We start from the raw sequence: 118710 nt of genomic DNA on the forward strand, positions 1-118710 counted from the left end.
CTATGTAGTGAAAAGAGTCTATTACTGCCTCCTGTCTGTAATTTCATATGCATAAAGGTCTCATGTTGCCTGTGAGTGAGAGACCAGACTATGAGTTGGTAACTGGGAACTTAGAGCATGACAGGAAGATGAGAGAAAAATATGAAAACAACATCTCCTCTGAGGAGAAAGCTAAAGTAAAGCACCGAACTATTCAGAATCCAAAAGATACCTGAGAAAGATCACATGGCTGAAGAATGACTGAATGTTGCAGTAATGAAACAAATGGTGACACGGCGAATCACCTCGTTACAAACTGTTTCCTGGATGCCATCAGTCACGCTGCGGAAGGGAAATACCGGAGCAACAGGTAGCCGAGTGCACGCAGCCGAAATGAGCCTAACCTCTCTGTGTGCTTTAACACGCAAAGCGAGCGAATCCAAAGGGAAAGGACGAGGACAGGGATGAGAGCAAAGGACAAGGGGATCATACTGCCCGAAAAATGTTTGCAGACTGGATGCTGAACACCGTTGTTGAGGTTACTATTTATCTCATGCCAGCCAAGTTGGCACGCACATCTGGCGCTGGGTACTTAGTGCAATTATTTATGATTTCCTCCAAGATTTAAAAGCTCTTCGCCCGGCCTTGTAATGCAGTAACTGATTGCACTGCTAATGTAATTAAGGGGAGATTATGATGTCCACGTGGCACACCAGATGGTGGCATTCACAGCGATGGGGGAAGGCACAACTGGCACACCACTGCACAAGGGCAGTGAGGCGCAGTCAGTCGGAGCAGTCCAGACTCCCCACCAGACGGAGGAAAGTATATGTGTGTATGCATGTGTGGGTGCGGGTGCACGCGAGAGAGAGCGCGTGTGTGCGGTGCGCACGCACGGATGAACGTGTATGGGTGTACATCCGATGATAAGTTGAGCGATAAAGTATAAGCTGATAGAGATGAGCAAATATAAAGTACAAGCGGAGAAATGACTTCCTGTAGCGCGGCGGGAGATACATCTACCGGTTTAAAAAAAGACACAAGAATAATAATAAAAAAAAAAAAAGACTCACTGAAGTTGAAACATTGTATATTATGTATAGGCATTTTAAGACATCCTCTTTTTTTTTTTTTTTTTTTTAATGAGATTTCATTTAAACTGCAAATGTTAAGAATTAGTGAGTGAATCTGACAGTTCATACATTCTTAACTTGTGCAATTCAGTGGTTTAGCCAAGAAAACAGATGGCATAAATGGAAAATTAAATCACATTTGGAAAAGCCATCATGTTTCAGGAGATTTTTCCAGCCACAGCAACAGAGAGACTCGACCAAACTGACCTTTAATTAGAAAAAAGCATGATATTATAGAGCCTTGCAAGGCTGTATCCTATGGGGGCACTAAGGGTAGGCTTCTTAAAGCTTGTTATTATAAGCTATTCAGGAGACACAGGGATTTTTTTTTATTTTTTTTTTTTTATGTGTAGACAGAAAAGAGAGGAGGCGGGGGTTGAGGGTTATATATGAAATGAGACCTGCAGATTTCCACACAGCCCATAATGGGTTCATGCGGGTGACGGGGACATTGGGGCGCAGTAGATTTCCCAAGTTGAGATAGGGATATTATTACTCTTGGGGTGGCAACACAGAAATCTCCATCTTCAGTCCCCAGACTAGTGTCAGCAAATTACGAAACACAGTGAATGACCTTTATACATGAAAAGAAAACCTTTTGTGTTCTTTTTTTTTTTTTTTTTTATCAGTTAGGTGTAGAGACATTCACAAAAGGTATAATTTCGGTCCAGGGGCTCCTCTGTCATCCACTGATTACCACTCACAGAACTGTAAAGTATGATATTTTGTACATGATAAGACGATCCGGTATTTATGGGGTCGACTTTAACTGAGATGTGTCATAAAGTGTTCATGTAACAAAGCGTGAACAAAGGAATCACAGTTTTAATGAACCTTTTCAAAATGCCAGCTGTAATTCCATGCATCCTACAGCGGCTGCTCCCCCGCAGAAATCTGCCACGGCCGTCATTCATCTTACCCCACAATCCTCAGCGTGCGATGTGCCGCACATTAAAACACTGTAAAAGCTGATGGTTTTCACAGTTAGCATGTGTTGCTGATATCTCCAGACTCTCAACGAGTGTTTCATCACCTATTCCATAATTAGACCATTACTTTAGCAGGTGCACCTCTTCTCAGCCGGACCATGTGTTGTTGTTTTTTTTTTCCCTTCTTCTTCTTCTTCTTTTTTTTTCTCGCCACTCACACCTGAGATTTTTTCATCAACTTCGGCGCTGACACAAATTCTACATAAAATTAGCATGCCTGCTTCGGTGGGTCGTCAACACCTTGATGTGGTAGCATGTGTTGGTGGGATTATGCGCGTGTGAGGTGGGTGGTGTGATGATGTGGGGTGTTACAGTATCTGACTAGGTAAGATTACTGCGGGAGGAAATCTTCTTCCGGCATGTAAATTATTTGTCGCTGTTCTTGACACGCAGACGTCCTGCTACGTGATCTAAAGAACACGGTCTACGCGCACAGATGTTTTCATCAGCGATCCTCCAGAATCTGTCCCCCTCTCTAAGTAGAGTTGTCAAGAAATCAAGAAATTTAAGGTGAGGATTCTTTTTCATACCAATAACTGCAATTAACGCTGTAACTGTCTTCATCAAACTTTTGTGGCACTTTCAAAATACGGACCAGCTGCCACCCTTTGGTTATAAATTGTCGCCATATAAGAAGTTGAGATAAACAGTTGGTGGCAATAACTGCACCCTCGGGGGCCATTAAAGCAAAACCGTGCGAATCAAACCTAAAACTGGGGAAAGCAATGCGGAGATGGTGATGGAAATATGACGTTTCTGTTAGTGTCGCCCAGCTGTCTTAATGCAAATATGCAAAAAGACGGTGGTCGGCTCAGATCATTTGATTATGTGATTAGTGGGGCACAATTAAAAGTTGGCAAGATACATGGAGAACCTGATATTGTTATGTTCAGTTTAAAAAAAAAAAAAAAACAAGCTGAAGAAAATGAAGATGGTTGCAGGTTCAAACGCATGGTTTTTAATTAATTCAGTAGTACCTGCAGCTCTAGTTTAGTAACTCACAAGATTCACTAAATAGTTTTGCAAAAGGATCTTATAGTCATAATCCCCCATCTAAAAAACTGGGAAATCTAAATACAACGTGTCAAATACACCTTGATTCTATTATATACAGCAGATCTGTAGAGACGTCTCAATCAGAATCCATAAACGGATTACAAGGGCACACAGGGGCATGCTTGCCTGTTGATTTTCCACCATCATAAAATCAAAAACTTAAACACGGGCAAGATATTGCCTGTTTAGTTGACATCAATAGAAAGAATGGGCCGTGGTGGAAGTTTGTGGTCATACAAGGTGGAATGTCCACCCCCCCCCGAACGTCTCCCCTCTAATTACAGACGCGTTATAAATTTTTAAAAGGGAAAACTGGTCATATCATGTTCAGCCGTGTAAGCCAATAAATGCCTGTGAAGACTCCCTACCAGCATATGGCACAATGTCACAGGACGGAGCAACAAGTCTCTGATTTGAATAAATTAGGATAATAGTACCACAATGAAATAATTTATTTGATCGCTATGGTGGGGGTAGAAATAATAAACCTGATGATGGGGAAGCATCTGTCGCCTGCTGGTGTTTTGGACAGTCTACAAAGAGGCTTTCGAGTTTTATATGCAGGGAGATGTACATCCTAATGTTACGGTTAAGCTAATACATTGCTCTTTGTTTTACTTTTATCCGATTACAGTAATGACATGTGATGATTAGAGAGACAACCAACTGTTGGGAGCCGTGACCCGTAGATATAGCCATGTAATGATAGTCGTTTAGTGAAGCACAACCTTAATTCAGTTACCATGTTCAAATTGGATCTAGGAAGTTATTGCAAAGAAATACACTCAAGGGCCTGAGCCCGAGGCAACGCTCAGGCTCTTATTTTCTATGCATGCACTGTGGTTGGAGGAGCACATTTGAGAACATAACTTCACCGGTTCAAATCCCCTCTAGGTCCATAGTAGCAGTGCCTTGAGCAAACACCCGAAACCCCCAAACTGCTTCTCAAGCACCTAAATGCACGGTGTGTAGGCTTGCACTGCCTGGCCAAAAAAAGTCACCACCTGGATTTAACCAAGCAATTACTGCATGGGCAATTATCTTTCGGCTGGCAACAAGTTATTTAACCCCAACTGATGCAATGAGTAGCTTCTCATTTCTTGAACAACCGTGTGTAGACACATCCTGTGGTTGTGGAAAAGATGTTAGTCTGTCTGCGAAGAGTCAAATCATTGGCATGCATTAAGCAGAGAAAACATCAGAGCGGTTCAGGCAGTATGAGACATCCTTTTCACACATGGGTCGTCCCCCACAGAGTCCAGATTTAAACCCCATTGTGAATATTTGGGATGTGCTGGAGAGCAGCTGTGTGCAGTGGTCAGACTCTCCCATCATCAATATAAGATCTTGGTGAAAAATGAATACAACACTGGATTGAAATAAAATTTTGCAGAAGCTTATCAAAGCACCACAGTGAATGTGTGCTGTAATCAAAGCTAAAGGCAGTCCAGTTAAATATTGTATGTGTGTGACCTTTTTTTTTTGTTACTTTTTTTGGCCATGCAGGAAGTATATTATACAGAACAAAAATCCAGTCAGTAGTTGTAACACTCCTATGAGGGAAACCGTTTGAAAGCCTACGTCTATTTTTGGCCTCTCCCAGCACCTGTACCGTAAATTCATAAGTAGACGTGCAAGAAGAATCCAACCGCGGCTGCCTGTCCTGACTGGGATTCTCACATGACTGCACTAACGGCAAGGCCAGAAGACAAATAAACATCGGGATTGGGTCGTTGTGAACAGAACCAGCAGCTACGTCTTCACAGCGAACTGCACTTGCACACTACAGCTACATCACGTATTTGCCAAGCATAAAGTTAACTATAGCCTACGTGTTGTACTGTGGTTGTTATTGGCTAATGGATATGCTAATAAGGGTTCTTATATACAGGCCAATGTGTTAGAGGAGTAACCAAACTTACAAAGGACAATACTTTATAATTACAAAGGACAATACTTTATAATTACAAAGGACAATGCTTTGTTTAAACTTACCTAATGCGCACTGCACACATGAGCGTTTTTGATGATTGTCCTGGTCCAATCCTTGTCCTAACGTCATCGCGTTTAATCAGTTTACTCCTCCGAGTCCTACAATAGACATGCTCAGTCAAACACAAGGTGATATTCTGATAATGTTGAACATAAAGTAGCGGATTTGGTGGACTGTGGCCACCTGCTTTGTTCCGTGGGTGGAGACGTGTTGATACAGTCAATAGTTGATTAATTTCGTATTTGGCTCCACTTCTCAACTGCCCACAGCTGTGACGTAGTCGTGATGTATGACGTAAAATGACCTCATAAATATGGCAAATAAAGCCGTTTTGATTTTGATTTGCTTATATGGCTAACATATTTCTTATTTATTGAGTCAAATGCCTACAACCAAGACTCTTATTACGTAGCTCAAATCATCTATATTAAGTAGTACCATGCAGACCTGACCATTAAGTGAGTAATCACTTTTCAAAGAGGCCCTGACGGTTAAAATAAAACATGTTAGCTCTGATTATCGTAAAACAACAACACTAATTATGGAGACAGGCTTCATACCTGGAAGGCAAATTGCAGGGATCATAATCACGCCGGTTCCTGGTTAATCATTTGTTATCCGTGATACCCGGAAGTGTTTATCTCTCCAGGTGAGGGCGTAAGGTCCAAAGTTGAGAGGTGACAATACTCCGCTGGACGAGACGTTTAAACAGGTAAATACCAACAACACTTAGGAAACTCTCTGTTTTAAGTTTATTTTGTGTGTCTGAGAGACTTTCTGGAGGGAACTCCAGTCATTGGTTGGTAAAAATTACACAGTAAACATTTTGTGTATTTCCAACACGTTGTAGGTTAGCTGCAGGTTATAACTGTAGTAAATTAGCTAAAATAAAATGCTAAAATGAATCTTATAGTCCAGCAAGTAAAGAAACGAGGAAGTGTAGTTTAAGAAATTGCTCATTCAAGCAAAGCAGAGTTAGACACAGCAGTAGTCATAGTACCAGATAACCCTGAGTATTTAACATTTCACTTTTAAATAATTATATGAACGTCACTGAATCCTATAAATTCGTCTTACATTTGGCATTATTTCAGATTTTCAAAACTGAGCCTATGGCTTCTGCTCTAAAAGTCAGTAATTAATATATGGCTGTTTTTCAATATGACACTATTGGAGCCTATGCCATGAAGGAATACATGGGGATGTTTTCCTCGGGAGCTAGCAAGGCATTTTTTCTTCGGTCTGCTTGGATGAGCCTCTTAGCCTTGATGTTGTGCTGGAAAACAAAGCTCATTTTGAACAAATTAATGCTACAAAGAGATCCCTCATTCTATTAGCTAATTTGCTATCCTGTTTCATTTGAATAAGTACAGCTATCCAGCATTTGTTAAAGAGACAGCTGTTTCAGGAGTAAATCCCTTAATTTGATCAGCTTAATTGCAATAGATTTTGTAAATATCAAGATTGAACGCAGCAACTTTGTCAGTTAGTACAAAAAAGCTTTAAACCTAATCTAATAAAGTTGCGTAAGGGAACCTTTGCAAAGCCACTTACCCTGTAAAAAGCTTGCATACCCATTAGGCAAAAATTCCCTTAGACAGGAATGGATAGCAATTGATTAGGACTTCCTTGAAAATATGTGATCGCTCCTCCTAATTTGTGATTTGGTGAAGTCATTGGGTGGTCTCCAAATGCTGTTTTGTCACTGGTCTCACTTGTCATTTGATCCTGGATTAGGCAGCCAGTTTTTCTTCTACATCCTAATAAGCCTCATCAAGAAGTCAATATTGTGGCCATTTTAGCCAAGAAAAAAAAACTGTCTACTGTCTCCATGTAATGACTGTGAAGGGTGCAATCCTCATTTACATTTTGTGTATTTATTCACCATTTTAAGCTTTAAAATAATCAATTTCTTGTTGAGCCTTATGTCCCAACGCTGTTCTTTCAACATGCACATGTACTGCCTAACCAAAATTTACACAAAATCTGTGAATTACTCTAGAGTTAACTGTCACCAGGGGGGGAAAAAATCCTGATCAATGTGATAAGTTTTCTCTAGTGAAATGCCAAAAGTGTGATGAGGTTCTTCTGCCTTTCCAACAGATCTCTGGCATGTCTGAAGTGAGCGACCAGCTGCCCGCAGACCCCATCTCTGCAGTCGGAGTAGTCACTTCGCCTAGCAAGGTCCCAGATGGCTACTTTGTTGTGAGTAGAGATGTCATGAGTCGATCCTGAGAGTCGGTGTCAGGGATGATCCAAGCATATTTTAATGGATCAGCATAAAGCCAGTAATTTATCTGCTGTGTTGTTGATGTGCCCCTCAAGCCCTGGCTGTTTCTTCAGTGCATATTAGAAATAAAATTAAAGTTTGTACGTTTGAAAAAATACGCAGTCATACAGATGACTCACTCTTTTCTGACACCCAAGATGGAAAAAACATACACAATCTCTTAGCTTTTCAAGTATGCTATTCTACCTCTTTGTTTCTGATGCCCAATAAAGCTTAATCTGTACTGTAGGTGTTGCTGATATGTCTTGAAAGACATCAAGTGATCCAGTGTACATTTATTTCCTTTAAACTGACTTTTAATTCACATTTTATAAATATTTTTGCCAGGTTTATGCCCAAATCTAATTTAATCAATCACTGATGGAAAGTCTAACCAAAGATCTGATGAATAGTTTTCTTCTCACGCCCTGCTCTCTGTCGTACATGTGACTGTAGCTGCTGATTGTGAAGAATAATGCAAAGGCAGGATGTTGGCAGACCTCCAAAGTGGTTTTTGGTTGGAACTGTTAGATGACTTATTCATAAAGTTTACTTTGATGATTAGGAGGATTCCCTTTACTGGTAGCCCACCAGAATTGTAGACCCACCAGAGGCAAGGGTTTAATGATGCTTGGCCGATAGCCATATCAGTTCAGTTTGTCCCCGTGTTTTCTTTATATAAATGTCTCACAACAACTTCCTCATTAACAAGAATGTGTCAGGTGGTGGGCCGCTTAATGAGAACTTTTTTTTTTGTGGTTGTAAATAAGTTGGAGAGGGTAGAAAAGAGAACAGAGTGAATAAGTTGAACAAAGCACGAAGCAAGCTCAAGGGCAGATCTCGCCTCCCTTGTCTCTCCCTTCCTATTCAGACATCTTTTGTTTTTCTCTCGACTCCCCCAAACCCTCCCTCTCCTCCCAGTTTTTATCTCTTCCTGCTCCACCCTACACACCCAGCTTGTTCTAATCTCTGGCAGATGATGGTGGGCTGGCATCAGAACGGAGCCACTGGCAGGGAAGCGGCGCGCACACACCGCACAGTAGTGACAAACACAGAGAGACCCCATTAGACTCCCTCGTCTGCTGCTCCGGTGCGGCAGTACATTTTTAGTTGATGTGCTGTGAAACACTGTGTATGTTGTGGAGAGCTGTTCACCGGCAGTTTTAATTTTGGAAGTGGTTCGGACTCGCCGCTTAATTTAGAGGAAGATAATGAAAGCGTACACGTATGAATGAGGAAGAAAGTCGAAGCCAGAATTAAATGCAAGAAATTAAACCTCAAGTCTCAAGATGCTCCAGCTTTAAATTTAATGCACCTGCCTGTTGTTTACATAATGCCTCCTACCTGCGAAGACTGTTACAGTTATTCTCAGTTGTACTTTGCTTTCGCTCTAATTAACAAATGTTATCCTGCTAACACACAGAACTAATAGAGTGAACATGGTCGACATAATATCCGCTAAATACCATCATCTTGACGTTGTTTTTCTGAGTGTCCTAGCATCCTAGCATGCTGAACGTGTAGAGGTAGCTATAGAGATGTAACCAGGGCCGTCGCAAGCGCACAGACAAACAAGGCAATTGCCTAGGGCCCTGAGCTGGAAGGCAGGCCCCCAGAGACGTCTGATATTGGTTGAATTTTTGTAGTATAAATGCTGCATTAAACAAAATGCTAACATGAAGCATTGAAGTTTTTTTTTTTTTTTTTTTTTTTTAACTTTTGGAGGGTTGGGGGGTGCTCCAAGTCACCTCTTGCCTGGGGCCCCCAGAGTGTCTTGAAACAGCCCTGGATTTAACGCTCCAGCATGTTGCCGCATTGCTACTACGCAGAGATTTGCAGATGCATGTTTAGATTCTGTTTTGTTGTGCCGTTCATGGTCCTTTAGCTTTATTCCATGATGCAGAAAAGACCGGACAAAGAAATCCTTTGTAGTGGAGTTTGTTTTTTATTCTTCCTCTCTTGGTGAATTCTGCTGCTGCAATTGCCTCTCCCATACAGGCGGAACGTTGTATTTTTTTTTTTTTTCGTGATACTATCCAGTCCACATTAGTTTTTTCTTTGCAAAGTAAAATAAATAAAAAAAAAAAGTTAATATCCAAAAGAAAAATTCAAGTACATTCCAGACTCCAACGTAAAACCTTTCAGGCTCCGAAGCTCTGTTTCAAATGCATTTGTCCCATCTCCATGAACATCTCTAGAACACCACTATGTGGCCTTTCATCTGCCGACGTGCGGTGGAAACAAAAACATCAACATCCAGTATCGGTGTACTAATGCACTGCGGAGGAAGGGAAAGTCTCAGGATATTAAGCTGTATTGATTTTTCTTCTCCCCCCCTTTCATACCAGAAATCTTTTCAGATTCCTCCTTAATGCTGACTGCTCAAAATACTTACCATACATTCTCTACAGCAGATCAAAGGCCTGATTAACTCTTTTGCTCTCCGATACGATGCGCTCACATCTCTGAACTTGAGCAGGTTGTTCCAACACAAGAGAGCGCAGGCCCAGATCAAACGCTGCACTACTGGGATCAGGAGCTTTGCTGAAGCACCAGCAGCCACCCAACATCAAACACCACGAGTAGTCTCTCTCGCAGACTCATGCTCTGAGTAAGGACTGGAAAGGGGATAAAATGCCAGCTAGCTTTTTTTTTCCCCCCTCCTCTGCTTTCAGATAAACTAATTCCCCCCATCTTCTCGTCCTGGCACCCACCCTGCCACGCTTACTGATATCCCCAACTGAATCTTAATGACAAAAATACGCTTCCTAAATTTTATTCAGTTATTTTAATATTTTAAAATAACTGCGTCTTTAGTTCTGTAATATTTATCCAGGAGTGTTTTTTCTATTTCCAGTTGAAAGATAAGATGTGAGCATTTGTCTTTTCAGCTCTTCTGTTCGTGTTTGAAAGGACCGTTTGTTACCCCGTGCCTCCCGTATTTCTTCCTCACCTGGTTTCACTCTCCAGAGATTTTTGATTGTATGCCTTTATATCTTTGTATTCACAGCTGTGCCTCTCAGCGCTTCATAGCGACTTGCCGGTGGTGTCTGTCTCCAGAGATGCTTCATAGGAATATTCAGCACCCCCTAAAGACACGTTTCATAGGTGGGCTTTTAGATCACTGCGAGTCTCCGATTTTAGGAAGTGGCAGTTGAATCTGTCATTGCGTCTTAAATCAAATGATACAACCCCATTTCAATATCACAGCCATGATATTTCTTATCAGACATGTGACATTCTCCTTATTGAAGTCGGTGTTAAGATGGAGCCATACCGTTGCACACTTGAAAGTACTAGAGAAGAGCCGCTGCATCTTTACACGTGTTTTTTTTTTTTTTTCCTCCCCCTCCGCCGTGGCTCAGCGGATGGCGTTTCGCATTCAAGCTGCGTTGCATCCTTGCTGCCGGCGGCTGTGGCAGGATGATGCCTGAGGTGCCTCCTCGGAGGACAGTGCCCTCGTTACTCCTCAACTTGACTTTGGGTTTCACAAAGCGAGCCCTTTGTTTACGCTGACAGGATGCGCTGGCTACTGACCTGGAAAAAGTGGCCAAGACGGGTTGTCTTGTAAGGAAGAGGGAGGCTGGTGATGTATTGGCTCCTTCTGGGACCTTTCATGGAACTGCTGTTGGAGACGCCCCGCAATCCCTCTCTCTCTGCTCATCTTCTACTCTGTCTCTCTCCACTATCCGTCTCTGTTCCCCCGCTCTATTCTCCGCTCCCATCCCATCTAGTCAGTGGTGGTTTTGCATGAATCTCCCCATGCCACGTTTCCCCCCCACCCAGTCACCGGGGTCATTCATCATTATTGTCAAGGGGGGGTAATGTGTGTGGGTGGGTGCAGAGATCTATGACTTCTTCATTTGAATGAACCTCATTAGATTGACTCCTCTTTGTAAAGGATCCCTTTAGAAAATAAGTCTGGCAGTTATTTAGGTGATTCTCACACGGTAGCCAATGGAACATGACGTCTCAGCCGAGCATATTTGCTCGAACGATGGAAGAGTCTCCGTGATGCAGTCTGCAGGTTACATTTTGCTTTATCATTCCGCCCCGCGTGCCGACATTTACATATCAATGTAGTGCGGGACCTTGAGCTTGACTCGTGATGCCCACATGCTGTCAATATGATGCAATCTATTTTTCACTCACTCACTCACTCACTCACTCGCTGCTCATTTACAACCATGAACGAGCCTGTTGTACAAGGGCACGCTCGCGCAGGTCTTTGCATTTAGACTTGTAAAATTGCTCGGAATTTTCTGTAATTTATTCCTTAAATATTTGAAGGAGAAGTGCTCGTGGCGTGCGAGCAGTCCTCTCTGTTTACCTGTCAAGAAATATTACAGTTGGTCTATAAAAGAAAATTCATTCCACATCTACCCTAAATATAATCCCTGCTTTCCCACATTGAAGTTTGGTTTCCTTATTAGAGCAGATCCTTGTCAGGGCATCTTTAATCAGCCCGGTCCCAAGGGATGATATTTTTAGCCACCTTTTTGGAGGCTAAGACTCCTTTACCCACGCAGAGGCACTAATGAGATGGAGCACTAGTGTAGGCAAGCGCTAATTAAGGCTAGTATGCAAAGGAAGAGGCAAAAGCAGCATGCTCATGGCATACATACATTAACTTTATCCCACCTCCTGCATGTTTTTTTTTCTCTCCTTGTTTTTTTTTCTCTTTTTTTTTTTTTCCACATAGGTTGCACAAACAACAGATGGCTGTGACGCCGACCTGTGGAAGGACGGCTTATTCAAATCCAAGGTCACCCGCTACCTGTGTTTCTCCAGAAAAGCTGTAAGCGTGAACGTAAACTTCTCCCTTTTTCCTACGAGTTCCACCCCGGCAGCTCCTCCGGAGCGCCCTTTTTTTTTGTTCGCCGGCGGTTATTAGCTCACTTTTCTGCCGCCGGAATATCTTAATGCACTCTGCACTTTGATCAGCGAAAGTGTCTCTTAAAAAGGCCAGCGTTGGCAGCGCAGTTTTGATGTTTTACATATAATGGATTTGCATGCGTATCCCCGATGAATAATACCTCAGAGAGATATTTTTCATGTGGAAGGCCCTCCTGACGATATTATTTATGTTTATTCATGAAATAACAATGAGCTGTATTTTAACTATTCCAATTTATTCAATCAACAGCGTCCCTGTAGAGAAAATGGTTACCAACCAGTGATTCTTGAAAGCTGATCCACAATATAACGTCTGAATATGATAATACTTTTTTTTTTTATGGAAGAAATCACATAAAAACTTTCAGTATGACTGTATATAGGACTGTATAGAAAGGTTCTATATATATATATATATCCCAATTTGAGCAGCCGTGACTCCTCTGTGGCTGAAATGATCTTTGTATTATATTCCTCATAATGCTGTTGGGTCATTTTTGGACTCTCCTCCTGCCTGCAGCCTACAGCTGATGTCGTTCTGCTTGGCTGTCAGCTACTCTGTGGCCATAAATACACCTGCTCGCATTGCCAGGATTATCAACCTGTCCAGCCCCAGCTGATGCAGCTCACTATTGGCTGTCTATTAATGAAGTTCCCCCCCGGTCGCAGGTGGATAATGCAGACAGTATTGTAAACAATACCTGCATTTTTGTTATTACTTTGCATCAGCTCAATTTAGGACTTAATCAAGTCGTATTTTTTTTCCCTGCCGTGTCGCTAAAAGCCATGCAGCTTGGCAGCGGCCGCCTCGTTGCCTAAGCTCAATCTGGCCCACACTTTAGTATATAGCACACAAATAGCCTTTCCCTAGTTCCTGTATATTATCTTAAAATGTGTGTCCACATTGTTTTAAAGACTTTGACACAAATAAAACATGACAGAGCCATCAACAAAGGCTATTTTGTCTGCCAGTCAATGGAGCTCCCACTGTAATTGTCTATGACAAAAACAGATTCTGTAAAATTAGCCCTTGAATTATGTGAGGGGGGAGTAAATAGTTTGCGATTTATCATACTCTAGGTTGGAGGTAGATAGTCCCTTTTGTCAGGTCCTGATGGAAAAAATCTCCCTAGAAAAAGGGGAAAAACACTAAAAAAAAGGTTTCATGCATAGTAATAACATTCATCCATATTCCTCCTTACGTCAGTATAAAAACTATGAATAAAAAATGTCTCTAATGGTAATGACTGTCGGGCAACAGTAGCAGTGGAATCCAGGCTTTTCGGACGCATCAAGTCACGCCTGGCTCGCCCCACTCTCTAGTGCCGCTGTGTATTATTGCAATTTATTATGGCAAAAAATGAAAATGTAATGGGAGGCAGGGAAGAGTCATGCTTGAAAATGTCAACTACACAGTCCCTGATTATTTTTAACTAGTCCCATTCTGTTGATCAGACTGCCTGCTCTGTCTCCCGTCATCCCGCTGCTTCTCGCCAAAAGGTTGAGAATGATTACAAGTTCACAGATGCATTCTCTCACTCCTAAAAAAAAAAAAAAAAAAAAAAAAAAAGCTATTAGAGCGTAATTACTTCAGCTATCTTGTCAACCATTCTCTTTAGAGACTTCCTCAGCTTTTAGTAAATCATTGTCTCCATTATCCCCTCGTTTTCTTTCCTGAGCCCTCCCAAAATGACTAACCTTTTCTTATTCTTGCTCTCTGTCCCTTTTAAAAGTTGAATTTGCATTAAATTTCCTGCCTTTGCTCCGTCTTTGAGGGCCCCGACGTCGTCGTGGACGTGAAGCTGACTGACATTAAGGACGCGTTGCCAGAGTCCTTCACGTTCGTGCAAGAAACAATGGACACAAGTAAGTAAACAGTCGATGCTGAGCGCGAGCTCGCTCCACGCCTCTTTTTTCGTGCTTTCTCTCTCCGACCAGCTTATGCGGAGGTCCTCAGGGGCAGCTTTGCTTGAGATAGTGAATGTTTTATGGGTGCAGGTTAGCTTAATTTATGGCAGACTGTGGGAATAAAATAAACATTTTGCCCCGGAGGTACAAGAGAAGAGAATCATGAGTCATTGTTTATCTCAGCTGGAGCTGTGCTTTTCTTTATGAGGGGCTTATTTATTTATGTATTTATTTGGGGAGAGGACGAGCGGATGGGGGTTATCTAATATTAATGAAATGCATTCCCCAATGCTTTAGTGCTTTTTGAGTGCTACATATTCCCCCCTCCCTAGCCATGCCTTTGAAATGTAATAATATTTTGGTGTGGGGTGAGAGGACAGCTTGTTTATTATTTTTATTATCATTGCATTTACACTGCACTTTCTACTGTTGCTGGGGAAATAAATGAGCGGGGCACAGATGCAATATAAGGAAGCCTGGCAATGTTTTTTTTTTTTTTTTTTTTTTCTTTTTGCCAGAATGAAGAAAAGAGATTATGTTTTGTTTGGCTACGTTGTAATTTAATGTTTTATGACTTTATGTGAATCCATGTTTAATGTATACATGTGACATTATGTATGAGTTTCTATCTAGAATATCGAGTTTAAATCCCTGTTGTGCACTAAACCTGATGGAGGATTCACTTGCTTCTGTCATTTTACCTACTAAAATGATAAAAATGATAATAATGCATGTGATTTTTGTGGCTTTCTAGTGTCCAGTCATTTCCCTTTGAGCGCAGCAAGTCCCCCAGATATTAGCTCATCTCTTATTCCGAGGACCGTAATGACTAAGGAGCGGCGTATAAGTGGGATTTGTGAATGTATATTCCTTCTAGAGGTTGAAGATGTTTTTTTTTAGCCTGAAACTCGAGAGGAGACGAAACTGAATGCACAACCGCCGATTCCTTTCTGACATGCTCGTACGCACTTGACTCATCAGAGGAACCTGCCACGAGGAAGAGGAGGATCTGTGTGAAAATGAGCCCTCGTGAGGCTGCCAAGACGGCTGTATGTGACATCCAGATCGTTGCGAAGTCCAAGTACCATCTTGTTAACTACACCTGTATAGGGTGAGCGGTTTGACACTGGAAATGAATGGAACCGTGAAGCTTTGCAACTCGTATCAGTCACTAAATTTGGGAGATTTCACAGTATCTGACTTCGGTAGGATTACTGGCCTGGCTGTTTAAAACTTTGTCTGTTTTCCTTCTTTAAACAGTGAGATAAACAATATGGGAATATGGTACGTGATGAGAGATCTACCACAGCTTCAGTCTTCCCAGAAAACGTCAAGCACGACTCAACTTGAGGTTCTACCCAGCCCAACAAGGTAACATCTTGCCACAATGTTGAGCAGCGCAACCTAAAGTTGTACCATACTTATGTTGCTTATATTATACTTGCTCTTGCGCTTTTGTATCATAATTACAAATGACACAAGCGACTGATCACCCCGTGCGATCCGCCGCAAAGGTTGTGACTGGACAACGAGGTACCGAGGGTGAACTGGGGAGACAGGCTAACTAGACAGGATACCCTGAACAGGAACGCGAGTTCAACGAGGGCTAAACTCCTGCTATTTGCGGTACGTCCCGGGAGGCAGAGGCAGGGTCGCTCCCCTGACTGGGGTGACAGGAGTGTTGTTCTGCGCAGACAAAGAGGTGGAGATGTAGCCCGGAGAGGGAGCGACAGCTGCAGAGGAAGGGAGGAGAGCTCCAAGATCTCCGCCATGCTCGAACGTGTGTGTTCCCTCCTCTGCTCATGCTGCTCCGGCTTCCTCCGCCTCGGGCCTAAGAGCGAATGGAGCAAACCTTTGTACTGTGTCCAGATCAAACAGCTCAATTATTTATCACAATGAAGAGCTGGGGATTTCCACAGCAAATTGTAAATAAACAATCGAGACTCCTTCAGTGTGGCGGCGCCGTGGAAAGGGGGGAAGCTTGGCACGGGGCTCCGAGGTCTTTGCCAGCTTGAAGTGCTGTGTTGTGCCATCCTGCGCTGAGCTGAGTAGAAGCCACTTAAAAGCCACAACAGGCCAAAGTGGTGGGTGCCAGCAGGCATATTCAAAACAGAGCTTCTGTTCACATGGCCACACAGTAGGACAAGAACAATAAAAACCAACAGCTGTGGACTCAAAACCCAAGTTCAAACTGCGAGGAGTTTTGTGGACCGTCCACATTTTGGAAGTCGATGGTCAACAATCTTTGATGTGTTGGGAGTTATGGCGAGAGCTCAGGCCCATGTGAGCCTTCACAACTCTTGGCGGTAATCCTCGGTTCTTTTGAAGCCCACTTTCAAGTTGGTGAGGCTCAGAGGTTGGAATAAATTGCACCTCGAAGCGACTCACACCCCCCTCCTGATGCCTGCTGAGATCACAGGCTGCTGTTTTTGTATTAACATTAAAATTCATTCCAGAGTCAGAGTCTTCTTTTGAGAGGGTTTCCGTTCGGAATGCACTGACACGTAAGGACGAAAGTGTGGGCAATTTAACCAGTGGCAGTTCTTTGATTGTTTATTCCTGTGTAGTTACATGCTCTTCAGACAGCCATACATATAACCATAAATAGTCCTGTAATTTCTTTAAAGTCACAGATTAGATGCTTTGACACACTGATTTATAAACAGCTCCTCAACCCTCACGGATTCCTTAACCAAGTACAGCACCAGCGTGTAACTGTCTGTGTAGTATCACTCCACTATACTTTATTCATATTCAGCAAGAGAAAATCCTCTCCTCCATGCCTCCTTCGGGCTATCTATAACAACTTTATGGCCTTTGGAGAATAGCACCTCTTAAATTTAAGTGCTCTTTACAGTCAGTGGAAAAGATGTTTTAAATACAGTCAATAATGTGTAAATTTTTAATGACCCTTATAATTTTGAAAGCTGCAGTGATCCCTCTCAAATGTTAAGTTGCCTCAGGCAGGGAGAGCTTGTTAGAGTTGTGTACAAATGCAAACTGCAAATCAGTTTTTTTTTTTTTTTTTTTTTTTAGCAGCACAGTGCTGCAGAACACAGTAACTGCAGTGTGTTGCATCATTATGGGATGCACACAGTCATTGCATCAAGGCCATGGTGTTTCGTCTGCTAACAAAAGCGTATCTGCTGTTATTTCTACGGAATTCATTTGCTAGGGGCTTAAATGCTTTTTGGCTCTAGTGTGCTAGTTGTCTCTATATATTGTTGTAGCTTCACAAGAGATATGACACACATACATTTTAACCTAAATGTGAGATTATACAAATAAGCAGGGAGGTCGCAGAATCTTTGGTTAATTAGACATTTATATATATATATTTTATTTCCCCTACAAATTTAAATTTCATTGGCTTTGGCCTGTTGAAGTCGTTGAAGACCCCTAGTTTAAAGAATTATGGCTGCAAATGTTTGACCGTTTTCCTTATTGGGTTGCTGATTTCCTTTATTAATCTATTTTTGATTTTGTTTATGAAATGCCAAAAGGGAGTATATAATGAGTGGCAATGAAGGCTGCCACCAACCCATGACCACTTATTCAGACGTCTGGATTGGTTTGGCTCCCGTCGGTTCAGAAATGTTCTGGATATTCCATTAAATATCACAAAGAAAGGCAGCAAATCCTCACCTTTCAGAAGCACATGAAAGCTGAGAGGATTCATTGGCTGTTAACTGTTGATTATTTACCCTCATTTGTATAATTGGTAAGCAGTATTAGATAATAGTAACAGATTAATTATTTCCAGTGAGTTTATCAGCTCAAGTAAGATCTGGGATAAAGACTAAATGTGAAATAGTTATTTCTTACTGTCTCAGGCTGCTTCACCATATTGAGGCACTAAAACTCTGTGGGCAGAGGCCTGTTGAGCCGTCTGCTGTGCAAAGGCATTTAAACCTTGTGTGTTTAGTGTCTCTTTATCAAGTTTGTCTAGGGCTTTTCAACCAGTGACAGTGCTCTCTTTTGATTCATGGCTGCAGCTTGATGTCAACCACTTTGGCTTGTTCTCTGTCAAGACCGACCGTATCAGCCGCTCCCTTACTTCATAATGTAAGAAACCTGCGCCATCCGGCCAGGCTTTTAATGTGTCCAGTAAAGTATCTCCCCCCCTTCCTTCTCCTGACCAACGCTGCCATTTGTTCTCCTGATAAAACTGTCATTGCTGAGGCTGATATCTGACCTCTACGGTGACTGCTAGCATAAATTAGCCTTGTCCTAATATTGCAATTTCTTTCGCCTCACTCAGAATCAAGGTTTTTGACATTTCTCTTAGAATAATAGGCTGTACACACAGACACTTTTTAAATCAAACTGTACAGTGATAAAAATGTCAGGGCCGGGTTTTTTTTTTTTTTTTTTCATAGCTGGCTTTTCCTTTTAACACATGAAGCCTAGAGAGTCATCAGTGTCAGAATTGGCATGCATATCAATACGTTTCGGATTGCGGCCTTCTACCTGTGACACTCCACGTTGCCGCAGCTCTGCAGGAGTATTGTATCAGCTTTCATTGCACGCTGGTTAACCAAGTCTTCCCACTGCACGCGACTCTTGAGAGAAAGAGACTGTCAGTGTGTCGCGTGACAGATCTCCCGTCTGAGGTGTTGGAGAAGAATCCTTCCCAGCTCAATCTCACTCATTACTTCATGCTCAGAAAAGTTAGAAAAAGTGCCGGCGATCAAGCGGAGGGGAGCCGAACGGTGCCAGGAGTGATCGAATGATCGGCCGAGATCTGATGGGCGCCGACTATTCAGTGATTTGCCACCAAATTCATAGAGATCCTCTTTTCAACACCTGACACTGAGCTTAAAGGAGGATAATGATGGGTGAGAAAGCGGATCCCACAAAGCAGCACTGTTGGCACATAGAGGAAGGTGTGGAGATGTTGTCACGGGAAAGCCTGGATGTGTGTCAAAACAAGAGCTTCCAGCTCCGTATCGCAGCTCAGGCTCTTCAGTCAGTGATATTACTCTCATTCTCATCTTACCTCTCCACTGACTACCGCTTGTCTGTCCCTACTGTCTCTCCCACTTTCTCTTCTCCTTCCTTTTTTTTTTTTTTGTTTTAAGTAGACAACTCTTTTCCTTATTCTGTGTGAAACAACAAAAAGTAAAAAAAACAAAAAAACAAAAACGCTGAATTGTAATTCACGTTGTCAAGCCTTCTTTAATGTTTTGGTTTGCTTTACTCCACTAATGTGATTCCAACTCGGCAGATTCCATGGGAACGTAATACTCCTGATCCACACTGTAATTGGGTAAATCCTTCAGGCCACGTTCCCAGTTTTACTATAATTTGATGAGGAACTACACTATAATTAAATATTCAAATTAGGAATATGTGTCAATATGGCTCTCCTTGCCTGAAATGAGGATTAATTGTTGTCAAAACTCTAGTGGCCGACATAATATGAGCCCCAACACTGCAGTTGATTAGCAAATGCACTTGCCATGTTTTTGTTTTAAGAATTAGTTGTCTAATTGATTTGCCATATGTTACCCTCTCCAATGCACCTAAAATTGTATTTAGAAATCACCAATTTGGACTGAGACAGTTCTGCGTTTTTCAAACAGATGGGAAAAGCAACCCTGGAGGTCGCCCGTAGAAAAGCATTTCACGAGCACATTTTCCTGGTTCCGTGCCGAGTTTCGGGGATTTCAAGTAGCGCTTTTTCAGATTCTGAGTCAATTTTGTTTTCCTCTGTTCTCTTTGTTCCCGCCGAGCACTAATAAGACAACACACCGGAGCCTTAAAAGACAGTCGGGCCATTTGCCTCCACTTTATCAGCGCATGGGATGTCTCTGTGCTTTGAAAGATGTGTACCTTTCTTCCCCGGCAGTGGAATCAACCTTTGCGAGGTAAAAGAAGTCCGCGTTGAATATGGCAATCGTTCCCGCAAGATTGATGCCAACCTTTTAAAAATTCACCATTGGCCTGGATTTAACATGGCCAAATGCTGATGTAAATGAGGAGGAGAAAAGTCGACCCTTTCATTGCAAATAAATCTGAGTTGCAGGCTTCAGCTCATAAATACCACAGCCTGTCACAAGTCTTGTTTTATTGCTCTTGATGGAAATTATTGCATTTATTTATCTCATCCGAAGAGATAAGGCTTTGAAAGTCACAACTCACACCTTCAGAATATGCAGATCTGCCTTTAGTCTTAAATTTCCTTTCTGATATTTACACCCTCTGCATGCAGAGATTATGTTTCTCCATAAACAGACCAAATACAGATCGTGATACACACTTCGTTATTTGCAGCTGCACACCTGTTCACTCCCAAAATCTATCTTTCTTATAATTCAGCGCTGCTTCCTCTATAGCTTACTTCTAGGTCTTTAACAACCGACTCTCATGCCAGCGTGTCCGCTAATCAAAGCAACTGCCCCTTTTTAACGATATCGCCAACTGCTTTGCATTATCATTATAAAATCATTTGTTTTGTAATGCCATCGTGGAGCTCATTGCAGCTTCAGTGCATGTCATGTTATGCAGCTCTCTTGAAGCTCTTTTTTCCCCCCCCCCCCCGCTTGCTGTGGATTTATCGATCCGCAGGGGTGAGTCACAGGGTGTAATTCATGATAGCTTGATTGATGAGGATTTCAATCTTATATGGTTTGTTAACTTCAACTGCCCACAAAGTGCATTCTGTGCTGTTTTCTGTAATACAAGGCCATGAAACAGTAAAAAAAAAAAATAAAAAAAATAAAAACAGACTTCCCTTGAATAATGGAATCTCTCGGTTCCTCCAGAATTAACAAGATCCTGCTCCAAACCCCCTGTTAAAGGTCTGTTCGAGCCCCCGGGCAGCAGCTGAAGCACAGTTTAACTTATACCATATTTCTCCTGTTCACATTCTGCCTTTTTTTTTTTTTCCTTTTTTTTTTTTTTAAGTCCTATGTTTTGCTCTCAGACAGTCCAGACAGCCTTTGTGTTAGAGGCGAGATTTTATACTTCAAACTCTTAAATGAATTCTCATTTGGATTTTATTTTTATGCTTACCGGAATTGTCCTTACTGACGCATGTGTTTGCACATATGAGGAATTTGTTGTGGTGGTTAGTGCAACAAACAAGCGCATGATGATGAACAATAGAGAAGAAATATGCTCTTGGTATAAGTGGTATTCTAAAAGTTTACATGTGTATTTTTACCATGGTCATCAAATTGGAGCTATTGTTCTGTTGACTGAACGCTGTTGCTTCTTTTCCACCAACAGGAAGAATGTGACCAGGCCACACTGGGACCACTACAGCAGCGGAGTCTACACCATGACAGGTACAAAGTCTACAATTTATGCAGTAATTTAGGATAGTGTTTATGTCGTTTTAGAGAATTAAATTAATTTAATAGTATTTATATTAATCTGAATGCGTTAAGTTATTAAAGTGCAGTGTAGTAAAAAAAAAAAGAAGAAGAAGAAGCAGCAGCGATTCAGACGAAGTTTACATTCTTCAGAAAAGGTTACATCTTCACATGCACGTACAGTATGCCTGATCTACCGACGCTCCATCGCTAGAAGTTCTCACACGTGGACGCTGCACGGAGCTTCGCTTATCTCGGTGAACGTGACTTCCCGGAGGAGCTCGGCATTACACTCCAGAGAACGCTTAACAGCTGTCAAACATGATCCACCCCATGCCATACTTACATATGTAACCTGCATGCACTGGACGAACTCCTTTCTCTTTGTCAAGGAGGAATTCAACGGTACAATGGCCTGTGACTAAAAAAAAAAAAAGAAAAGAAAATGAAATGATGAAAAAAACAACAGCTAATTCGTTAAAAAACTGAGCTAAACTATGACAGCCTCAGCCATCGAGCCGGAGCCGGCGGAGACGCTCTAGCCTTACGCAGGGTGTGAGCCACACGAGGTGAACGAGGCAGGCAGGTTTTTATCCAGCTGGAGAGAGACACCATGTGGTGAGGATCCCTCCTGCTGCTCTAGTGGAGGCACACCCATGGTTATGCTATGGCCATGTAGCCTATTTAATACATCTTCTAACTCTTATATGAAACGATTCCCTATATAATTTATTGTATTCCACTTATTTGGAGAAATACATTTATTTGGTATTTATTGTCTCTTAATATATGTTTTATGTAAAAAAACAAAAAATAAATGAAAATAAAAGAAATTAAAGAAAAGCTAAACACAGCCAACAGTGTATGAATGAAAAAATTCCAAACATATTAACACATCATTTTTTACGTTAGTCAGGACAAGCGAATCCCTGTAGAAGCCGACATTAACACACAGCTGAGCGGTTTGTGGCATTTGGTGTGGGATTCCTCCACCGGGACGGGCTTTGAGTGACAGTGAAGCACATGCACATACTGTACAGTGCGCTGCCAGCAGTTATCATTTATCTCCCGAAAAACTGCAGGTGCACACGCTCCCTCCCCCCCCCCCCCCCCCCCCCCCCCCCAACTTCATGAGCCGGTGAGATTTTAAAGAAAACAGCATAATGGAGTCGGGCTGAGATTGTTCCTGCTTTATTACTTGAGACTGTGTACTTGTCAGCCTTACAGCAGCACACTGTGAATCTGAGAGAACGCAACTTCCCTTCATTAACAATGTGATAGCCCGCAGACCAAGTGTGAGGTCGTAGCCGACAGCCTATTTGTGTTAATTGTTAGCATGGTGATAGCTTCGGTGTGTGTGTGTGTGTGTGTGTATGTGTGTGTGTGTTGGTGCATGGGTGCCTGCGCGTGCGCGGGTGTGTGTGGGCTGACAGCTGGCCAGGTTCGAGTTGGTCTAAAACCATGTGCGCTCTGTCAGGGTTGTACAGGCGCCTTCTTTAGGATTGATGAATTGCCTGCTTTCTTGATTAAACCCTCCGTCACTTCCCAACAAAACAAAAACCCCAACACAAAAAAAAAAGAAGAAAAAAAAAAAAAGGCGAGTTGAGGGGAGGAGAGGTAACGTGTCTGGGAAATCTGTCATCGGCAGTCACATCGTGTACAGATGTGATGTGCAGAAGCTTTGACATTTATTACCAGAATATTAAAAACTAATTCACGTTTATTTTGCAGCCCTCCTTTCGCTTGACAGTTCAGGCTCATTTGAAAAGTTATCAAGTTTTCGTAGCGGCTCCAACCTTTTGCTTTTCTTCACCGGCGTTGCTTTGATCCATGCCAAGTCCCTTTGCCAATTAGGTCTATTATTCATGCGCTGACAGAATATCTGGATATTTTAAAGGTAATTATTCAAGGAATCTGTCTAAAAAGCATATGTTTGATGAAAAATAAATGCAAACATGTTGGTGGGGGGGGGGAGTCTGAAACTCTAAAATAAAGCCGTGTGACGTCTGGAGCGTGACTGTCTCTCCTTATTACCCCCAGAACAACATATAGTACTCAGCAGACATCCACCTGATAAAAAGGTAAATGTAATAAAAGGTAATACATTTACATATCTATAGCATTAATCAAAAATAAATCCTGACATTGGCCCTGATCTAACGTAATATGGAGAGCAATTATTTCCCTATCCATTAGAGGAACTTCAATTAACAGACACGAGACAGTTCATCCTTCAGAAGAGGAGGAGGAAAAAATAGGAGGCTCAAAATTAACTTGGGTTTGCAAAATATCTTGGCAGGATGACAGTGATTTTTGATTTTCAGGAAACAATATTAGAATTCTTATTAAACTATGTGCATCTGCTTTTAATTTGCTGCAAATAATTGGAAAATGCAATGGAGCTTTCCAATTAAAGCTCCACTTTATGCTGTTTAATAATACCCTCATAATATTATAGCTTATGAAATGACAGGTGAGTTGGTGTATGAATAAAACATAAAGCCCTGTAATAAGAGACAGGAAAAAAAAAAAAAAAAAAACGAGACAGTTGTTGGGGGGCTTTTAAATGCTCGACATAATTTGCATATATTAATCTCCTCTTTTCAGCCTTATCAAGTATTCCACTGTATTTGAAGTTAAAATAGTCGTGACAGGCAGGGGTACGCTTCGTTTTTCCAAGGATTTATTACTTGTATAATTCTGGATCTTTAATAAGCCAATATGACTGATCCTCTGAGTTCTGTGGAATTTGGTTAATTGTTCCAGATGGTGCTCACTGATTATGCAAAATTACTTTCTTTCTCCTCTTTTTTCCCCCCAACTACACCATTTCTTGATTGACTAACATGGAGAAAAAAGATTATTTTTGGCGCAGCACTTTCATTAAGAGGGTTCTCATCAGGTTTCAAACAAAAGTTCCATCTTATCTCTCTGTGTAGTTCTGGGCAAGGCTGTGCAGAGGGAGGAGATCAGCCGGCTCTTATCTCAAACCGTGATGGATCTCAACTGCTTCTGCACCGCTGGGGTTATATTTTAGAATAACACAATTCTTTAGGCTGAGAGATTAAAAAACACAACCTCTGGATAGTGACACCAAAGTTATTATTAGTGTATGCCATTCTCCCCTTTCTCCTTTCTCCCCTCTTTCTCTCTCCGAGATTGATGAAATTACTAAGCAGCAGGGTTTGTCCTCCACTTGCAGCTCCGGCTCCATCCACAACTCACTAACATTCTGTTTTGCATCAGCTAAACTGAGCTGAATGAATCATTTATGGAAGTGTTATGGGGGAGGTAAGGGCAGATTTACTGCCGCGCTTTTGCTTTAGATGGAATGGGATTTCTATGAAACCGATCTTGATGTCTGAAGTAATGCCAAAGCTTACATCAAGACATGAAAGGAATGCTCTTAAAACCCGCGTTTTGCTTCTTAATTCCCTGGTCAGCAAAAGGCTAAGCAGAAAGAAGGAGAGAGGGGAGTGAGGTCCAGAAGGAGAATAGTATTTACACCTAACGCATCTACACACACACACACACACACACACACAGCACGAACATATTCTAAAGCCGCCCCAGTAACTAATGATATAAAGGAGTGCTGAACTCTGTGATAATAAATCTATAGTGTGTGCACTACTTTAAAACGGCTTTAATTCCATGTTTATTTTTTTCAGCTCTAATGCATTTTCCATGATCACCAAACAGCATAGTTAACAAGATTTTGTTGCGCTGAAATAAAACACTGTGAACAAAACTCCATGCTTAAACACAACTGTGGGAAAATAACAAAAGAGAGCATGACAAGAGAGTTTTGAAAAGTATTGTGAATATATATTATAATATGGACAGTTTACATAGATGGTATGGAATAACATATTCCATACCATCTATGTAACTGGAAATTAAATATATATGTATATGTATATATGTTTTACACACACACACTAAAAATCCATCAATTTTTGACCCAAGTTCTAAGTGAAAACTACATTCTAATGCAGGGTTTTTTATTTTGCACATCAAAAAGCGTGACATTGTTCATCCTATTGACTTTTGTTCAGTTGATGTCAAATGTCAAAATCCATGTTTGTCCAAATACACACTTTTGATAGCGAGACATGATCGATCCCAGTGGGATGGTTCCATTAAGTATTTGAGGATCAATCCTGTAGAAATCCTAATGGAATTTTTGACTGAAGCGTCGAGGCCCTCGGGCATTTTTGGACCTTTATTACAGTCAAATAAGGGACTGTAAATGGCTCTGCATTTGCAGGCCAGACTGGACTCTGGAGTCTCATCCCTCATTGCTTTCTATCCATCCCTGAGATAGAAGCAGTGCTCCATTAGTTTCAGTGTCCAGACGTGGACAGCCTCAATGGATGGGCCTGTCACGGCTCCCTCATTTGCCCCATGTACAGCAGGGTTTGTTATCACACATCTAATTAGAACTTGATAAAAAATATTTCACAAAAATCCAGTCATTAAATATAGTTTAAGGAGATTTATGGTCAAATATGCCTTAAAGATCTTTTAATGGCTCTGCTGACTTGTTAAGTTTGTAATTAATGATCTTCTAATACATACTGTGGTGTGATTTAGAAAGCACAATGAGATTCTGGGAATGAAGTCGTTTTGGAAAAAGGGCATCTGGGGCTCCCAGAAGCTATATTAAATAGTTCTGCTCAGACTGGTTTGCTTAGAACCATGAAGTCTGCTGTAAAAAAAAAAAAAAAAAAAAAAGTTCAAACACATCAGTGTCTTTACATAAATGAGGACATTTTTATGTTGGGGTGGGGGGGAATAGAGCATGATTATGAAACAGTTACTTTGTCATTTCATAATAGTTCATTAGTGTATACGGAAAAGTCATCTGTAGCATTTTAAGTGCACATTATAATAACCTTTTTTTTTTTTTTAAGTAATGGAAAATACCTTTTTTTTTTTTGTCAAAGTCCACACAGTAAAACCAATGAGCAAATGCATATGTATAAAACTATAAATGCATTATACTAATAACAGTCTGCTTTTTCATCAGGAGAGTAATGGTGTCCTTATTAGCATAATTAATGACAAATGGCAGTGCAGCATTGGTGAATTGGTTCTAGGGGATGATAAATTGGTGGATGCCCAGGTTAGTGGCTGCCAAGGAGGCCTCTTTGGCTGTCATCCCTCCTGCTTCCGCTCTGGCACAGTTCATTACTCACCGTGTGAGATGCCACTTTACATTGCCTGGTACTGTGAGCATGGAGAACTTAATAATGCCACCCACAACCACACAGGGCCTGCTGCTTTACCCACAGTCCAGAGGGCAAGTAGCTCAGCAAGGGCTAGGGTTTGAAGGGAGCAGGGCTACATGGGAATCATCCCCTGCTGCTGCACTGATCAAAACAGATCACTCGTCAGTCACTACTTCAGGGGAGCTGGGGCCACATGACCCAGTCTCCAGTGCTGGTGAGTGTTTCTTGTTAGGCTTTCTGGGGCTCGCCACATCCCTCGCATCATTACGGGTTAGTTTGCCCACAGAACCGCTAATTAAGAGGGGATTTGTGTAATTGTGCCTTCTGCTGTGTCCCATCCGGCACATGCAATTTAATGTCAGCCCTCTGCCAGCTTTTACACTTGTCCAGAGAGGCGTACCCCATTTATACACACATTCTGCTGCACATTTACCAGCAGCCACAGCTGGGGATCAATGCCAGTGCCACGGCAGTGTCTTAAAAGACACTGTGCTGCTGATTAAAGTCTGATTGTCCATTTAATTTCTTGGGAGCTCTCAATAGCCAGCGGACGGAAAAAAGGCTTCTCCCAATATTTCTTCAGTGACCGAATAACTAAAACAGGCTTCGTACTCATAGAAAATAGCGTAAAGACTTTGGCATCTCCCATTAAATAGCCTGTTCTATATATAGGCTGAGTCTAATTTAAACGCAGGGTTTTTGTCACATATGTACCCACCCCGTCAGCATCCTGTATTATGCAGCAGTGTTTGTGGCCAACTCAACGTAAGTGTTGCTGGCTCTGCCCACTTTCTGGAAGAGTGATGGACCAGCGCCCGGCTGGGGCTGTCTGCTGGCTCCCTACCCACAACCAGATTTCAAGGACTGCTTGTCACAGATGGAAAAGTAAGTGGGTCATTCTACATAAGCTTGCCATTTTGCATCCCTCTGGTAACCAAAAAATCAAATAATAATAATACTAATAAAATATAAAGTTAACATTAGTTAATTGGAATTAATTAAGCATTTTTAAGCATTAACGTCTGATGTTTGTTTTGAATGTACGTTCTTGTTACATTTTGGCATTTGTCATGAAAAACTTGACTGAAAAGTTAATTTCATGTGTTTATTACGTTTAACTATACATCTATCAGCCATAACATTCAAACCACTTTCCCTTAGGCCTTCAGATTAGTTCTGGCTCATCAGAGAATGGACACTGGACTTCTGGGGATGTCTTGTGGTGTCTGGTAGCTGGTAGTTGGCGCTTTTGGGTCCTATGGATTGAGGGGAGGGGCCACTATGGGTTAAGGTTGCTCCGGTGCATCCCAGGCCAGATCAACACCTTGGGCTATTTTTTTTTTGTGTGTGTGTGTGTGTGCTTTTTTGTGGTGTGGCAGGTTGAATTGTCTGCAAACTCTGTTGCTGTCAGGTTATGCCATAACTACAGGGTGGGGGTGCCTAGTCAGTAACAACATTTAGGTTGGGGGTGCATATCTAAGTAACATTTGCATATAGGCAGCAGAGCAGAATATTGCATTATAACGTGATGATCAGTGTTATTTACTTCACCTGGAAGTGGTTTTAATGTTGTGGCTGAATGATCTATGTTAGTAGAATAAATTGGTTTGGTAGTTCAACAAACAATTCACAGATATTTTTTACAAATGAAAATATCCGTCAAAGTGGACAAAGCTTGTGTAAAATGATTCAGCTTCTTTCCCTTGTACAATTCCTCTCCATTTAATAAACACTAATAAAAAAAGTAGCAGTCCCAGCCTCTAGTATGTAACTGATATACACAGTCATCCACTGGATCCCTGCTAGTACTTTTAGTATTTTGAGACCTTTTTAAACTTGTTTACATTTTTGAACATTTAGAGGAAATTAAATTAATATTTTAGTATAAACAAACTGATTTGCTGTCAGGAGAATTGCAACCGAAGCCCGCGCACACTACAGTCAGACTGGGGAAACGAGCTGCACGCAGCCGGCGGAAACAAATAAAAATAGATTATCAGAAACCCTCAACATCTTTTCAGCGCGCCATCTATTTTAGTATCAATGTTTTACGCTCTTCAGAATGTTAATTGACTTCCCAGTAAACAGTTAAATAATTCAAAAGTTACACTTCCACTTTTGCAAGAAAGATTCTTAATATACTGGAAAGTTTTTTTTTTTTTTTTTTTTGTTCACTCGTCTGTCTGGAGGGTTTGAAAAAGCAGGAAAAAGATAAAAGAAAAAGAATGGCTTTCATAGAGCCATAGTCATTAAAAGAATCTGAAAATAGCAACTCGCTATCATCTGTTCTCATAGCACGGGTCAGGAGCTCTGACACCTCCAAAATTCCTCCTGTCAGGGTAGGGGGCCATTTGTATTCTCTCTCATTAGGCAATTTGACTAATGACCTGCCGCGGCTGCAGAGCTACTGAGGGACCCAGAGCCTCGCGCCCTCTCTCTTGCAGCAGCCTGAACACACACCCTCTATTGGAATGGCACAGATGGCATGCCCGGGCGACAAAATAAACTACAATATGTCTCCGAGATGCTGTCAGGCCTGGGCACTATTTCTCATGTCAGAGTGGGGCTAAGGGCTGTGAGTGGGCAAAGGGGGTCCTCCTCCAGCTCTCTGTTCATCTACTCACCATTATCTGCAGAGGTGACAGAGAGCCGGGTCTGCAACTAGAATAGCATTTCCATGGTCTGCATAAAGAATCCGGCTCAAATTGAGAGTCACATCGACAGGGAAGGCATCGCGATGTCTAGCCTGGCTACACGCAGCGGGAAAAGCCGGCATCCAATTGTTGGGAATATGAAATAGAGCAGGTTCCAGATAAAGCTTTAACCTATTTTTGAGCTCTTTTTCCTCATTATTTTTGGATTATTTTATAGCAATAACCGAGCGGTATCAACTCAATCCTGGGCGAGATGGATATCCATTTGTACTTTATTGCCCCGACTGTGACTTTCTCACTTAATTCAGGCGCGAGACAGATTCACCCAAGTAATCGCACCAGACAGAGATCAATGCAATTCTGCTGAATTAGTGAAGTGTAAAATAAAAGTTCATCAACATTCCTGAAGTGCTACTCTTGAGTTGTGGTTCAGGTAATATGGGGTATGCTCGATCACCCACGCATATTTTCCCATCAGTCAGTGTCGGAGCACAACCCGCCGTGGTTTATGTGTTTGCGCGTGTGCGCGCCGGCGCCTGTGTTGTGCGTGACCGTGTCTCTTCGAGGAACCGTGGAAATGCAATGTATGGTGCTGCTGGAGTCCTGGGTGACAGTGCATCCAACAATGGAAGAGTGAGGGATTAGTGCTCAGCCCAGCGTACGAGGGAGCCCTTCCCGCCCTGAAACAGCCATTCATCTGTGCCCAGGGGCTGGAGATGACAATGCAGCCATTGCTCATCGCACCTGACGGAGCCATTAATAAGGCAATGATCCACACGGGGCCTGTGCTGACTTCGTTCTTTACACTACAATCATTCAAGCCACAGGGTCCTCCTTACTTAACACCACCTCCGCGCTCACCGCCGTCATCATCATCGCCATCATCATCATAGTCACTGTACCAAAATTCCTTCCAGATGTTTTCGCGTTGGGTGCACTCACATACTCCGAATGCCAAATAATTCCCTCGACTCAATTCCCCCCACACCGCAATACACTCGTAAGTTAATGGAGTGTAGCCTGGCCGTTTGAGGGCCTGGAATATGTTTCATGCTGAGATTCCTGGTCAGAAGATTGGATTTACATTATTTTGGCCCTTTGCACCTTCAGGTTTCTCCGCAGTACGGCATTCATTCCTTACCACCAAGTCATCTTCTGCGCCTCTCCATTTGTCTAGATGTGAGATAGCCTCGCTAGTATAGATGGCGGAGGAATACAAAGTGAGATCTGGTTTTAAATGTAATCCCTGAGCAATAAAGAAACTCTCTGGCCTTCAGCTGTGTGCATTCATCTGCCCGCGCCACGCAGATCCATCAGCGGCCACAATCTCTGCTTCCCATTGCCGGCTATTGATTCAAATGTATTCTCCCTGCCTACCGCCGCCTGGTGTTGGTGCTCCAAGCGACGCAGCAGTGCATGTTTATTCACTTGTAGTTATGAGTTTAAACAAGCCTTCTCTTCCTTGCTGCTTCAAGTAGCCACAGATTCTGAGTTGCTCGCAGCGAGTTTGGTGTAGTGGCTCAACGCTTTAATTTCTCGTGGATAATTGGAAAGAGGCGAGGCCTGACCTTTCACTCCTTGCTGTTTTTAGACATGCTTGTGACATGGCTTCAACATGAAGCCAGTTGATGAATCCCCGTGACTTTTTTGACCCCAAGCGTCTCCTCAAGCAACGTCTTCATGAGATTGACATTTGAGGTATTTAGTGAAATATCTCCCAAACTATGCAATGGATTTCTTTTGAATTTGGTACAGGTACCATAATACATGGGATGAATGTTTTTCATCATGATTTGCTGTGGAAACCAGTATCTGTCTGGTCTTAGACTTGGGCTTAGACAGACTTTAATGATCCATGAGGGAAATTACTTTGTCACAGTAGTTTTGTTGTACATAAAAACAAACACTCTTAAAAAACAATTACTATCTAGTAAAATAAAGAGTGCAATCAAGAAAGTTCGCAGAATTAGCATAATGAACAAATGTACAAAATTAGTTGGTAAAAACACTGTCCTAGGTGATGTACTTGTTTGGCCAGTTGCATAGCAACAGTGGTATGGATCGTGTCGCATGGTGTTTCCTTGTCCATGGAGGGAGGGACGTAAACGCCAGTGGAGTGTACCAACCCATTGAGCACTGAAACCAGGCGCAGACGTACTGTGGTCGGTATGAACCAGGTCTCCAAAGTACTTCTCATGACACACTCCCTCTGGGTCCCATCAAGCGCACGCAGTCCATCGATCCTGCTGCCAAAGACCTCACGTTCCCCATGAATACAAATGGCACAATCAACCAGAACCACCTCCTCTGCTCCTCCACCTCCAACTCCACCCTGGCATCCAGCACCCAGCGATTCTTCTGGGGTTCAGCAGGAATCTCAGGCCTCACTCCGGGCAGCTCAGGGGACACGGCTAGCGCTAGCAGCTGATCTCTGGAACACACCACCAGACACAACGGTCGCTCCGCCGAACGCAGCCAAGGTCACAAAGTCCAGAAAAAACAAAATCAAAATGGCACAAAAATGACCAAAAACCATATTGACTGGTTTAAATTACAGGAAAACAACAACAAGTCAGACAAAAAAAAAAGAACCAATAACACCCTAAGAACTAAGAAATACATCACAGAGCTACTGGCGACATGCAGCCACTCTTTCTGGCACATTTTTCAAAAAAAATAAAATATGGGTGTATACAGTCTGCCCCTGGTTTGATTCCTTGCCTTGTGCATCGTGTCCAGCATGTGATTCCCTGACTCTTTCCACCAGTTTCTTGTCACTCTTCCATTTCCCTAAAATTATAGTCCCCAAACTAACTCTTTAAGAAATAATTCGTCAGACTCTTTACATATAGTCCTAGTTGTATTTTGTTCCACGAGCTTTTTAGCAAATGCTACCTAACTCTGTGAACGTTGTAAATATTTAACCTGCTTGACATCGACCTGTTATCATTGTAATTATGAGCATGTATACAGGACATGCTGACATTAGCAATTAGCTCAAATCACCACTGTGTCTAAGTGCTGCCTTAGAAAGCAGCGAGCGCGGCTTTAGCGCCTAACCGTAGGAGATGACTGGAACCGGAAAAAAAACTAAATAAGGTCTCCTGTGGTCACAAAGGGGTGAGGGTCAGGCTTTTATTACAAAGATCACATTGTACTACACTTGAGCGGAAAGTGCCAAGCCATGGATCTGTGTAATAACCGAGCAAAGAAAGCAAGCCGCAGAAGTGTCAAAGTGAGGGATATTTAAGAATTTCATACTTTTAAATATTGCTGCGAACAGGAAAGGCCAAGAGGAGTGTCCGCTCCCAAACGATGACTCATCAACAGCTTCGGCTTACATTTACGAGTTCCTTTTCCTGTGCCAGCGGCCTGACGGACTGTGGGCAAAGGCGCACCAGTTGGAAGCTTGGCCTCTTGATATTTGGGGGCCCCTGTTGAAGCCAACTGCAGCAAGTTTTGTGCATCCAGATTTGGTAGTTTTATAATGAAGCCGAGCAGCTGCAGTTTTCCCTTCAGTCTGGAAACGAAAGGCTTTGTGTCTCTTGTCACCCTGTGTTAATTTGGGCCCTAATGTATTTTATAAACAAAGGGCTGCTCTCTAGCCTGACAGTCGTGACACCTTGATTCCAGTGCAGGATGCATGCAGGACTGGGTTACACCATTAATAATCAACTGGCAGCCATCACACCATTTTAACCACGATCATTATGATAAAGGGCATACACTTAATTACAGGGCTGCTTAATTATAGCTCTGTTGAAGCTCGTTTGTTTGGTCAAATGCTAATTATACCACCACGCTCTTGGCAAGTCCTCATTTCAATCCACTTTTTGCCGGCTGAACAGTGTGGCTTATTTTCATGCAAATTTGATATCTGGTGAATGTTTTGTCTCCCTCCTTTCCGCTTTTCTGTGCCTAGTGTGAGTGTGTCTTTGTTTCAGAGGTGAACATCTCTCAGACAAGACGGAATCGGGAATAATCAAGAGTAATTAAACTGGAAGAGGGCTGGGAAAGGGCTGGGCTGGAGGAGAGAGTGGAGGTGCTCGGATGCAGCAGAGAATAAAAAAGCCTTTCATCTCCTCTCTGTAGACGGAAGGAGGGGAGGCGCCGGGGTGGCTGGGGATGTTGATAGCTTTGCTGTTTTATAATCCCACATTTAGTCTTGTGGAGATAGTCGGGATCGAGAATAAGGTGTGATATTTTTTTTTTTGTATAAAAATCAAACTTTGTTGTTTCTTTTTTGCAGCTCTGCATGACGTGCCCTTCATGATCTCTGAGAAGTTTCACGCAAAACCAAAACAGGTAAAAATTGCTTGAGGCTCCAGTGACAAAGTAATTTCTTTATTATGTATAATGTGAGAGTGATTCAGCTTTCCTCTCCTCTCCTCTCCTCTCCTCTCCTCTCCTCTCCTCTCCTCTCCTCTCCTCTCCTCTCCTCTCCTCTCCTCCAGACTGAGTGATGAATGCATGCAGTCAGGCAGAGCTGGCTCAGTTCAGTCCATTTGGCTGGCTGGCAGTGGTTGTCACTATAGCCCCGTTTTGTATTGACACAGAGAAGGAGAGGATTAAAGATTTTAAGCATGCTTACTTAGCCATGAGCCTAACCGCCATGTTTCTTCTGTGTTTTTTTTTCTTCTTCTTCTTCCTCTTCTTCTCCCTCCTCCTCCTCCTCCTCCTCCTCCTCTCCCTGCTTTTGATTTCAGATGCAGCAAGTCAATTTAATGGGCATTACGATCAAATCCCTGGCAGAGATCGAGGAGGAAGTGAGTAGAGGCTGCAACGCTCGGCTGCCGCTGACGCCGCTGGCCCAGAATGCAAAGCAAACGGTCTTGGGGTTGTAATTAAGTGTCTGAGACAGCGAGGCCCTGTTGGCTCCACTAAGCCCCAATTGAATAAAAGCATGGCCAAGCTATGCAGCCATTCTCTCTTAAAAGCTTGGTCTCCTGTTCCAAAACACTTGACTTTTATTCCCCCAATTCTTCCCTCAAACAGCTCAATCTAGCGTCTCGCCCGACGCCGCACATCTTAAGGAGCCTTTTCTGGTGGGACCGCGCGCGTTTAACTTTTTTTAAGTTCCCTATCAGCTTTGTAGTTAAGAAAGTTGGAGATCACGCAGAGCAAATAAGAGGCGCTGCAAAGTCTTCCCCATTTCTGATGAAACACTGTAGCCTACAGGCATTCGTAGGAAGAAAATCATCCGCGCGCAGCCCCTTCTTTAGAGCGCGTGTGTTTGTGAGAGCAGGAGAAAGAAATGGAGTCAGTGTGTGTGCGCGTGTGCGTGCGTGTGTGTCTGCGTGCGCTTTTAAAGAGAGTGACAACCCCCCTTCTCTCTCATTAGCACGGTATCTTGGTATCAGAACTGCCAGGAAGTGACAGACCACTGTAAAAGAACAGGTGCTGTTGGGTTTGAGATGTGTTACAGAGCAAACACTCCCTCATCAAACCGGGTGTCTGTTCTGCACTCTGCCTCTGTCTTCTGTCACATACTATCCAAATCACACAGAGTCGCCATCTTGTCATATGGTCATCTGAATGAAGCTCATTGTCAGCGCAGGTATTAATGGCATGTACATGCACGTGTGTGTATATATATATATGTGTGTGTGTGTGTGTGTGGGTGTGTGTGCGTGTCTGGGGTGGAGACAGGCTGACTGCTCATCCTATATGTTCTTGTCTTCTTTTTTTCTTCTTCCTCTCCTTTCTCTCTTCCTTCCCTTCCTCCTCCTCCTCCTCCTCCCTTTCTTCTGTGTGATTAGCAGGAGGACACATGGTGAGCTGAGCTGGGGAAGAGAAGGGAAGGGCATGAGAAATCATTAATTACAGCCGCACTGGAGCTGATGAAGTAAATGTGAGATAGTGTAACACACAGGATTTAGTGAAGTGGACGACAGCACAAGATTAATGGTGGGGCCCGGCTGATGAGGATGAAGTCACAGCTTAGCTTGATAATTAGTTTCCAAGTGGAAACATCCCTCACCATTGTGTTATTTTTACTTCTCCCCTCTTATTATTATCCCACAATGATATCTGCAGAACAAGGGGGTGAGGATGTGTACTCGGTTATTTCCCTGCAAATGTGCTGTCTGCGAGAATTCTTGTTTTTCTATCGCAGTGTTACACTGTTAATACCGACTGTGCTCTCTGTGCCGCTGAAAAGGTGGCAGCTCGTTCAAAAATGCACTACAATGAGATTTTGCAAAAGAAGCAAAGCAAAAAAAAAAAAAAAAAAGAAGAAGAACAGGAAGCGTTTTTTTTTTTTTTTTTAGTGTGAGATTGTCCCGGTTTTGTCAAGGCTTTTGAGCACATTTCTTCTTCTGCTGTCCAGAAGAGGTCACTGTCCGTGCTCAACACAGGGGCTTTTCTTCCCCCCCCCGCCTCTCTTCAGAAAACTCGAGGCGCTTTCCGCACAGAACCTAATTTCCCCGCGTTTAAACCCATTAAAAAAAAATATATATAGATTCATGAAAGAGCCGCACTTCCCAGAATTACACATATGCGCACGTAATTGAGGAAAACTGTTGCTATCAAGAGCCGCAGTTGTAGATAAGACCGTTCCCTAACAGGCATCACTTAAGCCACGTCTCAGATGATGTTGGTTCCAGCAATTAGGCATTCTTTTCATTTCCCAAATGACTCGCAAAACTTGCGGATATTATAATTGCTTTTAGCCACGCATATCTAATTTGTGTCTTTTTAAGTGTTAATTAGTAAGCGATTTAAAGTGACATCTTTATGTAGTTTGCTTTGCTGAAAAATGTTGTTGGCGGCTGGCTAATGATTTTCCGAGGGAGTATGCTAGGGTGGAAAAAAAAAAGTGTGCGTACACACATGACAAGATTTTCATTAGCACCTATGTTTGATTGGTTTTTAGTGCTCGTGGGGAGTTATCTGCGCGTGTGTGTGTTTCCTTTCCTTCGTATACGTGTGTGTGTGTGTGTGTGTGTGTGTGTGTGTGTGTGAATGTATGGAAGGACAGTAGTGTACAGGGGTATGTGAGAGGGAGAGCTCCAAATAGAGGTGGAATTAATGAAGACAACATGTCACATATTTTTGGCAGTGGAGCAGGGACAGGAAATGAAGCTCGGCTCGTCTGGGTGACTGCCGCCCATGTTCCAGTGTGTCACTGTCCTGTCAGCCTGTGTGTAAAACTGGCAGACATTGATACATGCTCTCCCTGATAACACCCCATTCCCCCATCCATCATCCACACACACACACACTCTCTCTCTCTCTTTTTCTCACACACGCACACACACACACACACAGGAATATTTATTTACTGTGCCAGATGTTGAGACCGAATTTTGTGTGGTTCGGGAGCTGAATTCTTTCACAAATAACAGGCTTGTGATATGTGACAGGTTCGGGGGAACTTGCAGCTTCCCCTCAAGTAGATGAAAACCCGGGGAAGGTGGTGTTTTGATCGAGAGAGCCCAGCTCCAGCCGCTGTGTAGCCCAGTGGTTTGGGCTGGGAGACGTGGAAACTTATTTCAGTGATCATACAGCATCACCTAGTGCTGTGTTGCAGTAATACATCTGTCTAACTTGGTGAAGTCAGCACTAGTTTTGTGACAAAACTTCAGTGTACGCCTACTGGAAACACAGCCAAAAAAAAAAAAAAAAAATCCAACTGTTTTAATTACAACTATTTTTGTTGAGGTTATTGATTTGAGTTTGAGTAGTTTCTTATCTTACCCCCAATATAATATATGTTGAGAACTGTATTTATTTAAGTTATATGTGTGAGTGCTGCTGGGGATGTTTACAGGACACATTTTCTTTTCCCCGATGGATTCAAGATGACAATGTCTGACACGAAGAAAGTTTTTGGAGGAGTAGCACTAAAACGTGACTGGACAACAGTAACTACTAGCTGTAGCATTGGATGTTATATCACCATAATAACGTGGAAACTGTTATTGATGCAGATCATTCAATGGGTTTATAATTGAGTTTGTGTTGAAATGGGAATCATAACAATAATAGTGTCTACTAAGTGTGGTGATAGTTGATCAGTATAACGCAAGGGAATTAAAATAATGTTGCGAATAATCAGTGAAAATTAAAAAAATAATGATGAATAATGAATGAAAACCTGTCCTCCCTGTCGTTAATGGTATAACAGACCTAGGAATGGTATACGCTGTCTTGTCTATGTCTTGCCACAGGGGGGCAGTGGTTCTTTAAATTTCTTCTGTTGTTTGCTGATACAATAGGGCAAATAATATTAAATCAATATGTTTTATTTACCTTATTTTTATTTTTTAACCAGTTGCAAAAACATTGTTGTGTTTGCATTAAGATTATTTATGTGGTTGTTTTCTTAACTTCTATTCATCACTGTGTACTTTCTCTTCTTCTCCTTACAGTTCAAGTACAACTTCAGCTCAGAGCGAAGCATTGCTATTTAACTTCTTGCACGGATGACTGAGCCACAGTGACTACAACAATACGAATGAACAAAAATTGAGATTTTTTTATTTTTAAATTACTTCTGCATTATATTGTGCATGTGTAATTTTAGACAAAAAAAAATGTTTTACCTTAATGGATTCTGTTTAAATAATTCAGTGTTAAAATGTTTGTCATAATGTACAGATTGGCACATTAAATTTTAGAAAAAAAAAGAAAAAATGTTATCTTATTATTTGGCTTTGGATCACTCAAAACCGTGCTCAGAAATTCTCTTGTTCAAAAAGCTCTGGGTGAACAGCGTTCTTTCCCCTCTATGAAGAGTAACTGTGTTCAGAAAGTAGTTTTTTTTCACAGGATAGTATATATCTTTTCCTCTCATGGAAACAAAGATTTGGTCATGTGGTCATTAAATGGGTAGAATCCCCTCTTCATATTGCATGTGATAACTCCACTTAGTGTTTTTTTTCCTAGTCCTACTTTTAGTCGTTAGTTTAAACAAAAATTAGGATTTTCTTTTCTTCTGCTGATAAACATGACCTCAACTACATACACCCCATGTCTCCTATTATACACTATGTGTTATGTAAAATGTGTAAAAGTCTAAAGTTTAACCACATGTAGCCAGAATTTCTTTCTAATTTTGTTGATCATTATGTGTTTGCTTAGTCATTTGGAGTCGAGAAGGAAACTATTCAAATATGGGGATTAAATGGCCGGTATATGACTTTGAGATTTTCTCTTAAACACTTGTTTTCCTTAAGTCTCAACTAAACATAGTAAATTGCAGCTTCTATTCTAGGTTTCTATTCTAGAATCCTAGTTTCATCAAGCCATTTGTTGTTAAACATGGTTCACGAATGAACCGATTTCATTCATGAAATAATCTGCAATCAAAGGCTTCCTTGAGGACACGTTGGTTATCCTGGGCCTTCTTCAGACCTTGCATTAACACCCTTGATGAGCAGTACGATCACAACTGGCCCGTTTAAAGCACAGGCGTGAACGCACGTAGTTTCGGCTTATTACTAGTTCGCTGCTCACTTTCAAATAACCTGGTTTAAAAAAGGCTCAAGATACGTACTCCTGTCTCCACGGACGTATTGACCACCAGTGATTCCATGAAACAATAAATCACTTTTTGCTTTTGCCAAGTGATTTAATGTAGGAATGTCTAATCAATTACAACCATTTATTGTAGCCCTGATTTAAAATGTCCTTGTGTATCGTATCTGACCTGTTGCTAGATCTGTTTTTAATATGTATACTGAGATAAACTGTTCCTGCTCTACAGCTTTAAAATATGGCCCAAAAGTACATTTTACAGATGTAGACGCCTCGGCTATCGATGAAATGAAATTTCTTGAAGCTCACGTTGTTAAGAATACTGTCCTAAAGTAGCGACACATCTTGACTACAGACCCAGCCCTCAACAAACAGTTTGGCCGTCGTCTGTTTTTAAAAGAGGCCACGCTGACAGTGACTAACAGTGGAGATGGGCCTGACAAAAGGGAACAGAAAGGATGCCTCGTCACACATACACAGCCCAAACCCCCCATCCCCCCACCCGGTTCATTTCATTTTCCAGCGAAAACATCTTTCCATCAAAAAGTTGATCATGAGCGGTGTGCAGCGAGAACGAGCCGAGCTCAGAGACGAGGGAGCGCCTCGACGACAGCAACTCCTCTTTAAGAGCAGAGTAAAACGTACATATGTGCAAGCGAGAGGACGTCTCACACTTTGTCTTTGTTACCAATATTAAATATTCATAAACCTATTTTTATTTTATTTTTTTTTTAAATTAGAACATCCTTATATGTGTTTTGTTTCCATTTTTCACACACTAAACAACGCGGCACTGCCACTTTGCTGCCAGAGTCAGACGCAGCATTAACACTTAAACGCGGCAACGTCGCCGCGTTCTCACAGTTCTTGTCTAATTTGCAGGAAACAAAAATGTGTGAATCTCTTTGCACGTTTCTTTTTCTTTTTTTCCCCCCGCAGGTGTAATTAGCAGTAGAAAATCACACGTGGACGTAAGCCCTTGCTAATGAGGCTCTCCTCCTGCTAAGTTTGAAAACTTATGGAATCTGCAAACAGTTTGTGTGTTTTGTTTTGTTTTTGTTTTTTTCTTCCTCGGACCAAGCTTCCTAACGGCTTTTGGTATTCGCAGGTGCTTAATGGAGCGCGCGGCAGATGACAGCCCTCTGTGAGCGTTTGCGTTAACTCCTCTGTTCTGCCGCTGAAATCAGAGCGACGGTCTGAGGAATCCTCTGCAGAGGGAACAGCTTTCACGCTCCTTCATGAAGGTGACACTCATGTCAGTGATGCCCTAGAGCGCAGTGACAGGCTTCAACAGAACCTCCTTCCTGCTGCGTGGGAAGTGCATAGATGCAGCGTGCCATATGTAGCCAGATCCTCACGTAAGGCTGTACGGGCGTAACGTGGAGCTGCGCTAACTCTTCGTTTCGTTCACTCTCGTGCTTCACGTGTCTGAGCATTTTGAATGTGTAATAGTAGTGCAAACTTGCTTTTAGTTATTCATTTGTAAGCTGACAACATGTCCAAAGCGCATGCACTCTTAGGCTCACTACAACCTTTGTTTAATTTGTTGGTTTCCCAAAAATGCATGTCATGTATCAAACTCGTGCACGTATTTTGCTTCTGAAGAACTTCATGGTGACGGACAGCCCTGCACTGCGCCGGCCCCCGAGCGGCGCTCACTGTGTTTGTTGTTGATTAGAGGTGGACAGCAGTTGCGCTGCAGGTCAGATCCGAGTGTTTAGATGAGGCTAATCACCGGTTTTGCTTTCTAAGGAGTGCAGCCAAACCCTCCAGATGGGCAAAGAGCAGCCTCCGCGTTCCGAACCGCAACTCCTCCGTGAACCCTGACCATCAAAAAGCTTCCCCCACATGGTTTCACTTTTCCTTTCACCCCACGTTATGATATGGAAAATAATGATGATTTTCAGAGACCGCATTTTAAAATTAAAGTGGAAACTTTCCTTTTTTCTTTTTCTTTTTTCTTTTCTTTTTGGAACGCGGTAGTTTACATGATAGTGGAGCAGTTAGGAGCTGCTGCCTCTGAGCCTCTCACATGTGGCCAATCTGTTTTAAGACATCTTAACTCCCTCGGTATCTCTAACCTGCCGGGCCCACTCCAGCCTCCCCAGGCTCTGCTGCTGCCGCTTTGCTCAGAGGATTTGGCTCGGCTGGAGTTGAACTGAACTGCAGAGCAGCACATCAAAGCCCCACCCTCTGCGAGTCCGCCAGATGTCCCGTGGTCATTTTTAAACTCACACCCCGGCACATGACATGGAGCAGTGTGGAAGCATGTAGACAGAGGTAGATGGGCCCGCTTGGAAATTGGAAAAGGAAGCCTGTATTTATGAGGTGGTTTGAGGTGCTGTGTTAAGACGGGCTTAGCCTGCCACTCTCCCTCTGACAGCCCTGTTTCCCCATGAGCTGGGGTGACCAGAGACGGAGCGAGGTGAGGGAGTGAAGGCAGGAAGCCTGTCAGAGCGGGTCCGGAGCAGAGCTGGACCCGCGGTGAACAGGCTCTCGGGCAGGTGATGCTGCAAATCACACTGACAGAAGATGTAGAGCCCCGCCTAATGTTCACTGGAATCACGTTGACTTTACGGGTTTATTACCGTGATCGCCCGCCTCGCTCCGGTGCATGCTGGGACGGACCCGGCCTGGACCGGGAGAGGTCTGTGAGAGAAGTGAAACACACTCACCTCCAGCGTCGTCCTGTCTCTCAGCCCCGCGCTGACGTCACCAAGTGCTCCCCTCTGAGACTGGAACCAGGAGGTTAGACGTGTGGTCTTGTCCGTACCGCCACCTTAACAAGCCCCCAGGCTGCACTCGGAAGGGGAGCAGCACATCAAATCTGTCTTTCCGTGCCTCAGCTAGAGGTAAGATGAGTGATCTCCCAGGGCAGGGATCCCCTTCTCCTCCCCCCACACAGCGGCTTTCCTCCCCTCTCCCTCTCTTTCTCTCTCTCTCTCTGCCACGGCGGCCAGCCCATGTGAGTCAAATTATTGTAATTGAGCAGGGATGGAGTCGGGTGTGAGGTGATCTCTCTCTTCACCCCCTCCCTCCCCTCTCTCCCTCTCTTTCTCTCCCTCTCCCTCTCAGATATTTCGGCACATGTTGTGAAATGACCAGCAAGCATCTTTTTTTTTTTCTTTCTTTCTTCCCTCCGACACCGGCCGCGACGCAGAAATCAATTAACTCCTTTCAAGTCAGATCAAAGGCCCGATACACCGTCCAGGGCTCTCTGAAAACCCTGCAGGACAATTAGCTCTCCCTCTGGACAGCGACCAGGCCGGACAGATGGAGGGGAGGCTGCTGCCACTGTTCATGTACGTGTGAAGTCGCCATAAACAAACAGGAAACTATCGGGCGAGAGTTTCAATCCTTGTGCTGAGGTCAAACATGGCCGAAGAAATCTTCTGCGTACATTTTACTAGTTGGTGCGGTCAACTGCCATGTGGCTGACGTGGTTGTGTATAAATGGACTTTAAGATAAAGGCCCCACTCCTAAATAAGAGCAAAGCATCTAGGTCGACTAAGACTGGGTGACCGTGATTCTTGTTGTTTAGACTCTCAGTGGGTATCATTGTTTTGCATCACCGCGTGACCCTCACTTCGACTTGAAATATGTTCGACCTCAGGACCTGTGCTTTGTCTGGCGGTGCCACTCGGTAATCTCCCCGTCGGCTCCGTGGTGGCACAGTGTGACATCAAACTGATCGGACGTGGGGGGGGGGGAGCGAGCGGACTTTCGTCCACAGACAGGTGCACTGACCCTGTCCACCCTTGAAGGTGCCACTTGCATTTTATTGGACATTTATGGCCGGCCGGCATTTTTTAACAGCCACCTGGATGCAATAAAGGGCCGAGCTCCCGAGCTCTGGCTGCCCAGAGGATTTCCCAGCAGCTCCCGGGGGACCTTTGGCTAGTTAAGATGTTTATTAAGCTGAAAGTGGTCCGGTGGGAAAACACAGCACTTCTGAGAGATTCGGGCCAGCGGTTTTCTTGTTAGACGGAGGGCTCCCCGGAGGATTGGGTTTCTTTTCCCCTCGAACCTCGGAGGGAGGACGGGGTCAGTTCACGGGGCGCAGGGTTGACCAACTGGTAACTAGGCACGTGAACCCGGGGAGGGAAACATCTAGGGACCATCAAGGTCAGCTGGTAGTGATCCCCACACCTCCAAAACCAAATATGCCAACAAAAAGCGTTGGAGTTAGCCCTGGAGTACAGCCACAGCCACCGTTTAAATTTAATAAGCCAAAATTCCAGCAACTGCAATAAAAACGGACACCTTTAAAGGTCAATCAGTCTTAACGCTTGACTGTATGAAGCTAACATGTAAATGTTAATATGCGTTATAGTTTAAGGGTATAATCATTTATTTCTTTTGCCGTGTGCAACTGAAGAACTTTGAAGGAACTGTCCGTCCAGAGCACGGTGATGTGATTTCTGCTGTTTGACAGATCTTGACCTCACTAAGCTCTGTTGGACCTCTAGTTCAAAGCCCCGGTCTTTAGCCTCCGGCACTCGGGCTCTAATAAGTTCAGTTAGCCTCTGTTCTTGCTTTCTGAAAGCGCACCGCATTAGTGAGAGCAGTTTAGTAGAAATCATCCAGGAATCGCGCAGTTAAAACTGCTTCTGTAGCGCTCAGCGTGCCGAATATTACTTTTGTTCTCATTTAATCTTGAACTTTCCGGGGCCCGAAACTGCGGAGCCCCGCGGTGAGCACATTGTGAACCGGGCAGCACATGCGGCCGGCGATGGGTTTTTAGTGCTCTCTGCCTAATGTTCAGGACAGATTAGAAATGTTCGCCTGTGACAGACGCTGTCTAGTTCTTCACTACCAGATCCACCCAGCTGCAAAACATCTGGCGGATTTCTACCTTTTCCTCTGAAGTGCGGCCTATTAATGACACACTCACAATCATACACGTGCGCACGCGCGCGTACACACGCCTTTGTCCAGTACACACAAAACACGTCCACGGTGTTTGATTGAGACGGAGGAGAAGAACATACAGATGTGGTTATTGTCGCTGCATATGTTTGTTTCATTTCAGTGAGTCTTTTTTATTTTGTTGTACTGAATATGTTTGCCAGGAAAACATAATCATTGCAGGTCTGTATCACAGCCAGTTTATACTGTATGCAGATGTGTTTAGACTGTCTTTCACTGCTTCAGCCACAGAGTCTGTCACCACATGCGCTTTATTCAGCAGACAATTTTTACATTCCACATGAAGACCTACGCTTGTTGTTAATGGCACGTGTCCTAAACTCATGCCCCTGGCCTCCCGCGGCTCCGACTTTTTTTTTTTCCTCAGAGGAAACATTATTTTTGCGGAGACAAATCCACTGAATAGCATGATCGTGCGATGAAAGGAGCTGCAAATCTTTCTCGAGCCGCGCCGTCGTTGCTAATGATAAAAACAGACATGTCACAACAAATGCAGCGCACACGGCCGTGGCAGGACAAAATAACGTCAGCAGCTCACACGCTCACGAGCCACGGTTTTTCAAAGTCTGCGAAGGACTTTTCTCAGAGGGCAAGCCATTGTTTTGGTTCTCTATCACCCCCCCAGTCTGCACCTCTGCGCCGCATATTAAACGGCCCTTGTTGGACTAGAGTTTAAGATTCTTTTGGCGCTCATCAACAGAGAAATTCACAAATATGTTTGAGTGTGTTTGTCAGATGGAGACATTTGGAGAGCACGCTTTTAATTTTGTTTAAAATTACCATGCAGTAAGTTGTTCCTCATGTGTCTGAACAGCTTAAGCTCACATGAAGACTTGTTTGGGCCGTCGCCTGTGTGTGTGAAGGAAAGCAGAAGGGAAGGGGAGATCCCCACATCACAGAAGAGAAAGATTTTGCGTCGCTGCATTTCATAATGTTAATCTGTTGCCATCTGTGATCCAAATTTAACCGCCCTCTAATATGTTCTGGCGATAATCCTTAAAAAAAAAAAAAAAAGGAAATTATATGCTTTCACAAAACATCTGATTTTTTTTGATATAATGTTTGACGCGGTGGGCGGCATCTTATTCAGTTAACATCTTGGTTTTCACGGTTTTACAACAAAAGAGCCATGAAGTCATGGGAGGAAGTTAATTAATTCTCTGATGTGTTTATTGAAATGCAACTATTAGAAAAACAACAACAAAAAAACAACCCAGACAGCATGTAATATAAAAGTTACATGAAAATAAAAATAGGATAAAAATAAAAAAGCACAATTTGTGCAATGCATTTCGTAAAAAAAAATAAAAAATTAAATAAAATATGTAAAAGCTAAAATTATGCAGAAACAAATGCATAAATAAAATGAATATCCCTTGTGTCTGTACATTCAACAATGATTCTTATTTTACTCTCAATTTAAATAGTTACCTAACATGCGTACTAAAGACTGCTCTCCTAGCAATTACACACTCATTAGACATTTAACAAAACGTTCAACCAACAGTGAAAAGTGGTGAGTGATTGCTGAAAAATGACACTGATTGTGCGTAGAAACTTCTAGAAAAACACTCCATAAATGTATGTTTTTAGAATATTTTATGCCGTTTGTATCAAACAGTAATGTTAAAATTTTTTTTTTTTTTTAAAAATTAAGAAATGTCTATAATAGTACATATAATTAAAACTATAGCAAAACAACAAATAAGAAAAATACTGAATGGGCAAAAATAAAACAGAATTAGAAACATTCAATCCTTCAGTATTTACATTTCATTGTTAAGTAGCATGCTTTGGCATTGTCAAGAAAACAGAAAATAATCTTTATACTCAAGGTTTCTTTTAAGGGTAGGTACTTTAAAATATATTTGACAAATTAGGATGACATGCGTTTACAATGTTTCAAATTAACTGCATGTTCTAATATTATAAACTTATATAATTATAAATTCTTATTATAAACTGAACAAAGAACAGTTGGGTCTTAAAGTCTGCTTAAACTTTTTTTGTTTAGTTTTAAGGTGGGAAAAAAGTGAGGACAACCCAGGAACAAAAACAATGCAGCAATTAATGGTAATTTGTAAAATAAACCTTTTTTTTATAAGAAAAAAAATAGCCATTAACCATAACAAGATTGGATATAAACGTTCATATATTCTCCAATGAAAGTTTAACAAACAATGACAAATTGGTGTATTTATGCGACTTGAAAGAACGGATTATTGTTCATTTGGTTTGATTAGGTTACGGTTTTTACAGCACTTAAGGCTTTTACCTACCTGATTTTATTAAAAGTTCTTAAAACTGCGTTTTAAAGGATAGTTGTAGTTTTGCTGTGGAGAAGCACAAGAAGTTGTACTGGCTGCTTTTGTCCAGCAGGGGGTGCTGTTGTAGTTCAGATGGGGCTTTAAGGCCCTGTGTACTGACTGGGAAGTCGTATGTGTCCAACCCAGAGTCTAGGGACCAGGTGCATAAATCTGAATGTATCGTGGATCACTGTCATCAGATGAGCTTTTCTATTTCACACACAAAAAAGGGCCACTGCTGTATTTAAGTGGTGGTTATAGCCTCGAATGATGAAGTTGTATTAAAAACACAAGGAAAATGATTATATTTAATTGTAATGTCCACGAAATTTCGATTAAATGGCGCTTACTGCTTTTTATTTGGGGTTTTTGGACCTAAGGATGATCCTCACTAGATCTAGAGACTGATAATGAACTTTAAGAATATGTTTAATATCCGAAGTTTAGTCAGAACAACATGCCTTTGAGTTTTTAAGCGATTTGATTAATTATTGACTCAGACAGCAGCAATATTTATAATATTCACCTTAGAACTTATAATGCCAGCATTGCAAAATTTATGTAACTTGCAGTTTATTAGGACAACATAATATACCGCTAGTTGGACATTGAATGCATTCATTAAAAGGTGGTTTATTAATTCAGTTATAGCTCTGTTGTGCTCCATACGTCAGCAAAGCATGGCCTACAAACACAGGTAAACACATTTGAAACTTGTATGTCAGCCCGCTGTCACACGTGGGTCTGTCAGGCCATTTGTCAGGAACTCAATAAATTTGTCAGTGGAAAAAAAAAAAGAAAAGAAAAGAAAGAAAGTGAATTCAATAAATCATAACATAAACAAATCTGGCCGTGGGTTGACAGCGCTGTATTCTACTTTGTCTCCATCCTTGGGGAGCTGGGATTATCCTGCCGTATCATTTTTTGGCTGCCTCAGTGAGATAAGAAGGGCTACGCGGCCGAGGCAGAATAAAAGCAGAACTGTGTGACAGGGTGGGAGGAAGGAGACGTAAATAACTCCACTGTTTGTCTTTGCGTGTGCGAATTCAAGTGAGCTCAAGTTGCGTTAAATAAAGCTGCAGAGAAATAAAAGGAAGCAAAACAAAGAAATATATAAAAAATAATAATGATGATAAAAAAATCTATTTGAATGAGAATTTTGAATCAAAACGAGTTTGGTTTAGTTGCATATTCAGGGGCCCACAGGCCTAAAGTGGCCCTGGACATTTTTTAAATTTGCTTTAACAATAATTTATACGGGCTGTTTTGAAATCGCAGTGTGAAAATAATATTTTTTCGTGAGTACAGAATGGGTTTAAAAGCGCAGAAAACGTTGAGATTCAGGAAAGAGAGATGGAATTTCAGCCGACCGCTCTCAAATTGTGGACGTTCAAACCTTCAATAAGCTGCACTGTTGATCCACGACGGTCAGCGATTCCGTGGACAAAAAAAAAAAAAAAAAAAGGAGAGGAGAGGAGAGCTCTGCCCCTGAAACGCTTCCACAGCCACAGTAATCACGTTAGAGAAGCGTTAGCTGAAGGAAAAACTGTGCGCGCGCTAAAAGGAGAAAATGACACAATATTCTCTGTGAATATCTCCCGATCAGAAACCGAGGGCTGCTGTACGATGTCACTCAGTTTTTACTGTACATGCCCAAGTGCAACTCAGCAGCAAACAAATTAACCGTGTTTTCTGTCTTTCTTTCTTTTCTTTTCTTTCTTTTTTTTGTAAAAAAAAGGGGGCAGCGTTTAGAAACACTCATTAAAAGATCAAAGTGAGTTAACTATTAAAGTCCTCTAGCCCTGCAATTTGGGGAGCCATTATGTCTTTAGATTGCTGAGCCTCTCCTTTGAGGATGTGGAAGTGTTCCTCCCATTTCCACTGTTTTATTTTAAAATGCTTATCGCTGCGCTTTGGCGTAGCTAATTGAAAAGATTTCAGCCCAAGAAAAACTGTGGTGTGAATAAAAAAAATAAAAAATATGACACACACGCATTGCTTATTACTGTCCACGCTTCCTACTTAATATATCATGAGTGGAGATATTATTTTTCAGTGCATTGATTTCAGCCTCCGGGTTCGAGCACAGCAGGCCCTGACACTTGGAGCTGTGTGAGTAATTCTCCGGTTTGGAAAATGAATGGATCCTGAAACAGCGAGGGGTAAATGTAATTAAAGCAGAATAATTGTCCATATATTTACACTTATATGCCACTTCGACTGAGGCGTTTGTTTAGGTAAGATTTGAATTTAACGAAGTCGTTAAATAATTGTATAAATTTGTTCATTTCTATATTTAGGAACAGCTCTCTGTGGCGTTTTCCTGTTTTTGCAACCGGCCTGCGTTGATTCATAAGGTCACTATATATTATTGTTTTTTTTTTATTTTATTTTTTTAAAAAGTCCAACTAGTAGATTTATTTGTTTTCTTAAAGCGCTCCCTCCAAACTTCTTGTCTGTTCTGTCGATAAAATCTTGATTTCAATGCATCCAAATCTGTGCGCAATTTTACGCATTTTTTCCTCCTTTTTACTTTGCCCCCTCTCCTTCATCTAAAGATTACGTTTTCTCGTTTTCTCTTGAAATAACATCCTTTGGTTTTATATTCAGAGACACTACACTGTAAAAACAAAAATCACAGCAATCACAGCGGGCGCCTGCAGGAGCAAAGTTGCTCCAAACACGCACTATAATGGTCTCTTACCTTTCCGATGGGTGCAACAGTTCTGGTTGCTTTAAACTAAATTGCTTAACTTTATGAATGGTTTCTGTGCTGTGCTACACACCTGCTGTAACAATGTGTTTTTTTCTTTGCCTATGGAAGGCGAGGGAGGGCTCGTCATGTAGAGGCTCATTAAAACACCCCAGGCTGAAAGTTGGCGGATTGATTTATTGAATGAATGTCTGATGTCCTCATTCACCCGAGTGACCGGACCGATAACTGAATGCAGGAGGGCGGCAGGTTAGGGGCTAACACCGGCTTCATATGTTTTGTTTACAAAAAAAAAAAAAAAAAATGTATTGATTATATTGTATTGATAGCGCTCGGCTCATAATGCTGCTTAGTGGCAAGATAATCCAATATAGTGTGAGGCAAAGGTAATTGACCCCACGCTGATGGAAGTGCTGGAAATAGGAGGGAACCGGTGGCTAAACCGATGACTTCACGAGAGGGCAGGTATGGACGCACTTAAACAGAGGAAGACTCCTCTGGCGAAAAATTAAACGAGCTCAATGTTCACACGGGATATATGTGCACTGTAAACATTTCGGTGAACAACACGTGAAATGTCCAATCTGTGGGTTTCAGATGAGCGCAGCTATTCTCAGAGTGAACAGCAGAGGGCAACGCCAACAATCTACTCTCTGTTTTTCCAAACTGGGCTACAGGTCATCGCCCTGATGCTTCACAAAGGATATAAGAAACAACACAGTGGCCGGCCTTTGGACTGAAGGTGAACGATGAATATAGAGATTTTACATCATACGGTACAATAACTTTCGTGTTATATATTGACATATATATATACGTTTTTGTTGGCTTCCTCCAGTTAATTGAAACATGAGATGCACATTTGTCTATGCTGTGTATCCGTTATTATTATTATTATTATTATTATTATTATTATTATTATTATTATTATTATTATTATGCTATCAAATATTTGGTTCCGGGTCAGCCATCATTAAGCAGTGTTATTCAAGTGCTGCAGAGATGCCTTCACTGTCTTATTTTTTTAATTGGAATTTTGAAATAAACCAGCATTAAGGCTATGTCCTCAGCAATTCTTACGACATGGCAACATATAGTTGCCATGTCGTATTATCATTATTTTTTACCTATTCGGGGCCTGAAACTAGTACGGCTAGAAATTGATAACAATCAGGCTGTCGTGCAGCGAAAAGCATAGCACGGTGATTTCAGGCAGGGATCGGTACGATATCCATCCGCACCAAACGTCTCGGCCTCGTCTCGACAAAGACACTGGCACATAATTCAAGTTTTCTATAACGTAATAAGACGTGGAACTTCCCCTAGCCTATATGCATTTATTTATTTATTTAATTTTTAATGATGCCTTATTGGGACGTTTTGGGATATTTCAATTTCAGGAGCTTAAGGGTTGTCTCTCCTCAAACTTAAGGATGAACTGATCAATTATTTAAGAGCAGGTAATACGAGGAGATTTATAGCCACTGTGTTCCTTCAAAATAAATGTATTGTTATTATTGTTTATGTTTATGATTGTTATTATTAATAATAATATTTATTACTGGCGGTAATCCATGGCTAGCAGAGGGCACCTCAGTGCTGGACAGACAGCTGTTATCGCCACTGATCGCCAGGTGCATCAGCTGAAAGGAACAATGCACAACGGTATCAAGAGCAGTATTTATTTTTCCCTCCCCAACACTCATAGAAATATGTGGTTTATAGGCGCATTTGTTTTTGTTTTTAATGCCACGCTTTAATATTTGTACGTGAATTTCTGCTTAATTTTACTCTTTTTTTGTGGCAGAAATCGCGTGGCTTATTACGCTTGAAATGATAGCATTGTGTTTGTCTTATTCCTCTTATATCATCTTCAGTCGCACCGTCTTCTTTACCGTCGCCTCTCCATGCGCTTCGTTATTGGACTGTGTAAAGCGCACTGTACTCTGCTCCAATAGCATCCCAATGGCAGTGAATGGGGGAATGAAAAAAGTGTAGCCATGCATTCAGGAGTGGGAGGATCCACTCGCTTCAATCTCGATCTCAGACTTTTGCAGCGACAGGAGCACAACCAACCAACCGTCTCTGTTACTTCCAAAGAGTTACCGCCGGGACGTCTACAAACGCGCTCTTCTATCTTTGGATTTGTTGACAACTTTTACTTCTGTTTCCTCTTCCTTGGCGAGGCCGAAGACATATTCCCCCCCATCTTTCTTCCCGTCGGCTTGGGGACGAGAAGATAAAGCCTCCCTCGCTCCTCTAATCATAACAGGTGACTGTTCAGAGAGTTTTCCACGTTTGTTGTTTGCTTTCTGTTTCTCCGCGCGTCTCTGGCACATCAGGGATGTCTGTAGCTTTGACTGACTTTACCTTTTAACTGTTGCGAACATCACGGTCGCCACCTAGATAAGTTTTATTTTTCCTTTCCCCCCCTCCACCCCTTCCTCCGAGCTGCAGGCTGTGTGTCACACGGAGCTCGGACGGCTTCAACAGGTTTCCAGCCTCGTCCCCCTGGCCCTCCTACCTCCAGACAGCTTTGTGTGCCCGGGATTTTTCTTATCCACTCTGATCGTATTCTTATGGATATTGCAACAGGTCTGGTGTCACTGGAGCGCCTCTCCGCGGGAGAACAGCTCGAGACTTGCATCATGCTGGACGGCATAAAAATTGAAGATCATCCCCTGCGATCGGGACAAGCCACGCTCGGAGTCATGCTCGGTAAGTCATCTATTTTATTTATTTATTTATCTATTTATTTATTTATTTATTTATCCCCGTGCCAACACACCTCTGCAAATCAGCCTGAACTCCGAGCACAGGTCAAACACTAAACTCCTGTGTGGACGTCGTTATTTTTTTTTAATTTTTTATTTTTTTGCATGCTGTTTAATTCCACACATGCAAATCCGAATAAAATGCCATATTGAGTAAAATGGATAAACCAACACATCCTGTTGTGTTAATTATAGTATTAATTGCATGCTGTTATCATGAATGAGACTGAGTACGAGTAATGTGCAGGCTTTATTAAATGGAATATAAAAGCAATAAAGATTATTTTTTTCCCCACATTAAGACATCAATATATTTCTTCTCTCATCCACTGTGTATCTGAGGCGATCTGACGTTGCAGCCCCTGATTCCGGCCTCGTCTGTTGTTATTATTATTATTATTATTATTTTTTTTTTGGGTGTGTGTGTTCTTCCTGACGGGCCCCATGTCTTCTGCCGCTTTGCAGGCTCTGAGTGTCACCACAGATCCGTGTGTGAGGGATGCCAGCGTCCCATCTCCGACCGCTTCTTGATGCGCGTCAACGATTCCTCATGGCACGAGGAGTGTTTGCAGTGCACCGTGTGTCAACAACCTCTCACCACCAGCTGTTACTTCAGAGAAAGGAAACTTTACTGCAAACACGACTACCAACAGTAAGCACAATTTCCGGGAGGGAGTTTCTACTCTCTTTCTGTTTGTGTGCGTGTCTGTCATTCTCACTCTTTTTTGCATGTCGTCAGATTGCTCTGGTGGACGTGCAGCGATTTAAAACAATACGTGTATGCAAATGGTGATGGCTGCGGTTGTTCTGAAGGCCTCGTCACACGGTCTAAAAACACCCCAGAAAAGTCATTCAGATATAGTGTCAAGAGCTATATGGTGCTGTTTTGGAAGTGGCATTTTATTTTTTTTGCACACCAATATCAGAATCAAGTAATATACATGGTTTTCATACAGGACGAGTGCTCACGCTAATATACATTAGCGGCGTTGTGGCCCGCGATATTTTAACTATTATCTCTGCACAGTGTCTGTATTTATAACAAATCAAAACAAAACAAAACAAAAAAAGAAGTGATCCCACTCAGGCCCGAGAATGCGCAGGCGGCTTGCAACTCTCGGGTTTTATTCCGTCTTATATTTTCTGGTTGAGTCGCGTGGCCCTTTCCCATCAGCGTCAACCGCTTCGGATCCACTCAAAATATTTAAAACGCACTTTCATTTCTTTTAACCGAGCCCAGATCGGATTTATTTTCCGACCAGCTCACTTGTATTCTGTAAATCACGTGCCTTAAATCTTAGATTTCTTTATTGTCGCGCTTCACATGTACATGTGTAGTTTTATTTAATTTTTATTTCTATATTTTATTATTTTACCTTTTGTCGTGTTTTTTTGTTTTGTTTTTTTAAATTTCAGCTTTACGGTATTTTTTTATTGGTTTGTCTAGTTATTTGCCTTAAAACAGGAGACGGTTATTGAACAACGATACGCTAATTTTTTCCACAGTAGCCTAACTGTAGATAATTATTAAAAGTTCAGCCGTTTGCGCACGCGCGGGACACGCACGCACACGGAAACTAAATTTGAATTTGACTAAAAAAAATAATAATAATAATAAAAAAAGTGTTAACTTGCAATTTTGAAAACATATTGTGGGCGAAAATAGAAAAAAAAATAGTAACAAGTTCATAAAAATTGTTAATTTCTTAATTTTGTAGCAACACAGTGAACGAAATACAGCATTATTAATATAACAATTACTAATAATTATTTTATTACATAGACCTAAATTGTAATAATGCAGGAATTGTCCTTTTGTTCTTATTTTATTCTAGCAAATTTAAATAGTTTTATATTATAATATAAAGAGAAGTTTTAAAAATTAAAATTAGATTGCAAATGTTAGATTTCTCCCATGAAAACATTGTAGCTGTGGCAGCCATTCACCCTGAATAAGGGTGAATTAGTAAATTGAATTATCACTTAAAACTAGCAGAGGTGGCAGATATATTGAAACAAATACTGGGGCTCGGTTACACGAGTGTTACAATACCGAGGGTCTGTGTTTGGCCTGTGAGGACCCCGGGGTTCCCTGTGTTTCTCATCGCATGAACGCTTTTCATGCTTGTCACTGAATTTTCAGCTTTTTGTGGCCGGCCTTTTTAACAATCCTACTTCGATTACCGGCACATTATGGCTCTCTGCTAGATACCTTGCAAGCAACAAAGAGTTACATCTATTGCCATGCGTTCCATTCATCCAGCTCGGTGACAGGAGCGTAGTCGGCTTATAACAATGGAAAATTCATAGCAGTAACTAGGGGATACCGGAGTCACGGCGTCACGGCTCAGAGGTGGCTGGAAGTTGAGACAGACCAGCAGAGAGAGGGATCTCTTTCTCATGCCTGTCGGAGCCCTGTCTGTTTGTAGCTCCTAAAAATTTGCCTTGTGTGTGAAAAGAGGCAGAAAGGATCCACATGTGTGACAGTCTTTCCTGACATTCTGTGTCTTCTCTGCTCTCGAGGAGCCGCATTTTGGAATATAACCGAGCATTTCTGCCTCTTTCTTTGCTTGCTGCTTTGATTGGTGTGAGCTTGTGTGGCAAGTCCCATCACTCCAGCCAAACACAACAAGCTGCTGGGCGCCGTCCTGCTCTCACACACGATTATTTATCACATCTTTTAATTCTTCTCCCACCTTTTTTTTTCTTTCATCTTTTTTTTTTTCCTTTTTCCATTTTTAACCTCCCAGGTCGCCTTAGCCAGTGGGTCTGTCTATCACGCCGACACGAGTATCCCTTTTTCTTTCTTTTTTTTCCGTTGTTTGTTCCATTTGCATTGATGGCATACTTAGAGATGTAATTGGCACCTTTTTGACTTTTATGACACTCATTTAAGATGCATTTGTCAGCCCACAAACTGCTCTGGGCTGTTCAGAGAGCTCCTAGCCTTACAGAGGTCTGCGTGCCTAATTACATAGAGCAACTGATTCATGTCCCGTAATCAGCTCTCGCTAGCCATAATAAATCAAGGAATTGGCAAGCCGTCTTTTCCCTCACCTTTGGAGCAGGTTTAAGTGCAGACGGGGGGGAAACAATTGTGGACCGTGTTATTAAAACTCCCACCAACACATTTCAACACATACAGTGTAATTATATATTAACAAGATTGGATTTTATTAGGATTTCCCCCCATATGTTTGCCTTTTTTGTTTTTTTCTTTTATTGTCATAAATCTGACCTGTTTTTATCCCTTATTTAAAATGATTTATTCGAACGAGGAAAGCGTTGAAATTTGCCGTTCAAAATATCTCAAATTTACAGATTTTATTCAGACGGAAAGACACTGTTGACTATATTTTAGGAGGAGGAGGAACGATAAATAGTGGCAAAAGTGAAGGCAGAGCTGTCAGTTGGATGGGAGCCGAGGCCGTAGAGGAGGAACAAGCTCGAACGAGACGGGCGGCACGAAAAAGGCAGAGTGGAATTACACCATTCCAAGAGAGTTTGTTGTGCTCTGGTGTTTGGAGGTCAATTATACATCATTAGAAAGAGGGAGACCTTTTCCCCAGAGGGACCTTTCCTCTAACCGAGCAGATGCTTTGAAAGGAGCCATGTAATAAGGCCTATCACTTGACCAAAGTGTTGGACAACACCCCTGTAATGGACTGCCTTGTTAGAAACTGCCATGGGCTCCATCTACACAACATAACATTAACTAACTATATTATACACCGCGCTGCCTACTTTTGGGTCCTGCTGATGCACAAAAACCTTGCATTCCGCTGCGGATTTATTTTGTTTTTTTGCCTCCGCACTCTTTAAAGTTTTACTGTGCAGCAAAAAAAAATGTTATTTTAGAATGTTTCATTTGTAACCCATCCAAAAAAATCTCCTCGCTCACGTGCCGTAAGCAAAAATGAAATTCAGGTCACGGTGGTGTGAGTGGTAGAAAAAAAACACGGCGGCGATGAAGCCGTAAAAAGCAGAGCTCCCAGAACCTGTCTCTGCCTCCTTCGTGCACGCTGGACGATCCCCCGGTGTGCTGAGAGGTGCTTTTTTAGAACTGTTTGGAGTGCCCTCCTGTGAAATTGTTGTTTTTTAATTAGCTGTGCTTGGGACGCTGCAGCAGTGTGTGCCGGGGAGATGCTGACGGCTGGGTTTCTGTGTTAGCTCGCCCGGCGTGTGTGTGTGTGTGTGTGTGTTTGTGTGTGTGTGTGCATGTGTTTTGCTCACCCGAGGACACTCCCCGCGGCCTGGCACTTTGCGAACACTCATACGTACACCCAAAAGGAAAAAAAAAAAAAAAAAAAAAAAAAAGCAGAGAGAAATAAAACACTAGGATGTAGTTTGTGTTGTTGTCAACCCAGCTGGGTAGTTTTGCAGTTAATTAAAGAGTGTCGTCAATCCAGATAAAGCGTTTCAGAGGCGGGTCCTTTGTGGAAAATCTGTTTTTTTGGCCCGCGCCAATTTCATTTTATTATTTTATTATTTTCCCTTAAAAAGGATAAAAACGCGCCTTTAGCCACCGCTCTTGGGTAAATAAAAGAGGACCTCTACAGAGAGACAAATCTAATGTTAGAAACACAAAGCTGGATAATATTGCTTCAGCTTGCTGGGATTTTTAGTGCTCGGCATGGAGCTAGCTGGAGCTGGCCCCGTTCCTCTGTAAGGAAGTATTGGGTTTTATGTCAACATGGCCCGGCCTGTCCCAGCAGCATACTAGGACGCATCATCTGTCATCTCATGGTTTGCTAACTGTGCCCCCCTCAAATGTACCCCACCCACCCGACGCATTAAGACCCATTAAAAGACCTGTTGGAGTGTGCGTTTATTGGTAGCTGAGGCTGACTCCCATAAAAAAAAAAAATTTTTTTTTTTGGACATATTTTTCTGTGAGAGCTCAAAAGTGTGGACGTTATTTTATGAAATCAGGTGATTTCGTTAAGGCTTGCGTTTACGCTGCGTGTTTTAAATGTGTGGGTGCGGAGTGTGTGGCAAGAGGTGCTGGGTGTGTGTGTGTGTGTGTGTGTGTGTGCGCGTAGCAGCAGCAGTTGGAACACAAAGCACTTTGCAGGACGCTATGGGAAGCCACAGAGGCTCAGCCACGGTAATGCCCATCACCACTTTAGAGGCCAGACTGGTGGCGAGGGATGTGGAAAGAGGTCTCTGTGGCTTTGTGTGGGGGAGCTGTTGTGCATGGGAGGAGAAGGATCTGCAGAGGGATCTGCCTGGTGTGCTCACATTACACTGGATGATAGCGGAGGGGTGCAGAGGAACTCAAGCGTGCAATTTGTTGGTAGCCACAATTTAACCTCATCTCCTAAAGCCGGCTGTTAGGCAGCCAGTGGGACATGTCAGTCAATCGGGAATGCTAATCAGTGACGGTGGAGAGAGAGAGAGAGAGAGAGAGAGAGAGAAAGCCCTCGGCCTCGGCGTTGCAGTGATTTTCATTACTGGCTCCGAGTCCTCGGGCCTTCAGGTTTATTTTCACAGCATGACAACTCTTCATAACAAAACGCAACGCAGCCACAAACCATTAAATGCAATTTACAAATTAGATTTTTTGGCTAAATCTGTGAAATACTGTAATGGGCTTCTTAAAGTCGCCAGCCGAGAAATACACGCACTCAGCAAATGTTTTCAATTTTGATTTGCCAGATTACACGTTTACGGTCGGGACAGTGACATTTTTTGCCGCGGCGGAATTATTCACCTCTAATATCATTTGCTGTGGATCGGTGGAAGTGTGACTAATTTATTCCCACACATTTGTACCACTTCCAATTAAGTTTGGGCCCTCTGTTTGTCTGCTCCTGCGGTTCCGGCGGCCCACGCGTGTTTCTCGAGGCGGCCCCCGGTCGAACGTGCATGAGAAATTGAGACGTGGTCTCTGCCGCTGGCTCGCAGCATTGCTGCTGGCCCCAACTGTGTATATGTGATCCCACTCTGGAATGTTTTTCCAACACGTAGGCTTTTCGCAGATACACTAGAGAGGACTGGCATCATAGTGGCAAGTGCTGCATTCAGACTGTTGTGTGCCCAAGGCTTACTCTCACACTCACGTCACACATTCTAGCTCTACGTGGGAATGGGCAGAGCAGTGTGTTTGCCTACATACACCCCAGGTTTTTGTGAGGGTGTGTTCGCATGTGTACGCACACTTGCTTCCTCCCTCTGCCCCCTTTTCTTTCTTTGTCTCTCATCTAAGCTCTCTCCGTTTCCTCAAACTCGCTGTCCGCGTTGCGGGAAAAACTGCGTCCCGGCACCTCCTCTCGGCCGTCCCGAGTCAAACTCGGCCGCCCCCGAGGCACGGTCGTGTAGATTTTCAGGCCAGATGCGTCAAACAAAAAAAAAAAGCAAAAAAAAAAAAAGCATCTAAACACGTTTCTTTATCTTTTTCATTCAACCCCTTTAATCTTCATCAAATGAGATTAGCCCCCAAATACCGGTATTCCTGCCCGAAGTGACTGACAGAGATTTGCACTTTTATCATTAAGTGTGACACTAAGCTGGTTGGAGCTTTGTCTTGAATGGAGGGTCTGACGGAAACGGGGGCTCCTAATCCTTTTATTTGTGTCAGGCCCAGAAAGAGGGAAGAATGGGGCCGGGGTGGGATGGGGCTGCAGAATGCCATGGCCCTTAGTCCCCTCCAGACCCGGGCCTCCACAGCCAAGTGAGCATGAGACTCATCTTATGTGGTCTATGCACTCGAGCAGACACACACACAGGCGGGCAGGCAGGCAGGCAGGCGCGCACACACACACACGGTCAGTGCATCTACTGGACAGTGTGTTTAAATTTTTGCACCACCGCTCAATCCCAACACTGTCCCGCGCACAAATGCACACAGTGCGTTCACCAACTTATAGGAACAATCACAGATCAGCACGTGCGCCGTCGTTTTCGCAGGGTGTACCTGCTCGCAGTCACATGTGTCCGTCTGCACGGATTGCGGTAGCGGGAGGCTCAGTCTAGGATGGGATTAATAAAGTTTGCCGGTTCCCTGGTCGAGGTCCAACACGAGGCTTTTGTCTGCAGCCCACATCGGGTTGCGGGGCTTCAGCTCCTTTTGTGTGTGCACCCTCGCGGTAATCCATCTCCAGCGGGAGTCCCCTGGGGCACTTTATTTACTCATTCAACTGTTTGGAAGTCTGTTAGACTGCAGATCAGATGCAGTGAGACCAATGTGATTACTTTAACCAGCACTTGCAGATTCCTGCCCAGCGTCTCCTCTCACCCTGAGCCGGTGCGCTCTGCAGGTGGGAGGGAAGCAGCTCCACACCGGCTCATCCTCCTTCTCTGCCTGTCCTGTTTACCCGCCCCGGGTTTCGGGGGCCCGCGCAATATTCTCTGTTATGAACATTCTGCGTTAGGCGTTCAGCCTCCTGTGCCCACGCGAACCATAGAGCTGGTAATTCATTTTATCATCCTTGCGTATCAGCGCTTGCTATTTTTTTCCCTGTGCATCTCAAAAAAAAATGCAAGTTCCAAAACCAGTGGCTTACCGAAGTTTCGCCTTTGCCAGGCCTGTCTCTCGGCACATCATCGTGCAGCGCCATAGCAAGTGTGGTGTCACAGTGTAAAAACTAACATCTATGTTTTATTGCAAACAATGAAATGGATTTGGTTATCCATCCATCAACATAAACCCGGAGCTATGTATTTGGGGCTAACCTCCATGTTAAACCGCTGCAGGCTGTCAGGCTTTCTGAATTTACTCTCCATCTCTTCCCTTTGGCGTGGCTGGGGAGTCTGGTTGCGAGCAGCTGCCACGGCCGGCATCTCCAGCGAGAGCTCCCCCCAAAACTCGCTGTTTAGAACCAGCCGCTGATTGGTGATGGCTGTCTTGGCAAGAAAAATAACCCCGTGCGAAAACAGTGCAGATTGGATTTCTATGCGTCTGACTCACTCCCGTCCTCTCTGACCGGCCCCCCCACGGCAAGCCAGCATGATTTGTGCATGGGGTCCCGTGACCCATGGAAGCTTCAAAAAGCAGCGAGGGGAAATATTTGGATGATCCTGATGGGGGAGTGGAGACGTGGGAGGGAGGCGAAGATGACAGGGGCTAGGTAAGAGCGGGGCTTGAGCGGTGTAAGGCAAGGCAGATGTGGAGAATCTGCAGTGCAGACATGATGACAGGGGAGTGCGTGTGGAGAAGATGACTGCCTGTGCCGGACTCGCGGCCCCCCCACGCTCCGGCACCCAACGCGACCCCCGAGCGTCCCGTTCGGAGGCGGGCGCTGCGTCCTGCATGTGAAAAAGGTGTCGAACAGTAGAGGTAACTGTGCACTGCGGGTCGGAGAGAGTTGCAATAGAAGGAGTGTTTTATCATCTGTACCGTGCCACGATACTGATCGTCTGTACCCCACCCCCCTGCTGTACACCCCCGATCACTTCTCCTCTCCCTTTACCTTTCCTCTGCTGGCTGGATATTAATATTTCCCAGAAAGCTGCTACAATACGTCTTCTCGGGAAATTCCACGTCTCCCGAACACTGCAAAATGATCTGGTGTCTATGAAAGGAACGGATAAAGGGCTAAAACATAAAAAAAAAAAAAAAGAAAGAAAAAATCAAAGTGGTTTTTGTGCATGTGTGATTTTATAGTGCCGTCGGAATGGAGATTTCTATATGGTTGCCTTGATAAGAAAAATGTGTTGCTGCAGGCTAAGGCTCAGTTGTTTGCGCTATTCATCTGAAGTATTGTTTGATTCCACCTCTCGGGCTCATTGCACATTATTTATGCGCGGAGGTCGCCTCTGGGAGCAGCTCACTGGAAACCCTGTTGAATCGAAATAGCCGTAGGAAGGCCGAGGCTCGACGCAGTCCCAACCTCAGCAGTTAAAAAAGCAAAACCTGTGGTCTGAGGCAGCCCCGCTCAGTCTTTGGTCTTTTTCGCTTGTCGCTGCCTCCTCCTGAGAGTGGGTGTGTTGACCGACCCCCCTGGGTGTCATGTCTGCCTTAACACTGGCCCTGCAGGCCCGGCATCGCAGGGGTGCGCCGTCCCAGACCCATGGCGGCGTTGCGCTCTGAAACCGGAGCTCCGTCGTTGTGTTGTGATCCCAGCTGGAAAGACAGCTCTGGTTCTGAGCGGAGCCCTCTCGCAGCGTGCGGCCGGGGTCACCAGTGGCCTCTCAACCTTCAGCGTTCATCACTCCGCTGTGCTTCTCGCGCGGCACCGGCCAGGGCCGCGTTATTTATTGATTCGCTCCGTCTTCGCTCCGTCAAAGGTTCTGCCTCGCGACAAATATCGGAACTGAAGTTTTCATGAAGCCGTGCTATCAATTACATCTAGCCCGAGAAGTTAAACAACCCAAAATGTTTGGTCTGTCTGCGAAATTCTCAAGACGAATGCGTCACATGACCCAGAATGTCGGTAATATCTGTCAGTGAAACTACAATGAGGCCGTCATCTGTTATGTCCATGCTGGATGGTTTCACTCTCAGACTTTAATATGTAAAGTAACCAGAAAATCTGTTTCTAGGAAGAATGCCACTTGGAGTGTTTGCGGTATGAAACGTGTCTTCGTGTCTGTGTTTTTGCAGTTTCTTAGTACTGCCTGTTTATCTCGCGGTATCTGATAGGTTCCAGCTCTACTGCGCATTTAATCGTGTTTTGTTTTGTTTTTTTGTTTTTTTTGCATTCTTATGTGAAAGTGTTCGCGTCTGTGCAGCCGTATGCTTGTGTGTGTGTGTATATGTGTGTGTGTGTTTGTGTGTAGCATGCCCGTCTGCACTCGGCCTGTCACCCGGCCAAGCATTGGACATGCCGTGCCGTTGGCAGGCGACACAGTCTGTGGATTCTGCTTTTAGTCGTGACGCTTTGGAGGCGGAAAGCGGTGCGTGCCACCCAAACCACCAGCCACTCGCCCCCCTTCTCTATCATCAGCCCGAGCAGACCCCTCTCCCTGCTCTCCTTGCTCTCCTTTTCCTGGGCCCCAAAATCTGGGCTGTGGCTTGTGGATGAGTGCTACATCCTGGCTGTCAGCACAGGGGTTAGCTGGGGATTGGCCTGTGGTGGAAGTGCAGTATCAGGGCCTGTCTGTCAGCTCCTCGTTCCACTTCCTCCCACTCCTCGACGCAGGCTGCAGCCGGTGGCACAAACATACGTTGAGCTGTGACTGGGCCAGATCTCTGGCCTGAAAATGAAAGGATCGCCCTCAGAATAGGCATATTCATAGCGCTGCCAATGAAAAGGGGCCGTTTAAGTGCTCGGGTGTTGTGTTTTTAAACAGACCGCGAAAGCTTTGACAGATGGTTTACTATTTCACCCGGTATTTCATTTCAGGTACTTTTAACTGTTGCTCTCTGACTTCCGAGGAACGACCACTCACCCACAACTTGTATTTGAGTACAGTTCTTCTTCTTTTTTTTTTCTCGAAAAAACAGTGAGACTGATAGATGCTTATGAAGTGTCGTATGGGTTATTTTCTAAATCTTGTACATTTTCAGACAAGATTTTGTGCATGTATATTACCTGACGCACACGTCATGCATGCTCACACACACTCAGACACACATCTGCACCGCACATGGCTGCAGACGGGCCTACACATGTCAGAGGATTTGTGACTATAATCAGATTAATTGGTCCATCTCTCCTTGGAAACATCACATACACACATGAAGGCCTCTGGTAGCTTTCAGCTGGATGCTGCTTACAAAAACCAGAAGCCAGGCAGCAGGCGCAAGGTCGGAGGGGTCACGGCACGCTCTCTGGCATCAGCATCTCTTTATAGCTTACATGTTTGGAAAATTATTACAGCACTTACTGCCTTGTTCTGTTTGACAGAGAAGGACCTTCTATCGGGTTCCTCTCGAGAGTTCCAGCTTATTTAAGCTGCACTTTCTTTTAGTTAAATTTGACACAGGGAGACGTTTTTTTTTTTTCTTTTTTCCGCAACATAAACACGAAGGTTAGTGTTGCTTGGCAGAAGCCTCGACCTCTTCAAAGACGGTGGCAAAACACGCTTGGCCTTTGCGACGAATATTATAAGTACATTAACCATAATCCTTATTAACATTCTCCAAGCTGCATGCAGGTTCAGTGCCCCAGCGTGTTTTTCTTGTCGCCCACAAATATGTCTATGCGAGGGACCATCTACACACATGCTGCCGTTCATGATTTTATTATAGGTTTTAGCCTCGCCACAATTTATACATGGGAATAAGTAATGCTCACTGTCTCTCCTTCTCTTTTTCAGAATGTGCACTCTCCTATAAACTACATATACTTCTGTGTGCGTGTAATATAATAATCGTTATTATGTCTAGTGCACAGCTCAAGGTCATCATTACTGACAGACAACAGTGTTAAGAGCCTTGTCATCTAATGTGCCACAGACCAGTGACTACTTCTGCAGCTCGGTAGCCGTACACGGGAACGCTACGGTGTAACTTGGGTCAGTTGATAACGTAGAAACAGCAATTGCATGCTGAGTGGGCGGTAAAACCAGAATAATGTTCAGTGTTTAAAAAAAAAAAGCAAATGAATGGACAAATAAGAGGATCATCTGATTGTAATGTTTAAACAGCTGGAAGAGTAATGCTAAATGTAATGATGGCACGTCAGAATAGCTTAAAGGCATGCAGAAAATGTTTAAAAGTCATCTAAAGGTGATAGTCAAATGGTGGGAATAGCTTGTCGTAATGTAATACAACGTGAGACAGTCAGCAAAAATTGATCGACGGTTCAAATCATTGTCTAAAAGCGAGAAGTGAACGGTTGAAAATCAAATCCACGTGGCCATCAACTGTGTAAACGTAGATGAAGTCTCCACAGCATCACCTGTATGGCCGATTTGAGGCTGAGCGCGAAGCTGACCATAGTCATCTTGGCAGTCTGCAGAGCTGCTCCAAAAATGGGTAAAGAGACGAAACGTTAGTGGAACCGAGCTGGGTCATATAAATATCCCCAACTGTAGAGTTGTTGTGAATGTGAAAAGTAACTACCGCTTTTTTTTGTAAATATGTTTTTTGTCCGCTGTAAATTTGGACATTTGAACATGGAGGTCTGTAGGGATTCACTCACTTTTGGAGTCAGCCTCAAGTGGCCATTTGAGGAACTGCAGTTTTCACACTCAGCGTTGGCTTTATATCTCAGCTTGAAAGTGGCATAATACGAAGCAACCAAATTGCAGGAACTAACACTGCTGTATGCACTTGGGTGTCACTAACATCTGAGTAATATCCAGTTAAGTTCAAATAAATGTTACAGGTTGCGTCAGCAAAGGTGAGAAGCGCCCCAACAGGCCGTGTGCTGACGAAAAACGCTGGGAACCACTGCTTGAGGAGGTAGAAATATGATATTTATGCACTGACTTGCACCCGACACCAATGGCAGGAGCTATTTGGATTAACGCTCATGTCATTTATCTTATCCAGCTACAAATATCGGTGGTATGAGGTTTACCAAATCACAAACAGATACAGTTAGGTGAGCTGTCGATCATGAACAGACAAAATTAACCTTCGCATACTTCTGCGTGATTGTCCAAATTTTCTGTCTGCCGGCTCTGCCTCATGTGGTAAACCCCGCTCTGCTGGCACTTAAACAAGCAACCCATAAAGACGGATTTTGCAAATACTGCTTCGCCCCGCTCTGTTTTTTTCACACATTCTGGCGCTAATAAGGTCTGACACACCCTAAACAACCACCCTCTCAAAGAGTACATCTAGTGTGGAGTGGCGGTTTGGTGTCCAGGGGAAGCCTGTGGTTCTGGAGCCAGAGAAGGAGTCTTGCCCTGCTGTCCCACAGAGATGACAGGAAGATAAGAAAGAGAAGTGGCCTCTCCACACAAAAACATCCCACCAGGAACTAACCTGACCCGGGGCAGAGATGGAGGGCTCCGGGACTTGTGTCAAAAGCTATCCTCGCTGGAAGAAAGTGCGGAGGGAAAAAAAAAAAAAAAAAAAAACATTTACTTCTTCATCAAAACGAGGATTCCTTGAACAATGTTGACTAGGGCCGTTAGTCATGCAGAAGCCTTCAGAATCCACAGTTCGATGTTCTTGTGGTTTCAGACTATCCATATCAAGTTTATGCTATGACAACATGCCTCTCCATGTCACAATTTTGGCTTTGTGACATGCCTCCTCCTAACCAACAGCCGCAGAAATAACGGGGGAAGAAAAACTAAGTACAAGCGACAGACTCTTGGCAGACGCGGCCCCTGCAGTTATAACTTAGAAAACCGCTCATAGTTTGCAATATTTGAGAAGGCGAAAAGAAAAGGTAGCCATTTCTCCTAGACGATGCGTAATGAGGGAACCGTGGGGAAGGAGAAACAGCGAGCGGTTTCTGGAAGCGGCACTAACACAGGGATCAGCGGCATTAAAAGAGATTTACACCCCCAGCTCTTAAACAGTTTTCTTTTGCTCAATGGTTCCTCTTTTACAGATATTTCAAGGAAGTAATAAACTGCACTGACAAGCGTTCGAGTGGCTTTGAAACATCCCTCATGGGCAACAGAGCTCCATCATTTCTATCACAGCGCCTCGGCTCGGTGTCATTATTCCTGCAGAAGTCTGTGCGTTAACGGCGCTCGCCCGCGTATGGATGTTACGATCAGCATGTTGTTGTTTGTATCAAAGAAATGTTGCGTAACTAACTATAGTGCATCAAGCATCATGGCCTCCCTAGGGGTAAGTCGGTTGTGAGTGGTGCTTTTGTTGTGCGGTTTAAGCCTACAGACTGTTTTTTCCTGACGGTGAAGTTCTTTTGAAGCTGCCTGCATGGTCCAGAATGAGGCCCTGCACAGTGTAAGATGTCATACTCCCACTGTGCTGACCAACATGCTCTGGGTTCCTTGATGTGCCTATAACATTTAATGGTACTTTGGCAAATGCTAATGGAAACTCTTACTTTGCCTAGTAATCACATTTCATCGACCCCCCCCTCTCTGGTTGCCCTTTTTTTAATTTACCGTAATTATTACTTTGCATCTTTGAAATGCTTAAGTTTGAACGCATGACTGAGCGAGATGAGTGGAAGAAATGGGCATTATCTGCTAATTATTAAGATTAAGATACGGGATAAATAAACCATAACGAAAGGGAACATTTGTCTCTCGTAAGGCATGGTTCCACATGTTCGGTCACCCCCACCGTCCCCCCCACAGCAGGGATGTCTGCAGTCTGTCGCTGTCACAGCAGAATGTCGCAGTGTCCCCCCGGACCAGGGCCGGCGAGGTACTGAGGACGGGAGGGAGGAGGAGGGAGGGAAGGGAGGGCAAGGTCATGCTGTGGCACGTACGTGTCTCAGTGTGGGATGAGGAAACATCTCGACCTCGCGCAGGTTCAAGAAAATACAGCCTGCTTCTGATTAGTCGCTCTGATCAGCAGTGATAAACAATTCCTGTGGTCTCGAGCTCGCGGAGACATCACTGGCAGCGATCGAGCGTTCGCGGGTGGTGCGTGTGTTTGAACGTACGCTCAGACATGCAGGGGTCGAGTGTGTAGTTTTGTTTTTTTTTATTATTGAAGCTAGCCTTTCAGAATTAAGATCTGTATCTTATCAAAAATAGGATTTATGTATATTCGGCCGGATATGGACGTAATTTATATTCGTACAAGCTTCAGATGCAGTAATGTGATGTTCTTATGGTCTAGAATGACATCAGAGTTGTAATTTTCAATCCAAAACATGAGGGGTTTGTGGCTGTTTTATTAACTACAGCAAGACAGTCACATGTTTAAATAGTTGAATAAAAAGAAGAAACAAGGCATGCGCGACGTCTTCTCAGGCCAACTCTTCCTCCCACAATAGTCCACAGCCACGGCCAGAGGGTGATGGAGAAGCTTTAAAACATTTCACTCGGAGAGTCTGTTGTCCTCTTTGCCCTTGCTGGTAACTGGCAAGTTTATCTGTTGGTGTACTTCCGTGCAGATGCCTGGCATCGAGCCTCGAGGTGATAAAAACGTCTTCGGGAGGTAAGTGTTTACGGTGAGGATGCATAAGGTTAGCAGGATCAAAGCTTCGCTGAAAGGGCATTAAGCAAAGAAACAGGACTAATAAACAAAAGAGTCAGCTCGTCATACGGTCAGATTTATGACATGTAGAAACCATGTCAGGGAGAGGCTGATTTCTGTCAGGCTGTTCTTTACTGCTGTGAAAAACAGTCCAAAAAAACAGGCCTGTTGAATAAAAAGAACAATGGAAACCAGAAAGACGGGGAATCATTTGAGATGTCATACTGCGAATAAACACAGCAGAGCGTCTTAGGCTCTCGTTCTCGTCCGGCATGAAAATGAGTTGCTAATTGGATGAAAAGTGTGATTTCATTCTTTCTGAATTTTTTTGGGGGGAGTAGGGGGGAAGCGATCAGCAGGCCTCTGTCTGTCTTACGAGAAAAAGTATTTCTGAGTCAGACAAGACTTCGTGTGTGACTCAGGGGGGCGTCTCTGGTGCTCGTCGATGGGGAATGCCTGATTGAGTTGGCTGTTTTAGCTGAGCATGTTCAGAACTGTAACTCAGAGCCAGATTACACGGAGGGAAAAGATAAAAGGTATAGACTGATCCGCCACAACATTAAAACTACGAACCAAACCAAAATAACATTGACCGTCTCGTGTCAGTTCAGTGTTCTGCTGTGAAACCTTCGGACCTGGCATTTGTGCGGATGTTACTTGGACATGTACCACCCACCTAAACTGGACCAGACATCTCCACCCATAGCTCCTTGACGGCGGCAGCAGCCATCTGCAGCAGGATGCAGCCTGCACAAGGCGTTGACCTGACCTCCAAATTCACTAGATCCCAAACTGATCAAGTATCTGTGGGATGATCCACAGAGGCCCCTCCCCTCAACCCACAGGACCTTCACTAACAACATCCTGTTACCAGACACCACAGGACACCCATGTCCATTCTCTGATGAGCCCCAACTGGGAGACCTTCACAATATTAGGGAGGTGGTCATAATGTTACGCCTGATCTGTGTATTTAGACAGAAGAATTTATTTAGCTTTTTTTTGTTTTTCTCTGTTTTCTCGTTCTAATCGAGTTCTTGAAGTCTGGCTGCTTTTCGGACACTGTTTATTTGTTCTAAGTGTTTTCCGCGGTTGCTTCCATTTCACTACAGTCTTTTGGGAACAGCTGAAGGAATGGGAGTGGTGTACCACCCGGGCCTGCCCGGTCATTTGCTCGCAGCTACATCTTTAAGTGGGAATTATTGCTGTGGAGATAAGTATGGAGATAAGCCAGTCCTTGCCTGCGAGATATATGAGGTGTCTGGACACGGCGAGAGGTGCACCTGACCTGGAAATGAATGGTGCGAAGGTACAAGTGCAGCACATGGGCCTCCTTTTTCACTCGTCCCCTGTCTCATAAGCTCAACGCCCCAGATCAGGACACAGATATTAGAAAGTCGTAGGGAATTATAAGATTTCTTCTGGTGTTTAGGTGAAAATAAGTAGTTTGTGTATTGAGGCACTAAGGCTATAGGGACTATAGGGATTCTTTTTTTTTTGAAAAGTATTGGTGTGGAGAGGAAGGTTTAGGCTTAAAGCAACATTCTAGAAGATGTTATTAATATTTTATGAGGATCCCTTTACTGACTGAAACAATGCAGCAAGCTTTCGGTAATACCTCTTAATGCCATCAAAAGTATGGGTAATATTTTAGCATAACTAAAAGAGGCAGAGCATAAATCTTCAACATTATTCACATTGCATTGATAGAATAAAAAATTTACCTCATTTAACACTAAAAAGAAAGAAAGAAATATATAGAAAATAATATTTTTGTGCAGCCCCAAAATTCTAAATTGCTTCTCTCATAAAGTTAAACGTCTATACCTTTAGCGACTGCCTCACATGAAGGCAGAAGTAGGAACAAATACTCGTAATATATATTTTTTTTTTCACAGAAGAAAAAGTGATTAGGTCGCTGCTTCTCTAAGTTGTGTGGGAGAAACATTCCTCCTGCTTCCTGCTTGGTATGTTAATTTGCAGCTCCGGGGTCTGTACCAGCTTTTCCACTTTGAAGTTCCTGTTTGGTGTTTTGCGTTCTATCCATCAGGTGAACCTGTGGCCTCCCCGCGTTCTTATTTATCAGACGTCGCCTCGCGCGTGAGGCTGACATGTTACAGGCAGTCGCCGCTTTCGCACCGTGGGGAGAGCGCTTTGTTAAACACCTCAGCAAATTTGAGCTTTAAATTAGATGACGCCTCACATGCCAGAGGAGCTCGCGCACTGGACTCCTGCCAACACACTAAAGAGAGGACAGACCAGATGATTATGATCTTGCAGAGACTGTCGACGAAGAGGTGTACGCACAAGATATTTTTTTTTTTTTTTTTTTTTTTTTTATAACTTGTTGTGTTTCGGGGTGAGACACCTGGGACGGTTACACTCATCTGCCAGTCTAGCTTTTCTTGTTCTTCCTCTTTTTTCTAATAATCTCTACTAAGAATCATTCTCAGGCAGCCAGCTAATGTTCAAAAAAAAAAAAAAAAGAGGTCACCCGCTGTTATGACTGAAGTGAGTGGTGATGGTTTGACCCACCGCGCCAAGGCTTATAGGTGGTCGGTCAGCTTGTCAGTCAGGTTGGGTGGTTTTTTAATCATTTCATCTTCGCTGGGGGGCTCTCCTGAGACCCCTGCAACGTTTAGCAGTCTGCAGCTCAGGACCCCGGGGCTCGTCTAAGCCCTGCCTGTATCCGAGCTGCCATTATTAGCTCTGCTCTCTGGAGCACGCCGCTCATCTCTCCCCTGAGAGGGCGGCTGAGAAATGAAGCGCGCTGGCTGGGCACGGCAGCGGAGGGCCAATCGCCCGACATGGAACAGTAATTACTCCATTGATATTCCTCACACAATAACACTGTCATCGCTCATTTGCATAACTTCGCTCAGCTCGCCACAGCAGATGAATGCATATGATCTTGTCAAGGGGGGGCTGCGAGAATTTCAGTGGCGTGTGATTGGAGGGGTTTTTCACCTCCTATTAGGTGCCCATTTTGTTTCCAACGCACAGGATAAACTGTTTGATTATGATTAAGTTAGCGGAATGAAAGATGAAACCACCTTCCTACTGATCTGTGTATACGCGGCTCTCCGGGCTCAACTGTCTTTGTGGTGCTGGAGTATAAACAACAAAATGGAGAGAGGAGCCTTGTGTGGTGTGTGTCGGGTTTGTAACTGTGTGCACGTGTGAGTCTGCCGGAGAGAATGAGAGTGTGTTGAGGGGGTGGGGTGTCAGCGGATGTCATAGGGCCCTGTCTCAGTTCTTGGTTAATGGCCATTGGTCATAGGCTGTCTCCCCTTTATTTCTTTTGCTCTCCTGCTCTATCCTCCCAGGTCTCCCACTGGAGCAGCGCCCTCAGGCACCGCATCATTTATTGCTGTCAGGAGTCACAGTGGAGAGGGGAGTGGAGGGGAGGGGAGTGGGGTGGGGTGGTGCGGGTGGAAGAGGACGGGAAGGGGTGGTGCGGGAGGAGGGGAGACAGGGAGAAGATGTGCTGCAGAGAGAAGCCAATGGAGGCAATGGGGAGAGGCAGGCACGCTAGACTGTCAAATCTCAGCCGTTGAATATTTAATGGAGCCTGGAGTGTTTATTTAGTTAGCCTGTCGATTTTTACCGCTCTGTCAATAGCGGCTCCCGTGTAGCCTGCTGATGATCTTTAGTGTCTCTTCCCCCAGGAGAGGCCAGGCACTAAATGCAATTATGGATTTTCCTGCACCGCAATGTGTTTGATATTTTTACTGATCTAATTTGCAATCTGGTAGTTTATTGTTTGGCATTTTAGTGGCGCTCAAGTGGCGAGGCAAATTTGATTTCCCCTCATAATTCTTTATAACTTCATTAATGCTGTTAGCACATTGGCACAGATCTTAAATAAAGCTAGAGAATCATCCCATGGATGAATGCATTCCTCATTTTATTGTCTCCATGCCCCATTCTTTTTACTGATTCTGGTTCTAATTAAAAATCATCCTAGTGGTGTACTGTCTCTGTGAAATATGAAATCATAATCGGATTTGAATGGCTCCCTTCACAGTGGCCTGCGTATTCAACCATGCCTAGATCTGTTGTGGGCAGAACAAAACGGAATCAAAACAACTTTCAGTGGCATTCAGCATCTTCTGAGACAAATGAGGATATTAGCCACAGAGCAACAAAAGGAACAGAGGCAAAATAATGTGTGTGATTGTCTCGGAGAGACAGTGTGGTTCCGCGTGTTTTTGTAGAGCCGTAGGATTTCCAGCCCTATGACGGATGTGTTAGTTAGGGGGGCAGCATTAGCCGTAATGCTGTTAGCATGTAGCCGTGTGAGTGATGTGCTAGTTAGATGCCCAGCAGTAGAGCTAATGGTGTTAGCGTGTTGAGCCTTCAGAGGGATGCAATCGGTTAGGCCGTGATGGATGAGTGGCGTGCTGCAGAGGCCTGCAAGCCTCCTCATTCGCCGCGCTGTCAGCTCCTTAAGTGGACGTGCACAATTAGCGCTGAAATCAGAGACTGCTTAATCTGATAGTAGGCTTAACATTCAGTAGGAAAAATGACTCATCTGGCTTCTGGTGAGTGAATGATGGCTACTATAAAAAGAAGACTCAAAGCAGTGTAAGAGAGAAGGGGCTGATACGCATCTTTCATTCAGAATTCCCACAAACGTACAGTAAGTAAGCAGGCCGTGTGAACCGAAGCACTGGTCCTGGTTGGGGAAGCAGTGATACAGAGGAGCCTGGAAGCACTTTATCCCACAACGCGACCTTTCCTCCTTTTTGGAAAACACAATTATTCTTAAAACTTCTGTCAGCGCTGTCGTTCATTGCCGCATTGATTGACAGGCGCTGTCAACACGGCGTAGAGAGCAGAATTCCCTCCTCAGAGGTAATGAATGGGACACATCATGCACCTTCGAAGACTCTTAACGGTGGGGACATATTCACACATCACAGAGGTTCTAAAACAAACAAAACAGGAAATATCAAAGGCAGACTCAGCCTGACTTTACGATCTACTTTAGATCAACAAAACCTGTTCCCACTTGCTGCTCACAGACGCATAGCTGTCATTTCTGGACAGGTTATCAGCTAGACTTGACTGTAACTGCGATGAAAGCAACCACAAATGACGTATTGTTATGCCGCATGTCTGTCTTGATGTAATAGTAAAAAAAAAAAAAAAATCTGTTTGAAAATTGTCTTAGAAACCGTACATATTCTGCCTTATGTACATTTATATAAGGCAGAATATGTCCACATTAACAAATCATTCCATACCAATATGTTGGACTTACAGAAAACATGCTATGATTCTGTTTATATTGGCTGTAAATAATTAGTCATGGTAAACTGAGAAATCTTTTCTATGAAGCTCTCTGCAGTGTCAACACAATGTCCTTTTAGACACACCTGTAAGCGTGCTGCTTTTTTTGTAGTAATCCCTGCAATCGCTACTGTTAATGCCCATTATAAACGGGCTTTTATTTTGTAAAGAAGCTCCTGACGGCAGAGAGACCCCCCCCCCTCTCCGTCTGAGGACTGTCGTCAAATCTGCTGCAACTTTTGCCCTTCCCGTCTTGCATCACTTGTGGTTTCAGAAGAACGCAGGCCCTCTCGGCCAAATCTTAATGACATGAGAGATGTTTGTACTCCAGCCGTGTATGAAAATTCATTGTCCTTATCAGCGGAGATGAGACGGGGAGCGAGGCAGAGGAGGATTTCTCTCGGAGAAGAGAATGTCATTTCTCTGTAATAGTTTATGATTCATCCCTCCACCTTTGACTAAATAATGAGGGATGACAATTAGAGCGGGCCATGGGAGTAGAAATCAAAGGCCTGAGATTCCCCTTGGCAGAGTCGGGCCTGTCTGAGTGTGCTCTCAGCAAACAGGATCCAGATGTCGAGGTCTGTGCTGCCATAGGCTGCTGCCGCTGCTGCTGCTGCCGCTGCCGCTGCCATAGCCACACAACAGGCTCTTTCTGCCAGCTAGCCAGCCAGAAGCTAGCCAGCCAATCTCTCAGCCTCCTCGCTTGCAAACATGACAGAAGACTCTCCCGGTGAGAGCCTGGAACAAAGGCCCCCCACTTCAAATAAAAGAATTCCAGCTCAAGGCCCTCACAGAGCCAAGAGCTGCAAAGTATCATTTCTTCACGCTGTGATTTATCTAACCCCCAGTTTGTGTCTCTATCTCCTCTTTTTTTTTTTTTTTTTATCCCCTCGTCCTTCGGTTTGTGTCACCTCCTGCTTATTGTGCATGTGGGGCCGGCTGGTAGAGACAAAAATAAAAAGTTATGGATGAAAGCGGTAGGTGTAACATAGTTGCAAATTGTTTGGTAACTGTTGCCAGCAGACATTAAATTGATTTAAGTGTTTGCACTTTAATCATCCAGCTTTTTTTTTCTTTTTCTTTTTTTTTTCAGTAGAATTCTTGCGCCAATAAAAGAAAACCAAAAAAGTACAGGGCAGAGATTGTAAGTGATTTAATATGTCTGCTGGGTGGCAGGAGGAGGGGGGTGAAGTCAAGGGGTCGGTGTGTTGTCACTCACCGCCGCGGCAGAATCAATGGTCTGATGTGGCAGAGAAAAGGCCAGCAGAGCTCTATTGATATGTTTAACAAATTAGCCCTGATGACGGCAGGTGTGATTGTGAGCGCCGCTCTGGGGTCAGCTCGTCATATGGTGGCTAACAGACACGATATTGCTGCGTGTCCTGATCTCTCCATTCCCTCACAATGGCATTAGGGGCACCCCAGGGAAATAAAGAGTCCCACTCCCCTATCCCCAGTGCTCTTCAAATTAACTCCCCAGAAGGTTAAGCTCCCTGATTCATAATTATTCAAGCCCACCACCTCCACCACCACCACCAGTCCTCTCCACGTCCACTTCCCAGCCCCTCTCTTTCACTCTCGCTCTCCCTGCCACTTCTCCTGAGTGGCACTTGGCTTTTTGTGGGAAAGCCCAGGAATTAGATTAACTAAGCCTGACCTGTGAACGCGCAGCCAGATGACGGGAGCGGGATTGGACTTGATCTCTGCCTGTCTAGCTGTCTCTCTATTCAATCTAGCTGTCTGTCTCTCATATGGCGTGTTATTGCTTGTGAGCGTCCCTATGGATGAGACATATTCAGCCGCAGCTATTCTGCAATTGCATATGTGGCCCTCCGAGGAGCGGCCAGTGTCAGGAGTACGTCTCACTCGCGCGGACGTGATTTGAATGACGCGCGGCGCGGATGGCCTTTCGTGACGGCCTCAGCGCCGGACTGCTCATTAAATAAGTGCCAACGGAGCGAACGGAACAGGGCGACGACGATAGAGGCAGAGTCTCTCCACGAACTGTAGATCCTACGCCACAGTAGTCACGTTATTGCAGCTTTGACAGTATTATTTTATTAATGATTTGGAGTGGAGGCTTGGCAGACCAAACAGTGCACTCACACGCAACGAAATTGCTTTTAAAAGCAGTTTCATTTCAAATAAAATTCACCGCGATTACCCGTGGCTTTCAAGAGATTTGCTTTTTCAAACTTGGGGTCTGGTTTTCACTAAAAAACGTCTAGGTAGTTAACATGAAATGGAGAATTCAGAATATGGCCGTTAAAGCGTGTTATTAACCTCTGTGATTTGGAATTACACCGGAGCACCACCGCGACTCAGGCCGCGCAACATCAGCTGTTAATAGTTGTCACGGTCCTCAATCTGCCGAGGAGCCGTGCGCCTTTAAAGTCAACCGGGCCCCTCTGGAGGATGAGGTAATGTAATGAGGGACCGCTCTGACTGAGGGCCGGGCTCCTTCCTCTGCAATCACGTAATTAATCTCCTGATTCTACCCCTCACCGTGTCATGACAGATAACGTTTGTGTTTGGTGCATAATGGTGAAGTGTTCTGTGCTTCCCGCATGCCTATGTTTTGGAAAACGGTTATAAAGCCCATTCCTTTGCAGCCTACAGAGGGTAACGCACAAAACAACCCTCCCTTTGGGCCCTATTAGGAGACAAAGAGAAACACACACTTCTCAAGCAGGTACCCTAATAATATGTCGGCAATTTAGATAATGACTGGGAGTGAGATAAACTGAAGTGCGTATTACAGGTAATTGGATCTGCAGTGTGGTGGCTACCTAAGCATCCATGGTGCTGCGTATTGTGAGTTCTTGAGCTTACAAGGGGCACTAAGAGACGGACTGCCAGTGATATGTATTATCAGGCTTTCCGGCGTATGCAGCGATAATGGCTGATTTGAGATATTCTAACTCCCCACACCTCGACATCGTCAGACCCTGAAGCAAACCAGAACTGGCTTTGGATATCCGGCTCTGGACCGGGCAGCCTTTACATCATTTTCTCCTCGGATCCCCTGCTCTTGCAAGCACTTCCAGTTAGTCAGAGGATGACAAATACAACACCCTGGGCTGTCAGAATGATCAAGCTGAGAGAGTTTCTTTCTCCGAGGTGAAGCCTAGAAAAGTTGGAGACATAATGAGAGTTGTCAAGCCTGCGAGGTGAAGCGCAGATTATAGCAGGCGCTGGGAGAAACGCAAGGGTGCCTTTGGGGGCCTGGTGGGCTGGATCTCCTTGGCCTTTAAAGAGATTACCTTGGCAGTGTAAGGAGCAGGTCTACCCACAGGGTTTAGGGGGAGATAGGCCAACCAGCCCATTACCAATACTGCAGAGGACCCTCACAAGCTTCATTAATAATCTGATGATGAATCACTACTTTAATTGGACCTTTATAGCTGTAGCTTGATCCCTATTCCCATCATCTCAACTCCATTCTTAATGGGCCGGTAGTTTGTTTTTATTTCACACAATAATCATTTTTTCTAATTGATTAAGTTTACTTATTTCATGAAAAGGCGCCGCAGATAAATGGGATTCGCGGCTAAAGGGACGGCTCTTTAAAGAGGCACCCTTTTTCCGTCACAGTGGTTAATTTGCAGTTTCTGCTCAGATATGTCCATATGGTTCAAGGTAGTGTCTGCTTTAAGACTACACACAGGGTCAGATTTCTCCCACTCTTAATTAGATGAGGGATGGTCTAATTAAATCAAATTCATTATCCTCAGCTCTAGAAATCAAGAGGCTCTATTGGAAATAAGGTTAGGCTCCCCCTCATCCATCATGGCCTAACTAACCAATTTACAGGCCAGCCTTTTGCATGAGGCATTATTACCTTGTCATAAACAGTTACCTTTAAAATCCTTGAATCAAGCCGTGATATGCTAAGCTTTTATCGCATTAGTTTGTGCTACTGTGTCAGCCTCTTTCTGCCTAAGATAAAGTAGACCCCGAATAATTATATTAGCCACATAAGGCGGAGACAGTGCAAACGACTGCTATTTAAAGCTGGCTGATAATTCCGTATAATTAAGACATAGTACAGTTCCTCACACAGAAGAGGGACCGAGGGCTTTTTTGTGGGGAAACAATGAGGAACAGAGCAAACAGGGCTCTTTGTAGGGTTTCTTTTTTTTTTTTTTTTCTCTTATGAAGCAAAGGAGCCACTCCAGACTGAAAAATCACTCTAGCGTCACATTTATCTGCGAGGAGCTCCACGTTGAATCGTGTGCCCCTGCTCTGGCTGCAGACTCTTTCGCCCTGGTGTGTCATTCCTGCAGCTGCGAGTCACCCCGCGCCCATTGTCTAGGCAACACAAAAAGCTACCATCACGATTATTCTAAGCGCAACTGATCTATCGAAGCAGATGAGCCATTCATCATATGGCTTTGATATTACTGATGCCAAAAATGATTAAAATTCCAGTTTTTAATAAACTGTGGCAGCAGTGTTTCACAGTAGACGTCCTCGCATATTTACATCTGATTAGAGCGGATTTAGCATGTGAATGGTACCGTGAGCGTTTGAGAATGCTGTTGCTTAAAATTTATAACAGGCCACCATAGGGCCACAAGCCCTTTAAATGCTGCTCAGTGGCGAAGCCATATTCTGAAACACATGAGGCCTGTCCTCTGATCTGTGTTGGAAAGTGAATTAGTAAGCTCCATTCTAAAGCCAGTGATGGCAATGGGCTGAGAGCCGTGATTTGTTGGTGGCGTATATTACAGCCCACGGTCAGGGAGGGAGGGATCAGAGGAGCGCTTGTGTGTGTGAGGGATAGGACAGGGGGCCTTATCACTCAGTGTTTACTCACAGTAAATTGAGTTGAAATAATAGTCTTTCTCTGAGGCCAAACAATGGAGCAGGCTGCAGGCTGAGGGCCCAGGCTGGTGCAGAGCTGGCCCGCGCCACTTCAAAATGAAAGGCTGAGCCCGGGGCCATGGGGAGGAGGCACGGTGGGGGGGCGGAGGGAGGTCCTTTATGTGGACAGCTACACCAGTCGCAGAGCAGACACCCCTGTGACAGGCACCTGGGTAGGACAACGGGGAGAGAGAAGTGTGGAGCAGGAGTGGGGGGGGGGGAGGCGGAGGTGGAGTGATGAGGCCTTGAGGCTCTGTCATTAGGTTGGTGGTGGAAAGGAAGATGACTGCCCCGAGGACAGAGGAGCGACAGGTCCCGGTGGGACGGCGACCGCGACCTCTCATTCCCCCGGGTCTGCACGGGGACTGGTGGGACGTGTCAGTCTGTTAAGCCCCCTCCACCCCCTTCCCCCCCCCTCCCCCCTGCTCCAACACGCTCTCATAACCTCTGGCTATGGGTGAGCTCCAGGAGTCTAACCTGCAGAGAGCGAGAGCGTGTGTGTGTAAGCAAGCGAGAGGTCTGAAAGGGAGAGGCGTCGAGATCCTGCCCGCGTTAGCGCGCCGACCCTCCTATGCTTTTGTCTCTGCGTGTGTGCGCGCGCGCGCTTGCGCTTCAGCTGCACCTCAGCTCTGCCTCTTCCCCTTCATTTATCATTCTGCGACATAAAGTGCTGCCACAGCGTTATAGAAACAGCTGCTTTTTTCAGACAGCCACAGAGAATGGGCTGCTCCCCGGCACACAAAGACACTCCCGGACCTAAAGAGAGTGTAAAATCGGCGGGTGAATACAAACCTTTTTCCTTGCTGAGAGGGCTGACCACGGGTGTCACTGTGGCGGGACGCATTGTCATCACATCTGAAGACAAATAAGGATCCATATCGGACGAATCACGCGCACAATGAGAGGACGAGGCACCAGTGAGATTGGCCTTGTTCACAGCCAAATGCGCAGAACTACAGCTGCTGCCCGTCATATCCTCTTGAGAATTCATATCAGGCTGTTTAACCAGGCCTTATATGTATGAATCATCCCAGTTGAGGGCAGCTACGTCTCTGTGGTCTTCACTACAGCACAGCTTCAATTTATTGAGTCCAGAGCCAAAGGAAAGGGAAAATAAACCGTGTCAGTGCTCTGTTAGGGGTCATAATGCAGTCACTAAAGGGCTGCGGCAAGGCCACTGAGTTGACTCGAGGTAAGCGCCGCAGGGCCATGCAGATACTCTGTCAGTTGGTTTGTGGAGAGACCAGACGTGCCGTGCCATGCTTCAACCATTCCATTCTGTGCCTTAGAGGCTTCACGTGGAGAAAAGGGAATTTTGTCGAACCTGTTCTCTCCCAGCTGGAGAGATGAGATTTTACACTCCACCAACCACATGACAGAGAAATGCGTGGTGCGTGTTTGTCGGCGTGTGTGTGAAAGACGGGGGAAAAGGCAGCCAGAAAGAAAGAAAGAGCAGGGAGGGCATCAGGCAACTCATCTGCCAGACCTCCTGGGGCAAAATGCACGCTTGAATACTTTAAGACATGAACAGAATAGTTTCACAGTAACATTAGCTGCTACGATGGAGAGAGAATTTCCCCCCATTTCGACATGAATCACGCACGTACACAATGCAGGTTACGGCAGGTACAGACAATTCATTTATTGTTCTTTTAGGTCCATTCTGTAGGTGGATTAACACAGCACAACAGTCACTAGGGTTGTATATGACCATATGTATGGAAGCCACATTTATCGCATCAGAAGTGTGCATTGCCGCGATGATTTGGCTGATTGTATTTGAAATAAAATCTTAAAATTGTAAATGCCGCAACATAAACATTGTCACATCACTGAAAACACTTCATAATTAAAGGGTATTCTTCCATTAACTTTTATTATTATAATAGTTATTATTAACCTATATCTTTTTACTTCTGTAGCACACACACACCCCGCACTTTATGTCTCACACGTATTACATTTGTTTTTAAACCTTTAATCTTTGAATGTATTGAAATGTATATATACACAATGTACCTAATTATCTCTAAAAATGTATTTTTCTATATTTCTGTAACAGCAGTGATTGCATTGGTGAATATATGTGAATATGCAAATACACCATTTTTGTGCGTGGATTGAATAACATAAAGCCACGCACACTTTCATTAAATGAATATTACTCAATGCCGATGCATATATGGTAAATCTTAATAGCTCCACTCACAAGTCAGTTGCAGTCAGTTTAATTGTGCTGCATGTTTATATTTTAAAACACGTTTCATTAGGTCCTGAACATGAACCGTGTGATACAAAAAGGGTAGCATTTTATTCATTTATTTATTTATTTTTTAAATTAATCATCACGTGGTCGACCAAGACGTCTGTTATAAATTCATAATCTGACTTCCTCGGCCGGGCCGGGCACTCTCAAGTCAAACCAACTGAAAAGGAAAAACTAATGATGATGCAAAGGGACCTTTCTTTCCCTCCGCTCCCAAAGCTCCCTGGAAATTGTAGGTGGTCTCAATAATGTAGCTGACGGTCTTTAGTGAAGCAGCAGGTTTTTGGTTTGCTCTGCGGTGTATGTGCGCCCCTCTGTCTGTTTGACACATTCCAACACTGCACCCCTCTCCAAGGCTCCTAACTACCAGTCAGTTGCCATGGTTACCACCATACATCCATGCCAGCTCTTCACACTCAAAGACATATTTGTTTGGCTAGTGTAGCTACGTTCCCGACAAAAAAACACAGCTTTTTAGCATAACACCTGCTAATCTTGGGATTTAGCTCTTTGAAGGGGATTGCTGATCAGAAATTCAAATATATTATTTGAATGCTAATCTGAATGTTAATCCCTGGCCCCCGGGTCTTAAAGCATCCTGTCTTTCAATAACAGTGTTTATTTTTCATTTGCTTTCTCTATTTCATTTTCTCTCAGCCCTGCTTTCCTTCCACCCCTGCACCATATTTAGCTACGTAGCCTATGGAACAGCAGACTTCTCTTTTAAAGTAGGTGAGAGCATCAGTGATTTGGATGATCATGGAGAGGCAGATTATTATCATAACATCATGGTAATGAGAATTTAAAAGGACACAGGTGAGGTGGAGACGTATTGATTTCCATCTCAATTATAACAAATTTTATAAAATAAAATACCTGATGCCTTTTTTTTAAAAAAAAACATAATACTAGGGAAAAAAACTGTTGTAATCTAGTGACATTCGTTTGTCGTGGGAAAGGCGGTGTGATGCACATTTCTTTTTTCCCATCTATCCCTTTCGTGCACTCATCAAGTCATATTTTTTTTTGTCTATTTTCCTCTGCATTTCTTGGCTTTTTTCCGAGATGTTATCTGCGCGGTTATGCATCTGAACGTTAGCAACCGACGGAGATGAGTGGGAGGCTGAGCTGGGTGTTCTTTAAATTATGTTTAAGTTTGGATAAATAAATGCCAAGAAAAAAAGAGGGGGGAAAGATAACGAAGGACACAGCAGACTCAAACATATACATCCTTATAAAAGCTCTTGGTGCTTATTGACCTTCCTGAGTAGTTAACATGCTGCGCTTTGCTCTCACTGGATGTACCTCTGCTGTCAGCAGACTGTGTTTCATGTGATATCTGCTTCCCTTTCGCTGACTTTCGTCTTGGTGGAGACGCAGAGAATCAAAGGCAGCGGGATCACAGGCACATGAATCCGGATCTTGTGAACAACGACTAATTCCTGGTTGCCTCACATTCTCTCCCTCCAAACTAATTTTGGGCTTAGACGGAATCTCTGTTAAGTAAACAGATCCCCCCTCATACAACCAGCCTCCGTCACAATGATCTCCACATCATCTCTGCCCATTAAAACCTGGGCAAACACTTTACTTCACTCCGGTGTGGAAAAGCTCGGAGGAAGAGAAGAAGAGGAAACACACAAGGGTTTTTTTTTTTTTTTTTCAGACTTTCCCAGATTGTGTCTCTTTCTCCTTTTCTGCCTATTAATCCAGTATCTTTCAGCCCTGGTAAACTCCTCAAGATGGACATTGCTTGGTTCAGGGTGGAAAGGGGTCAAGCTCCATTGGCCCCTGCACAGAGCTGTGGAATTTTTCATTAGTGCACAGCTGGGTCACAAGTGGCTCCAAAGCCGTCTTAATATTGTGTAGGCCCACAGATTAGGAGCGGAGAAAAGAAGCCAAAGCGTGATGCTCTCCACCAGACCCTGTCTTTGCATATTTGCAGACTTGTGCTTTAGAACACCTCATATTACTGTTTGTTTTATTTCTTAGACCCAGAACCTCTGGGTCAATAGTAATTATAAAGCCCTCCAATCCAAATGTTGTTTTTTAACCATTCCGGCGCCGAATCTGAAAGATGAGTCGATTTATTTTCCTGCAATAAAGAAAGTATCTCAGCTGGATGATGCCTCTCTCCCCCTGATTTAATCCAGTCCCTGAGAATTTAATGTTATTTGACTGGACACGAGATCATGACGGTTTTCATCGCCGCAGAAGTTGTATTAGCATTATGACTTGCGTGAATCTCTCATTGAAGACAATAATTGCGCATCTCTGGTAGGTTAGAGACAGGCACACTGTGGTTCTGTAACATGTGATAGCTATTACACTTATTCTAGCTCCTCTCGGCTCTGCCAGCTCTTTCAGAAGCATCAATTACTCCTTACGGCTTTTCAATTTCGGCTCATTTGGATTAGCTTGGAAGGGCAACAAAAAAAAGCCGATATTATATTATTTTACTCGCGTTTTAATGGGAGCCATTCTGAACCCCTTTCCTCGTCCTTGTGTCGTAAACATGTCACATCTCCAGCAGTGATGGCCTTTTCCAAACGGCTTTGCTTACACGACAAAAGGCGGAGCGGGCCACTTCATAAATAACAACCTCGTAATTCGTTGCCCTTTTCATTTATTTGGTTAAGAATCAAAACTGCTTTGAAAGCAGGTAAAAAAAAATAAAAAAGGCAGGAAAATGAAAACAAACTAATTTTTTTTTTTTTTTACCATCATTATTTCTTCATTTCTGATGCTGGGAGTGTGTGACCATGTTGTTTGCTCTGAGCTCCAAAAACTGAGCCTAAATGCGATGTTGCACTCATTTTACATACTCAGGAACACCAGCTGTCCAAACAACATCATGTGTGCCCGCCTGCTTACTCTTGTATTTTAAATGTGTGCTTAGCCTCCTCTGCAGCCCCAATACACTGTCCTTTTCACTGCATGAGCTTTGTTCTACCTGTGTGGCTGGGAGGGATTATTTCCTTGCTGTTTTCCTATAGCGGCTCATTAGCAGATACGTGTGAGGGAGACGCGTCGCTTGATGCTGCAAGACAATTCTCTGCATTCCGCTGTCGCTCTCGGAGCTTTGCATGGACACGCAGTATTGACAGTACTGTGTGTAGCCCTGTATATCGTGTTTCCGAATAATGGAATAATAATAATGGATGGAATTCTCATGTTTTCGCCACGTCACGTCCGAACCCCATCTTTTTTTAGGTTTCGAGTAATCTGTGAAACAGAGCTGCCGCAGTGAGATCATTTGAATAACGACACGGCTTAGGATTTCTTTTTGCAGCTGTGCAGCGTAGCATTCTGCACCGATACGGCTGGGGATGTCCGTCTGGCCGGGGACCCGTCTGAGGAGCCGCGCATTCCTGCACATAGGAGCTCACGCTGCCATAGAAATAAAGTGGCCGTATTTATATTCACAATAGCGGACATGTGGGATGGATGATTCTGGAAACACTTTCACTCCAGACTAACTGTAACCAGCGCCTTTTTTTTTTTTGCGGATTCAGTGTGGCTCTGTTCAGCAGCTTTCACTAAGTGCGTTCCCTCCGAGATGTAGGGCAGGTGCGTGTGCGTGCTCTCCCCAACATCGAACACGTCTCTGCGATTATCTCTGCTATGCCAAGTGCAATCAGCTTGTCTCATTCCTCCCTTGCGAGCTCGCAGGCAGCCGGCGCTGCTCTTCAGTGCGGGGAACAAGCAGAACCCTGTGGCCAGAGCTGCGTGATGAAGAAGGCACCTTTGGGCCATTAGTGGTGTACACATCTCCCGTTAATGTGTTTTACTTTTACCTGCTGGGAGTTTAATTAAAAAACAAAGAGCCTCAATTTAAAGGCCATTATTATGCTAATGTAGTAAGCACGGGATGGTGATTAAGCAGCTTTTAGAACTGACTGGAGCTGGCCCTTGGGAGCAGAAGGATGGCACTTTTTATTTGGCTTCATTACTCTCCATGAATCTGTGCTCCAAAGAGAAATGCTGATACTATGAAACAAGGTCAGCTACTGAGATCATTTATGCAGACAGCATCATCACTACTAGTCTTTTGAACTTCACCACTCACACAAGCTGAAAGTTAGCTCCAACTTCCCTCTTCACGGACTGATTGCACTTCAGCTGCTTTTATTTGCGCACACGGACACGTTGCACTAAAGTGCCTTTTCGGAATCTCGAGTCCCTCTGCAAGCAATCAGACGCTTGCATTAGCCGAATTAAGGTCGCTATTTTTACCCCAGTGCGGTCAACATCTATAGCATCTGCTGCATGCTGAGGACAACGGCGCTGCACATAACAAAGCAATTCACGTCACCAAGTTGAGGAGGTTCGCCGCCGTCCATCCGCGTTCAGGGAAACACGTGGGGATCGAATGTTTTCCTCTGTCGCCGAAGCGCCTGATCCTGTTGCTAAAAAGACGTTTTCACATTAGCAAGGCGTGTCTCGAGAGGAGCTCAAGAGTTCTGGAGAGCTCTGCTGTGACAGAGCCGTTTGCTGTCTTTCCAGATGACATTCGGAGCAAGACTCCACCTGAAAAAATATTTTCTGAGAAATATACGTTTATTTCTTTAGTGGGATATTATCAATACAATTTGTGTATCTGTTTGCTAAATAGGGCAGCTAGTTAGCTTAGCTCAACTGCTATTAAACTATTAAAATCCCATAATATTCCACATATAGGGTGTTCATTTGTGAACTATAAAGTTTCTGATAGGTCTAGTCTTCCTTAGGAAACAACCCCAGGACATGTTTCCATATTTTCAGAATTTGTGCTAAGCTAAGCTAAGGCAGCTAACAAGCCTGCTTTGCCAAGAAGTGTATTTTCCCAAAATATGCTCTTTTTTTTTTAACACAGCTCCCTGGTTTCAAGCTTTTATTATATGTTAGCCACATATTTAGCTGAGATAAGTGATAATATTATTAATTATTTTCATGCAATCGTCTGCAAGAATGTGAACGATCGTATCCTCCAAAATTAGATTATTCAACTTTGAAGGGAGAGAACCCCTAAAATAACCAGGTCAGCTGTGTTCAGCCGTCTTGAGATGAAGCTGCTAAATCAGATGTTTGACCGATTCCCTCGATCCTCTCCGGAGGCCCCTGTCTGACCTGCCTCGCGGCCTTCTTCTCTCACCTCGACATGATTGGCACGGCCACAGGTTTCCTGCCCAAACATCTTCAAAGTAATAGCTTACAGCTGCTGCCTGGATAATCCTCAGCCCCTCTGTCTTTGAAGGGATGCGGTGACATAATAGCCCCGGCTATTCTCCCCTAAATTGTTATGGTATTTTTTCCGCATGTCGTTCAATAGCAAACGGGGAGTAGGTGAGACCGGTGCACGTGTTGCTAAATGTAGCATGATTATCGAGCGCCATAAGCAGCGCCATACCCTCCCCTCCCTTACACCCCCCTCTCTCCTCTCTCCAGTATTCTTCTGGGTTCTTTTTTATCCTGCCCAGTCCTCCTGATGCTTATCACTGCGGCAGAAGCATTAAATGCAGTGTCTGTGGAAGGGAAATCATTGGCAACATGTGGTGAGAGCTTAAGATGTTGTCACACTTTAAGTTGCCCATAATCTGTTCAAAGGGAGAGTGCATAGTTCTCCAAAGTGCCTGCAAAAAAGGGAGGGGAGAAGAAGAGCAGCGGTGAGACCGGTGTCTCTCAGCTGCACTTTGCTCGGCTAAAGTGTTCATCAGACAAAACAACCCATGGTCCCCGTTGGCTTTTGTCTTCCTCATAATGCTCTATTTTTTTTTTTCTTTTTTGTAGCTGCCTCTACTTTTTCATTTGCTTGTAGCATTACAAGCCTCGGCAGTGTGATAATCTGTCACGGGGAGGGAGAGACGACCATAGATAATGTAAAAAAGAACAGACAAGGGATTACAGGTATGTGGACACAGGATTAAAAAGAGGGACGTAATGATTCCTCTGGGAGAGAGGTATGTGCTGAGATGGACTCTTTTTTTCCCTCCTCCTTTCATTTATGAGACCCGTTGTGGGGAGGCCTGGGTAAATATTGACAGCTCTCTCTGCTTGAGATGCAGCCATTGATCCACACAGGAGGGTCTCACCACTTGATCTGTGCGCTCAGGTGTGGGAGGAGGAAAAAAGCCGGAGCCGGTGGTCGTGCTGGTGGTCCTCTTTGTGCCGGCTTTTATACGCGGACTAGCTCGCCTCTGCAACACCGGGAGTCGTGTTACCAAAGCAACTGAACGTCCAGAAAGTGGATTTGCGGTGGATACAAGTCTTAGTGTGGTGGGTCACCGGGATCAAATAGCAGGAGAAAGTGGTAAATGATCACCTAAATCACTTGAAGTCTGATTCCGGTGACACCTACATCTTCCTTGATATCTTTAATATCCCAGTAGACGGAGAGCTGTCCAGTCTGTTCCCCGGCTAATGTCATCACCTCCTGTTGATGCGTTTTTCTATATATAAAATCATCATTTACATCTTCCAGTCTGCCTCCTGTCGGCATGCCGGCCCAGCGGCCTGGTCCTCAAACCACTAATCAGGTAATGTTGGGGAGGTTGAATGGCGTGCCTCCCCCTGGTCAACCTTCACTGCTCACACAGTGGTGTTGTTTTAAAGAGCATTCTTTAGCAGCTGAACTTGGAAAGGTATTAAAGTGGGATTAGGCTCCTCCACAATCCACTGCTTGTGTCATTCAGGGAGTTTGTGTTCTCCTCTCCCCGCTGCCACCTCCCCACTCCTCCTCTGTTTGATTGTGGCTAGCCGCAGGAGTGGGACTGACTGTGCCTTTCAAAGGAGAGGGGTAGGGTTAAATCCCTAGTCCACTGCTCCCTGCTAATTCTCCTTGTTCCTTAGAGAAGGATTTACTTCTGCTGCCAGCTCCTCAAAGGCCTTCTCTGCCCATCCGAAAAGTCGGCGTTGCCTTCCTGTGGAGGTGTGGTTGCCATAGAAGGGGCGTCATGCATGGCTATTCCATCTGAACCCCGCGGAGAATGGGGACCGGGGACTGAAAACAGGCAGAAAGTCCGGATTAGACCCGAGGACAAAGCAGGACAGGAAGATTCCAGAAGGGACGAATAGGAATTACAGCAGCAAAAATAATGCAAAGTGACAGAGAGGGGAAATAGAAAAATAATGGCTTACAAGATTAGACTCGGCGAGGAGAAAGAAGAAAGGAAAGAGGGCTGAATGAGAATGTTTTCATCTAGATGAGAAGATTTGAGAGAGCGGTCGTAGGTGAATGCCGAGTCCTGGACGTATCAAAAACGCGCTAACAAGTCATTTCCTCAACCTTTTTCGCTCTCTTTCTCAGCCTAAGCCGGCAATCATTAGCCAAACATGAGAGTTCGAGCTGGGAACTTGTCTTGACAGATTCATCACCTCTTTGCCTCCGATCCCAGCGTGTAACACACTAATCCCTCTAAAAACTGGAAACAAGTCCCCGAATATTCACTTTTTGTTTTGCGGGAATGTAGTCGATATAAAGAGATATCTCTCTCGTTTTTTTTTTTTTTTTTTATTTTATTTTATTTAAAAGTGTTGCTCTTCTCTTTTGTTTTTCCGTGTCCAAAGTTGCTGATTTGTTTAGAAGACAGATCCAGGTTGGCAGGTCATTTAAACAAGAACCCTGCTTGTTTGAGAAACATGCCAGCATTTCTTTTTCAGGGGATTATCCTTGAGGTTTTTCCATAGTTGAATAATAATCTTCTTAACTTATTGTAATAAATGAAAGATTAAAGGATTTTATGAACCCTGAGAGTGCCAGTTCTGACATCTCTGTTGTATTTGCGATGCTTCAAAAGAAAATACAGCGAAGGTCTGTCTTTTGCTGACAGGCGCTGGTGGTAGTTTTCAGCCTAATGGATGGATATCTAGAAACCAGTAAAACAGCCCATTAATTGTTGTGGTTAATTAAAAACGACATCATTGCCGCTCTCCTGATTCTGACCTGATGAGCGGGAGCCTGGCCGATCATTTTGGAAAGTTGCAGAGACGGCAACAGACGCCGCACTTGTTTCCAGTGTGTGCCTGCAGCTGTGCTTGAATGTGTGAACACATGCGCACACACCGTATCAGCACTCAATCAGTACCTATAACAGCATTACCATAACAAAACCGTCCTTTGGTTTCCCTCCTCTCATATTTACACATTATATTCATCACTATCGCTCATCCCTGTCCCGAACCGGCAGATGATGTCAATTGCTCCTCTCGCTGCCTCCCTGCCTTGCACAATGAAATAGATGTTCACCACAAATAGATAGGCGGTTGCCAGCTGTCTTCCAGACCAGGGCAAACAAAGAGGCCGCTAATAAATCCAGCTTTACGGCTGGACAAGATCAACCGCACTCGCTGCCTTCTTGCTCCATTTTCATGTGGCTTCTTCTGAACAACAGAGCACGAATTAAATGCCACTCAGTCACCAATAAAGCCATGCAAACATCTTCCTGAAAGGATATAAAAGAAGATGGAGGTGTTGTCTAGGAAATGGTGATAGAGGTGGTGTCGTGCCACGGAGGCATGATATTAGACTGTAAGATGAGATATGAACCGAGTGGAGGGCAGCTCCGGTAGCCGGGGATGAATCACGGGCTCTGATATGTTATCTGATGCATACAGAGTGGGGTGGATATGAAAGAAATGCGTAAATTGCAGAGAGGGACTTGATTGGGATCATCAGGGTTTACGGTGATGAATCTGTTTGCTGCACTAGAACATGATCCTTGATGCCTTTTTTTTTTTTTTTTTTTAAAGAAGGGGATTTGGGTGACTGAGCTCGCTCTGAATAATGCAAGGCTGGGCCCACATTAGACAATTGAACGGATGAGCTGCTGCCAAAGGGGTCACCTCTTTGGCTTTCCACAGGATCAACAAGTCAAAAGTCATTAATGGGCAAAACATGGGGTGACAATTTTGTCACAGATGAATGCTAAAATATAGTTTAACAGCAGCAATGTGAGAACGAATGTTCTGTTTCTTCTTTCACTGACACCATCCCCCTTTCTGTTTTTTCGGTAGGTTGTTTGCAACCAAGTGCAGCGGCTGCATGGAGAAAATCGCCCCCACGGAGTTCGTGATGCGCGCCCTGGAGTGCGTCTACCACCTCAACTGCTTCTGCTGCTGCGTGTGCGACCGCCAGCTGAGGAAGGGCGACGAGTTTGTCCTGAAGGAGGGCCAGCTGCTCTGCAAGATTGACTACGAGCGGGAGAAGGACTTACTCAGCTCGGTCAGCCCCGATGACTCAGACTCAGGTGAGCCCTCTGCACCCTCTCACACGGGAGTGAGATTCGCGCCGCCGTGCTATCATCACATGGCACGGGGGTGTTGTATTCTGTACGCGCTGTTCCATCACAGCGGTAGCCAACGCAGACGTCCTCGGCGATGACCCGAAACTGAATCTCACCGGTTTAGGCGCTAAATGATTAATACTAAAAGGAAAAACAGCTCTCGTTGCCAGATCATTTGCCGAGACGTCCGAGACCTCGTGCGCAGTTTGAACTTCTATCGCTGCTCCATCTGCGGCTTTTCAGTTGATGACTTTGTAGCATTCAGTCAAGCAGGGAGCATAGGTTTATGATACAGTAGGAAGTGGAAACAGGACGAAGCCAAGCCACCCTGTATTAATGGCTCTCTGTGCGTGGGCAGGCTCTGGTGCTGGAAAGAATTAAATTACTGTATCATGGTGAGTGACGGAGGGATTTGGGGCCTTTCTGCAGAAAAGCCTGCGCCTCCACTCTTATCAGCCCTAGTGCTCCTCGCCTATAGCCTCCACACACAATGAGGCATCTCGCCAAGCCTCGCTGTTCACTACCATCTGGCTCGCATTTAAACATGCACAAAAGCGAGGAATTTGTCAAATACATCTGCGCCTGTGTCAACTTTTGTCAACTTGTGGGAATATTTGCTCGGCATCGTCCTCGTCCGCCAGCGTCCCAGTGCACCACGCGGCCCTCCTTATTTTTTTATTTATTAATTTTTTTCCCCCACAAACGCGCCCTCCGAATTTCAAGATGGAGAAAAAGTCGAGGTTAACCTCGGCATGTGGCGGGCGAAATGAGCGCTTTTCGGCACAGACCTGTACATGCGTATCAGAACCAGATGATAAGAGACACCGAGCCATCGCGCGTGTCTCTCGTTTCAACCGCCACAACCCGAAATCATTAGGATTTGATAGCGCCACCGCTGGTTCTGATTTGGAAACGCTTGTTTGTGCGGGTTTACATGGAATGATAACTGATGTTTTTATTTTTCGTGTTATTTTTACATGGGCCTCTGCGGATGTTAAACCACTGCTTTTATTGTCACATCGTATTTAGTCGTCCCTGATTTCACTTTTTAAAAGTGAAACTAGATTATTATCAATTAATCTTCCCTTAGCTGATGAACTTCAAGCAAGTTTCACTTTGTTTTCCGCTGTTTTTTTCTGGGGGTTACTCTTCTGGGATACTATTGAACATCTGCATTTTCATTTGTGAATCTAAATCTAAAATAATAAACCTGTAAATATATCTGGGATTTCATTTAGTTTTAATTGCGTGTCGTATGATACGAGCATTAAAAATGACACCACTTTTACTGCCCCGTGCTGCAATATCCTGCTGTTAACAGTAAAAGTTTAGCAACCCATATAGATGCTGCCACTATTTTAAGGTTTAAAACAAAACTGTTTTTTTTTCTTTCTTCACTGCGTCCCAGGAGATGTGTTTCCACATATGTACTAGTGTTGCCTTTTTCATGTTTCACTTGATGTAGTATTCTTATCAGAGATTGATTTAGTGTAAATCAGACAAAGCTGAGAGCAATAAGTTACCAGTGACACGTGTCCGATTCTGTGACAAATGTGCATATTTCACTGTGCTCTCCGCAGACTTCTGTAAGTCGGCTCGTACATGTGGTCTTTTTCCTTTTCTAATAAATTGATAATAAAGTATCAAAAACACATGTGTCTCCTTTGATTAGGCACTTGTGCTGTGTGAATCTCCCGGAACCGGGAGGAATGAAAATATATTTATCAGTGGCCTGTCACCGGCTAAAAGGGTGTAGTCAGTTCACGCTCGCGCCGATGACACGGATAATGTCTGTTTCTGCAGAGAAAAGTGACGACGAGGAGCTGGACATCAAGCCAGAGAAAGGCATAGGGAGCCAGGGGAAGGGGGACGACGGGAAAGATCCGAGGAGGCCCAAAAGACCACGGACCATCCTGACCACTCAGCAGAGACGGGCCTTCAAGGCCTCCTTTGAGGTGTCCTCAAAGCCCTGCAGAAAGGTGAGACAAAGCCTCAAATCTGCTATGAGAAAGTATTTTCTTTTCAATGCTGTATGGTTTGTGTTTGGGGTAACCGAGGTTTAGATGCCGACCACGAGCCCTACAGTAGTTTGACAAATAAAATTCTCAAATTAAAAAAAATCTCCCCCACCTCAGAGGCCAGCTTTGAAGTGGCGAGCAGCGCTCTGTTCTGTGTTAGCTGAGGCAGGCTGGTGTAACGCGGTCCGTCTGCACCAAATGTCACACTGAGATCGGAGAACTGCCTCCATAGCCGGGGCCCTTAAACAGGCTCTGCACCGGCTCCAAGGCTTTGAAGAGGCAATAAGTCCAAAAAGACCGCTGCATTCGTTCAGCGTTCACTGAAATCAAAGCAAATCAAAAAGGCAACGGGCCCGTTGGGAAATGCGGCGCACGTATTAAAGAGGAAAAGTATTTCAGGGTGTTGTGAAGGTTTTTTTGCTGTTGTTGTTGTTGTTTTCGCGTGCGATTCTGAAAATATTACTTCTGGATGTTTTCAGGTGAGGGAGACGCTGGCCGCAGAGACGGGGCTGTCTGTTCGGGTGGTCCAGGTTTGGTTTCAGAACCAGAGAGCTAAGGTGAGAGCTGCCAACGCCAGAATCACAGTTTTAGTCCCCTCAAAAAAAAAAACAAAAAAAAAACAGCCTTCTTCCATCTTAGTCTAGTTAATAAATCACCAAAACTGTGTGTTACACTTATCGCTGCATTCCTACAAATGCAGAAAAAATAAAAAAAGGAGTTACAAATCTAGCTCACTCTTGCATTAAATGTCTACGCCCTCCTCTTTTCTGATTATTATCTTGTGAAAACCTTTGATACTTGACAATGGAGTGCACTCGGACACAGATTTTTACGCAGTTCACTCAGGGGTGAACGGCGAGGAGCATCCTTTTTAAATTAAAGAGAGCATGTTAGTTTTGGGAGTTCCTCACAACTTTGACTCCTTCGTTTCAGATGAAGAAGTTGGCAAGAAGACAGCAGCAACAACAAGAACAACAGAATTCTCAGAGACTTGGCCAAGGTGAGACACGGCCTTTATGTCTTTCCGTATCTTTTCAGTGCAACTGCAAGGTATGCCAGCACGTCATGACTTCTGAATCTGAGTCCGAAAATGGGAGCTTTTCCTTTGCGGAGTTATGCTGCGGTGTAATCAAATGTGTATTCAGTAATTACGCCGCATAATGGATTACAAATATGCTGCAGTGTAAACAAGAACACTTCAAAAGGACGTCGGGGGAAAAAAAAACGCGCTTGGACGCCAGCTTGAATGAATGGCGGAGATCATTTCGCAAAAACCACTCCAAAGGGAAGTGTGGGTTGGGGGGAGCTTTGTGTCCTCCCGCGCCCGTCAGTTAGCCAAGAGCCGTGTTTGGAAAGGGAATTGTGGGGGAAGCCACGGGTAGAACTACTGTAGGTTTCCATGGAAATGCTGACAGAAGCGGGGAAGGTAGCTAGGTATGTGGAGGTTACAGCGGTTGTTACTTCTGTTCTTCATCGGTGTACATTTTTTCAAGTCTCAGGTTGGCTAATGCCACCACAAATGGACACATACTCTCATCATCATAGCGTCTACATTTCACACTTTGCGGACTTATCTGTAACAGCTCTTCCTGTCTGCTTTGGTTGAACTTCCAGAGGTGATGTCTAATCGGATGGAGGGGATGATGAACTCCTTCACACCACTGGCTCCGCCACAGCAGCAGCTGGTCGCCATGGATCAGAATGGTTACAGCACAGACCCGTTCCAACAGGGGCTCACCCCCCCACAGATGCCCGGGGACCATATGAACCCATATGGTGAGCATCCACCATCTCCCACCACACACACACACACACGTACACGCACTCAGTGTTCCCCAGAAACACCGCTCTGCCGCACACAGAACGCACACATGCCTGTCCCTTGATCAACCTCATAGCTCCCCGGTGTGAGACATGTGCTCAGGCCACAGCCCCCTGGTTTAACCCGCTCACAGAAACGAACCATCAGCTTCTCCTCCCACACAAGATAACACAAGTGTTCTCATAAGCTGGTGGGTTTGAAGTGTGTTTTTTTTTAAACGTGTTTAATATGGTTTTAACTCCTCGCCCCCAGTTCTGAGACATGCCCCGTTACTGATGGTGTTTCCAAATGCTGGTGAAAACATGTGGTCTGCGCGGACAGCTCGAGATCAAGTGCAGTCCTAACTTTGATTGAAGACTGCGTGAGCTAATGAATCAGGGCGGGGAAAACAACAAGTCTCCGATTTTTTGGTTTGATACAGGAAAGAATTAAAATGCGAACGGGGAAGGGGGAGAAATCAGTCGATCAAGTGTTAGTCCACAGGATGTAACTGGAATAACACATATCTGAGTGATGTCCTCAACACGTCCCTGAGGGACCATTTCCTGAAGTTCATAACTTCCTTATAATTTGCCTCCATTTAGTTCTTCTCGGTAGTAAGAACCCAAATCCCCAGTCTCATCACTCTCCTTTGGTTTGGGGAAAAGAACAATATTGGCAAGGCATTAAAAGATACGTCTCAAAACACTGTCCCCATTTTGTGCAACACTATCATTAAGATCCAGAGTGTAATAAAGTTAACTATTCCCTCCAGAGAAATAACATGTTGAGGTTTTATGAAAGGCGTAAACAGTTGCTATTAACCAGATCTTTTAGGAGGATGCCCCTTGTTTACATGCTTCCTCATAGACCGCAATTGTCCCAGCGAGGGCAGCAAAAAGTGAGCTTTGATGATATCTAACAAAACAGTTCTCACAATTGTGATGACACACAACAGCAATTTCTCAAAGTGACTATTAGTAATTATAATTTCCCAACGCTGCTATAAATCTCAGATTCGAGACTGCGTTCATTTCAGTGTCAGAGTTTGGCATCGTTGTTTTTTTTTTTCTTTTTATTATTATTATTTTTTTATTTTTTGAATGACACCTCTGCCGCTGAATCCTGACGGCTATCTCCGTATCGTCTCTCCGCAGGTAATGATTCCGCATTCCATGACATAGACAGCGACACGTCTCTAACCAGCCTCAGCGACTGCTTCATGGCCTCCTCGGAAGTCAACTCCATGCAGGCCCGCGTGGGGAACCCCATCGACCGCCTCTACTCCATGCAGAACTCTTATTTTGCGTCATGAAAAGAGAGGAACCGGGGGAAAGGAAAAAAAAAGGAAAAACATCAGCACAGAATAAACTGCCCATCTCAACCGAAAGCACGGCGGCCAGGAGTTTCTACACGAACGCGGACGCGACAGAAGAAGCGCCTCCATTGCAGTAGCTCCTGGTTGTGTGCGGAAGCTCACTCAATAGTAAAACCACTTGTTGTAGGACAGTGAAGATTCCTGGGGAAAAAAAAAAAGACTTAAATATTGTTAGAGATTATTTGGTAGGATTGCTTATTTGTCACAAGAGATATTACTCTTTTGTTTGTTCACACAAAACAAGTAGATATCGATGCCACTGATTACACACTTTAAAACCAAATAACACCGTGAATTTATACAGTGCATGATCAGTTGTAAACTAAAACCTATTTTTTTTTTTTTTGTAAGCCCCTCATGGTTAAGATGTGGTGTTTGGACTGTTTCTTCATCACACTACATGGATTTCCATGTCCTCCGTTAGCATTTTGATCACTTTCCATAGGTTTAGATATCGTGTTAATAGTAAATAGGTGCAGCATGTCTGCAAGAGTGACTGTACATTTGTGTATGTATGAGAGTTTGTGAAAACACAGAATTGTTTAGAGGAGATCGAAAAGTGGAGAATTTGTTCGACAGGTAGGATCAGTGAAGTGTAAATACTTTCCCCAGGCAAATTGGATGTGCATGTTAAAAATGGAAAGCATTCTATTTATTTAACTATAACAGGCTCTTGAAGGTACATATTAAAACTGAAAAGCTTTATTTAAAAAGGAGAGCATTTTTTTTTGTTGAGCAATTAGTGAGTTCATGAGTGTCACAACTCATCTGTATACCTTTTTTTTAAAAAAAAATATGAAGATTAACCCTTTTGTTTTGCTGTTTCCTTCAGCCAAGCTGTAAATGAGCAAAGTTGCTATTTATTTCGTACAGACCATAAGCCTTTTGTTGTCATTGTCCTATGTGCATTCTCAAAATGTTAAAGTTGCTAATTGACCAAAGTTGACTGGTTTGATGAATAAACAGTGTCTTTCTCCTGATAACATTAAATAAATAGCATCAGTGACCGTTCACATGGTAACACTCCAACTCCCATATTACCAGCTCCACTGAACCGTCCTATTCAAATGTCGCACATATCTTTAACCGTGCGACCAGCATCGGTGTGAGTCTATTCATTGACATAGGTTGTTGAATCGATTCTCATAAATTTTGGTGCAGGCATTCGTGGCTCTAAGAAGATGAATCCTGACAACTCTGGTGATCCCCTGACTTTCCCGTTCCCGTTGGTTCTCGCCTCAGTCGTGTCACATCACCAGAGGCGTCCACATTCCAGGATCTGTCTCCTTGTGTGCGCGGCCATTTAAAAGTGCAGCACCGCCGATGGTCACTAGGCGCCACAATCAACTCCAAAAGAATTCTTATAAATGAAAACTCCGCAAATTAATTTTCTTAATTCATTTGACCATCTTGTGACAATTCTGTGACAATGTTCTGCTGGGAAACGTTTGGACCTGGCACTCATGTGGATGTTGCTTCGACATGTACCACCCACCCCATGACAACGACACTCCTTGATGGCAGCAGCCATCCCCAGCAGGACGCAGCCTGACACAGACACACAAAAACAGTTTAGGAACAACTAGAATAAACATGAACAGCAGCACAAGGTGTTGACCTGGCCTCCAAATTCACCCCCCAAAAAACTCCAAAGCGCCTCCACAAACTAACTCCTATTGCCAGGCACCACAGGACACCCTGATGAGAACAAGGGAGACCTGCACAATAATAGGAAGGTGGTCATAATATTATGCTTGATCACTGGTTTGATTGACAGATTTGAAATAATTGACGCGCAATTCCCTGTTTTCTCAGTCAGCCAAGACGGTGATGGCCAAACGCCAAACTCTCCACAAAGGTTGCTATGGCTTATTTTCTTTCTTTCTGTTTTACATACACAACACTGATATTAGGTCGGCCCTACAGGGGCGTTAGTTTGGCTCTGGGTTTTATAGTCGGCGTTTACAGCGTATTCTTTTATTACATCTATTTGTTGTTAACATAGCATGAGATTGAGAACACAGAGGCAGAAACGCCTACAAGCAGACTGGGTGAGGTTGGAGAAGAGTTCAGGTGACATACCAATACAGCTGCACGACGCAAGAGCAAACCCCACCTATAACCTTAGGGCTTGTCGGGCGGTTGCTTGGAAGTACCATCTGGGTGCTCCTTCATCTCTCTGACAGCTCTTCAATGTGGCCAGGCAAGCTTCCACCCACTGTCTGCGTGAATCACAGTCACGTGACCACACAGATAAACAACGCATTCGATGTTCCGTGTTTCTCCGGCTCAATATAATCCTAATGTCACACTCATGACAGGCTTTAATAATCTTGGCTGCCATCCCCGAGCAGAGGGGGCATATGAAAGTGTCATATATTTGAGGGGATAGCTGTGGTCGTTATATACATATACTCTTCTATATCTGCTATCAAGGCTTCAATCTGACAGCCAGGTGTTGGAGTCGTTGGCAAGGTTACACCGCCATTTATCTTCGCATGTCATACCAGTGAGCAACTATCCCTGGAAGCGCTGCACAGTGACATCATATCAGTCTGGCTCCTGATTGGACGAGACCAGTTTGAGCGTGTAATAAAAAAAAAAAAAAAAAAAAAAATTATCTTTGCCTTTGATTTTAAGTTTCTTTTCCTGGTACACCAAGAAGTTGCTCTGTGTGATCTTGAGTTGAACTCCAAACGCTGTGCCTGTGTTTGTGTGTGGGTGTGTGTGTGTGGGTGTGTGCCTTTGCGTGCTTCCATTTAATGCAGTCTTTTGAGCACAACGAACAGGCCTGCATTGGGTTTCTAGTGTATTCTATGAAGTATGTTGATTAAGGTGGGAAAGATCAGTAAACACACGAGACAAAGACTCACATTTACAGTAAACATGGATGAGGCTGCTGCGCACAGGCCGTGTTTGCCCGGGACAGACAGTACAATTAGCTCGAACGCAGCCTTTTCAGTGCGGGCCAGGTGAGCTTACAGAGAGGTGTAGAGGAGGACCGCTGACATTGTAGGAGAAATGTAAAGAAAAGCCTCAAAAACCATGGATTCTGCTACATGGTATTATTTTAAAAAATATATATATATGTCTTTGTGTATTTCTGTACTATACACTGCTTTGACTATAGTTGATTTATTTCACTTTAAAAAAGAAAGAATTCAAGGTTAAAATAAATACAAAAAAAAAAAATGAATACATCTCCGGGACCAGCAGCTAATTAGCTTCCACCAAGACATCATTTTTAACTCCGCCGGTCTTAGGCCTAAGTTCCACATTTTCTGAATTATTCTTTTAATTTCACAACGTGCATTTGCATTGTCCCGGCTTCTACAGCCCTCTTGCTTCTGGCTTCCCGCGCTTCAAGCCTCAACTTCGCCGAACGGTCAAGGCAATGTGTGGATGTAATCTATGTTGCCGCTTGTTCTGCGGCTCTCGCACGTGAATCGGTCAAAGACGAGCGTCAAGAGGTTGAGGTAAGTGTGGCCTCGGTATGAAAACAGCCGCCCAGAAACCTGAGCTGGAGACACACAAACTCGGAGGGGACTCGGCCTTCACTACACTGTTCACACATTTACTCTTCTGCCGTTCTGGCACCACATAGGAAATGAGTCTAGTGACAATATTTTCATTAGATGATCAAAATCCTGAAATTTTCCACCTGAGACACAATTGGAGGTTTGTCGATTACTCACACCCTCAGCTTCTCTTCGCCCGGCCCCATGAAAAACACATGGAAGTCCGATTTGTTATTTGGGGTAATTTAAAGCAACAATCGTCACCGGCTGCCCCATAGAAGCTCAGCAGGACCTCAGACAGTAGCTGAAGGGTTTGAGCAACATGGCTGCACATCCTGGTCTCACTCCATCACACTCGGTCAGGGAGGGGCTCATTTACACCAGCGCTTTTATTTTGAAACAGTCATTGTTCTGAATTTACTGTACTTGTAATTGCCATTCCCCTTTGTTATTTCTCAACAGACCAATATTGCATTTTTAACAAACCAAACCCAATTAACCGCTGCTTTGTCAAACCAAAGACACTCAGACATTTGTGGGTTCAGTACAGTCTACATTTCTTCTCATGATTTCACAGGGTTCACGGGAGTTCACAGCGAGTCCCCAGAGGAAACAGGGGGTGAGTGGGAGGGGGCGCTTTGGGTGTTTTCATTGGGCACTTTCCATGGCGTGCGGTTAATTGTTAAGGGGGACTTATAACCGGCGTCTGACACATATTCTTTGAGCCTTAATGGCTTTTGCATAATCAAATAACGGACTATGCAGCGGTTTGGACCATAGTGAGGGGTCGGAGCCAAACATCCAAGCATGCCCTCACAGCGGTGCGTCGCTTTGTTGTGTCAGTCAGCGGCACAGAACACTGCAGCCACTGTATGAGGGATTATGTGCGTGAAACAGGTCCAACATAGATTGTAGTCAATGTCAATTTACACTGTCGAAGACTGTCGTACTAAAACACTCGAAGTTAGGCCTGCGGACACGGAACGCTGTTCACGGAGCAAAGTGTAGTTGTACGTACAATATTCTGAAACACAAGAAGCCACAAGTTAAGGTGCAATCCATTACAGGAAGAAATGACCATTTGAACCTCTCCGTGGACATTTCTGGGACATGTAAACATATTGCTGCAATTGCTTTCTTCACCTCCTACTTTTGTTCCTGTGCTGAGAAAAAGATGCCGTGGGATTCGCCTCTCAGCGCCCAGGGGTGCAGATGGAGCCCTGGATAGGGCTCAATAATCCCCACCACTATTGGAGCCCATCTGTTTTGGTTTTCATTTTTCTGCATTATTAGTGCTTATTGGTACATGGTCTAGGAATGTAGCCAGGGTGTTTGAAGTCAAGGAGGAAGGTGATGCCAGGGGCATTAGCTGAAGGAATGATGACCTTAAGGTCTAACACAAGCCAGCACTTCTAACCTCCAGGAGCCTCTCCCTTGATGTTGGAATCCAAAGTCCTGCACTCTCTCCAGCCTCACACGCCAAGGACTTTACGAATTTGCCGTATTGAGTCATAGCCATGGCATTGTGTTGTATGATGATTCACTCAAAAAATCTAAAAAACTTTTCTAGTATCAATCAATCAAATTAGGGAGAAAATATCATGTTATTATTGGCCTCTTTTGGAGCAATAGCATCACTTCTCTCTTTTTTAAACATTCTTTTTTTTTCCAAACTACTTATATATATATATATATAAAGTCAGTTTTAGCAAACACTATCTGCCGCCTTCCACTGCCACTATTAAAACGGTCTATGTGACACTGTAAAATTTTATGTCAGCTAGAGCAATAAAAACTCCGATGCCAGTGGCTCTGCGAGGCTGTAGGATCCATGTAGGATCGATTCACAGCTCACGGTGGAAGTCTTCCTGAGATATAGTTTTTCATTTGTTACTGGACAATCCAGCTGTTGCACTTGGAGAACGGCCTGGATTTGCTTTGTTTGTTCTGCTCCAAAGAGAAAAAACACAAACACTAGTTGCATTTCTTCAAAGGACAACATGCCGTTTTGGTACATTGCTCTGTCCAATAAACGTCCGCGTCTTATAACCTTTAACGACAGACATTTCCATGCGTAACACTATTTACAAGTATTTATAAGTGATTGTGTAACCTCCAGCATGTGAACGCGGCATGAGACGTAGCAGAGTTAACATGCGCACACTGACAATGTTAAGGTGTCAACATTTGAGAGGCGATGTGTTTCCTGTGTTCACGTAAAGCTCGCCAACATTTGCTAAATACCTCAAAACACAAAGTATTAAACATGTTTAAGGAACGGTCCTTTATTCAGAATATATTGTTGCGAAGTAATATTAGGTACTAGAAGGCCTTCAAAGAAATTAAAGGCAAATATTCTAATTGTCCACAAAGTGAATTTTGCCTTTATAAGCAGTGCACCAGCTCCAGGCTGTGCAGTGATGCAGGTTATAATCACCGTGTCGTCCTATAAATCGAGCTCTTGCATTATGCCTCCGCGCACATGCAATTTTGGCATTCACTTTTAATAAGGACACAGAGACAAGACGGATCAATCAAACTTCACTCGTGCGTAGAGTGACTGTAATTAGCTACTGATATGTTTTCCAGATCATGACGGATACCTGTGTGTTTATAATTACGCCCTGACTTAAGTTACCTCCTGGCAAATAGACAACGCCAGCACAGACTGAGCAGCAGACTCTCGGTGCACGGACGCGCATTTGTCAAACCGGAGCGGAGAATTAAATCTGTCACTGAGGCAGATAAAGGCAGCAATCATATTAACCACAAGAGCTGGAAGAGAGACTGTGCAGTGCAGTTCAGGTTTCTCGGACGATTTACAAGTGATGTCAGTGAAAAGCAACAACAAAAAAGGAAGAAAAACTTTTATGTGCGTCCCTCCTATTCCCAAAATGCGCTCGCTTATAAAAGAGAAATGTTATCAGCGCGATCTGAAATCGTCCATTCTCATTCGGAATGGCCTCGAAGAGGGGAGGAGGCAGAATCGCTGTTCACAAACATTGGCGTGGAGGGCTGGACGTGGCGCAGGACTAGGTGAGCCCTGAGCTGTATGTTTAAGCCCTGGATGTCTCGACAGAAGTCACCTGTGACGCTGGTTAAAGCACTTGCAGTGTACACTCGGGGTGAAGCGTGTGGACAGTAAATCTGAAAGTCAACAGCCAGTGAAGGCTAAACCAAACTGTCAGGAATTCTGTATTTGGCGCGCTTCCTGTCATGTATGCCCCATTTATTATGAACCCTTAACGAGTCCAGTGAGAGGCTTTCTGGTGGCCACCAGCACCCTAAGACACACGCATTTTCTCTCAAAATAAAGCTTGACCTCTGTCCTTAACCTCTGAAGTTATAAAGGCAGTCTGTTACACAGGTCTTTTATGTTTATTTATATAAAGTAGATCCAATTTAAAGTCATTCACAGAGAACTGTAAATCTGTTCCACGCTGACTATTGCGTTGAGATCACCTAATGACCACTGGGCCACATCTGACCTCCTCGGTGACCTGTTCTTGCTTGGTAATCCCTACGATAAGAAGACAGAGGTCAGTGCCGCTCTAGCCTGATGTGACCTTTTTATTGTAGCGGGAAGCAGCGTGATTATCAGTTCATTGTAACAATTATAATCCATAATGTTACATATGAATATCATTTGTCTGACCTGTCTTTTCCAACCAGTCCCCCCCTCCCCACCCTCCCCAAGAGAGACGGACCTCCTCTAATAGGGTTTTGATGTGGGGTGCATTGATTAGCCTCTTGCTCTCGTCCAGTCAACAGCAGACAATCGTCCTTTGTGCGCCGCCCGGCCTTTTGGTGTGTTTTTGACAGTTTTATTATATGGACTAAAACGGCCCAAATAAACCGCGGATGAACAGCCTCCTCCCGCTAGCATTTCAAAAGGTTAGTAAATTTCACCATATGGATTTTTTGGTGTCTACCCCAAATGTCATGGCTTAATTATTAACTTTGGGGCCATTTCAGAGCGAGAGATTTGCACTTTTACAATATTGTAGTGCCTGGCGAGGTTAAGTGTTGAGAGTTCAAGGAAGGCCATTGTCCTCCCTCTGTGTTTAATGAAGATGGATTTAGAGATGAAATGTTGAGTGTAATAAAGACAACGTGACCTTTAAGGCCCTGCCACAGGTAGAAAACACGCTTGAACAGACAAACAATGTAAGATTATTTAAAAAAAAAAAGAAATCACACAGGTGATCGGTGAGAATAATGTACATGTTTTTTTTTTCAGATGTTATAACATGCATTCATGACTGATTGTTTTAATTGAACTGTTTTTTTTTTTCCTTTTTCTATAGATCTGGATTTATGAGCTCTAACTCCAGATTATAACCAGCCGTGGACACCAAAGGTCGTGACCTCCCAGTGTGGCCGTTATGAGTAAATATTGATCACACTACAGTCGGTCAGCTAAGTGGAGCCACCGGAGCAGAACACAGCCGTGTACTGTGATGTTTTTTTTTTCTATTTAAAAAATAAGTAATATCTGGCCTAATCCCAGCCGCGGCCCTGCCCTTGCCCCGGCTGCTGCACTTCTCTCTGCATGTGTGTCTCCGCGCCGGGCTCAGGTTTCTTAGGGCTCCTGCCTGCTGCAGTCAGACCCTTGCGGCTGTGGGTCGGAACAGGCTACCTGAATCTCAAAGCCGCTGCGCTCGGCCTTCCTCGGGGGGTTACTGAATGGCCGACTCCCAAGAAGGCACGGCGGTATCTGAGTTCACATGTTCCTCGCCCCCACCTCCACGCATGTCATCAGACTCGCCCGTGCCCGCCTCAGTGAAAGCACTCTGTTGACTTCCTCTGCTGACAAGCGAGACGTGACCAGCTCCTTGGCGTTGAGCGCTAACCACCGAGCAGAAATAAAATAAGTAAAACTTTGTTATGAAATACTTTATGTTGCCAAATTCATGATATAGCCTATACTGTGGCTTACTGTTTTAAACAGGCTTTTACACAGCAGGCCGTGACTTTTGACCAAATTTGGACAGACATCCCATAGAAATTAAGGAGCTAACTTTAGCACTCTTCTACCCGTTAGTATGGTGAACATGCTAAATATGTTACTCACTAGTGGCGTTTGATACCAGCGATTTATTTTCCGATCCGATACTGACTAAAATTCAGGCTGGTAGTGGCGATACTGATCTGATACCGATAATCTGTGAAAATACACCCTAATGTGTCCGGTAAACCTAAAAAACAGTGTATTTCAAATCATAGCTAAAGAATGCAAAAGAGTAATTTAGTGGCCCCATTTAGCTAATATACAACAGAACAACCAAACAGGGTACACAATCATACTAAATATGTATGTATGTTTAGTGTTCAGACACTAAAAAAAAAAGGAATAAGTAAAATAATAAGCTGTGTAAATTATTGTTTGTGTACTATGTAGAACTACTAGAAAATGAAGAGACTGTGTTCTCCTCTTCTGTCCTCCTCACCAATGACTCGTATCATGTGTTGTGGTTTAACCTGATATGTTTCACAAGATTTGTTTGTTGTGTTGCCACAACTCAGTAGTTTAGTTTAGTTTCCACTGTGTTCCTACATTACCTCGAAAACTTAAGTATCGAAAGTATCGATAGTTTGATTTGAGAATCGATTTTAGAGCATAAAGACTGGTATCTGGTACTACTCGCTGAGCTAATTTTAGCATGAAGGCTATCCTCGCTATATCCGAAGGTGCAAAAAAAACTACCTCCAGCACCCTTGCAACTGATGTAGTTTAAGCCTCACAGTAACTGAAATATAAAAATGATCACTGGCACGGGGTATGTGTGTTTGAATATATCTTGGCTGGCCTAAAATAGTTTTTTAGCGCAGCCTTTTCTTACCTTCAGACTTGACTGTCTAGCTAAACGTTTCCCTTGTTTGATGGTCTTCATTCTCAACCTACCAGCTGCTGCAGGCAGGAGTCATTTTGGTTGGCCATCTTAGTCATGTTCCAAGGAAGAGTTTTAATCAATCCAGTCAAATTACACGCACACACAAACAACAATCACTGCATTGGCCTTTGAGGATTTTCTGCCACTCAACTCTCAGATTGACAGAATGGCCTGATTTTCTTCTTCGTGGTGTTTTGGAACTGGAGGCTGAGGAGGAGGCAGCAAGCCCTGACAGAGAGCTGCCATTGCACAGAAACCTACCCACAAACCCTTGCCTGTGGCTTTCCCTTTGAAGGTGCATGTCTCTTCTTGACATTTCTTGTCAACTTGCCTTGGGTACATTGAATTCCAACCTCCTGGTCCAAACTTTGTGTTCAGACTGTGTGGGATGATGCAGACGATAAAAAGCTGCCTCATTGTCATTCATCTTAACCAGACGTCAGAATTAACGGTTCCAAAACAATGTATCACCCTCTGCCTCTCGCGCTGGTTTGCTGTCTTAAGGAGCGGTCCTGTGATTCAGCATTTTTACAGTTGTATAAAACATAAATGACGCAATACGGAGCACCGGCACGTTTTTATTTACATGACTTTTTCTGATTTCACAGAGCCAAAGCTTCTACATTCTGCCCTGAATACTGGATGCACCAACAAACAAAACACAACACCAGAGCTGACAGGCAACATGGCATATTTGTGTCACTCCAGCAATTGGAACAGAACAACATTAATAGACCATGCAGGGTGTAATAGAATTAAAACATAAATATGCAAAGTACACCAGGGTGCCAGCACTGCGCTGTATATGAGGAGACAGGTGCCAGCCATCTTTAGTGTTTACAGCAAAGAAATTTCAGCAAATGGCATCACGGTGATCAGACTGGATGAATGTGTGGTGTCTGGGAGCTAGAATTTCAGCATGACTTCAGCCTAAAACAATTTAAAAGAGTAAATGATCTCAGCAGGAGGAGCCCTGGTCTGAAACAATAAGGTAATCTGAGACAGGTATGTAGAAACGCCTCACGTTTGTGTGAGCGTCATGTAAACTGTCAAATAAAATAATAAAATAAGAGGTCCCACTTTTGCTACTGAACATACACCGCTGTAATATCTTCCCCCTCTGTCACCGTGCGATCCAAATTAGCTCAGTGATGAGTGTCGGCCGGTTCTAAGTAAATCTAAGTAAAAAACATTTTGCGTGTCTGAACAGAAATCTTTTGTTTGCTCCGAGGCAATTGCAGCTGAAAGGCAGCGTGTTCCCGATAGCTGGCGCTGACAGAGTCCTGTCTGTTGAACTGATTCGGGCCCGCTGACACGTCCCGTCCTCTTGCGGGGTATTCGCTTTCTCTTTCATCACTTTCATTCTCGCCGCTCTTGCGTTCAATTTGGCTGATTGAGCAAATTCTACAGAGTTACACAAACTGTCAGTCAAGACGGGGCTGTTCAATAATATAGCCTTTACAGCCTATATGCCCGAAGACCTGTAGGCCATTACAGGGCCATTACCAGTGAAATCTCTGTCTGGACAAGTGGAGGGAAACTAATGTGTTGCTGTGACGAAAGGTTCTCATTGTGAGACTTGCACCGAGAGCCAAACAGGGGAGAGGATCAATTGCAAATTAAGATAGTAGCTGTGAGTGTAGCGAGTGGGCTGCTCCTACACTGTTCCTGTTATTAAAAAAAATCAAGTGTGTTCACTGCGGTAGCTCTCTAAATGTACATCGGTTCACTTTTATAATGCAAGTTAACATGCCATGACTCATGTTTTGCATGCTTCAGATTTTAGTATCTATCACGAATGTGCTTGAGAATTAAGATTTACACATCAACTCAAACACACGCACACACTAAAGTTTGGGGAATAAACAGTCAGGCTTATGTTGACGGCCACTGGCAGCTAACATAAATTAGATCAATACGTTTGATCAAAACAGCAACTCGTCTTTTTTGAGGAACAAACTGACGCTGTGAAAATTGTTTCGGTGATTTGACAAATCGGGCTAACCTTTGGTTTTAATCGCTGCGTTACATGAAAGTAGACACAGTAGACCGTTTGTGGTTCTTTTGTAACAAAAAAAAAATAAAATAAAAAATTAGCTGGCTAGACAACTTCTTTGCTGCCACAGTTTGTGACAAGCTTAATTCCAGACTTCCACATCTGTTTTTATTTTCCTATGGGTTTTAACTGTCTGTCACAGTGCGGTTTGCAAAATTTGCTGGGTGTTTCTCAATGTACCCGCACAAATCTTTCCAACTCCAATAATAAATTTACTTTCATACGTCTTCTGCGGTTCCCCATATCTGAGTTACTCCTTCCCCCAGTTATTCTTTCAATTAATATCTAAATGCAAAAATGTGTTTCAGCTCGGGACGAAACTTCAGTGATGAGTTCATAATCAGCTGATAATGAGCTTTCAAATGCACAGTGTTTCCAGCCTGTCATAATCAAAACGAACACAGTAGTCTACAAAAAAAAAAAGAAAAAGAAAAAGAAAATGTCTACACGCTCAGTGGCCATGACGTCTAAGTGTGTTAACCTTCACTCTTCTGTGGAGTGGAGCAAAAGTTTTAGTTTGGAGGGGGAGGATCTTGAGTCTTGGATTAATTAAGCCGAGGAACTCCCAGTTTGGGGAGCTTAGCATGTGCAGGGTGATGTTTTCTTCAGCGTCTTTTCCACAGGGATAGGTTTGCACTCATCTTTGATAGTTAACCCCAAGTGACCCTTCCCTAGAGCCAGTCCCCACTCCCACTCCGCTGCTCCTGCTTCTCATTAGAGCCTGTCCACTAGTCTGACTCGGCCTAAGTAGGCCGTCGCCCAGGCCACAGACGCTCAGGTCCATCCAAAAAACATAAACCACTGTGTGTGTGCGTGCTCAGCTTACGAATGCGTGAATTTACAAGCAGGTTTAGATGTTGTAAGTTTAACTGTAAGACACGTAAGAAGGCGCTATGTGTACTTTACTCAGGTTATAATTCCAACAATCAAACTATTTACTTTAGTTACATTATTGTTGATATTTTATGTGAATGCTTTTAAATTGATTATATTACACCCTCAATTTAGCATACCAAGCAAAACAGCAATGAATTGGAAAACATTCCAATCATGCATTAAAGTTCATTTCAAATACCTTACACTACACAAAATCCATTCTAGCCACACGAGATATGTTGTTTTGATAAGCATTTTTTTGCAGCAGAGGCGACGGAGTCGAAATTGCGGCTGAGTCATTATCCTGTATCGTTGCTATCTCAGCGTATGATGAGACATGAATTTGTCTGACCTACCGAGGGCAGCACAAAGGGCTGGATTCAAAGCGGGGCACACGGGGGCCAAGCTGGCGGCCGGCCCAGCTGAGGAGCACCAGCCAGTCACCACCTGCATACTGCCGCTCGCCTATTCTCCCTGGATATGAACCCCCCACTCTGTCCACAGCTAACTAACCCCTCCCCTCCCTCCCCCAAACCACCCCCCCCTCGCTCCTACAAGCCTCATCTGCATCCCAGTCGTATCCTACTCCCACTCCTCTAATATCTGCCCGGTCCATCTCATCTGTCCATCACCCCAGCTGAATTCGGTGTGAAGGCAACACTGTGGCCTCAGCTGTGAACACTCCATTGATTCTGTCTCCGTGCTGTTGTCCAGCTGATTCTGAGATCCAGCAGTGAACATATGATTTAAATACTATAGATCTAAATATAGATTTAGATTTTTTTTTGAGAACAATATCAGTCACTTTAATTCATTTTATAGGAATTTGAAAAAATGCTATTAGAGTTTTTTTTTTTTTTTTTTTAATAAAAATAAATAAAACACCTCTGCCCCAACTAACAAAACTGAAAACAATCAGAATCATCTTTATTGTGGATATTTGTCCGTATGTATGAGGAATTTGTTGTGGTGGTTAGTACAATAAACGTTAACATAAGTCCGGAAAATCAACCAATTAAGCAACAACCATAAAATAGAAATAGAGGATAAACTACTGTATTACTGTATTTTATTATGCCCAAAATATAAAAGTAAGCATCAATTATGGAGAGAGGTTTAACAGATGTGCTTTATCTTCTCAGAAATAAAAACTCCCTCCAATTATTTTATTTACCAGTCTTCAGAATTCATGCCGAATCGGCATGAATGAAAACCAGGCTTCTGTTTCACATGTTACTCGAATCGTGGCTGCCATCTGGTACCAAGGTGATCCTGAATTCAATTGGTGAACTAACACAAAACATCCGCAGAATATGAGTTATCAGTAAGGATTTGATAGTGTGCCGTCCATGTACTCAGGCCCTGCACTGCTGAAACCTGAAAAGATTCAAAAGTGTGTTTCTCTCTTAGTTCAATAGTGCCCCCTGGAAAATAGTTTGTGTACTGCACTCGGCAAAACTGGACCAGGGTGTAAAAAAAAAAAAAAAAAAAAAAAAAGATGGCAGCCCCCTGCACTGATCCTCCTTTCTGCCTCCGTTGAATGTGTGGGCAGGGAAAGTTTAGCACCAGAACACTGAGGGATGTCACGACGTTACCACACATATGAAGCCATAAAAACTCATTGTGTGTTCATTTTTAATAACTCTGGAGAGGCCATATATTATGATGATTAGCATGCTTTCTAACAACAAAGACTCTCTTCATCCACTGTGTTTTTCTGTCAGAGTCAGCCCGAGTTTAAATTTTCACCTTTAACGTGACCACTGTTTGCAATTCATTTCCCGTCAAACTCAGATGTCACAACCCAGCTGACCCTTGCCCTTGAGCAAAACCAATATCAAAACACTGAGCTGGGAAGACAACGGAGCCAGACAGGGAACACTGGGATGCCAGCGCTAGACAATAAGAGGGTGAAACGGAGGATGGTAGAAATTCTCCTCCCAGCTGTAGACCTTGTCGGATCCCTACTCTGAATTCCTGAGCTCTTCTGGAGGAGCCCTCGGGGCCGGCAGAATGGCAGGGTGCGTAGTGGGAGTCTGTCCTGTTTCTGTAAGCCCAGGCGGGGGGTTTTGACGAGGGGAGTTTGATAACACTGCATTTTTGACCCCCTCATGTTCCTGCTGTCTCTGCTGCAGCGTCTGATTCATGTGGAGGCTGCCCCTCAGACCTGTCTCTTAGATTCACGCCAAGACTAATTCACCGGCTTGTTGCGGGCGACAGTTTTTGACACTGTGCGTCGGCTTCCTAGGCGGACTAATGGGAGAGTTCACGGGAGGTTAAAGGGTTAGTGTGCTTTACTGCCGCTCTAACCTTGATCACCGAAGTAATTGCGAGGGAGGGAGGGACTGAGAACATGCCTTAAGGCTGTGGACGTGGCAGAGCAGAAGAGCACAATGTCCATGTGTGAATGTTTGTGTGTGTGCGTGTGGGATGGGTGTGTACGCATATTTGGACGGATCAAAATTATTGAAATATTTCACACATTGAAGCATATCATAAATACCAAGCTAAAGGTATTCTATTGTGTACTGTATGTCTTCACTTGTCCACGTGCAACATTTCCCTTTTCTTTTTTAAAGAGTAGAACTTGGGACAGTGCATTCGGTTTTGAAGTAATCTGCGGCCCTGTTGAATTACTAAATGAAACAAAGCAGAGTTTAAAGCACTGAGCAGTCACAGATGTGGAGATTTCTCTTGCGAGAGAGAGAGGGAGAAACGGCTCTGATGGAAACCAAATCCTGCGCATTGCTGCTTCAGCAGAAAAATCCAAAAACTGGAAGGAACTTGGCAAAACTTGGCAATTGTTCTTTTTCTTTGAAGTGCAGCATACTTCTGTATTCTAATAAATACCCAGTTCTGGCAAAGGAATAATTAGAATGAAGGGAAGACGCTGACGCCAAAGAAAATCTCATCTCATCTTTTTTTTAAGGCTGTCCTGCTGCATGGAAGTTGACATGTCGTATCACGTGTGTTCATCAACATGCCACAGGTCTCCTCCTCGGAGCGCAGGCCGCAGCTCCGCGCAGAGGACCAGTTCGGCCCCCGAGGGGGCGGTTCTGGAGGCGATCCATTATCAGTAATGGGTCAGGGTCACACAATGGGGGCACTTTGTCAGATCTGTTGGGGATGCACTGCGGTAGGCAAAGGGCTCGCTTTGATCTTAGTGCGTATGTTCACCGGAGTGTGCCATGTCTGAAAACTGATCCACTCTCTGACATTGCCCTCCCATAACCATCTCAGGATTTATATCTCTTCTCTAAGATCACATGGAAACGCAGATGAATATTCCCTAAATTCCCTGTGAGTTTCCAGGGGCAAACTTACAGCCCTGCGCAACTAACAGCCAGCGCACATAATATCTTTGTCTTTGCTATTGTCTCTCCATTGTACTGGAGATAAATGGCCCTGTTAGCAGTTGGTGTATGTGTGTGCATGTGTGCATGCAACTGTGCATCAGTGTGTCTCAGATAGGAGCCCGGACAGATCAGTGTTTGTAGTTTTTGTAGTCTTGAGGGCCCCCGGTGGGTGTGCTCACTTTAAAGGGCCCAGTGAACTGTGAGGACTTGAGACATGAGACTGTGCCGCCCAACTGGCCCCAGGACACGGGTTCACCAAGAGAATGTGAGCCGAGCAGGGGAACTGGGCCGAGACGAGCTCCCACAAACCGCCACGCCACTCCAGTGGAGAGCAGCACCGGCAGAAAGACTCAGCCCTCGCTTGTCAGAGGGAAACTCTACCTTTCTGTAGTTACTTGCTACCCATGTGGTTTACATCTAAATCTACCATCTTTGTCACAAGCACATGTAAAAAAAAAAAAAAAAAGCTATATGTTGGTGAGTTGCAATAATCCAGATAAGACATTATTTTAAATAATCCTTAACAGGGTCTTTAAATGCTAAGAGTGGTTATGAAAAAAATAAAAAACACTTAAAAAGCCGCAACTGGTTGATCCCATTAACTATGTATTAATCTTTATTTTTTAGCCTTAATGTATTCCGTATCGCTCCATTCTTGTAGATACCACACAAACACCAGACAGCGACACTATGGCTCTGGGTGACATATCTGAAAACAAAGCTAAAACAGAGGTAACTCTTTGAGTTTTCTTGAAGATGTTTCACCTCTCAGTGGAAAACTCCAACAAGTCAACAACAGAAATATAATTTTTTTTCCCCTGTAAAATTATTATATTTTATATTCAACATTTCAGCCATAATATATTAGTCGGTGGACTAATGAAAACAAGTGGATGAAATGAGCTGACGATTATGCTTAAAGCTCTTTTTTCTTTCTTTCTTTCTACCAGCCACATCTATATTCAAAGTGTTCCCCTTCTCTATGATGAAAAATACCTCGGCTGTTAAAGGTCTGTCTCCTTGATATCAGAATAATACCTGCATTTCCGCCAGAACGCTTTAAACTCCTGACACCATACCGTACTGTATGCGAGATTTATTTTTAGCTGTGGAGATGGTTTGAGGAAGCCCTTATAGACTGCACCCTCCCAGGAGAGAAAAACAGAGACGGCAGAAGTAAAGCGAACCCCAGCTGAGTGTTGATATCAGGTTATGATGTTTGCTGTTTTAACATGAGCCTCTTTTTTTTCCCTTCTTCTTCTCCTGTTGTTTCTTCTCCTCTTCAAGGGTAGACAGGCAGACAGAGCCCGGGGGCTGTATCTCCCCAGCTGGGATCTTAGGTTAAGCTCCAAAGAGAAAAATACCACTGTTGTTTTTTGGTGCATTTCCGTCATTTCTGCTCTTTTTTTTTTTTTTTTTTTTTTTCTCCACATTCTCCACTGGACAGTTCCCATCACATGGCTTTGTTGTTGTAATTCGGACTGCGGTTCCTTTAATTGGACCAGTTTTATTTGAGTCCAGTTCATTCTGAGGTCAAAAGTTATAAAAACACTGTTGGTGCAAGCTGCTGGTCATATTCCTGTTAGCGTCCGTTAAAGGTATCACTGCAAGAACACCACCTTTTTGTTGCATAAGATTTAATATATTCATATTCAGTATATGATCTTGGAGAAAAATAAAAGGGCAGATAACCTAATAACCTTATCTCTACAGCACTAGAGACAACTGTGTTATATGTTCACAGAGCAGCTCTCAGGTCGGGCTACTAGGTGAGGCCTGACGGACGTCAATTAAAGGGCTATTTAAATATTTAAGCAACAAAGTTTGCAAGTTGTCCCCCGGGTGCAGTTATGGGGTGGGGGTGCGGGGAGGTAATGCAGCCTCAGCTCTCCGAGGAGCAGCTGAATGCGAGGCAGGCAGCGTGGATAGTTGGGAGGCATCACGGCTAGGGTTACAGTGTGAATTAAAGCTGACACTAAGAAGCGCTCCTCACAATGACCTGCAGAAAACAGCGGACAAAAGGGTCTATTTTAAAGCGGGACAAAGGGGAGGTTAGTGGAGATACCTGAGCCTGGGCCGGCCCAGTCAGCGTGTCTGTGGAAGGACGAATGGCTGGTGCCGCGGGACCACCGCAGCTAAACCCCGCAGGAGAAGAAACACAGTCAAAAGCACATTCCTGCGCTAGCAGAGACATATGACACACGCAAGAATCGCGAGCACACATGCTGTAATTTGTAGGACATCATTTTTTTTGGTATTAATATCACTGTTGTCAGTGGTTTGACTGGTAGCGTACTGGGTTTTGCAGGTCTTGCAATTTCATTACGCTTCAAGACACAGAAGGATTGCCAATCAATTTGTTACGCTCCCCGTAGGACGGTAGCATCTGAACAGCACATTTAACCTTTCAGATCAGGAAAAAAGAAAAATACATTTCTCTGCAGCGAGATTCACTCGATCGTTACTATAGACGTTTTCAGATGAAATTTACGTTAGCAAAAACACTTCAGAGAGCGCTCCAGCACTGCTTTCATGACGCCCCCTCCATCCACCCCAACCCCCTCACACTCTGAGTCAGCCCATGAATGCTGGTGAATTCCACGGGAGTTTGGGCTATCTCCCTTCATCTGCTGTCACCACGGTCCTCAGCATGCTTTCACCTCCATCCTAATCCCCCACTTCATCTGAAAGTCAGGATGACAGCTTTGGCTCTTGTCCTCTCTGTGTGTGTTTGCGTTCACTCTTTCGATTTCAGCAGCATCCACCTGTTCGTGGAGCGTGGAGGCTGCACCTAGATGTGTCCAACTAATTGGTATCTGGGATATTCGTACTCAGATTCTCCAGTCAATGATTTTGTTAAAACAGGTACCAATCAATCTATAAACTATCTTAATAATTGATATACACGTAGAACTTCTTTCAAGCTATAGATCATTTGCTTCTGTCCAGCCTGACAACATCCTGTTGAAGTAATTACTTACTATTATTATTACTTACTGTGCGGACACTTCTCCGGGTGCAAAGTGTCCGGACGACCTCCACTTTCTCACTCTGGCACTCTGAGGGTCACAGCTCATTTTGTGGACACAGCTAGGCGGACTGTTCGGAACACTATTTGAAATCTTTACATTCACTCTTTACATTAACCCTGCTGCTTTCCTCTCTTGCTCAGAACTTACTCTTTCTGAAATACAGAGGTTTGTTCCATGAGATTGTCCACATCGAATGACAAGCGCTGTCAAGCTAACCACTTAAGTTAAAGGTTTGTGCTTTCATGTTGGGGAAAAATATCAAAATGATGACACGACAGCCCACAATCTAGACAGATAGTTAGAGGATATGTGCAACTATCTGAATGGAACTTGAGGATTATGGTGGATACAAAGCAACAACACACAACAACAACAACAACAACAACAAAGAGGTTTTGGGTGAAACAGGACATTAAAAAAGGGTAGTGTTGCAATCTATACATACATTTATAATGACAGTGCTTACATTATGAAATAAATTGCTGTGAAATCTTATCAATAGATTATATAACTAATACTGGCTCAAATGAGGCAAACTGTCTAATATTCAGATACTCATCTGCACAACTAAACCCTTTTGCAGTATCATGAGGCATTCATTTATGATAATTCATAAATATGTATTTCCATTCAATTACAGAAAACAGGTCAGTTTCCCCTCTATGTATTCACAGTATTCAAATCAAATCACACCAGGAACATTTTTATTATATTAAACGCGCATTCAGGCAGAAAAGGAGTCAACCGACCGGCCATCCCGGCAGATGAAACACCATAATAGGGCAACAATATTAACGATTGTTAACAGAGAAACATATTACGATGGGTTTGTCCAAGTGTCCCATTGAGCCAGAATGCACAACCAGAAGAAATGTAAAAAAACAAAAACAAAAAAGCCTTTAATATATGACCAACATTCACTTATTTGTATGACTTGTGATTCAGACACACACACACAAAAAACTAACATATTTATAACAGTAATAATACACTTAAGTTACTGCTTTAGCTACGATGTATTACTGTCATTTATTTTTAATGGTAAGTTTGCACTGACACACTTTTTAATACTAAATGCAAAGTCTGGTAACAGCGCACAGTCAGACAGAGTAGTCCCAGCAGGAAACCGGCAGCTTATATGTCTCCGGTCTCTGCTGATTAACATGGATAACTTTGACCCACAGAACGGGTGAGGATTCCTGTCTAATTGAATTACTGTCAGTCTTCTAGCCTCCAAATATTGTCTTGAACTTATAGCCCTCTCTGTTGCCAGAAACTGTTTACCTTATATATGCTTAGGGTTTTTCCACCCTTTTTTTTTTGTACTTAACTGCAATTAAGTTTTGGGCTCTGGTAATCAGTTTAATTTATCTATAATTAAAATCGACCAGCATGCTCTTGCATCAAACATCTGCACCATAAAAGGGTAATTTTATGTAATTATAATGACATACGAGCTAAATGACTGTGGTTTTATATATTATATATGTGATGTTTTAAATAACAGAAAATCAAAGTAGGCTTTTCCGTCAGTTTGAACATCCACTGATTACTGAACTAAGCACCTGCTGTATTTACCAACACTAAATACATAGTTCATGACGAGCATAGTGTGTTCTGGCCCTTAAGAAAAGGAAGACAGTTTGAAGGGAGGAAGCTTGTCTGTGATTTTTGTGGTAAAGTCACAGTCCTATCACTTATTGCACTGCTCTGGAATGATGAGCAAAAACATGGCTACATGGCTCCTTCCCCCCTCAGACTCTTCAAAACCCACAGGCGGGACTTATTTAAGCTGTTTTAAACATGGAAACACAAAATAAAGGTGCTTCAGCTATAAGCGTGCGGCCTGATAATCTGCTTCGTGCTCACTTGTTAACATCCAGCGACAGTTCCCTTATATAAAACGTGTTTGACTGGGACGCAGGAGACACACATGAACATTCTATTAAATATGCATATCTCAAGTGTCCATGTTTGGATTCCAAAGTGGACGGTCTAAGATTTATGGCACCATTGACCCTCATTGCTTTTCTGCTTCCTCTAGAGAACCTGCCACAGGCTGTGTGCCAAATGCTTTAAAATTTAAAGAGGTGATGAAGAAACTATCCAGAGGAGACAAAAACACATCAGTCCTGCCACAATAAGACTTTTCTCTTTCTTCCTTACGACCTCTTCTTTTCAGTGGATCTGTCTTGGAATGAACGCTCATTACCATTTGAACTTGTTTTTATGTCAAGACAACTAGCCAATGAAAAGTTATGGAAAGCATGGGAAAATCAGACAAACCTTTGTCAGTAAAATCCTGTAAGAATGAGGAAATCCTTGGCTTAGCTCTTAATAAACAGACAGTTCTTTAAAACAACAATGTGTAAATTCCCACCAACAAGCATTACATGCCAGGACTGCAAACAACAGATATTGGAAGCTTGTCATTGCGGTTGCCATGTGATCTCTTTGCTTGTTCGTGTTCGGAGAGGCTCAGGCTCAGATATGGTGAAGTGATATGTTTTTTTCTCCTTTGGGCTGTTTGCTGCTAGCAAAACACCTGCACTCTTGCTACATACAGTTCTCTGAATTTGAGCTAGGTTTTTAGGTTAGAGTGTCAACAGACCTTTCTAAGAGCAATGGGGACTTTATCTCTTTAGTGTTGCATTGACCTTAGAGCATTCATTGAAAACAAACAGAACCATAAACAGAAGGCGCCTTCTCCCATGGGTAAGCGATGATATTCTGGGGCAGGCACACAGGATCACTGTCTGCCATGCTGAGCTGAGCTGACCCTCCACAGACAGCAGCACCCTCCATTGCTGCAGGCCTCCTGCCTGAAAATCTCTCCTCTGCAGGATAGATTGGGTTCCAGGACCCTCTCCTCTCCTGGGACTGACCCAAGCCGGGGAAAAGGGGGCTTTCATGGGAGATCACAGGTGCTTATATACAAAATGGCAATTTTCTTCTTCCATAATTCCATGTTACTGCATTACCAGATCTTATCGTGAGGCCAGTATCTCATTCCTGAGGTTTTAGACGTTAATGAAAGATGCTTTGCCTCCGGGCACTGGGGGCTAAATCAACAAGCCTAGGATTCCTGCTGGCCTTTGTAGGGGAATACCAAAGACAGGGAGCAGACTGAGATGGAAATGCGGTGCCCAAAACAACTTTGTGTACAATCTAGCGCAGTGATCCCCAGCTGATTTTGTCAGACGTAGGCCCCGAGGTCTGCTGACGAACTCAAGTTCCTCTACGTTGACGCCACCTGTCACGCTACAAACACGCTCAAACTGGATGGTTGAACTACTAATTCTGTAACTGTATTGTCACAGTAGCAAGAAATGGGTGTTTCAAACATTTATCCTCTGCTTTTACCTAAAGGGAACGGATAACCATTAACAATAACTTTGAGCTTATTAAACCAATATCAATTCCTTTTAGCTAACTGCTTCGACCACTTTTTCATTAGCCAGATTTAAGCCACCTGTTAGCTAACTATTTCAGCCTTTTAAATGATACTTTAGGTTATTTAAACATTTAACCATTCACCATATATGCATTGCTTTCAGCAAATTCTTTTATGCAAACTTTTTTTTTTACACATCATCAGACTATTTTAACCCGTCATTCAACATGTTAAGCTTTTAAATCCTGCACATACTCAGTGAATTAGTTATTTTCTCATTACCAATTTTCTGATTTTTAGCAAACTCTACCCATTTTCCTTACAAAATACAAGTAATTACTGATCTAGTGGTATTCTAGGAATTACCCTTGTTATCACTCCCATCTGACACTGCCATATCATTATATAAACAGAAATACTAAAACGAATGTACTGGATCTATGTTCACCATGGTATAATAATACAAAATGAATGGCATATTATTCTTTTCACCGGAGAATTCAAACATTTTGATAATTACTTTTTATGCCCTCGGCGTGCCCTGGAATCAGACTAGAACAACCTCAACAATATGTGTTGACGATATGTAATTTAAGCCACTTAGGATCATTAAAAAGAGATCATATTGAATATCACTTCTAGGGAGGGAAAGAGAAAGCGAGAAAGAAATAAAGAAGAGATTTGTTTGTCAGTCAATTCCGACCCACTCAATCTCCTTAGCCTTGTGAAAGAGGGGGGAGAGAAAGGGCCGGGGTCAGCTTTCTGTAAATCTTCTGATGAAATGTTGACAAAACAGCCAATTTTCTGTAATTTTGCTGCAGCCTTCTTTCAGCAGCTTACTCACTCAGAACCCCTTCATTTCAAACAGCAGCGCACCACGACCTCTGACATGTATCTCGTCCCTGACTTCTTTGGCCTGGCAGAAAGACGTAACAGTTGTGCCTTTTAGGTCAGGTGGATGCCGTTTAAGAAGCCAGCTTCATAAAGGACGCCTTTGTCTCTGGAACAGGCTCTCTTGGGCCCCAGTAAAAGGATAAGAAATGTAGTTAATAGCTCAGGAGTGGCCTAATCATCAGCTGCCATTACTGCTCCAATATCAGCAGAGATGACAGACTTATCAATAACAAAGGCCCAGCTGAAGCCTCCACCGCTCTGTCATTTTGATCTTTGCTCCACTAATCAGAGCTTTCATTTGAGCTAAGCACCGGGCAGCACACCTCTCATTCTCTTCATGCTGTGCCAGATATCACTCATCTTTACAAGCCACTCTGTATTCCCTCAACCCCAGGCCACCATTTTCACAAATTGGCTTAATTTCTCAGGCAAATATATGACACATCTGAGAGCTCATTATCTCTGCAATGCAAGTAATTATTGCGCTTACTGGTAAAACTCTTTTAGCATTTGAGGTTTTGTGTTGGATGGCTTTGGTTGGAGTCCAGCTGACTTTTAAAATGAAATAAAGATATGTCAAACTGACTACGATTGTGGTATATAAATATTTCATGAGCTTTTACCATGTTTGCCTTAATAGTGAACTTCTAATAACGCACGAGGATTCTGATTCATGTTGTTTCTACTGTTTGGCTAATGTAAAGCACGGGCTGAAGAATTATGCACCTTCTGCGTATGTGGTTAACTTTAATCATTGTGACTGTCATGCGAAAAAAGCCTGTCAATCATATTCGCACGGTAGAGTTATCGGCGTCAGTAACCTCAGAGAGCGAATTGCTGTTACTTAAAATGTTACATATTCTAGAGGGGACTGTGTTTACTAGCAGCACACATAGTTTAATGTTATATGTTCATTCTTCCATCAAAAGCTCCTCCACCGAGTAGAAATCTGATAGGGCCACAGAGGTGCTCCCGCACCTGGACGAGCTGGCCCTTTCATTTACAGTCATGGTGAGGATCAAGCACTGACTGACTCAGACACCTGCTATTGGGAAATATGTTCTCCATCAGTGAGCTATAGACTATTTCTGGACAGGAGCACTGGGAGACCATTGTTCTCCCCAGCACTGACAGCCAAGGTATTCTGGGACTCTTGGCACACATAGAAAACAATGTGTTATTCATGTTAAGCTTAAAATTTGGGCTACTTATTCACCATTACTTAACAAACTGTGGTTGGAGACATGTTTGTTGTCTGCAGCAGAATTATAGCTTTTGATACTGTAGTAAAATTGCAAATGTTACATACTCCATGTGATGTGAGTTTATGAGTAAATGCTGTTGAGGATGGAACAAAGTCACACACTGATGGATCAGAATTAATACTAATAACTACTGATAGAATCACCATCATATATTACCAGAATCACACAGATTTCTTTTTTAGACAAAGAATATAAATACCTATCTTTCATATTAAGCATAACCAATGGTCTCAGGCTTAACATAAAACAGTGGAGCTCCTTATTCCTCCAGTTTGATACATGATATGCGCTCTTTAAACGATTCATCTGGTCTCTGCTCCTATACAGTCTCATACAGGGGCACGGGGTTTGGGGATTTTGCAATGTCATCTGGGATTAAAAAGGAACAGCACATCAGAGCCCCAGGCCACACCACCTGGAGCCCCTATACGATCCCTGGCGCTGCACCACTCAAAACCAGCCCCATTAGCTTACCGCCCAATAATTCCTGGTCAAGCAAATGACACTGAGCTAACAAAGCCCCATTTCAGAAAAGATTACAACTTCAACAGGAAACCCTTTGATTATGAGTTTGTTTGAAATGTTATCAATACCATGATCATTCCTGAGGATCAACAAAACCATCTCTAATCACCATACCTTGGCAGCGCCTTCGGTTGTGCATCAATCTCCCGAAGAAGAAGAAGAAGAAGAAAAAAAACCCCAAATCATGGTCGAGAATAGAGGAGTGACTTGTTTAACAAGAAGCACGTGCAATGACAAAGCGATTCCTTTCTCTGCGCCGATCACCCACCTGCACACAGATTAGGTCAGATATTCACCTGAGCTGCCAGCATGTCACTCACACTCGATAAAAAAAAGAAAAAAGAAAAGAAAAGAAACACACATAGCAAGCATTCATTCCGCTCCCCTACAAGTAGTACAGATAAAGTCCTCC

General features: G+C 43.6%; 2 protein-coding genes across 5 annotated transcripts; both read left to right on the top strand.

Moving 5' to 3' along the window:
- Positions 1 to 5759: 5759 nt before the first annotated feature.
- Positions 5760 to 38079, top strand: mvb12bb (multivesicular body subunit 12Bb). Of its 2 annotated transcripts, XM_047593078.1 has the most exons (10): positions 5762 to 5862; positions 7254 to 7355; positions 12122 to 12217; positions 14091 to 14181; positions 15205 to 15334; positions 15484 to 15594; positions 21457 to 21515; positions 33680 to 33735; positions 34137 to 34196; positions 37803 to 38079. In XM_047593078.1, the coding sequence occupies exons 2-10, from the start codon at positions 7263 to 7265 to the stop codon at positions 37842 to 37844; spliced, it is 738 nt and encodes a 245-aa protein (XP_047449034.1). In that variant the 5' UTR covers positions 5762 to 5862; positions 7254 to 7262; the 3' UTR covers positions 37845 to 38079. The 2 variants fall into 2 exon arrangements, with proteins under 2 accessions (XP_047449033.1, XP_047449034.1); XM_047593077.1 differs by lacking the exons at positions 33680 to 33735; positions 34137 to 34196; positions 37803 to 38079 and adding an exon at positions 21726 to 22624 and having other exon boundaries at positions 5760 to 5862.
- Positions 38080 to 49501: 11422 nt separating this feature from the next.
- Positions 49502 to 94499, top strand: lmx1bb (LIM homeobox transcription factor 1, beta b). Of its 3 annotated transcripts, none has more exons than XM_047593136.1 (9): positions 49502 to 49601; positions 51455 to 51577; positions 52099 to 52285; positions 88023 to 88255; positions 90095 to 90270; positions 90789 to 90866; positions 91243 to 91309; positions 91924 to 92085; positions 93268 to 94499. In XM_047593136.1, exons 2-9 carry the CDS (start codon positions 51508 to 51510, stop codon positions 93423 to 93425), a joined length of 1131 nt encoding a protein of 376 aa, XP_047449092.1. In that variant the 5' UTR covers positions 49502 to 49601; positions 51455 to 51507; the 3' UTR covers positions 93426 to 94499. The 3 variants fall into 3 exon arrangements, with proteins under 3 accessions (XP_047449092.1, XP_047449091.1, XP_047449089.1); XM_047593135.1 differs by lacking the exon at positions 49502 to 49601 and adding an exon at positions 50873 to 51131; XM_047593133.1 differs by lacking the exon at positions 49502 to 49601 and having other exon boundaries at positions 51439 to 51577.
- The last annotated feature ends 24211 nt before the right edge of the window (positions 94500 to 118710 follow it).

The sequence above is a fragment of the Mugil cephalus genome, chromosome 8 (genome assembly GCF_022458985.1).
Source record: "Mugil cephalus isolate CIBA_MC_2020 chromosome 8, CIBA_Mcephalus_1.1, whole genome shotgun sequence".
Lineage (NCBI taxonomy): Eukaryota > Metazoa > Chordata > Actinopteri > Mugiliformes > Mugilidae > Mugil > Mugil cephalus.

Bases quoted from the DNA above. Each gene is read 5' to 3' on its own strand.
- mvb12bb (XM_047593077.1), top strand. From the start codon at position 7,263: ATGTCTGAAGTGAGCGACCAGCTGCCCGCAGACCCCATCTCTGCAGTC. The intron at 15,335-15,483 runs GTGAGCGGTTTG...TTCTTTAAACAG, and splicing joins GTTAACTACACCTGTATAGG to TGAGATAAACAATATGGGAA. The intron at 21,516-21,725 runs GTACAAAGTCTA...ATGCACGTACAG, and splicing joins CGGAGTCTACACCATGACAG to TATGCCTGATCTACCGACGC.
- lmx1bb (XM_047593133.1), top strand. From the start codon at position 51,439: ATGGATATTGCAACAGGTCTGGTGTCACTGGAGCGCCTCTCCGCGGGA. The intron at 51,578-52,098 runs GTAAGTCATCTA...GCCGCTTTGCAG, and splicing joins CACGCTCGGAGTCATGCTCG to GCTCTGAGTGTCACCACAGA. The intron at 52,286-88,022 runs GTAAGCACAATT...TTTTTTCGGTAG, and splicing joins TGCAAACACGACTACCAACA to GTTGTTTGCAACCAAGTGCA.